The 122,276-nt window shown below is 51.5% G+C and overlaps 1 protein-coding gene and 1 long non-coding RNA gene across 3 annotated transcripts; one reads left to right on the forward strand and one right to left on the reverse strand.

Moving 5' to 3' along the window:
- Positions 1-2,342: 2,342 nt before the first annotated feature.
- Positions 2,343-83,043, reverse strand: Lmx1b (LIM homeobox transcription factor 1 beta). Of its 2 annotated transcripts, none has more exons than XM_034495600.2 (8): positions 82,806-83,043; positions 81,862-82,048; positions 10,568-10,800; positions 8,606-8,787; positions 8,337-8,414; positions 8,123-8,189; positions 6,445-6,588; positions 2,343-6,146 (listed from the first exon to the last, which is right to left on the reverse strand). In XM_034495600.2, the coding sequence occupies exons 1-8, from the start codon at positions 82,942-82,944 to the stop codon at positions 5,989-5,991; spliced, it is 1,188 nt and encodes a 395-aa protein (XP_034351491.1). In that variant the 5' UTR covers positions 82,945-83,043; the 3' UTR covers positions 2,343-5,988. The 2 variants fall into 2 exon arrangements, with proteins under 2 accessions (XP_034351491.1, XP_034351490.1); XM_034495599.2 differs by having other exon boundaries at positions 6,424-6,588.
- A 334-nt stretch (positions 83,044-83,377) lies between these two features.
- Positions 83,378-88,754, forward strand: LOC143441276 (uncharacterized). The gene is made up of 3 exons (XR_013108532.1): positions 83,378-83,681; positions 83,811-86,815; positions 86,897-88,754. It is a non-coding gene; the product is annotated as an uncharacterized LOC143441276 (long non-coding RNA).
- The last annotated feature ends 33,522 nt before the right edge of the window (positions 88,755-122,276 follow it).

Consider the following 122,276-nt stretch of genomic DNA (forward strand, 5'->3'; position numbering starts at 1 on the left):
CAGTTTTTCAGAGGAAAAGGTGGAAGTTCCTGGGATGCTGACAGGCACACCCAGGGCTGCAAGGCATGGACAATGCGTATTCTTCATCTAGGGAATGGGCAAGGGTTTTGTTTCTTCTTCTTTGTTCCATTTGAGAATGTAAACATTTCTTGGTTCTATACAGTAGTTCGCAGTGTGCTGACCTAATTTACTCTGCTAGTTTGGAGACAGGGACATGTAAGTTGTCCCTCCTTTCCTGTCTGACCCCAGCACCACTCAGGATCTCCATTTTTGACCCTCGGACTCCAAGGTCATCAGGGTTTGCCCTACCTTACTTCCATGCCTCTGTGGCTCCTGCTTCTGAACCTCAACTTGCTGTTCTGTCTTCCCAGATGTCCTTGACCGTCTCTGTCCTGTCCATCCCACTCTGACCACTTGGGATGCTCAACCCAAGTGCTTCCTCTTCCAGGAAGGTCCCACTGGGGTCCCAAGCACTGAGGCGATCCCTCCCCACTCCATTGGGGTCCCAAGCACTGAGGCGATCCCTCCCCACTCCACTGGGGTCCCAAGCACTGAGGCAATCCCTCCCCACTTTGAGCCACTTATGTCTTTTGAGTAACTGCTCATGCTTGGCCCAGGAGACCTGGGTCATGGAAGAAAGAAGATGGGAATGAGCGCTCAGCCCCTCGTCTCCCAGCCCCAGCCAAGTCAAAGCAGTGAGTGGGCTCAAGGTTCTCCTGGGGACGCTGAGAAGCCATCAGGCTGCAGGACCCAGGCCTTTGAGGAGGGTTCTTTCCCTCCCCCTCTTACTCCCTAGTCCATGTCTTCACCTGGACAGGGTAGGGAGGGTCGGGTGACAATGAGGTAGTGGATTAGCTCATCCCCCACCCCCACATTTTTTAGTGACAGGATTTTAGACATTGCTCTAGGCTACAGGGTTGGGAGCCCACTGCTCTCAAAGAATAGAACATGGATGCCCCCAACCCCTCCCTCAGTTGTCCCTCTTCCAGTTCCAGCTTGGAGCCCAGCCACCAAGGCTCTGTTTAGTCCTGCCTCCGGAGCTGTGCAGTTTGGACCATGTGACTTAGGTTCCCTGGAGTCTTGTGAGGCACGCTGAAGGTAGGAGAATTCCCTATCTCCAGGTGTCTGGCTTGATCTTGGGGGATCTTGTCCTACGACCGGAAACAGTGGGCCTGGAAGGGGCAGCTGGTTGTTGGTGTGGGTGTAGGGTGGAGTGGGGTGGGATTGGCAAGGCTGAAATGTTGTGGTCCAAGCTGCTTTCTTGTCTTGGTTTTGTCTTCCCGCTTGCTTCATTATATTGAGTTATCACCTCCTCTCCTGGGCCTCAGTGTCCTTTCTGAAGCCCGGGATCCTTGGCAGCCAGTTACCCAGCAGAGGTTGTGGAGGGGCAGGCCCCTAGGGGGCGCTCATGCTCACTGGCAGAGTGAGAGGTCTCATGGTGGCTCTCAGGTGGTCCTGACAGCCACAGGAGTGGCTCTATTTTTCTGGGTTTTGTTCCCTGCCTAACCTGCCCATCAGTACCCCAGGGAGGAGACGCCACACTTGGCTTCTGGATCCTCAGGGGCCCAGCCGTGGTCCGTGTCACCTCATTTGGGGCCATCTCTAGCATGCTCAGCTCACGTGCCTCAGGCGGAAAGACTGTCCTGTCCCTTTTGTACACCCTAATAGCAATGATCAGGGACCTAGATGTTACCTGAACACCTTGACAGTCTGGACTTCTCTTGCTCTCCACAGGTACCACGCTGGTCAAAGTAAGCTGACCTCCCTGCTCCCCACTCAGCTCACCCATGTTTTCTGCTCAGGAGCATTCTACATTTCTGGTCAGATTCTGCCTCCTCTGAGGTGTATAAGCCTGGACCATCCCCAGACACCCCTCTCCCCTTAGCTCCCTGTCCAGCTAGGTGACTTCAGATCTCTGCTGAATGGCTTCTTCCAGGAAGCCTTCTCTGATCCCCACCCCCATGAGACCAGCTGCCCCCGGACCAAGGCTCCATTATATGTCACCTGAACTATGTCAAGCTTTCTACATCCTCTGAGGTGACCATTCCTTCCTTGTTTCTCAGCGTGGTTGCTACTCAAAGAAGCTCCCATAAGCAATGGCTGCCTGGATGAAGGAATGGATGTGTTGGGTAATTGGACAGAGGGGACTGGAGATGGACGACTCTGTTGAACTCAAGGCTGAGGATGGCCAGGGCTGAGGCAATGGGGGAAGGAGAGGGGGATGATTATGAGGTGGGGTTGGGCTAGACCTGTGTCCATGACTTGTTGTCCCGGCAGTGACAGGCAGCTCCCGCTGAGGCCCAGGCCACACCCCCAAGGAGAGCCCACACAGGAGTGTACAGGTTGTTTATTTACAAATATACCAACATCTCGTCTTTTTTTTTTTTCTCGCTGTTTCCATTTTCTGCTTTTGTGGGAAGAGGCAGGAGGTGAGTGGAAGGCGGGGTTGGTGATGTGGAAACGCTAATAAATAATTTAACAATGACAAGTTATTAAATAAAATGTGTGTGGGGATGGCAGGCGGGCATTCTGTACAAGGTAAACGGAAAGAATACGATGGGTGGCCTGGCCCCAGCCCAGCTGCAACAAACCCCCTCCAAGCGGAACCTCAGGGTAGGGCAGGGCAGCAGCCCAGACACCATTGGCAATTGTCCCTATCGAGGGCCACATGTTGAAGGGTCCGTCCTGTCTCCCTGCTCCCAGGCCACGTGTGAGCCTCCTTGTGTCGGGTGTGAGTGTGTGTGCACGTGCGTGAGTGTGCTGCCCCTTCTGCGCAGCGGTCAGCCCTGGGCTGCAGCGTCCCCCTGGTCCTAGGGGTGCCCAGAGCTCTGAGTCCATCTTCCCCTGCTGAGCAGGGGGGGACATCTAGACAGACCAGGAGGGGGTCTCACTTCAAAGGGATGTCCCTAAAGGAGGAGAGGTTGGCCCTCAGCTGGGCCTCTTCGTGTAAAGGCAGTTCCTGGATGTCCACCCTCCCCCCACAGGAAGCCTCCATGACAAGTCCACCCCTTGGTCTGACTCTCACACCTGGTGTGGTGTCTGTGTGTGGCCTCTCCTAAGTCTCTGAGGACAGCAGAGTGAGAGGAAGCCTCATGGAAAGAAACCACAGATAGGACCCTGGATGGGACAAAGCTCAGGTTCTTGTCACTCCTGTGTGACACCGAGACAGGCTTCTTCCTCTCTGCCTGAGCCTCAACGTGCCACACCCCGCAGCCAGGAGGTGGGACTTGGTTTTTCTTTGAAACCCCTACCCATCTCTCACTTTCTACCTCATATTCCCACATCCCTCTGCTCCTTCAGGTTGCAGGCTAGCCCCACCCCCACCCCCAGTCCTACACCACTTCCTTCTTCCAGGCTCAGCTCCAGAAACCTGAGTTGCTATCTAACAAGGTCTGGGCGGGGCTGGATCGAAGGATGTCTCTTCCCACAGGACAGAAGCCCTAGTCCCTGCGGCAGTCCAAGGCTGGCATGTTGTCTCGGCAGGGCAGCAGGCCACAGCCATGGTGAAAAAATCCTGAGAATGGCTACTAGGGCATTTCCGGCATGATGGCTGGGGGTCCCTTAGTTGCTGGGGGCAACTTAGAAGTGTCCTGATAACATCTGGCTGGGGACACCAGCATGGGACAGCAGAGGTCAGGGCTGGACTTGGGGTTTGGAGGCCCCAGAACAGGAAGTGAGGACCCTTGGGACCAGCAGGTGTAGTGAGAACACATTGGTCCCTGAGGGTGGGGCAGGGGGCGGGGCTTTGTGAGACAGTGATGGGGACAGATCTACTGTCCTCTCCTCAGCTGCAGATCTGTCACTACTTTGCTGTGTGGCCTCGAGCACATCCCTGCCTCTCTCCTGTCTCAGGCTTCTCAGCAGCCACATAGCCTACTGGTATCGTGTCTTCCAACTTAAAAAGTGGACAAAAGTAGGCCGGGTCTCCTGGGAGTTTGTATCTACCCTGGGTCTGCCCCGAGTGTCCCCTGTACAATTCAGCCAGGGGTCTGTGCCAGAGGAGGAAAGGGTGAATCCCAGGAAACCATCTGGCTCAGGACCACAACTTCAGCATGGAGATTAGTGATGTTCCTTTTATAAAATGAGGGACCAGGAGGACTGTACTGGCTGACTCTTCCCTGCTGACTCCATATCGCGACATCTGAATGGGGTTAAGGGGTCTGAGGTCTCCCTAGAGACAGAAAATAAACCCACACAGCTGAACTAGCCAGGCACAGGAGTCCAAAGTGGTGACAAAGAGACTCATCCTTATGTGCCCACGAATAGAGCTCTGCAGACATAAGAATGGGTGGGTGGGTGAGGGGTGGTTAGGATTCTGCGTTAAATGAATGGCAGCATTCTCCTGGGCATCTGGCCTGGGACACAGTGCCTGCCAGAGGTCAGTGGGGGTGCCAAAGGAAGACCCACTACCGCTTCAACCTTGGGCAGGAAGAGTCCAGGAGACTGGGGGGAGGGCTGGGGTGACACAGGAGGCTGAAATGTGGTGGGCTATACACTGTGCAAGGATGCTACGGAGAGCCCCACAGGGCTGATCTTACCCAGCTGAGACAGAGGGAGGGGATACAGTGACTTCAGAGTAATGCCCCAAGCTGACCGAGCCAATGAAAGGAAAGGCAACCAGGTACAAACCCTGGTCTTTCATGGGCTCTAATCAGCATCCCACCCACACATATTGAGGAGGTGTGGCTTGTCACTGTGCCTGTGTGAGGCCCTGGGGTGGGTGGGGGATCATTATAGAACAAGGGTGGGGCTCCAAAGTCATGAGACCTAAGCCACACCAGCAGAGCTAAGGTGCCAAAAGCAGACAAGGTGCAGGGCCTGTTCCCCGTGAGCTGGCTAAGGTCAGAAGGAAAGCTGCTTACAGCAGTCCCACAGCTGCAGAGCAGGGAGGAGCCCTGCAATGTACAGCCTCAGCATACAGACCAGAGGAGACTGAGGGTCTGAGCAGACCCACAAGGAGGGTCGCTGGCCTGGGCTTCTGCCGCTGACTCCCCGTATAAGAGGAAGGACCAGAGGGGATTAAGTATCAGATGGTGTCAAGCAGCAGACTGTGTTTGCTGTGGTCTGTGTGTACTGGGTTCTCTGGGCTCTATCTCTGGCCTGGGACCTGGTAGGTTTGTGACTACTCTCCTGCCCTGGCAGTCATGACCTGAACAGAGCCTGGGATTCTCCTTTCTTCCTCCCTCTCCAATTGCTCTCAGAGGTAGGCCCTGCCAGCTGACCTTGCTGCTGCTTCCGGAAAGGAACGGTACCTCTTCCATGTCTGTGTGCCTGTGCACCAGGTGTATACGCATGCTTGCACAGGTGTGCCTACAGATGTGTGTGCCTTTACATGTGCATCTCTGTCCCTTGGGTCTCTCTGGGCTCTGTCCATATCCCTCCTCTTGCTGAGATTCCTAGTTCAGACAGGGCCAAAGAGCCTGTCACACCTGCTTGGACCCTCCTTTCCTGTGCTCCAGCCTAGGGCTAGGAACAGTGACCCTGGGCCTCCCAGGACCCAGAAACCATCCCCTGCGCTGACCAGGAGGGGAAGTGGTCTCCAGCGCAGGACACCCGTATAACTGTTTCTCGGGTACCAGGCACTGTCCCAGGGCTGGACTTGCAGGGACAATGGAGGTTGGCTGGAAACAGAATGTTTAAAAAACAAAACAAAACAAATTTAAGCTTCCCCCCCAAAAGAGGCGGGGCCGGGGAAGGTAGTGATGAAGTCAAAGGGCTGGGAGGCGAGAGGCTGTCCAAGAGCTCTGGGTCCCCAGGGGTCACAAGGTCTCTGTGGGCAGGACACAGTCCCTGCCCAGGCTGCACCTATCTGCCTTGTCTGGCTGTGCCCAGTGGGCACCTGAGCCAGGTCTGGCTGGCCGAGGGGAGGGCACCGTATGGCTGTCTGTAGAGTCTGAGCGGGTGGCGGGCTGGGGGGCCGGCTGGCTGCAGAGGCCTGTGGTCCCACCCTAGGCCCAGGCCCAAGTGTCCATGCGGCCCGGCTGGCTCTCAGGAGGCAAAGTAGGAGCTCTGCATGGAGTAGAGCCGGTCAATGGGGTTCCCCACGCGGGCCTGCAGGGAGCCCACGTCGGAAGAGCCGAGGAAGCAGTCGCTGAGGCTGGTGAGGGAGGTATCACTATCGATATCGTGGAAGATGGAGTCGTTCCCTGTGGGATGAGGAAGGGACGTCAGGAGCTGGGAGTGGGCCAGAGCTCTAGGCGGTCCTGGCAGCCCTGCAGGCTACATGGCCAGGGGTTGTGGGCAGGCCAGCTGGCTAGGACTAGGCCCTTCCCGTCAGGGGGAGGCTTGCTGGCAGTGTGGGATGGACTGCCCTGGGCCCTGGGCCCTTGGCTCTGGGCAGCAAGGACTGTCATAGCCTCTGTCTGCTTGGCTAGGCAGGGACAGAGGGCAGTGCTGGGCCAGATGGGGGGTGGGGCAGCTTACCATAGGGGTTCATGTGGTCACCTGGCATTTGGGGCGGCGTGAGGCCCTGCTGGAAGGGGTCGCTGCTTCCGTAGGGGCTCTGCTCCATGGCCACGATCTGCTGCTGCGGAGGGGCCAGCGGCGTGTAGGAGGCCATCATGCCCTCCATGCGGCTTGACAGAACCTCTGAGGACAGTGAATGCCTTCACCAACTGGTCCTGCCCTACCCTGTCCTGGTAGTCCTTGCAGATGCTCCCCTGGGCCCCTGTGACTCCTCACCCAGATGGACCTTCTACCTTCTAGCTCCAGGTTTTCCTGTGCTCTGCCTCTGCTCCTGACATTTCTTCCCCAAAGTCTTCCCATTCACTCTCTCCCACCTGCTCCATCTGCAAGAGCTGTGCCAGAGAGGTGGCAGGCTGGGCTGGCAGTAGCCATGTACCACAGTTCACCATGTAGGAGTGCTAAGATAGAACTCAAGTCAAGGAGGGCTTCCTGGAGGAGAAACCCGTATCCCATCAAGACCTAAAGAACCGGCAGGAAGGGTTATAACAGGCGGGGAGGGCTGGTCTTCCAGGTGAGACTGGAAAGTCCAGCAGCTGCCTCCAGACCATCGGGGAGTGAGGCAGTCAGCAAGGGACAAACAGTGGTAGGGTGCACAGGCAACAATAGGGTGTGTCAGGATTCCCTCTGGGCATGGTGGAGAAATGTTGGGAGCACGCAGAGTGCAGAGGCTGGGTCTGTTTGGGGGAAGAGGAAGTGGGGGAGGTCCTGGGGAACTTGTCAAGGTCTCTGCAGGAAAAGGCAAAATGGGTAAGGGACAACCACTCCCAAGATGGTGACAGAACAGAGGGAAAGGTGGGGATCACAGGGGTCACGGGCAGTGCGGTAGCACCAAAGGGGCTGTGGTGAGCAGGGGGTTCCTGATGGCATCTAGGAGGGAGCCAGGGACACTAGAGAACAAGGCGTGCTTTTCTCCAAGGACAAATACAGGCTGCCTGGTGACTGGAGGCAGAAGACTGTGGCCCCAGGAGGGCCTTTAAGGGAAAACAAGAAATACAGGGCTTTGGAACATAGTCAGTAGATCTCCAAGTTCAGGCTGGGATGCTGGCCTGGCTCCAGTCCTAAGTGGCAGAGCTGCATGTAGGTGCCTGGCACCTTCCCAGGGGCCTCTATGTTAGTAGTCTCTGGAGGTCTCTGCACCCCCTCTCTTCATAACTTCAAAGTCTCCATGTCCCTGCGTAGCCTAGGAGACCAGCCCTGGTCCAAGATGTTGTTGCTGAAACAGATTTCTGAGTGAAGTCCAGCTTTGCGAGACCTGGCGTCTGCTCGATGGACTGGCCCTTACTACTAGTGGCAGCCCCCTGGGGGCTTCCTCACACCTCCCAGCTTCTCTGGGGTGCTTTCACAGAATGAGTGGGCAGCCAGTGCACGTCACTGCTAACAGTGTGCGTTGGAGCCCTATATACAGAGGGCAGCTTTGCCCTGTGGTAGAGTGGTGTCCCCAGAGGTGGTTTGAATGTCCCCAGCCCTCAGTTTCCTCATGAGGCATGCCTGACTGCCTTGTCTTGGTGGGAGTTCATGAGCTGAGTGAGACAGGGTGGGTAGGAGGTCGGGGGAAAGAGCCTGGCCACACGGAGCCAGGCAGCCCGCAGTGACTTTCACAGCACACACCCTGACACCCCTTCCAGTAACCTCTGCTCCCTCAGTCCCTGAGGCTCACCTTGGCCCAGCCGCTGGGAGTTCTGCTGCTCCTGCTGTTGCTGGTGCCTCCGGGCCAGCTTCTTCATCTGCAGAGGGACAGTCCAGGCACTGACTCAGTCCCAGTCCAAATGCAAGGCTCTGCCTCCTCACCCCATCTGGACCCTTCACTGTCTCTTGCCCATCCCCGTCTCCCAGGTCTGCCCTGGAGCACTGGATTAGCCGTGACCTCTCACCTTTGCTCTTTGGTTCTGAAACCAGACCTGGACCACACGCACACTGAGGCCCGTCTCTGCTGCCAGTGTCTCTCGGACCTGACCCGGAGAGAGGGAGACAAGTCAGGTCTGTGTAGATGGCAGCTGAAAGGTGGCAGTTGGGTTGAGGGGTGGGAGGAACATTCCTGCCCCCTCCCCCGGTGATAGTAGTGGCTCAGGGAGGAGGAATAGACCCACAATAAGCAAAAGAGCAGTGTTGGCCCCAGACCATCCCACTCGGCATTCCTCACCTTCCGACAGGGCTTGGAGGAGACCTCAAAAGAGGCCTTAAAAGCTCTTCGCTGCTGCGTGGTCAGGATGGTCCGGGGCCGTTTGGGCCTTCTCGGGTCCTTCCCGTCATCTCCACTGCCCTTACTCTGGCTGCCCTGCCCCTTGGCCGGCTTCATGTCTCCATCTTCGTCCTCACTCTTCACTGTGGAAGACACAACCCAACCTGTCAGTCGGAGCTTTGTATCTTTGGGTGAGAATTCCCTCACCCTCTGCTGATTATGGCTCCCTAGTGACCTCAGGATAAAGTAGAGTCCTCCCTAGGCCCAAAGATCCTTCTTTGTCATGTCCCATGACTTCAACATATACTCACTTCCCCATTCAGGGCCCCAGGCTGGTTTAACGCTGCTGACTTACAGGTTCCTCTATAGCATCCACAGGTGCAGGTGCACACTCTCTGTCTGTCTGTCTGTCTGTCTGTCTGTCTCTTTCTCTCTCTCTGCTCAGGGACCATGACTCACTACCCAGCTGCATGTGCATGGCTGTGCACAAGGCTCAGGTTGAGGGGTGGGAGGGATACTTCTGCCCCCCAGTGATAGCAGTGGATCGGGGAGGAGGAACGGGCCCACAATAAGCAAGAGGCACACACTAGAGCGTGTGCATCATTCTGGGGCTCACACACGGGGCAGATCTGCCCTTGTGAGACTCTGAAGGCCAGCAGCCTCCTGCAATAGGCATATGGTAACTATAATCCAGGCTGGCCCTGGGCTTCTCCGCTTCATCTTGTTTGAAAGCTACCTTCTCCTGCTGGCCTCTGAGGGTCCATGTGTCATGCTAGCTGGGGACCAGGGGGAAAGAGAGGAGTGGCTGGAGTCTTCTTTCTTGAGGCCTCCAGGGACTAACAACTGGCAAAGACACAGGGACCAGGCATCCTCACAGGAGGTACTTGGGACCAGGACACGCAAGCATGTGCACACACGCACAATGGACTCGGTGATGGGTGCACATGCCTGTATCTTGGTCCAAAGGCTCACATATATGTTACTTAGAGACATTTACCACTGCAGGCTCACAGAGGCCTATGCCCACAAGCAGGGACACTTCCATGCCAAGACACATGTAGCATGAAGAATCATGTGTGCACCTCCGGCAACACACATGCCACTTCTATGGCCTCAGGGTTTTGGGCCTTAGAGACCCAGGTACAAGGTCTAGCTTCCCAACAACCATGAGCTCTGACACCCCTCCCTGGAACTTGTCCCCTCCGTAGCTCCACTATCTTTGGAGGTTAGCCCCATGGAGGACTGTGACCTTACAATGTCTGTAAGTTGGGCCAGTGGTCTTCCCTTCCGTGGGAGTGCAGGTGGCCACAGGGATACTATCACAGTGTCTAATCCAGGGATGGCCAGCAGTGGATACACAGGACTCTGTCACACCCAAACATTGGGGCCCTGACAACTGCAGATACTCCCCATGTGGGCAGAAGACATGCCTATGGGTCTAGGGTACCTCCAAGGGCAGGGCAGCCATCTTGGCATGTTCCCTGCCCCAGTCTCAGGAGTGACAAGGCCCCAGCCGTCAGGTTTTTGCTAGAGAGCAAACATATGCATGGGTAGGGCACATGTGAGTGTGTAAATTCATGCATGTGCAGCCCATGAGTGTGCTGGTCAGGTGCAGAGGTATGAAGAATATACATGTATGTGTGTGTGTACGTGGGAGGAGCTTTGCATGTCTGGGTGTTGTAAGCACATGTCCTCACGTATGGGCACATGAGATGGTGTCTTTATGGCACTGGGTATGTATGTGGTACACAGGTGTGTGTACTTCAGGGCTGGCACCCAGGTAAGTGATAGGGTGGATGTGACATTGGACGTGGCACCTTGATGATGGCTGGGCGTGCACGGATGTGCAGATCCGTGGATCTCAGAAGCCCTGCTCCGGCATCCTACTGAGCCATGTCCTGCAGCCTCCCAGCCTAGGCTCACCAGAGTCAGACTCGTCCGGGCTCACGGAGCTGAGGAGGTCTTTCTCCTTCTCGTAGTCGCCCTTGCACAGCAGCTGGCCCTCCTTGAGTACGAACTCATCCCCCTTGCGCAGCTGCCTCTCGCACACACAGCAGCAGAAGCAGCCCAGGTGGTACACACACTCCAGTGCCCGCATGACGAACTCCGTAGGGGCGATCTTCTCCATGCAGCCACTGCATTTCGCCGCGAAGAGCCTGCGGGGGCACAGGGGAGGCACAGGCTGGGCTAGAGGGGTTCACCCAGGACACCTCCTTCTGTCACCTTGACAGACGGGGGTGAGGACGGGGACGCACCCTCCTCTTCTGCATGTCCCAAAGGGGAGCTAGGGTAGGCGTGAGGTGCCTCTCTTGGGTGGTCAGCTCTAATTCTGGGTCTTCCTGCTCAGGCATGATAGCCACTAGAGGGCAGTATGCAGGGTCAGCCTCACACCCTGACCACCAGCCTCCTTCACCTCCACAGCCAAACAATCCTAATTTTGTTCTGCCCTCTAGCCTGGGCCCTTCTCCCCTCCCTGGGTCCCCGGATCCTCAATCCCTTCAGCCCTCTCACACCTGTGTCCCAACCCAGGACACAGAGGTTCTTTCTAAAACGCACGCTGGGCTTGTTCTTTCCTGGTCCACACTCAACCATGGTTCCCTAGTGCCCCAAAGCCTCCAAAGTCTCACCACTTCCCGCTTCCCAGCTGTAATCTCTCAAACAGCCACGACATCTCCAGGACACCCTCACAGTGGCCTCCAGACACGTTCTGTCCCTGCCCCTTGGCTTGGTGCCACCTTCTTGTCCCTTTATTTCAGCATGGGCACGTCTTGCTGAAACATGGATAGCTGCTGTACTCAGCACGCTACATGCGCATGTCACCTGATCTTGCAGTGGCCCTTGAGACCAGAGAGCCCTGACCCCATTTTAGGGATGAGGAGGTGAAAGTGCACATAGGAGTTTGTGCTCAGAGTGTGTTCCGTGCAGCAAACAATTCCCCGTGGCTGACTCTGTCCCATCCGAGGGTCTCTGTGCCCCTGGCTGGCTCATGCTGCAGGTCCTGCTGCTGTGCTGACCGCCCCTGCCCACACCCCACACCCTGTCACATGCCTGCTCTGTGGGAACTCAGCTTCAAAAACACTTTGATGGAAAAATTTATGAAGAATCAAATTATTGCTGCTGGGAGGGAATTAAAACCATTTTTCATTCCCTGCATCCCTGGGCCACGTCTGCGGGCGCCACCTTGGGAGCATTGCACATCGCATCCCTCTTTATGGCCCGCTTCACGGGCACAGATTACAGCTGCAATTCTCTGCTAATCGGTTCTGGAGCAGGGACAGCCATAAAAGCCAGGCTCACACCCTGCCTCCTTTCCTGGGGCTGCTATCAGCACCGCCCACAACAAAATGCCGTTTCACACTGGACAGGGATTCCTCGGGTTCTGATGACTGCCCTGGCACTGGCCAGAGCACTCTGTGGGGGCAAGCCCAGTACCCACCTCTATTTGGTCTGTCAGACTCCTATTCAACCTGCAACACCCAAGTCCAACACCACCTCCTCTGGGGAGCCTTCCCAGAGGCTTCCTTGATGATGTTGTGGTCTAGAGGAGGCGGCTGCAAAATGAGGAAGTCAGAAGACCTTCCTGAGGATTTGGTGATATTGAACATGTGAATCAGCAAGAAGTCACCATGCAGGTCTCTGAGGGGTCCCAACTCTAGTGGGGATACCTCAAGGCAGGTTATGGCTCCTTCTAGTTCTCAGGGGGATTCTGTGTGCATTTGTGGTTGGTGTGAGACTGAAGGTCAGACCAGGTAATCGAGGCAAGTAAGTATCCTCTAGGCCCAAGCCAGCTTGTGGCTTTGCAAGAAAGGTATAGGCTGGGTGGTTTTATTCAGGGGGTTGGGGGAGGAGGGAGTGTCTAACCTGCCCCATTGGCAACCTAAGGTAGACAGAGGCTCCTGGGAACTTGTGTGGCCATAGATCCCTATTTAGAGGCAGATGCCTGCCCCTCACTGCTGCTCTATGATTGGCCGAGGTGCCCAGTAAGGGCTACAGGGGTCTAAACAGATGGGCACTGGCCAGGTCCCAGGCCAGAGTCAGCATATCTTGTGTGGCTCCAAGATGCAAGAGCTCCCTAGGCTGCAGAAGGAAGCAAGCCGGGTGTGTGTTGCGGGGTGACCTGCATTCAGCGACTGTGCCACAGAGCTGGTGCTCCTGCATTTAACAGCCACACTAATGCCTTGGCAGCAGGGGGTGGATTGCGACTTTCTTCATGCTCATCAACACAATCTATTATTAATACCCCTCCAAAGGCTCCGGCAGCCATTTCCAGGCAGCACAACCACTCGGGGTGTCATCTGTTATCTAGATTGCAAGAGCCTGGGAAATAAAACAAACGGCGTGCACTTTATAAACGGAATGTGCCATCCGTTTGGTCTCCAAGCGTCCCTCCACCCAATAAAACATCGGGGGGCATGTATGAAATACTCACTCCCAATTATGGGGCAGGCTTTGTCTACCATGCAGGGGTGGAGTGAAAGCTACTCGCGGGTGCATGTGCCTGTGTGTAAGTGGGGGTTCCCTCCTCTCTCCAAATCCCCTTCTCTCCTTCTGTTCCTTTATCATGGACACATGGCTGGAAACAGAAGCCACAGAGAGCCAAGGAGCAGCAGGCCGGCCACAGGCAGGGCATCATGCAAGTCTGGAAGCTTCCTAAGCCATTCCTCCCTCCCAGCCTCAGCTTGCTTTGTGTGTAATGGGTTTAGCGCTGAAGCCTGCATCTCACTCAGCACAGAAGGCAGCAGCTATCAGCTTAGAGCAGCTGCAAGCAGACAGGGCTGGGGTACACCTTGGCTCCACAACTTCAAGACACAAACTCAGATCTTTGCTTGTTCTGGGTTGAATGTCCTATCCCTTAGCTCCATGTCTACCTTGGTACGTGACTTTAGACAAGTCGTTACCTTGATATGTGACTTTAGACAAGTCGTTTCGTCCCTGAGCCTCCAGTCCTCATCTACTACATAGGAACATCTGGGCTGGCCATGTCGCTCAGGTGGTAGAGTGCTCGCAAGCATGCAGGAAGACCTGGGTTTCCTCCCCCACACCATTTTAAACCAGGCACTGAAGCAAACACTTGTCATCTCAGCACTGGGGAGGTGGAGGCAGGAGAATCAAAAACTCAATGTGGGGCCAGTGGTATGGCTCACTGAGGCTTTCTGCATGAGTCTGAACCCCTGTTCAATCTCTCAAACACACATAAAGTTGGAAGAAGGAATCAGACCTCCGTGTGCACGCTCTAGCACATATGCCCTCCCTGGTACACACACAGTAATAAAAAAACATGTAAAAGTTTAAGGTCATCTCTGGGTATGCAGAGCTCAGGGCCAGCCAGCCTGGGCTACATGAGACCCTATCTCAAAAAGACAAAAACAAAAAGCCGGGTGGATGCAAAGGTGGACGCCTTTGATTCCTTGAGAGGCAGAAGCAGGCAGATCTCTAAGTTCAAGGACAGCCTGCTCTAAAGATCTAGTTCAGGACAGTCAGGGCCACACAGAAGAACACTGTTTTGAAAAGTGGGGGGGTGGGGGGGGCAGGGATCCTGTTCCTAGCTAACTGCAGAGTGATAGAGAGGGTTAGGTCCCTGTGAGGTACTTGTCACTATGCTTGTCCAGGGGGCCTTCCACTTCCACCTGCCCTCTCTGCCCTGTACTGTCTGCTATGCTCACGATGCCTTTGTGGTTCATGTTTACTGGGGGCCTCCATGACTTCTGCAAGCAGTTCCTGACACTGGCTGTGTGGACAAGTCCCAGCATGTCTTGCAGAAGCTCTTGGGCTCTAGCCAGGCCCTCTTGCTCTCATCTGCCCCAAAGGGCCCTGCTCTCTTGACTCAGAGACCATCTCTCTCAGGGTATTCTGAGCACTAAGAAGGCTTGGTGGCTGCCAGCCTGCATCACCTAAGTCCTCACAGACCGGAAGGGCAGAGGCCTTGGTCTGACTCTGTGCATCCGGCCAGCCTTGTCTCTGGTTGCCGTGTGTCTGCCCCTAAGGTTATGAGCTTTCTGGAGGCCCAGTCCACCCCATGATTCTTCCTGTCCTCAGTGGGTCTGGGTTCTTTGTAAACCAAACTGAAGGCTGGGAATATAGCTCGGCGTGTTTGCTGAGCACGCAGGAAGCTGGGTTTGTTCCTCAGCATCACATAAAACCAGACGTGGTGACATCCACTCGTAATCCCAACACTCAGGAGATGGATCAGTAAGCTTAAAGTCATCCTTGACCATATAGTGACTTAGAGGCTAGCTCAGGATACATGAGACCCAGTCTGACAATAATCATAAAATAAAAACCAAGTCGAGCACCGCTCTCCCTGCACATTTTCCAACAATCACCGTGTAAAACAGTCTGTTGTGAGGTCTCCCCTCTCTGGAAGAGTCCCAGTCTGTGAGAACCCATCTCCAGGAGCAATTCATTTGGTTTGTCTGAAACACAATTTATTAAACTCGTAAGAGACTAATTTAAATAAAGCCTGAAAATGCAGTATTTTGCAGAGGATTTGAATGTAGGTCACAAAACTGACTTCCTAGCCACTGGGCCCCGTGAGCACACGTGGAGCACAGCCCCTCAGTGGTACACGCACTTGGCCTCCCGGAGATGTCCTCACCCAGCTCTCTTTAGCACCCAGAGTCCAAATGGCACACACTGAGCTCAGAGCCGTGGCTCTGTCACTTTTAAGCCCTGGCACCCTGCACTTACCCATCTGCCTCAGTGTCCTCGTGTATTTTATGGGGACACTGACAGATGTAGCAGGCTGGGGCAAGGCTCCTGCGGTTGGATGGGTAAATGGAGACCGTGATTGCCACTATTGTCTCTCCGAGATTCCCAGCACTGGCAAAGCAGTCTCGTTGAGGGGAAGCCCCCTCTCTCCCCCTCGCTCTACAGCATATGCATGCCCCACCAGTGCGCTTTATGGTTTGTGGGGTCCTTCGTCAGGCTCTCAGAATAACTTCTACTCTACATGTGTGGCTCTCGAGAGCGACGTCCCTGTGCCCTCTAGACAGGGCAGCTCCAGTGAGTCTGAGCCTCTTGGACCTTGTAACCACTGCACTCCCTCCCGGTGGACACGGCATTTCTCAGTGGCTTCTGAATAGAGGTGGAGGACACTTAAGAACTTGGTCTTACTTCCTTGCTGTAGTTTAAAGAGAAAATGTCTCACAAAGACATTTGCATATGTGGTTAGCCTGTGATACCATTAGCAGGAGGTGTTTCTTTGGAAGGTGGGGCCTGGGGAAAGGTTAGGTCCCTGGGCTGTAGCCTTGAAAAGGATACTAGGGTCCTGGCAACCACCATGATGTTCTGCCCTACCATGAGACCAAGTGACCGTGGGACTAACTCTCTGAGATCATGAAAGCCAGAATAGATGTTTCCTTCTTAGAAGCTGATTAATGGGCTGGAGAGATGGCTCAATGGTTAACAGCACTGACTGCTCTTAACCCAGGGGTCCTGAGTTCAATTCCCAGAAACAACATGGTGGCTCACGACCATCTGTAATGGGATCCGGTACCTTCTTCTTGTGTGTCTGAAGACAGTGACAGTGTACTCATATATATATAAAATAAATAAATAAATCTTAAAAAGAGAGAAGTTGATTGCCTTGGGGATTTTGTGACGGTGGTAGAGAGCTGACACACTCTGCAGTCAGCCAAATCAAACTTCAGTTTGGTTCAGAACACTTGAGAGCACCTGATAATCTCAAAGTTAGCTCAAGAAAAAATCAAGGCTCTAAAGCCACATCCAGGCCTGTCACCAGCCACCATGTTTTCCTGGCCTGTCACCAGCCACCATGTTTTCCTGCTGCTCCCGAAACATAGCAATTTCCATCTGCTTCCAAGGTTTGATGTCTCTCACTCTTCCCTTTGCTTCTAGAATGCCCATCTTTCAAGGTCTCCTTCTCCAGGAAGGCTTCCCTGATGCAGAGTCTCAGCCACTATGTGTCCAAGGTCTCTACTGACCTAGGGATTGACACTGGTCTAACTCACCCTCGGTCTGACAGTGAGATTATTAGTGTTTGTTGAATGGATGAACAACCTTATGAAAAACAAAATTGCAGCCAGGTTGAGTGAGAAAAAAATTATGTTTCTTTAAGAGGCTCTAAGAATACTGGTAGGTACCAGGTGTGGTGGCACATGCCTTTAATCCCAGCACTCAGGAGGCAGAGGCAGTTGGTTGTATCTCTTGGAGTTCAAGGCCAGTCTGGCCTACAAAGTAAGTTCCAGGACAGCCAGGGCTACACAGAGGAAGCCTGTCTCAAAAAATCTAAACCAAACCAAACCAAACCAAACCAAACCAAACCAAACCAACAACAAAAAAACCTACCCAACTAACAAGACAAACAGATTTGCTCTCTCTGGCCCCCTCCACATGTACACAACTTAGGAGTCTATTTGTCTGTCTCTTTGTCTAGACGTCTGCCAGGAGGTCACCCTAGACCAGGATGGCTGAGGCAAATTTTCCTATAAGCCGGCCCCTAGCTAAGCCCCAGAGCTCCTGAACACCACTGCTGGACTCCTCACCTAACAGAGACCATGTGAGGGGGTGCTGATGGCCTGGTGGCTCTCTGTGCCCGCTGCTGCACCTCCCTTGGCTTCATCCATCATCCTTCTGGAAGCCAGCTCTGAGGATGTCTGCGCACAGAGCCAGGCTGTCTGGTCCCATAGAGATGGCCAGTCATGTGGCAGGTGATCTGCCAAGTTGTGCTCACCACAGGAAGGTGGGATGGCCAAATGTGGGAGACAATGTTGGGGGGCCTCCTAGGAGTTGGGGACATGGCATAGGCTTTGGAAGTTGGTTCTGGGGGTGACAGAAATAGTTTTTAATCCCAGCTCTGCCCTACTAGCGTCCTGATTTGGGGACCTGGGAGCCTGGTTCCCTGTTAGAAAATGGAGGCTGGATGCCCATCTAGCAGGTGTGGTAGCCTCTTGTCCGGGCCACACCCAGGTGATAGCAGGACCCCTGCTTCCATCAGTGGGATCAAGATAGTAAGAGTTCTGTGTGGTGTGGTGTGAACTTCTTACAGTGGGGGCTGTGGTACCCTATGACGTAGGTGCAGGGGTGAGGGGCAGGTCTCCCGAGCCTGGGGACAGGGCCCTGGACAGTAGGAGTGGCAGGGATTTTGGAGTCAGCCCATCACTGAGACTTACTGACATCTCCCCCATGTGCCTGTGCATCCTTATCATTCCGGGCTTAGCTGGTTTTTATTTGGAGACAAAAAGGGGCCTGTTGATGGGATCCAACTCAAACCAGCTGCAAACATCTGCTTTGATGCGGCAGGAGCCGCAGGCAGGCCCCAAGTGCATGTCAATCAGGCGGCTGGAATGTGCTGCGTGGCTGGCCATGCTTGCTGGCTGCCGGTTGTGGTACCTCCTGGCCTGCCAGGGCTTGGCAGGGCCTTGCTGACCTGCCGCCTGCCCAGCCTGCATGAGAGCCACCCTGGGGCTTCTCTTAGCTCTTTGATCCGCCTCCGGGGCACAGTGGGGAGGCCCCAGCCAGGGCTGGAGGTCACAAGCCATAGGCAGGCAGGGACCAGCCCAGCATGGAGCCTGAGGTACTGTCTCCACACATTCAGTGATCCCACCGACTCTGGTACCTTCTCCATGCCAGGCACTAAATGGGGATGGATCTGGGAGGAAGAGAGACAGTTCACTCAGTCCCTCCTCAATGTCCATTCTCACATTAGAGGGGACATCCTAAGGTGAGAACAGTGTGTCTGTCTGAGTAAACAGACCATCACACTCACAAGGCACAAAAGGAAAGAGTAAAGTAACATAGGCAGTGATGGAGAGTCCAGAGGGCTGCAGTTTCGAAGCCAGGGCATCAAGGGAAGGGGATCCAGCAATGGGAACAGCACTGTAAAGGCCCTGAGGTCAGAGTGCACATGGGGTGCCAGGAAGTGACACAGGACCCTGTGGCTGGAGCAGGTGAGTGAGGGGGAGGGGCCCAGGTGATTTATTTAATAGTTTGTACGGTGTGTGTGTGGGGGGGGCTGGGGGAGCAATAACTGAGTCGGTTCTCTCCTTCTACCAAGTGGGTTTCGGAAACTGAACTCAGATCACAGTCTTGGTGGCAATCACTTTTACCCATTAAGCCATCTCTGTGGCCCCCTGGGCTGGCATCTTAACTGGCTCTCTCTGGCAGCCGAGCAGCTATGATGATTGAGAAGTGGGGCCAGGCTTGGGGTCATTAGCCGCGTAACCTAGGCAAAGGTAAGGCTAGCTCTGTCTGATCCGGGAAGGCACACTGAAGTAGGAACCTTCTGAAGAGGAGGATGCCAGAGGATAGGCGGGTCTGAGCCTCTCTCTCAACAAGTGGTGAGGAGAAGCTATTAGGAAGGAGAGCTGAGATGCCGGAAGGCAGGAGAGAATGGGGCCTCTGCTATGGACAGGACGTGCCCAGGGCAGCACCTGCCATCTGCAGCTCTGGAGAAGCTTAGACAGGGACACACACACAGATATGAACATGAGAAGAAACATACATTCACACACATTGGCACCCCCATGTAGTCTACAGAATGAGCTTATACCAAGTGGCTTCCCACCCGACAATTTGTTTCCTATCTTCAGAGGAACACATCATGGAGTGGGGTGGGACACTGCTCTGAAACCACACCTTCCTGGATAATAGACAGGGATGGCAAAGTCCAGGACAGAGGGAAAGTGGATCAGTGCCTGCTCCATCCCCATCTGAGCACCTTCCCATGAAGCCCTGTGGTCCACTTTAGGATGCTGGTCCTGGCTGGAGAGCCCCAGGAAAGCCAGCTAAGGCGGCCAAGCATGTGAGGGAGCAGGCTAAGGGCTTTGTCTGTCTGCAAAGCACAGTTATGGGTTCTCGTCTGGGCCCCCAGGACTAGTGTAGCTTGGGTGATAGAGAGTTTGCTCGGCACCCAGGATCCCCAGCACCACATAAAGGTAGGCACTGTAGCACATGATTGCAGTCCTCTCACTCAGGAAGATCAATAGTTTACTTTATTCTAAGTTACATGGAGAGGGTTGCCCTCACTCACCACACTGATGAGGGCCTATGAGCCAGGCTTTGGGTCCCTTCCTTTCCTCCTGCTGTGCACCCCAGCCCTAGGAGCTGAGCCAGGTCCCTTCCCCTCCCCCATCTTCACCGAGGTCACCAGCTCCTGTCTCTGGATCCAACTGCCCTTAGTACTGTTACTTCTACACTCTAAGATTTATTGAGTGTTTCCTACAGACCAGGCCCCAAGCATTCTTTGCACACGATTCTTCCTCTAACTAGAGGCAGGTCCAGCCTCGTTACAAATGAGAGAAGTAGTGTTAGAGAAGGTGTCAGGCTGCTGCTCTCCTGGCCTTATTGTGGGTCCTTGTTTTAGAAGCCCTCGGTGGCTTTCCTCCTGCCCACCTAGTGATTACTTTGTCACTGTCAGCTCAGAGTGGCCAAGCCCATTGACCTAGACTGCAGGTGCTAAGAACAGGAAGGACTATGAGGGCCCCACAGCCCAGGTGGAAGATGAGAAAGCCTACACCTTGAGATGTAGAGCCCTGGGCTTTGTCTTGGGGTCCTCCATGGCCGAAGTGGGCTGGACCCAGAGCCACGTGTTCAGGAAGGGCTATGGAGCTACGCGGCAAAACCGAGTAGGAATATGCAAAGCCAGGTAGAAGGCAGCTCTGGCAGCAGGGAACACCTGTGTGTGGCTTCAAAGACCTTGGAAGAGCTGGAGATGGTGACCCTTATCTGTAATGTCCCAAGTCCAGAGCCAGGTCTACTTAGTGGTTTCCAGGCTAGCCAGTGCCACATAGTAAGTTCTTGTCTCACATAAATATCAAAAAAAAAAAAAAATTTCAGAGGAGGAAGGATGAGATGGCATATTGGGTAAAGGTGACTGCTGCACAATCTGAGGACCTGAGTTCAATCCCTTGGCCTGACATAAAGGTGGAAGGAGAGGACCAACTTCACAAAGTTGTCTGCTGACCTCTATATGTGCATAGTGGGGCACACACACACACACACACACACACACACACTGCATAGGATTCCAGTGAGGAAATGTGTGTATGTTGGGAGGTGGGGGGTTGACTTGAGAGTTGCAGTCTATGCAGAGACAGACAAGTAGAGAGGCTATACAGGAAGGAGCAGCCATAAAAGCAAAAACATGCACGAGGAATACACAGGCTATTTGCAAGGCCGAGGAGACAGTGCAATAGAGTGGAGCAGGTTGGTGAGAATGAATGCCAGAGACATTCCGACATGCAATAGCTGAAGGTAAAGCACATTCTTTTGTCTCATACAATGATACATGCACCCCCTCACACAGTTACCTCACAAGCTATGCATCATCCTCTCTCCTGTTCACTTACCCATCTTCCCATCCATCTGTCCATCCCTTTATCCATAATCCATTCATAAATCAATCTTTCCAGGCAATAACCCACTTGCGTGTGCATCCATCCATGCCTTTATCCACCCATCCACCTACCAATCCATCCATCTACCATCTATCCACACCTGCATCTGTCCATCCATCCATCCATCCATCCATCCATCCATCCATCCATCCACCTATCCATCCATCCATCCATCCATCCATCCACACATCCATCCATCCATCCACCTATCCATCCATTCATCCATTGACACATCCACCCATCCACCCATCTACCCATCTACCCATCCACCCATCTATCCATCCACCCATCTATCCATCCATCCATCCATCCATCCATCCATCCATCCATCCATCCACACATCCATCCATCCATCCATCCATCCATCCATCCATCCATCCATCCACACATCCATCCATCCATTCATCCATCCATCCATCCACTTTACTCCTTCCCTACCCATCGTCTCAGCCATCCACTCACCACGCAGACTGCCTATTCACCCATCCAACCCGACCTTTCACTGCAATGTGAAGTGTTAACATTGACTAATAGCCAATTGCTGTGCCTGGTGACAAGGACTGAATGGGGATAGAATCCAGGTCACAGCTACAGGCTGTCCTAGTAGAGGGAACAGCAGGAAGGCATTCAAGGGGAGGGGTCTGGACACCAATGCGGGGTAGAGCACTGCCCCAAACTGGTATTGTGGTCCACTGTTCTCAAGCCAAAGATTTTGCCTTCTTTGTATGTAAACTGTAGCAGGGTTTAATTAGGGTTCTATCAACGTTGAGAAACTTCCTTTGAGCAAGTGTATCCTAGAAGAAATTCCATTAAGGCAATTTAACTTTTTGATCAATTTTCTTTCTGGTATAGTTAATTTACAACTTTCCCCCTTTCATTGTTTTGTTTTACTAAAATAATTTTTATTGAGATAAATGGTTTTTTTTTTTCCGCTGACATTTTTAAAGAGGGCTTACTTGCTCTGTTGCAGGGTCTGTGCCCACCCAGAGCCTTGCTGACGGCCAGTGGCTCCACATTAAACCCCCTCAGCCGCCCTGCCGGCAGCTGTACTTCATACTGACTTTTTTTATTTACCAAGGTAAATCTCCCCTAGGCTCAGGAGGGCGTTCCTCAATGCTGCCAACTAAATCACTGACGTTTGTTTTCACAAATCTTACCAGGCAGCCAATGAAAACACTCACCCAGAGACCAAGACACGGGGTCAAGACGGAGTTTGGGGTGTCTTATGTGGACTGCAAATGTTCCCAGAACCTAAGTGTGTTACTTCTTGTCCTTTGGGGACTCAGCACTGCCTCCTTTTCTTGATCCATGCCCCAGGTTCCTGTGACTTGTTTCTCAGTCTGGTCCTTTACTGAGTAAGTCTGAGTCTCTCCAAAGAGCCCCGAGGCACAGGGTTGAGCTGCTCAGTTCTTTACAGGCCAGCCTGGTGGTTTCTCCACGCTTACTTTCTGCCCCAGGCTTCCCTTGTGTAAGCCATAGACACAACACAAGCTTTCTTAGCCCAGGCGCTCCAACTACCATGAGATCTGGCCCAAGGCTCTCTTCCACCATGCATGTTTGTGTGCACACGTCTGTGGCCCTGCTCTGACACATTGAGAAGCATGTATACGGTTCTACCAAATGCCACACTGATGAAACCTGGCCAGCTCGGAGCTCTCAGACACACACCTTCAAAGGTCCCAGGATCACCTCTAGAAAGGTAGAGGCCCTGTCTCAATACAAAGCCAGGGTCTGACCCAGGCTAGCCTATAGACTGGCACCACACTGTTCTAAGGGTTGGGAAGGTGGTTGGGAAGGAATGGGAAAGAGGTGCCAGAGGTATGGGGGCCTGAGGGTTGCTCTTGGTATGCCTTTTTGAGGCGACGCGGTTATAGTTGGTGGGTAAAACAAATCTTCAAGATGATCCCCTCAAAAGGATTCTGAGAGGTGGGCGCAGGAGTGGGCGGGCTGAGAGCGATCTACAGGCTTGTAGGCATGAGGGTTAGACCTCTCAAAAGCCAGTGGGCTCTCCTGCAAGCTGGGGGTGGCTATGAAAGGTTAAGCCTGAGGCCCCTGTTGGGCAGGGCAAACAAGGCCACTCCTGGGGACACCCCTCTACTGTTGGCCCGTTTAGTGGGTAACTGATCGCCCCACGCCCCGCCCTAGCCGCCCGCTGCCCGCGCGAGCCGCTTAATCACCGCCCGCCCGGCTGCATTAGCATAGTAATGGCCTTTAAATTGAGCCTCTTTGTTTTTTAATTAAGCTCCCAGCAGGTACAGAGAAGAGCGATTATTGAGGAAGCTGCCAGCGCTAATCGCCCGCAGTCATTTGACAATTAAAAAGCGCCTAGCTTTAACCCTTTCCCTGCGCCCGCAGCAGTCCCCCCTAGCGTTTAGCACCGGCTGTGCGTGCGCACGCTTTCGGTTGGGATCGGTGAGAGGTCCCCTAGCAATTCAGAGGTCCTTGCCAACACCCCCATTTTGATGAGGGGCAAACTGAGGCACAGAGCAGGGAGGTAACTTGCCCAAGGCACACAGTTTGGGCGTGGGAGACAAGATTTTGGCAGACGGGTTACTATGGAGATCCAGCGCCCAGCCTTGACGCTTTGCAGCGCCCTCTGAGAACACCTTCCCATTTAAGGAGACTGGGGAAAATTTTCTCGCCCTTCTAAGCCCTTGTGGGGATCTCCCAATGCCTGTGGGATGAAATTCTCAGGCCTCCTCTCCCTTCCCTCACCCATCCCTTATTGTGTGCAGGCACGAGGCTGGGGCTCCTGGATCCCTAAGAAGAGACAGGCTTGTGCTCTGCCCAGGTGGGTAGGCCCCCAAGAAGTGGGACGGCAAATTCAAAGACAGGCACCACAGTTCCAGGTCCAGCCCCTCCAGGGAGAGCCGGTCAGAGAAGCCCCCCACCCCTGCCGAGTTTGGAGGGGAGGTTCTGGATGAAGGCTGCAGTGTGTGCAAAGACCCAGAGATATCACCACCATGACCTAGAAAGAAAAGCTGAAGGGGAGGGACAAATGGAACCCAGGGAGCCTGGCAGAGCAGGGCCAGCCAAGGGGCGGGTCTTACAGACTTCACAAACAACTGCACGTATGTTTGGGTAATACCTCCCATGATTTACTACTGAAACATCCAAAAGGCAGCCACCTCCTCCACCCTATCCCAAGTCCCCTGCTACCCTCCCAGAGGCAACCTGCACTAGCTGGGGTCTCTTTCCTGAGAATGAGATAGGTGACTCGTGAGTGTGTAGACCCATGCACCCCCATCCCCACAAACTTGGCCTTTCTTAAAGAAGACTAGTTGGAATTCTCTCTCTCTCTCTCTCTCTCTCTCTCTCTCACACACACACACACACACACACACACACACACACACCCTACCACTGCTCCCCAGAGCACCTGACTTCCAGCTGCCAGGTCTTCACGACGGTAGGCTCAAACCCTGATTTACTTAACCCGCACCCTGCGGATGGCCTCTCGGGCCATTTAAAGGATTTTGTCTTAATCTCAAGAACCATAGGAAGCCATTGAAGGGTTTTAAATGGGGAGTGGCTTGAGTGATTTACATTTTTAAAAGATCACTTTGGCTCTTAGCTGGAGTTCTCTAAGAACTGCAGTTGGAGTCCAGCGGGAGACTGGAGGTGGGGCAGCTCCAGGCGAGGGGTACCGGAGTGGGAGGTGGTGGTTTAGGAGGCAGTAATGGAGAGCGGGGTGAGCCCTGGGCTTGGGAATGGATGGACGGAGGGTGCCCCGCCCCCACCCCAGCACTGAGATGGGGCACAGGGTGGTGGACGTAGGATATCAGGCACGGCGTTCATCTCGTCTCAGGGCACGTAGGCTCCACAGACACCCAGGAGGAAATGGGGGTGAGCCTAGTCCCCCACAGTGTCCCAAGCTCAGTCTCTGACCCTCACCTCACTTTTCCCTTGTTACAGGCTGAGCTGAGGGAGTTTGGCAATGGCTGTCTTTCTTTCTCAGAGTTCTCTGTCCCCGGGGTGTGAGGGGCAAGAGGGGAATTTGGATTGACAGAGAAGCACTTGGTCCTGGTCACTATTTTTTCTGTCCCTGGCTCAGGGGTAGACTGGGATAGGCTGTCAGCACTCTGTAGCCCCCCTCTCTCTGCCTATGACTCAGAGCTGAGTGGGGGCTGCTTGAGAGGAGCTGGGGTAGGGGCAGTCAGGGCCACCCAGCAGCTGCCTTGTCCCCAGGACAGAGGCTGGAAGCATGAAGGCCTTGCAGGCAGCCAGGGGTTAACAACCAGCCCACCCCCATCTATCAGCTAACATCTCCCAAACAGACAGACAGACAAGGCAGCTGTCCAAACAGGCCTGTGTACCTGGCCACAGCCGCAGAGGGGACAGGGCAGTGCTGTTTACTCAGTTCCTGCCCCACCACACGCACATGCGCGCGCGTACACACACACACACACACACACACACACACACTTCCATGCAGTCTCCCTCGGGTTTGTGCGAAGGTTCGATGGTTCATAATGCCGCGTGTCCTTGTTCTGAACTGGAGGTCCTGGCTATTGGGCGCTAGTACTGACTGGCTCAGGCGTTGTCATTGTCACCAATGAGCTGAGAAACAGCACTAAACTGTGCTCTCAGAGCAGCAACTGGACACCCTGGAGCCTGGGAACATGGGGAAGCCTCTTAGACACCTGAGACACTCTTTCTCTTATGGCTCTCTGACCAGCTCCCGTTGAGACTCCAATGAAATGGCACTGGCTGCCACTCACTTCTGTTGAGGGACTCAGGAAGCTCCCTCTCATCACACCTGTCCATCACCAGGTCCTTCACGCAGAGTCCCCAGGTCTGACCTTCCTCCTTAGTGGTGAGCTGCCTCCCACCCCTCCACCAGTTCCCAGGCCTGGAGTATCAGGTGCCCCGGCTCCCTCTGCTGGTGGCTTCCCAGTGCACTCTGTTCTCCCCAGGGTTCTTTCCCTGGGGAAGGAGGTGCTCCCTGCAGCGGTGAGGCTCCTAATACACCTTGGCTCTACACCTGCTCAGCTTAGCTCCCACCTCCTCCCCAGAGCTTGGGTATCTTGTTCCCACTGCAGAAGACAAGGGGCTGCTAACTCGGGCTCAGAGAGGCAGTATGCCTGTGCCAAGCCTGCACAGCTACAGCACAGTGCTCCACAGAAGCAGCAAGACAGGGGCTGGAGAGAGGCTAATGGTTACTGCCCCTGCCGAGAACTGGAATTTGGTTCCTGACACCAATGTTAAATGGCTCACAGTGGCCTGGAACTCTTGTTTCAGACAATCTAGCACGCTCTTTTTACCTTCATAGGCACATGGACATACGTGCATGAATGTACACACAAACACTAGGAGGAAGAGGAGGAGGAGGAAGAGGAGGAGGGAGAGGAGGAGCCATAGCAAGGTGGGCACAACTTGGGGGAAGAACTAAGAGCCCCCGACTCGTGTGTCAGGTCCTAGCGCCAGGTAGCATAGGCCAGCAGCGAGAGATGCCAATTTGACCAAGGTGCATCGGGCCATTGCCAGGGGAGGGACGCCTCCACTCACCAGGGCTCTTGAGCTCCGGTTCAGACTCCCCTAGCAGGGACATGTGCAGCCTAGGAAGCATATCCTCTCCCCAGGGCGGGCTCCTGAAGGCTTCTCAGTACCCCTACCCAGTGTGACATCTTTACAGCACATGCTGTGCCTGCTAAGGCCTGGGTGGGGTGAGGGGGAGGCAGGACACCTCTCAAGTAACGGATTGTAAATTCCTGGGCCCCTGGCTTTCCATCCCTAACAACCTCCTCCCATGGCCACAGCGCCTGTCCCTTCGCAGCCAATTTAAATGAGGGGTCCCAGACCTTGGGCGTAAAGCATTCCAGACTCCAGAGAGGGGGCAACTATTGTTTCTTTGGGAATAAAATAAAATAAAATAAACCGGATCTCTGCAGCGTCTAATCACTCGCATATGTGCAGTGGGGTTCCCAGCGTGGACAGCCCTTTACAGTGTGAGAGCCCCTGGGGCACAAACCTGGTTTCCCCTCAAGAGCCTGTGAGGGAGGTCACTATGGGAGAGACTGAGGCAGAGGGCAGTGCCCCTAGGCCCCATCTAATTTATTCTATCTACTCCATTACCTCACAATGACTGATGGTCCCATTTCACAGAGGGTACAACTGAGTCTCTCAGTTAAGGTCAACAGCCAGTACCTGGCCCTGCCAGGATCTTCTTAGAGGCACAGGCCTCCTGGGAGCTGCCCTGCCCTGAGTAGTCAGTCTCCCTGTGTGAGGGCCATGCACTGCCCTTGTAAAGGGTCTGGTCCCACCAGTCCTGGCCCAGGCAGGCTCTGCCATAACCGCAGCTGGGGCCTGGAAGCATCAAAGCTGGTTTTTAATAAGGAGGATGAATCTTCTCGGAAGCCGTAGTCCAGGAGGGAGGGGTGGCCAGGCAGCTGACCTCCGTTCTCTGCCTTTCTGTAGGCAGGGAGGGAAGCCTTGGCCCAGTGGCCTGTCGCTGGCCGCTGGGGGCCTGGGCGGTGGGGGGTGGCTGCCCTGGGCCTGGAGGGAGCTGGCTCTTCTACCAGAGTAAGCTGACAGGATATTACACAGCCTTTGTGTGCCTGGTGACCCAGCTGCTGGTTATTGAAAAATTCCACCGCTCTGCACAGGGCAGGCCTGCTGACCCCTCATCCCAGGACGCGCCTATCTTTCAAAAGATACAGGATTAGAGCAGCAGGCCCGACCCTGAGCAAAGCCCGTCTGGGGTGTCTGTGTTTTCGTGGCCTCACGGGATCCTGGCTGGAGTGGGTTCTTGGCGCAGGATTTAATTAGTTGGAATCAGTCTGCGATTACTGTGGCGACTATTTACCCAGGCACTCAGCAGTCTGAGCCCTACTCAGAACAAAGATGGGCCCCTCAGCCCTGGGCTGGCCAGGCCAGGGGCCCCAGCTGAGCTTGGGCCCAGCTGCTGGGCGGGCAAGGGAGAGCTGCAGGCCCAGCCAGGCCTTCTGCCGGCACACCTCATTTACTCGATATTTGTGGGTTTTCGCAATGCAAAGCATCTACATGGGGCTTTTAAAAAATTAAAGCATCTCAAGAAATTTATGGCCAACTTCCGAGTGGCCCCTCCCCCCAGCTCGTGGCTCTGTGGCCATGGTCAGACAGAACTAGTTGGCTGAGGTGGGACTGAATTCCTTCAGGAGGATGGTAGGGAGCCTATGTCCAGAGGCTGCTCTGGCCCCCAGTCTGTCTCCTCAAGTGTCTCAAACTCATGAGCGTGTGTATGTCTGTAACCACATATATATGACAACCCCTTTGCCTAGGGAGGTGAGTTGGCACATTCAACATCTGGTTTCTCTGGCTTACCTATTCCCACACCACGGGAGTTTTCTCAATGCCTACACTGCTACTGGGAGCACCAGTACAGTGTGTGTACATATATGTAGTCTATGTGCCCTCTCCTGCATACATCTGCTTGCCAGTGCACACATGCACACATGCATACTAGACTCCCGACTGTCTGTCTTTAGCCGTTCAGCTTCTGGTATACGGCCGCTTTTTAGATGTGTCTACACATGCCTGCAAATCTCAGGGTGCCCCGCCCTATGCACACATGCTGTGCACATGGACACTCATACGTTGACACAGGCCACTGAACCAGGGGCTGCTGCACATATGAACAGTCAGTGACAAGCATAGCTCTAAGCATGTTCACACATTCATAGACAGTGTCTGTTTGCACATATACTCATGTGTGTCAGCGGCCTGGAAGGCTTCAGGGGTAGTTTTCACCCAGAGTCAGGTGTGGCTTAGAGACACTTTGAGTTCTGTTTTGTTTATTCATTTACTTATTGACAGGGTCTCACTATGTAGCCCTGGGTGGATTGGAACTATTTCTATGTAGTCTAGCTGGACCTGAATCATAGAGTTCCACCTGCCTCTGCCTCCAGAGTGCTGGGATTATAGGTGTGGGTCTCCCATGTCTTGCTAAGATAGCTCTAGTAGGGGATAGGACCTGGCTGGTCAGGAAAACTTCCAGGTCAAATCCCAAGGCAGATCTGGGGGTCTGACCACCATTTAGGCAGGCCTTGTCCCAGCTATCACCGATCTCTGCATAGCCTGTCCTAGCCTTCTCTGAAGACTTCTTAGCTCTCACCTGACCTCCTTTGCCATGGCCACTGAGGCCTCTGTCCTGATGCGGCTTGGGACACTTCAGGGTCACCTGGAGATCAGGAACAGAAAAGCAAACTGCTGGACACATAAAAACTTTAGGTATAATGGCTTTCCTCTTTGCCTTGCTGTAGAAATAAATAGCCCTGTCACTATCCTAGAGCCTTACAGGAACCTCCTCACAACATCTGTGTGACTGTGAACACTCACTCACACAGAGTCACACCTACATGAAGCCACTAATGAATGGTCACTAATTCTAATGAAGCCACTAGAAAACCATTTACTTGCACTAAGAAACACAGGTACATACAGAGGGATACAAAAAACCCTGGTAGGAGACACACTGGAGTGTCCTCTAGACGCTGGATAAACGAGGACACAGAAGCCTCCACAAGTAGCAGGCACATGTACACACACACACACACACACACACACACACACACACACACACCACAGACCTGAAAGAAACTGATCTCAAGAGAATGAGTCTTGGATGTTCCAGTGCTGACCAGACATGGCTACTGGCTCATGACTGTTGAGCCACCCATATCCAAGACTGGCTGGTAACCAGGCAGGACTCCTGACTTGCCGCTGACCCCCACTCCCAGCTCTTACATCATCCCCCTCTACTTTGGGACTTCACCAACTCTGCTCCCCTCACAGACACCATGGGGGCCCCTCAGCTGATGTCCTCTTCTGCCCCCTGAGCTCCACCCCCCAGTCCTGCACTTCCACTGGGCTGGTTTCCTGGCAGGCCTTGTTCCTGGCCAGCTTCACAAGCCACACCCTCCCTGTCTTTATCCCACCTCTCTGCCTCATACCCTGCGTAGCCTAGCCCAGGCTAAACCCCATGCCTGCTGCAGTCTTTGAGTGAATTTCTTAATGGCCCACAAGGTTGATGGACTCCTAGTGTCTTATAAAACCTCCAGATGGCTTCACCAAAGAGGGTTGTACAGGACATTTTCTCAGACCTGAGTAAGGGAGGCTGCTCCCTGGTGGTTAACTTATCCCCGTCTTAGTTCAGTACCACAGGGGTGGGGTGGGGGCAATGCCTGAGGTGTAAGAGTGGAGGGCAGCAGGATGAGGTGGCAGCCTTTTTGGGTCTAGGAGATGTGCATACCAATCCTGCTGCTTGTTACCTTTGTGGCCTGGATCTCTGGCACTCATCCAGGGCCTCAGTTTCCCCTTTATTTCTGGGAGGTTTGAACCTGCTTCTGCAGATACTAGATGGCAAAGTTGCAATGAGGCTGTGGGGTGCTGAATGCTCACCACAGACTGGGGGGGGGGGGTTGGTACTCCAGCATCCTCTCTAAATCTGCCTCAGTTGCTATTACCACCCACAGAGAACCTCACATCCATGCCAAGGTCCTTTCAGATCTCCGGGACCTCCACTGTCCCAGGAAAAGTCTGTTCCAAGCCATGGACATTATGGTCCTTCCTGGTGTCTCCTCCTCCATCTTCCCTTGGCCTGTGAGGTCACAGCTCCCTTCCCCATCCACCTCTAAGCTCCCAGTCTGTATGTTGACAAAACTGTCCAGGCCCATGGACACTGTGTCTCCACCTGCACTTCCTTGCCCAAGGGCCCACTTTAGCCTCTCTGCTTTGCCACAAACCACGACCCAAATGAAAGCATCCCTCACGTTCCCAAAGGCCTCCTTCAGGGCCAATCTGAGACAGCTGGCCAGGTCTTGCCAAGCAGCCGCTATGAAACCGGCAGAGGACACGGGGCAGGCACAAAGCTCACAGCAGCCCCTTCTCAGCCACTGACCACTTTCAGCTTGTTTTCTTTCTTGCATTTAAAATCCAATTAAAGACCTCTCTCTCTCTCTCTCTCTCTCTCTCTCTCTCTCTCTCTCTCTCTCACACACACACACACACACACACACACACACACACACACACGTGCATGCCATGTGGTGGCCATTTCTCTCCATTCCCCTTCATATTGGGTTCCAGGGATTGAACTCAGGTCTGCAGGCTTGCATGATAAGTGCCTTTAACCCTCTGGGCCAGCTCACCAGCTCCATGAACCATCCCTTTCTACTGGAAACTGGAAAGTCCAGAGACTCTCAGACTGCCCCTCTCCCCGTTGCAGGTTCCTGGTCTGTGCCTCCTGAGGTGCTGGGAGCACAGTCCCCTCTTGTTAAATGCCAAGAGCCTGGGTCAGGGCTCGACCCTCTTGTGGTTTCTGTTGTCAAGTCAGTACCCAAAACCCCTAAAGCTCTGCCTTCATTTCTACAGCACTGGCTGCTCCTCCAGTCAACTCCATGACCTCACACCGTGACCACGACACCATCTCACAGAGGGTACAACCGAATCTCCTGCTCAAAGTCACAGGCTAGCATGTGACCCAGCTAGGTTGTTCTCAGGTCATAGGCTCCTGAAGGCTGCTCTGCAGTTTCTCACTGCCCCATCTCCTCAGCTTCTCTGTGGGTGCCTCAGGGCAGCACAACCCGGTGTTCACACCCCAGCTCCTGTCAGTTAGCATATGTGCACAATGACCGATTCACCAGGATGCCTGCTGATATGGAGGGTGTGACAGCAAGGCCCTGGCAGGAAAATGGTTAATAAATCAAGACCTACCTATCCCCTGGAGGTTGTCCCTGCCAATACAGGTTCATCTGTGTGCAGTGACACAGGCAATGGTGCTTCAGCAATTTACTGAGCAGGACAGGCAAGAGGATGGCAAAGATATAGGTCCCAGTTCACTGGATACACTCAGTGTGCTCAGAACACGCTCCTAAGAAGCTTACTGTAGAACTCAGTGGATAAAGAACTTGCTTTACAAGTAAAAGTCCACAGAACCCATGAAAATGTGGTAGCCATCTTTAATCCCAGCACTCTGGAGGTAGACAAGGAATTCCGGGGCAAGCCAGCTAGCATTCAGTTCTGGTTTCTGTATGAGACTCTGTCTCCATGAATTAGTGTGGAGAATGATTAAGAAAACCTGACCTCAGCCTCTGGCTTCCACATGCGTGCACACATAGGCATGTGCACCTGTACTGTGTTTGCCTATACATGAGGACACACACACTCACACCATGCCACACATGAAGGAAGGAAGGAAGGAAGGAAGGAAGGAAGGAAGGAAGGAGGGAGGGAGGGAGGGAGGGAAGGAAGGAAGGAAGGAAGGAAGGAAGGAAGGAGGGAAGGTTGTGAGAAGAGTCTGGAACTTCACCTTGATCATCTGACTTCTGGGGGAGAGATGGGATAATGGGAGATGGTCCCATTTTGTTTAACTTCTGCTTTGCAGCAATGGTTTTTAAATCATAAAATAAAGAAATGTAAGAAAGATATTTGTTTTTTTTTTAAAAAAAAAAAAAAAGGAAGGAAGGAAGTATAAAGAAGAGAGAAAATGACCATTATGTACTTTCCAGGGCTAAAGTCCCAGAAACCCACCTGCCCAGGTCTTCCACTGGCCTCAACCTCAACTCTTTCTGCCATCTCAAATTCTCTGGGAGTGAAATCCAGCTACAGGCTGTGGGTGACTCTGTAGGTAAAGTGCATAAAACCTAAGCTGGACGGAGGGGGTGGCGAAGCCTTAATCCCAGTACATGGGAGGCAGAGTCAGGCCGGTCTCAGAGTTCAAGGCCAGCCTGGTCTACAGTGATTTGCAGGACAGGCAGAGCTATGCAGAGAAACCCTGGAGAAGTTGGGATCCCTGCGCCTGTGTAAACACTAGGCGTGGTTGTGTGCACCTGTCATGATAAACATAGGGGTCAGAGGACGACTTACTAGAGTCCTTTCTCTCCATTCACCTTCATGTAGTGTTCTGGGTATCAAACTCATGCTGTCGGGCTCGGGAGGCAAAGATGGGGAATCCTGGGGCTCGCTGGCCCATCAGCCTAGCCTAATCTGCTGATTCCAAATTTCACGAGAGACACTGTCTCAAAATATAAGTTGGAGAGTGTTATAGGCAGACAGCTGATGTTGACCTTAGGCCTCTACATGTAATCACATACATGTGCACATGTATCCGTTCACACAAACACACACACACACACACACACACACACACACACACACACACACACACACACAAAGAAGAAAATCCATCTCTTATTCAGAGCAAACAAGGTAGACAACCCCAACTTCTCAGCACAGCCTCCACAGGCTGGCTTCAGCTTGCCTTCTTTTTAATTAATTAATTAGTCAATTAATTTTTATGCACAAAGTATTTTGGCTGGCACTGAGATAAAGGGCATAGATAGGTCTCTGCTGCTCCTGCCACTCTTGCCAGGACTTGACACCTGCTGGTCATATTTTCTCTGCCTGTTCCCTTTGCCTCTGCTTTTACTAGTGGCCTTCCCTGCCCCTTCCTGGAAATGGGCTGTAGGATGGTCGCTCTAGTCACACAAAGGCATGCTCCCACTGTTCCTGGCCTGGCCTTGTCCTCCCTCCCCCCACCTCTGCTCTTCACTCCTACTGTCCTCTCCCTGGCCCACTCACTCACTGTCCCTCCAAGGCTCTCCTTGAATGCTTTCCTTCCGACAGCGACAGCCCTAGATTCTGAAAGTGTTTCCTCTGGGGAAGTTGCTGGGCTCTTGCTGGGCCATGTTCCTGATAGAACTGAGTTCAAGTCCAGTCTCTGTCTTCCACCAAGTATTTCCAACACGTGAGACAGGATAAAGACCCCAGCCAACCGGCAGAGCTTTCTGAGGCGGCCAAGGTGCAGCTGTGGGTCTTAGGCAACCTACGCTCTGCCGGACATCAGCATTCTTTCTCCTACCTTTGTCTCCTGGCAGGTGTATGTGTGCCGCCTTCTGCACATGGCTTTTTGTGTTTGGGTCTTCATTTGCATTCGCCCTGGAGACAATGGTGTAGTCCTTAGGGAGTGCCCAAGCCCCCCTTCCTCGTCAGGGGGACACAGCTGAGATGCCCCAGGCTGGCATGCGCTGGCCCCACCACTGAGGAGGCGGGCTACCCAGGGGCTGCTTGGGGGGGCAGCTGGTGCCTGCTCTATTCAAAGGCCAACAATTCTCCACGGCTGGTGAGAGGCAAGTGGGGGTGCCCCACAGGCTCCCCTTCTGTGGTATACATGCCACCCAGGAGGAAGTATGTCCAGATTAGAAATTTGGCCACCCATCCCAGAAACCTAGCACCGTGGGTGAGGGCCTTTGTCTTCCTAGCAAGAGGCAGTTCCTTCCTCGGGTCCTGCCCCTATGATGGCAGGCACTGAGCCCCCCCCACACACACACACACATACACACACACAAAGTGAGTATTCTCTCCAATACTCTGACAACTCAGTATTGCATTAGTGCAATAAATACTAATTTTAAGAAAACTGAGACTCAATTTAGCCACCAGAGTCAGGAGCAGCATTCAGCAGGGCTGTAGAACGTCACTGCGTGGCTGGCAGCCCCTCCCCCACCAACCTAGGCCTAGCAGGGCCGATGAGGAACGGTCATAGGCCATGCCAGGGTGCACCACCAATTCAGATTATGGGGCAGGGTGGCAGGCTGGCAGCTAGGCCAGCAGCTCCAGGGAGCCATGGTGGATTCCCACACCCCCCTGAAGAACATGTAGCCACAACTTGAGCAGGAAGAAGACAGTGCCCACCTAGTAGACTCTGCTGGTGCTAGGCTCAATGCAGGTGTCATTTATTCAGTGTATCAACCCTTCTGATGAAGTAGAGCCCTCATCCCTGCTAAGACCAAGGAAGGAAAATTACTTCAGTGAAAGCCTTGTACCGCTTTTCTGTCTATTTATTAAGCACGGGGTAGAGCCACGTGCTGTCTCCATGTTATGGCCCGTCCTTTAGACAAGGGAGCAGAGACTGCCTGAGGTCACACCTCTTGCTCCTGCCTCTTGGCCTCAGTGGGGATAAAGGGCCTCTTCAGGAAAGGGATATATTGCCCATCCGCCCCCCCTCCCAAAAAAAATCATGGGGTTGTCCGTCTGATCACTAGGTCATTGGGTTAGACCGGATAGGGGACTTGAGGGAGCATGGGGCTGTAACTTGGTCTCCAATGTTATGCAGGCAAAACAAACAAGGCCCCTCTGTGAAGGGCTGGGGATTTGTGCTCATTGCCATGGAAACGACACAGAGCATGGGGGAGGGGACCAGGGCCTGCCGCTGCCTTTACAGATGTGAGACCCCTGCAGCCTCTGACAGGCTAGGCCATGGGTGGCCAGAAGGCTGCTGCGGGAGCCAGGGGTAACCGGATAGGCATCCTATCTCCCTGGTGTTCCCCTGGGCTGGGCGTGGGAGGTAAGGTCCTGGTGTAGACCTCAGGCCTGGGCTCTGTAGGTGTGGTGCTTGGTGCAACGAGGGCAGAAGAACCTTCTGAGTCACATGTGCCAAAAATATATGACAGAGATAAGAACAGCAACTCCTACCAGCCTGGCTAAAAATACCTCTGCTGAAGAGGCTGAAAGGGGTGGGGGGTTCCCCGACGAAGGCCTGGTTTACTGCACCTGCCCTGTGGGTGGCCAGCTCTAGGGAGAACCTATTTCTTGGGGAAGGCCACCAAGGCCTAGACCAGGGCCTGTTCTCTAGTGTGCACCCTGGGGGAGGGGGGCTCCTGCCAGGTGCTGCCCAGTGAGCGAGTGACTGATAAACAAGGTTCTGTGCAAACACACTTAAAACACAGCGAAGACAGCAATGGTGGCTCAAGCTTACTGTTCTAGTCCTACAGGCCTGACACTACTGTGCACACCCTGTGTGCTTCACCTTAGTTTGGTAAGGAAGAAAGAACTCTTATTGCTGGTTTTAAAGATAATGAAATTCAGACCCACAAAATTCAAGTTCTCAGTCAAAGTAACCCAATGTTAAGAATGACTGAGCTGGAACTAGAACCCTAGTCTGGTAAAGTTCAGAGAGGGCCATTCATTTGCTTCAGATTACCCAGCAAGGACCAGGATTAAAGAGAGTTTTCTGGCTCCCAAGTTCAACACCCCTTCAGGTCCCAGGCACACCCATGACTAAGGCCCCACTGGTTGGCAATTGCTGCAGCTTCCTCCTCTGTCTGTCTGTGGGGTCCACCTGAGCTGATGGCACAAGCCCCCTATTGCCTGGGGTGGCACAGCCCGGGACAGGGCCTGGGGCTGCCTCATCTTAGATGCTTGTGAAACTCAGCAAGAGTAGCCATTCTCAAGGATACCTAGCCAGGCTGGGCTCAGCAACAATGAGCCCTCTGTGCCCAGGTTGGGGCCTGCTCCAACAGGCCGCCCACCGGCTCCCAACCCAGCCTCACACACTTCCTCAGGCCCCCGCGCCCACCCTAGGAACAGGCACCCCTCTTCCCAAGATCAGGGCGTGGGAGCTCACCGGGCCAGCCAGGGAACTGGTTCTGCAGAATTTCTGGGCTGCCGATGCTTAGACTGGGCAGAGGCCAAGAAGACTTAGGGCAGGAGCCAGTGCCTGGCACTGCCCTCTGGCAAGAAGACTCTTTACCTCTCAGCTAAGGAAACTGAGGTTTGTAAGGAATTGGCATGAGTATTTCCTGGGCCAGTACAATAATGATAATAATGACCTAGCTATTCGGTCAGTATCTATTGGTCAGGCATGTGCTAAGGACTACAAGTCCCTTTCAGATGTGAAGCCTGAAGTCCAGAGAGGTTAAGTCATTGGCACAAGCATCACACAGCAGGCAGGTGATAGCATGAGACGAAGGAGTGTCCAGGTTGCCTTGGCTCCTTTTTTTTTTTTTTTTTTTTTTTTTTGCCTCTGTGGGATAAAGCCCTGCCTGTGGGTGGGGGTCAGGGCTCTGCTGTCCTGCAGGTGTTGCGCCCTGTGGGTCTAGTACTGGGAACAAGGCCCCTCCCCTTGCTGCTCAGCTTCCACAATCCCTGCATTGTTGATTCATTAGGTAATTTCCCTGGAAGCACCAGCTGTTTGGAGGGTAGGGAGATGACTGATAGAGGTGGCTGGGGCAGCAGGGACCGCTGGCCCAGAGGTGCTTTGGTCTGCCCTACTGGGGCAGAGGTCACACTGGGCCAGGGGTCCCCCACCCCCGTCACTGTTGCCGTGACCATACCCCGAGGGAACCCCTGGACCTTCCAGGACAGTGAGGGGAAGGTCTGGCCCTGCCCACCAGGTCCTTGCACTCCCAGGTGCCCACTCAATAGGAGGCCACAGCCTGCACAGGGCTGGCTGTGGGGAGGGAGGGAATAGACAGAGCCCCAGGCTCTGTAGGCCCAGCTGAGCAGAAGCAGTTAGGGAAGGAGGGACCGCCCTCATCCATGGCTCTTCTGAAGCTGCCTCAGGGCTGGCCCATTAAACCTGCTCCACTGCCCAATAAATAGACAGCAACCATGTGCTTCAGGTCAGATTCAATGCTCCCCATGACAGCTTCTCCCAGCCACAGCCAGAGCAGCTGTGGGAGGCATCAGCCTGCCTCATCTCAGCTCCTGGTCTGGACTGGTGCACCGAAGGACCTGGCCCAGAAGGAGTTCTTTATCACCCTGGGAGGAAGGGGTAGGGTGTGTCTAGGCTCCCAGGTCACCCAGGCTCAGAGACTGCCCACGTGGGTCACAAGTAGCTGGCCATAAAGTTTCCCATGCAGCCAAAGAAGCTGTCCGGGGTGTGCCAAGTTTTCAGTCCTTTCCTTGGGGACTTGGTGTCTCTTGCCAGTGTCAACATTGCTGTTACAGGGACACCTTCTGGGGATCTTTGACTGTTAGGTACTCCTGCTCTGACTTTCTGTGATCTGCCTGTGTGTCCCCAAAGTGCACTGTCACTGCTTGTGATGTTGTTTGAGACCTTAGTATACCCCGGGAACCACAGCCAGCTTGGTTATGGCTGCAGTCCCTGAACGGCCCAGGGAAGGATTCTAAGACCGAGAAAGCCAGAGGTGTGGGTGAAGCTGTGCACGGATGAGGAACCTGGGTTCAGATCCCCAGTGAGTGGTGCATGCCAGGAACCCTGAAAGACAGGCAGGAGGGTCCCTGGGGCTTGCTGCCCAGCCAGTCCAGGTCAAACGGCAAGTTCCAGGTTCAGTGAGAGACCCTGTCTTGAAAGACAAGGCAGAGAAGAGTTTAAGGAAGATCACTGATGTTGGCTTCTGGCCTCCACATGTGCCTGCATGTGCAGGTGCATACACACACAGACACACATGTACACACACATGACACAGAGATGAAGATAGAATTGCGTAGTAAAACACGCACATTAAGTGCGCCTCAAGTGTTCACATAGCCTCTATAGTGCCCTGACCTGTGGCATGTGTGTGCGGCTCTTGCATGGTGCTTACCGTGTCCTAGGCTTCAAGCCAACATTTTACAAATGTCATCCCTCAGAGATGCTTGGAAATGGCTATTGTTGCCACCCTAGTTTACAGAAGGGAAAGTGGAGAAAAAGAGAGAAAGTGGTTTGCCCAGTTTCACAGTTGTCAGCCTAGGAGGTGATTCTAAGCTTCCTGGCTCCAAGCATCCAAAATCACCACAATGCTCTCTCTATATGCTTTGTCTTTGTGTGTGTGCGCAGGTATGTATGTGTGTGCAGGTATGTGTGTGTGTGCATGTGCAGGCATGTATGCGTGCAGGGCCATGTGTATGTATTTGTATGCAGGTATATATATGTGCAGGTATGTGAGTGTGTGCATGGACATGTGTGTGTATATATGTACAGGCATATGTGTGTGTTTATGTGTGCAGGTATGTGAGTGTATGCAAGGACATATGTATGCGTGTGTATGTGTGTGCAGGTATGTGTGCATTTATGTGTGCAGGTGTGTGTGTGTATATGTGTAGATGCCTGTGAATGCCTGTGCGCACATGTGCTCGTGACTGTGTGTGTGTGTGTGTGTGTGTGTGTGTGTGTGTAGACACCAGAGGACAACCTTTCAACTTTGGGTGCTATTCCTCAGGTCTCGCGCACCTTGACTTTTTTAAAAGAGTTCTCACTGGCCTGAGACTTCCCAGTTAGACTAAGGCTAGTTGGCCAGCGACCCTCAGGGAACTGCCTGCCTTGGCTTTCCCAGGGCTGGGGCTACAAGCTTGTATTACTACGCTTGGCTTTTCACTTAGGTTTGGGGATCAAAGTCAGGTGCCCGTGCTTGTGTGGCAAGCACTTTACCAACTGAGCCACATCCTGTGCCCTCAGGATGTTTATGCTGGTGTCGGAAGTTACAGCTACACTGACCCCTAGGGCAACCTCATAGTATAGATACCCTGTATATAGATACCCTGCCCAGCACACACACACACACACACACACACACACACACACACACACACACACACACGGGATAATGATGAGACACCTTTGCTCCTCTCAAGGCAATGGCTGAAGCTCTCATAAACACCTTCCCTTGGAACAATCTGGGAAGCTTAGCTTGTGCCTGCATCCAGAGGAGCTGGCTGGACCATACCCTGACCTGTGTAAAGACCCTGCATGGGCTGGGTGAATCCCCACAGAGCCAGCCCAGCTCTGGCCCAGCTGGGGCTCAGAAGGACCTCCAGGGGACAGCGTGAAATTGCCATTCTCCACTCAGGGGCTGCTGCTGGAGGGAGCCTTCTGGGCTCAGCTGGGAGGGGGTCAGCGGGTGCCCCTGGACATGTTCCACCCAAGCCTGGGATGTTCCTCACCACCTGCCCTGTGCTGGTGGCAGAAGAGGAGCCAGACAGGCCTGGGGCAGGAGTTACTTGAAGCTGTCATGCTCAGTAGGGGTAGGGGTTCCATTCAGAGCCGTGACAGAGCCCTTCTGGGGCCAGACAAAAGGACTTGGCTCTGATTGCAGTAGACAGGAGACACACACACACACACACACACACACAGAGAGAGAGAGAGAGAGAGAGAGAGAGAGAGAGAGAGAGAGGCAGAGACAGAGAGGAAAAGAAAATATGAATGTCTATTTGTGTTTATACATCTCTCTCTGGGTATATGTGTACAGGGGTGTCTGTCTGTATGTATGTATGTATGTATGTCTGTATGTGTCTGTGTGTCTGTCTGTGTGTATCTGTCTGTGTGTATGTATGTGTGTGTGTGTGTGTGTGTGTGTGTGTGTGTGTGTGAAGACAGGGATCCTTTACAGACCTGCTCTCAAATGCTCAGCCCCAGGCCCAGGCCAAGATGCCTCTAATCCCCAGCCAGGTCCTCCCAGGCCACACCTCAACCCTGAGCTGGCCCACTTAGGCCATGCAACACCTCAGGATGCCTCATGCTTCTATGCTGGGCCTCCTGCTCTCAGTAAGAAGCCCTCCTTTCCTCCTTGATGAAAACTGTGGCCTTTATAGGAGCAGGGCCTTTTCAGATTTGGACACCAAGGCCTCTCTGGCTGCAACTTATGCAAATGACTTAGGGAGGTTTTGACTTGATAATTTGATTATTTGTTCAGCATTTATCTTAAGCAAACTGGGTGACAAAGGACTGCGAACTAATGCGATAAAAACCATTTATAAAGCTGCCTTGTTCGGGGGCCTTCCCCTAAATATTTGTGACAAGGTAATAATGCTGCCGCGTGCGTCCGCCTGACTTTAAATTGGTTACTTAGCTGCGTGATGGATGAGGGGCGAGGCCACCTTCTTCTGAGGAGAGCTCCTGATTTCTGATCTCATTTTTTGAGGATAATGAATTATATCTAATTAGTCCTTCCCAAATCTAATCAGGGGGTAGGGATGTGGTACCCGGAGGGAGGGGGCTGGCAGGTGGCAGGGAGGGCAGAGGGGTCAGCAGGCGGGGTGCCCTGGATCTGAGGAAGGAGGTTGGGTAGCTGTTTGCCCACCACCACACCTGGCTGCAGACTCTGTCCTACTCACTTCACTGAGAGAGACTGCTGGACTCGGCAGGCTGGCCCTTCCCATCTCAGTGTCTCCCTCTCTCTACTTGCTCTTCTATGGCTCCCAGACCTAGGTCTCCATGGGCATCTGCTTTTACACCTAGTGATTGCCATCTTGGCTGGCTGACCTCAGGCCCCTCAGTTCATCTTCTGTGTCTTCTTCAATTCCACTGTGACTCTCCCTCCCATACAAGACTCAAGGCTTCTGGTTAGTTCTTCAATGGAACCTCTCTCCCACTACACTATCAGCCCTAGCTGGACTTGCCTAAAAAACGAAGGCACACACCCATTCTGAACAGGGGCTGTGACAGGCGAGCATGGTGGACATTAGTCCTCATACTGCTCTTCAGACTGGGCAGAGATCCGCCTGCCTCTGCCTCCTGCATGCTGGGATTAAAGGAGTGCTCCACCAGGCCAACTCTGTTGACTTCTTACTTAACTTTGTATAGTCTATCCCTGGGGTGCCTATGCAAACCCAGGCAATCCTCTTTGCTGTTTGTCAGTTGCCTGCTGGATTAAATAATCAATCCCCCTCCCAAAAACCGTGGCCCAGGAGCTGCAGGACTGGAGCATCCATGCCCTTGTTGAGACAAGGGCTCTACAGTCAGGACACACTCCCATCCTCCTTATGAGGCTGGTGGGTTCTAAAGTCATAGGTATCCTGATCTAACCTGGGCCTGTGCTTGGCAGCCTCTCCTACATATAAATCAGATGACCCTGGATAGGAGCTGTCGTGTTTTCACTGTCGTGGAAAACAAGCAGAGCTCCTGAGTTCTATTTGCTGAGGATGGAAAGTGGCTGTGCCCCCTCCTTTTCTCCTGCACTGCGCCTGCCCAGTTACCAGATTCACCCACCTCACCGCTAAACACTCTCCGGTACTTCGTGCGTGGCCAAAGTTTTTCTCTACACACTGAAAGGTCCTATGGCTTCTAATTCATACTACAGACATTTCTTTTGCCCACTACCTGCTTGTGGCAGGTGTGAGCTTGCAGGTGTGAGCTTGCAGGTGTGAATGAAGCCAGATGGCAGTGCAGGAACTGTCTATCTTGTTTATTGAGATGGATTTCTCATCTGGACTAGAATGCACCAGTAAGTCCAGGCTGGCCAGAGAGCCCTGGGAGTCTGTGTCCCCTTCACTGATGGGATTACCACTAAAGACCTGGTACCACATCCACCTTTCTTTTTAAACATGGGCTCTGGGGTTTGCCTATGCATCTATCTCCCCAGCCCATGTCACGTTTTCAAAGCCCCAGGATGACACATGAAATATTCAAGCCTCACACCATGCTGCTTCAAAGATGCAGTTGGACTAAGAGGTGCAGGAGCCAGTCAGCGCTCACACCTGAGTGGGTCTTGGCCTCCCAGCAGCTGAAGGCGGACAGCTGATCTGGGTAGGGGACTCTTTGTGGACACAAAAGAGAGCAAGGTCAGAGGGCTAGGTGCTCTCCATGGTATCCACAGGGGATACATAGCAACTTCTGGGATCATCTTTGATGGTTATCATACACCAAAAATGGAACTCCCCACATATATAGAACCACCCAAGAGAGCGCCCCCTTGTGGTGATCAGCCACTGCAACTGAGCAGCCCTGAAGTCTAACTGTGCTGGTCTCATCTGAGGAGACAACAACTGACCCTCAGAGGGCACAGAGACTGAGGAGGGAGGACAGACAAGCCACCATCCTTCCTGCAGCTCCCTGGCTCACCGCAACTTTCTCTCTCAGCACCAGCCCCACCAGCATCTCTCTAGGGGCTTCAGGGGATTCCGGCCTTGTCTGTCTGAAACCGTGAGCCAAGGGAGAGGCCTCTGAGGGTCCTGGTCACTATTTTGTTTTATCCAAGCGTTAACCAGAGCCTCCGCTAAACCTGGACTGGGCAAGGGCTGGGAATCTGACACCAGCTCATTTCTCTTTCTCATAACATGCACACTTGTGGGGGGTTGGATGGGAGTGTGGGGAGGAGAGAGGGGGGAGTGAGGGGCAGGGGTGGCGAAATCAGCTTGCTAACAGGAAAAATGAAAGTTTCCCGGGGCACTGTCAGCCTTCTGTGGCCAGATAGTGAATGCCTCCCAACCCATCCTGTTTCCCCTTCTGCCTTGACTGCTAGGACACTCAGGGCTCAATTTTATCTTCCTCTTCATGAGAGCCTAGCTCAGGAGCTTTTCCTAAGTGTCTGCCTCTGCAGCCTCCCACCTACCCTTCTGGGAAGGAGCATCGTGAAGAGGGTGCACCATACAGGAAGTGCACTACAAAGCAGGAAAGAAGCCGGCGTCTACAGAGAGCCGGCCTCCTGTGCACTGCTCATGTCCAGACCGCATCCATTGTCAAGACAGCAGTGTCCAACCTGGGACCTCACTGGACCCCACTGAACTGTGCACTTTAAAACAGTGAGCCAGGACCCGAGGAGCTCAGTGGGAGAAGACATGCCTAGCTTGGGCAAAACCCTAGGCTCCAGCTTCAGAACGGTGCGGGGAGGGCTTTAAAAGTTAAATTATGCCCAGTGAGCTTCTTCTCTGGGTAAAGAAGCTTGCAGCTAGCTCAGCAAATCATGAGTTTGATCCTAGGGACCCACATAGTGTAAGAGAGGGCCGATCCCTCTCTCACCTCTAGCCATGTGCCATGGTGTGCAGGTGCACACATACACAAATTAAAAAAAAAAATTAAAAGGGGCTTTAATATGTGAATGAAGTGAACAAAGTCAGAAATTATTCATTCATTTGGCAAATACTTTCCTTTGTTTAGATTTTTGAGACAGGCTCTCACTCTGCAGTCCACTCTGGCCTGGAGTGCCATGTAGCCCAGAGAGAGAGCTGCACGGTGGACGCCACAGAGGTTTTTGGATTGCCTTCTGTGTGCACAGTGCTGGGTTCTAGGTGAGCAAAAGAGCAGATGTCACTGCCTTGCTGTTGTCTTGTGGGGGACTTGGCTGGGTTGAGGGGAGGGGGAGCGAAAGTAAGATTACAGTCCATGGGCCTGAGCCTCTTGAAGCTCAATTCCTGTCCAACCTGTCTGGCCTCTTGGGACAGAACTACCCTTGCCAGCAGGTGCTCCTACCCAGTTCCCTCAGGCATTCTCAGAATCCTCTGCCTCCATTTAGTAGGGAACATGACTGCCACTTCAGGGCAGAGGGAGCAGAGCTGGGATGCCAGACAATGGCCTCAGACAAGGGCATCTTTGGGAACCTTCCTAAAGTTGTCCATGCTGTAAGAGATAGCTCTTCTTGGGTTCCTGCTACTGCAGTGTTCCTGTTCCCTCTAGAGCTTCAGGACACATTAGTACTGCTGCCTGCTATGTAGTTAAGGAACCCCACCTCCCAAGGCTCTGGCAGCTGAACTTAGGACTGGTGTCACAACTCTCTCCTTCTTCTTCCTCAGCCAGTCCTGATCCTTGTGGCCTACTCAGGGTCCAGCATCCAACAGGAGCTAGCAGTTGTACCTGTGTTTCTTCCATAACTGGGCACATACGTAGTGTTATCTACAGGGTCATGTTGAAGAGAATAGGTCATGTAATAGCCCACCCCCCAACTTGGGACGAGTGCTTACTGTCTGTACCAGAGACTAGCAAGCAGTCCCTTTCTCTTGCCTGGTCTGTCCTCATTCTGTGCTGGCACAAAAGACTGACCTGCTTACCTACTACCTACTTCCTACCTGTCCTCCCATCACAATCTAGATGGTGTGCACGTTACCCCAACACCCCAAGACACAGTCTTTGTGGACAATATCCGTGCTTTTGAGTTATTCCTGTCTATAGGGAATCTCTGGTAGACAGAAGCTAAGGATCAGTGGATAGGGACTAAGATGGAGGTAACCAGGGGCTGAGAGAGCTCAGTGTCAGGCAAGGCTCTCTGACAGGATGCTCAGGCAGGCACTGTATGGCAGAACCAGAGCTGAGGGCTTCAACATGCAGCCACTAGCGAGGCATCAGGCCCAGCTACTGGTTCTGATCTTTAGACAGTGGGTTTGGGGAGATGAGACAAGGCAGAGTTAGACTCTTGCTGCATCGGAGCAAGTTTTGGGCACAGCACAGAGGCTGAACTGGTGGGGCCAAGCCCAAGGCAGAGAGCCCAGGTACAAAGGAGAAGTAACAGAGATGCAGAGAAATGGAGAGCTCCGGAATGGCCAGGCCTGGAGGGTGGGAGGGTGGGATGCAGACGGCATGGAGTGGGGACAAGAAGTGACATAATGGGCTCATTCTCACTGCAGGAGCCTGGAAGAGAACCAAGATCACAAAGCAAACAGCACAGAAAGGTCTGAGGTCAGGAAAGGGGGAGGGGGTGGGGGAGGGGGAGGGATGAGGGAGGGGAGGGGGAGAGGGAGGGGGAGGGGGGAGGGGGAGAGGGAGGGGGAGGGAGAGAGGTGCTTAGAACTAAGTGCAGGGATCCTTGTGCCTATGGACTGGCTCTGTGCCTTGTGTGGAGGTGGACATGGTAACCTACACGTGTAATCAAGTGCATAGAGACACCCTCAACCACACACACACACACACACACACACACACACACACACACATCACATAGCTAAGTGAAACTAAGTTAGCACCCAGAGAAGTGGGGTAAAGAGTACATTCTGACAACTGTATTTGAATTCACAATTACCTAAAAAGAGAAAGGTTAAGTATAAAATGTTTCCAAAAATGTAGCAGAGAGCATGGGTTTGGGATGGTGTGTGGGGGTAAATCTGAAATGGACAACCTGACCCTGTCGCTGTGCAGTCTCTGTGTGTCACTTTTCCACCTTGCCTGGCCCTGGTCCTGGCTGTGGCCCAGGCACTTCCACAGGCTCCTCCATCAGCTCAGGTCACTATCTCCCTTTCACATGGGCACTGAAGATTGGCACCATCCCCACCCCCACCCCTTTCCCACAGGCCCTGAGGGAGAGGACAAGGGCCAAATATCAGGACAGAAGCCAGGTAGTCCCCTGCTCAGCCTCAGGCCCAGGTCCGGCTGCCCAGAGTCAGTCTGTCCTGTACCTGCCCTGCACACAGGTGGTTGCACAAACTGACCTGGAGGTATGTAGAGAGAAGACTTGCAGGCATGCATTCGTATGTGTCACGGCCACATTCCCCTGGACACACACCCTAGAATGTAGGCCTGCTCAGGTTGTCCCTCTGGACTCCCTGCCTGTAGAAAGGCAGATCTGCCAGGTGTGGGCCCCCCTCCACAGCACCCCAAACAAATCCCTGGCTGATACGGGAGCCTTTGAACAGAAAGCCCTCCCTCCTCTGCCATCAGATATACAGGGAAGAAAGAGAAAACCCCCCTCTTCCTCCTCCTTCAGCTCTTGAAGCTCCACACAGGGGCTGCCCCAGGCCGGAGCCCCCTCCCCACCGCACCCCATTCTCAATCATGTGGATCACAGGCATCCTGACAGGCAGCTCCTCCGGTTTCAATCCAGAGAGCCGCAGCCTCGGGCAGTCCAGTGAGGACTTTACACCCGAGTCTGATTGACTACAGAGCCTCTGTTGTTGGGTACGCTTCTCGAGGGTCCTGGCTGTAGAGATACCTGAGCCTTGACGGGTGTCCCACCTCTGAGACCCCAACCCTTGCACCTAAGGTACCCTGGCTTGAAGTTTTGTTTGGTTTTTATTTTTGTCTTAGTGGCTCTTACTTGGGGGGGGGGCGGTCTTTCTCTCTCAAATTAGATCAAGAGATACTTCACTTAAGCTTGGAGGTTACTGCTTTCTGACTCTTAGTCTGTGGGATTCTTGGAGTAGAGCCCAGCTTGATGAGATCCAAGCTGGGGGCCTTGATCTGTGGGGGTCTCACCTCCTAGACTTTGTGACGCAGATCCTGTTGTCAGAGACACTAATTTCTAAGCTCCCAGATTTCTGAACTCAAGTCTAGTACTAGAACTGGGGAGGTCTCAGGAGGTGACAGGACCTCGGGGAGAGGGGTCAGGCAGGCAGGTGAAAGGACCGCATTCCCAAGGTCCTGCCTTGGGGCAAAGGCATAATTACAAGGCATAAGGTCTCAGGTGTGTGTGCTGAGGGGCAGGCTGACAGGCAAGGGCTGCATTTCTGTTTATCCTTCACAAAGACCCCCTGTAGGAGCCACTATCTCCCCGAGGCCTCTGTTCTAGGTTGACCCCAGCCCCTTGCACCTGCCAGCTGCTTGGTGAGGTCTGCAGCACTAGGGGTGGGGGTGGGGCTGTTCCTGGACCACATGGGGACCACAGGCCAGGCTGGGGCCCCTCTCTTACCCTTTCTTCCAGGTGCCTCCCCCGCCCAGCTGACTCAACAGAAAACCCTATGATTTATTTATGCCCAGGAGCAGCCTCTGCCCAGGCTGCAGGAAGGAGGAGGATCCATTCAGTCCCAGAGAGGGAGGAGAGGGGGAGAAAAGGGAGAGAAGCAGGGAGGGGGAAGGGAGCGGCGGGTCTGTCTTCTCCGCCGAGGAGCCACACCTAGGCCCCTGTCTTCAGGTCCCCATATCCTAAGGAACCTTTCCCTTCACTGCTTCGTCTGGGCCGTGGAGGACCCAATTACTTATAATAAACAATTCCGTTTATCTTTATCAGAATCATTATCTAAATTGGCTACATGACACATACTGTTCTCTAAGTGTGCCCCGGGGAGGAGGGGCCATAAAAGCCGGGTTCTGCACTCCGTAATTATCCCTCTATGGGCCATAAACCATTACACTGGTGTTTAAAATAGGTATGGTGAGCAGTTTCCCTGGCCATGAGCGCAGCCCAGGGCACCCACAGAAAGGAAGCAGCGGGAAGTTTTGCTGCAACCGACAACTTCCAGCTGCTCTGGTGGCTCCTGTGAGGACCTGGCGTTGCTGTCCTCGGAATGATGAGGAGCCTGGTTGGAGATGTGGGCAACACAGAGAAGCCACGGAGGGAGGCAGACATCTGTTCTCTCGGGGCTCTCCCGTGCCCTCCTGACATAATGAATGGCCTCTGTCCAGGACTGCTGTCCCTCCGGCCCCAGTGGATGCTGACTTGAGTTCCCTTGGTGTTTGCAGAGGTGCCTCCACCACTGTCCCTCCCCTCACTGTCCCCAGGGAGGAACACTTCAGCATCTCAACCATGATTAAAACAAAACACAGGCTGTGCCTCAGAGCTGCCTCATCCCTGTTACCTGTCAGCTGACTGGTCAGAGCTCTGGCCTTGGCTTCCCAGAGGCCTCTACCCCCTCTAGCTACTCTGAGGGTTGTCCAGAGGCTGTACCCCTAGAACTGTTCCCTCTCCCAGCACCCAGATCCTTTGCTTAAGATGCTGGAAGCAGGAGCCAACCTGGCAGAGCAGGATGTACATTGTGGGAAGTCATCAGTATCTAACTCTTCCTCAGGGGTTTCAGTCATAGGGACTGAAGGGTACAAAGTGACTGTTTCAGAGGAGCTTCCTGCTGACCTGTCTCTGGGGATGTGTGAGGGGATGGCAGGAGCTCCACTGGCTGGGATAGAGCACATGGGCCGTTTTGAGCAATGGCTTTCAGCAGGTGCAAAGACATAGGCACAAAGCAGATGTCTGAGACTAGCACCGAGTTCTGTGTGTTGGGAACAAGGTCCTCCAGGGAGTTTTCCTGGCTCGAGCATCTCTGAGCATCTTGGAGAATTGCATAGTCTTAGCCCCCAGCCTGGACTAGCTGTGGGTACTAGCTTGGACTAGCCTGGAGAGCCTGGGTACTAGCAGTGGCAGATACAATGGTTGCTCAAGTTTGAGAACCATTCCAGAGGGAGGGTGTGCTGGCACAGGGAGAAGTAGCAGGAGGGGTGCCTAAGACAGTCCCAGAGGTGTTGAATCCCTCTGGAGGGTTGCTGGAACTCATGGAAAACTAATCTAGGGGGTGACAAAATCAGATCCTAGGGGGAAGATCTGTGTGCAGAGGGTGATGGGAAGGGGGGAATGATATTGGGATATAAAGTGAATAAATACATTAATTAATGAAAAAAATCAAATGCTAAAAACTTACGGGGACGGAACTTTAGGATGGAGCTGGGGCACAAAACAGGATTATGGGGATGCCAAGGGGACAGAGAAAGGCCAGTATGGGGAGCAGTAAAAGGGTCAAGAGGGAGGATGGAGGTGGTGAGGGACAGAGGGTGCTGGAAGACACATGAAGTTCTGGCCTAGGGACCTGGAAGGAGGGGCTAGAAAGATGGCTCAGTGATTAAGAGCACCAGATGCTCTTGCAGAGGTCCTGTCAGTTCTCAGCACTTACAAGGAGGCTTACAAACATCTGTAACTCCAGTTTTAGGAGATCCAACATCCTCTTCTTACTTCTGTGGTCACAAGGTATGCAGACAAACACTGATGTACATGAAATGGTGTGTGTGTGTGTGCACACGCGTGCGTGTGTGTAAACTGTGGAGAAATGCTTGACTCCCCCCAGAGTATGAAGTAGAAAAAGGCCCAGGTTCTGGATGAGTGGGGCTGGGAACTTCAGATCTGACTGAACGACCTACCAGAAGTAGTTGCTGATGTCTGAAGCCAGTGTGGCGGTGCTGAGCATCCATGAGCGGTTCGTGCGGACTGACACCTCCCTCCACCTAGTAACTCATCCCGGTTTGCAATCCTTGCAGCCTCAGCCTCTTATTCCAGACACTCCTATGGTCCCAGGCAGCCTTGTCGTCTCCAAGTGGCAGCCCAGCATGCTCCTAATTTGGGCCATCCTCAGCTGCTCAGGCGTCCCCCTATGCGCCTACCCCTCTATCCAACCGGCACACTGGTTAGTACCAGTTTCTGTACTTTTCCTTAGGATCTTCCCTACCCCTCTCAGGCCTCTGTAAAAAAGATGAACTTGCCCATTTTACAATGAAGACCTTAAGACCCAGAGAGGCCAAGCCCAAGGTAACATAGTGCCCAGGAAGGAGTGTGAAGCTGAGCTTGCCCTGCCGTTCCTTCATATAGGGCCTGGTACATCTTCAGCTGCAGAACCTGCACTAGATCTCTCAGGCCAGGAAGGAGGCGGTTACCCAGGGCGGGCAACCCACAGGCTGGAACCTGCCTTCAAGGGAGGCCCTGGAGGCTCGAGGCCTCCTTAATGTGCCTATAACTCATTCTCTGGGTTCACTAATGCTCCTGGCTATTAGTGCCGAGCACAGCTAAGCAAACTACAAAATATTCCTCCGCCTCAACAATCAATTTCCATATTGTTACAAATGGAGTCCATGCCTGCTGTGGTTCATTTTTCTTCCAGGTTTTCCCCCCTTCCCTTTACCCAGGACTGTGAGGAAGTCATTATGGGGTGTTATGAATTTCACAATGTGCTAAAAAAAAAAATAAAAATAAAATAAAAATGCAAACCGCGTGGAGTCCACGTGCTGGAGGGCAGCCCTTCCCTTCACCCAGGGAGTTGCTGGGGTCAGCAGAGCAGGAAGGAATGGCAGTGATGGCTGCTCCCTGGGACAGGAGGACAGGAGGCAGGGGCAAATGCCAAGTCTCCGGGGAAGAAAGTTTGTGTCCCTGTAAACTGCTTTTTCATTTTGCTAATTTTTTTTTTTTTAAAGTTGGGCTCTTGCTATGTAGCCCAGGCTGGTCTCAGACAGATGGTGATGTCCCAACCTTGGACCACTGTGTGTGCCATCACGGTTGTCTTGTTTGGCTGCTCCTGAGCTAAAAATTCTCCAAAGGACAAAAGGGCAGTGTGGTCTCACACATGGGCCAAGGCACTATTCAGTCTAGAGGGAAGGGGCAAAGGCCATCATGGCTCCCAGAAGGGTTTCCTGAAGGGAGGGAGTGATGGCACCTAGTACTCAGCAGGCCTGAGCCACCATCCACTCCCCAAAGTGGGCTGATCTGAGTGTCAGGAAAAGGGCCAAAGAGTCAGGTTGCAAGCACTACTGCCCATTAGGGGACCGGCTAATATGGGGGCCAGTGGGGACTGGTTAAATATGGGGGCTGGTGGAGAGTGAGAGTGGGGTGCAGGCCTGTGGAAGGAATTGTGCAATAAAGGACATACAGTTATCCACCCATTTCCTCACAGTGCTTTGTGGGAAGAAAAGCATGGGGAGGAGGGCGTGGGTGTGGAGCTGATTTCCCGGCACTGGTCTCGTGTGGGGAGAGCTCTTTTACCTTGTTCAGACACTTGGCATTTGGGTTTTTCCTAGCACAGATACTTTGCTAATAATTTCTATTTACATTAATTTGCTTGGTTCCCCCCCCCCCCCTTCCCTTCTCCCTCACACTCTGGCCCAGAGCTTTTTTATTTATTATATGTAAGTACATTGTAGCTATCTTCAGACACCACATAAGAGGGTATCAGATCTCATTACAGATGGTTGTGAGCCACCATGTGGTTGCTGGGATTTGAACTTAGGACCTCCAGAAGAGCAGTCAGTGCTCCTAACCGCTGAGCCATCTCTCCAGCCCTTAATTTGCTTGTTTAATGTATTGTTATTATATGTGAATTTGGCATGCACACAGCGTGAGTGTGGTAGTCAGAGGCGAACCTTGGTAAGGAGTCAGTTCTCCTTCCCCTAGAGGTTCCGGGGATTGAACTCAAGTCATCAGGCTCTGGCAGTGGGCACTTTTACTCGCTGAGCCACCTTGCCAGCCCATGCTTTGTTGCTGCTGAGTTTTTAAAGGCTGTCCAAAAGAGTTAGCACATATACATTTTCTTGCAGAAAACCTTCCCTGATCCAATAAAGCAAAATGTGTTCACTTGGACTGAGTGCCTCCAAAGCTCTGCATGTCCCCATCAGACAGTGACCTCAAATTTAGAAACTGGTTGCATCTACAGAGCCTGAGCTGGGCAAGACTTGTCTGCCATGTCCTAGCAGAGGGGAAGAGTTGGGCACAGGAGAGCTCAAGAAAGATTTGGTGACTTGACTCAGAACTTATTTCAAGGAAACCTAAGTGCTAGACTCTGCTTATCTGCCAGAAGATGTAGCCTCAGGCCAAGGTATTTGTCTTACAGATGTGCCAATCATCCCTGACTGTATAGGAGATAGCATACATTACCAGCCTCTGTGGACACAGGATAGGGGATAGCATACATTACCAGCCTCTGTGGACACAGGCCTTATATTAGTAGGTTTTGCATGTGAGTTTTATTGTTGTGTTGTCTTCCTTTGCTTAACATACCCAGTGTACCATGGGAGTTCAGTAAACACTGGGTAGGTGGATGGATGGCTAAGAAGATGGATGGATGGGTTGATAGATGGATAGGTAGATGGATGGATGAGTGGATAGATGAAAGGATGGATGGGTGGATGGGTAGATGGTGGATGCATGGATAGATGGATTGATGGGTGGGAAGGTGGATGGGCAGATGATGAATGGATGGATGGGCAGATGATGGGTGGATGGGTGGATGGATGGATGGGTGGGTGGATGGGTAGATGATGGATGGGTGGATGGATTGATGGGTGGGTGGATGGGTAGATGATAGGTGGATGGATAAGAGGGTAGATGAAAGAACAGCTGGATGGATGGCTAGGAAGATAGATGGACAGGTGGATGATGGATGATGACAGCATGCTGAGAGGATGAACACATGGAACAAATGCATGAGTAGACTATGGATGGAAGAGTGTATAGTTAAATGAATGGGAGTTGGATGTGAAGATGGACAGATGAACAGACAGGGGGATGACTGAAGACAGGAGGGTCAGCACACCTTTCTGCTTTTCTTCACACTGATATCCCTCCAATCATTCACGACGCCCTGGAACAGCATGTTCTTTCTGTCGCAGTGGGGCAAGTGGCTGGTTTTTGAGCATACTCAGCTTCACCCACTTCTGTTCCAGGGGTCCAGTGGGGCTGTCAGTCCTAAGTCTCCCTCCCAGCAGTGTCCCTCTTAACTTGTCCTCCAGGAGGCACAGGGACATCCATCGTTACCTCCTCCATTATAGCCTCTGCAGCACTCCCTTTGGACTCTATGGTCAACTCATACATGGTTGAGGACAGGTGCCAGTTCTAGGTCTCCTGGGGACTGCCTCACAACCACACCACAGACTCCCTTCTGTATCCTCAGGGATGCATAGGGTTGGTTTGCTGTCCTTCACATTATCAGCTCCATCCCACTTTAATGATCTATGCAACTGTCTTCTACCTCAAAAATCCCACCCCCTTTGGGTCATCCTATGTGCTAGTAGATGCTGTTCACAGAATCAGATTCTCAGAGGCCTAAGTGACTTAAAATTTTGAGCTCAGTTAACCATGTTTCCCTGCTGGGGCTAGGTTAGAGATGGTCCTGAACCCTGCTGGGCTCTAGGGCATCCCTCACAAAGCAGGCAATATTAATATAATACCAGCTGGGTCTGGTAATACTGGTATCCCTGTCTGTCTCCCTTATTAGTCTGAATGTTCCCTGGCAGTGTGGTCCAGGTGTAAGTCTCTCCACAGTGATGAACAGGCCCAGTGGGGATACTGAGGAATATGTTGGTGGCCATGTGCAGTTTGGAGAAAGCTGTCTACTTGCTTTGGGGAGGTTAACTCCTTGTTCTGAGGGTCTTCACAGAGCCCTCCAGTGGGATATGCATAGCCAGCCAGTTAAGCATGTACACCCCCCCAGGGGGGACTGCTGCTGGGCCAGGTGGGAGCCGAGAGCAGCCAGCCATTTTGCAGGGAGACTGATGGCAGGAAGAGCCCCAGGCCCTCTGTCCCTGTCAGCGCTTGGCAGGGGTTCTGAGGAACTCCACATTGGTGCTGAAAGGACCTGTCTTGCTTGAGAGAAACTCCAGTGAAACATACGGGCCTCCAGCCGCACCTCACACCTGACTCAGGCAGATCCAACCAGGGACAAAGTTGGCATCCACCCAGCTTCTCATTCTGTGAGGATGAGGAATGAAGGAATCCTGGTTCATAGGGCAGGAAGCCGAAGGTCAGGAATGGACAACCAGAGTACCATGACTAGGAAGTGGCTAAAAGGGATCCTCCCTTAGGTCAGTTGGAGGGAATGGCCATTCTCAGTGTGGCCTTAGTGAGGGGCCCCTCTCAACTTTCACATACATGGTCACCCCACCATTCAGAAGCTCAGGCTTGTGCAAGGGGTAGGAGCACTTGTTTCTGGGACCAGCTTAGCCTCAAAGACAGCCAAAGGGGCTTTGGTGGGGAGTGTGGCTTCCCAAGGGGTAGGAACATCTCCTAGGGGAGGGTGTTAAGACAAGGCCACTTGCCTTTCCTCTCCCACCATCTCTGTAGTGTGAAGCTGAAGGGTGCAGGGGATCTGAGAGGCACCTTCCCAGGGGATCGATCAATAGCCAGCAAACAGGTTTTTCAGAACTGGCTTATGGATTTCTCTCCCTGTTTCACTCTTTAAGCCTGACAGCTGTGGAGCTGATGGGAGAGACTCTCCAGCCTGGGAGAACGCTGGCCCTGTGGAGGACACATACGGGCTTGGTTACCTGGCAGGATGAGATGACTCCCACCTGGCCTCCAGATGGCCCTTTGTCAGCTGCTGGGACACAGAAGGGGTAACAGTTTACAGTGGTTAGTCTGCAGCCCTGCATCTGCCACAGTTTCACCCCTTCCTGGGCACTCACTTGACCCTCTTAAAGTCCCAGTTTCTAGAGAACTAGAGTCCACTTCCAAGGGACACTGACATTTCAATGACAACACAGTACCTGACACACAATAAGTGCTTCATAAGGGCCCCAAATATCATCTCCAAGGGATTACCACCCCCCTCAAGAGCCATTTACATAGCAAATCAGAAGTGAGGGAAGAGGAATTCATGACACTCCTTGATCTACTGTGTCTGTGAATTGTAGAGGAACCCTTTACTGAGAGGGAGATAGGACCCATGATGCCAGGGACCACCCTGGTGTACAAGTGTGCTCTGCACACGTGAATTTACAACAGCCTCTTTAGCTCTGCAAGTGTCTCTGCTTGAATAACGAAGAAAGATGTAGTCACTGATGTATTGAACTGCTCGGTTCTTCCAGGGATAGATAGGTTACCTCTAAGTCTTGTCTACAATCCAAGAGTAGGGCTATGTCTCCCAGTTACAGAGAGGCAATTGGGGTTCAGAAAGGTTATCTGGCTTGTCTAGGAACACACAGCTGAAAGTGGCAATGTTGGGGGCTACATAGATCCTGGCCTTACTGCACTGTCTCCATCCAAACATACAGCTCACATAGGCGGCTCTGGCCTCTCCCAGGCAGACAGAGCCAAGAGGTTCCGGTTTCTTCTGCAACTGTCTCCAAAAACATACATCCTTTCACGGGACTTGTAGGTCAGTGAGAGCCGGCCAGCTACCTGCAAATCACTCCCCTCCCCAGCTGTGCACACCAGAGGTCAAGACCGAGGAAAACAAGCTGAGATTTTTATCAGGGGCTTGGAGGCTGGAGGCTGCCTCTGTGCACTGTAGGCAACTGCTCATCAGCCTGGGGAATTCTGTTTTCTTTCCTAAGTGGAACATCAGATACTCATCTCTGATTTCACTCTGGATTGGGGGGTGGGGATGGAGCAGCCACTTAACACCTAGACCCAGGGTGAGAAGGGGGAGGGTTGCCTGTCTATCTCACCAGCTGGCACTGCTGTCCCAGGCAGGTGGGGTCAGTCTGACTCAACCAGAAGACAGAAGTCACCTTTTTGGTGTTAGATTACCACAGAGGTGTGAGGAGTGGCAGGTCCAGAGGAAGGGGCCTTAAGGGAGTACTGCGCATGGGTGGTGGGTTCTTGAGGCAGGTGGAAGAAAAAATAAATAAAACTACCATTCATGATCATCTGGTCCAGACAGCACTCTTTCATGGGGGTGGCTGAGGGCGAAGAGACTAGGGCCCCTAAGCCTGTGTCACATCCAGTCACTCTCCCTGCTTCACTGGCTCCTACACACTCTCTCCATATAGCGTTCAAGAATCTTCTAAGGTCTAAGGTTGTTTGTTCCTGTTATGTGAGAGACTGTGTGTGGACAGACCCAACTTCCATCCCATCTGGCCTCCTCGGCCAACTGGGAACACATGAATCCCACTGACCTGGTGTCAGACGCCATGATACAGAGAGCTATGGGGTGAAACAGCCGAGGATGTGGTGAGCCTCGGTGGCTGGTTTTCTTCACAGGGATATGTCATGTCCTCTCTGCACCTCAGTTTCTTACCTGAGGTGGGGCATGATCAAGAGTATGTATACTGGGGGCTCACAGAGACTGAACCACCAACCAAGAGCATGCAGGGGATGACTCCACACACACATGTGTAACACATGTGTAGCTTGGTCATTATGTGGATCCCCTTAACAACTGGAATGGGGGCACTTCTGACTCTGTTTCCCTGCCATTGAATCCCCTTCCCCTACCTGGACTGCCTGGTTGGATCTCAGTGGGAGAGGAGATGTTTAGTCCTGAGGGGTCTAGATGTCCCAGGGTGAGGTGGCACCCAAGGAGGGACTTCCCCTTCTCTGAGGAGAAGGGGAGGAGGTAATGGGGGAGGGGTCTGTAAGGATGGGATTGGGAGGACAGGAGGGAGAGGGTTGCAATTGAGATGTAATGCAAATAGAAAATAAATTATGGGAAAAAAAAGAATGTGTATAGAGTTCATGCCCAGGGCCTGCTCTGGAGCAGGGCTAGAGTCCTGTCACCATCATATCCATGTGTAAGACGGTAGGAGACTAGTTGTGGCTGGCATGTGGGCAACAACGTGGGGAAATCAGATCACATTCCGGGTGGACACCAGAGAAACCTAGGAGAGTCGGTGACATCCTCAAAGACAGAGAGATTGGTCCCATGAGTACAGAATTCCATCCCCACACCCACCTCCTGCTCTACACACACACAGGGTTAGTGTATGGTGTGGGTTTGACCCCAGGACAGAAACTCTGGCTAAGATATTGAAGATCAGAGGAGGAAAGGGAGGAGGAAGAAGAAGAGGCAGAGGGGAGAAGAGGAGGAGGAAGAGGAAGAGGAAGGGGAGGTAGAGGCAATCCTAGTGTTCCTTGCACAGGCACGCCTTGCCTTGGGAAGACCATACTATTGTACCTGGGCCCAGAAAGTTATGAACGCCTGGCTTTACATTCTGTCTTGCCACTTAGCTGTGATTTCAGACAGGTGACAAAACTCAGATCCTCACTTTGTCTCTGTAAGTGGGAACAGCACTGTGGCTGACTCTTCTTGAGGATGTAGTGAGATGTGTACAGATCTGGAAGCAGAGTTCAGGATGGGGTGGATGAGCCACCAAGAGTCATGGGAGTTCATCCTACAACCTCCAAGACCAGCATCCTGGCTCTCCACGCTCTAAGAAACACTTTCTGGATCATAGGCGCTTACACAGACCCTGGAGGCCTGACTGTGCCCACCAGAGCTCTCTCATCAGACCTAGGCCATGTGCCCTGTGCTGCTCTCAAGAGCCCTAGGACCTTGAAGGACAGACACAGTGCACCTGCCTCTTGCCATTCTTTGTTCATTTCCAGGCAGGTCACTCGGATGAGCCTTCTGGCTTCTCTTTCCCTAAGAAGATGTTCTGTGGAACCCCAACAATGACTGGCAATCCCCTCCCCCTAGGAGTGGCTCAGAGAATCACCCATGCTCCCAGCTTGCTAACCAAGGACAGAGCCACCTCTGGCCACCTGTCACCCGAGCAGGTGGCTCAGCTTGGAGATGTTGCCCCATGAAAGTACAGGGCATCTTCTTGGCTCTCATATTAGCCTAAAGGGACAATGGTCTGGCCTCCAGGAAGTTAGGCATGGGGCACTGATCAGCCCTGATCTGGCCTGTTATTTAGCCATTCCAGAGAGGCCAAGGGGGGAAGAGGAGATGCAGGCAACTGCAGAGAGGATGGTCTGACCTGGAACTCAGGAAAGCACATTTAGGGAGTGTGGCGAGGCCCCACCGGACCGGTCACAGAGGACAAGCACCCACTATTGCTGTTCTCACAATGAGGATCAGCTCAGAAAATTTGGCAGCAGTGGAAAAGTTGGCCTCCTTGTCTCTAGAGCTGCTCAGATCTTGGCAGAGCAATGACCTGGAGCCACAGGGATAGGTCCTCTGACAAGGCCTACAGACCTCAAGGTAGCTGGAGCAAAAGGCCACCAGTGGGCCTTTGCCTGAGCCCTGGCTACCACCAGCAGCCAGAAGGGAGCTCTCCAATGGACACATCTTTGAGTCTATCAAAGCATGTGCTCCCCCTCCCACCTTCTTTCTATACATTGGACTCTAAAATCTGGGCCATCCCGCCACTCACATTAACTGTGTTAAGGAGGAATTATAAAAAGAAATCAAATTTCCCATAGCATTTGAACGCCATTAAAATGCCAAACAATAAACTACCAGGCTGCAAATTAGATCAGTGGAAATATCAAACACATTGAGGTATAAAATCCATAATTGCATTTAGTGGCAGCCGTCCCTGGAGAGGCACTGCTAAAGATCACCACAGCCCCACATATGAGGAGCTATTGACAGAAGAATAAAAATCGACAGGCCAACCAAATAAACCGGCAGGCCTCATTAAATATTCAGCTATGGAAATTTGACGATCCAGGCTTCCTCCCCTTGGCCCCAGCTGGGGGCTCAGTCCCTGTGCTCCCCTAACTCTTGTCCCCATAGCTTGCACAGGCAGGGTGAGGGGAGGGGGTTCGGGAGGGTGGTGGGAGAGGGAGAGGAGGCAGCAATAACAGGGGCTCCACTGGGGTTATTATTGCTGGGCGGGTGTTATTAGCTCTCACCCTGGAGTGCGTGGCCCTCCGAAGTCTTTAATTAGGTCATTACAGGGTAATTTCCAGGGAGGCTTTAACTCCTTAGCGGCCAAAGAGCCTCCAGCTCCGTCTCAGATTCCCGAAGGGCCCTGGGGTCAGCCCATAGGCTGGAAATGAGCTGGTGGCCCAGAAGAGGTTGGCCTTGGCTCCAGTCCCTAGAGACTGAATTCACCTGCTTCAGGATAGATGGGTGCTTGGCTGGCTGGAACCGGTATTCAGCCCTGGAGGCGGTCCGGGTTTTGTAGGACTCTGGTCACCCAGGTGGGACTTCAGCCCCCACTGTGTTCCAACCTACATGAGCTCCTTCGCTAGGAATGGATTTTCATCTACACCGCCCTACCCAGCGCCTCCTCTTCCTCTTCTTCCCGTTCCTGTCTCCCCACCTCTCCTCCCAGGCCTCACCCAGTCGCCTTCCCAGCTCTCCACCCATTTCCTCCTCTCTCCTCCCCTCCTCTCTCCTCTCCCATTCTCCTTCCCAATTACGCCCTCCCCTCCGCGCTCACCTAGGAGCTGCGGCCATGTATAATGCATGCGGTGGAAGCACCGATAGGATTAGGCACCTCCGCCCGCCTTGGCGGAGTAAAGTTTATGTAAATGACTGATGACAGCGCTATTGTGTGAGGAATATCAATGGAGTAATTACAGTTACATCGGGCGCCCGCGCCGCCGGCCCGTGTTAATTTTTCACCGGCTCCCCCGGGAGAGATCGCAGCGCGCTCCGAAGAGCACAGCTAATAATGGGAGCTCGGAGCCGCCGCTGCGCCATGCGCCCCGAGGTCTTTCTGAGCAGACTGCTAAGCACTGGCTGTCTCCCCGGAGAGCCGAGAACAGAGATAAAATGATTAAAAACTGCCAAGCGGGCCTGGCAATCACTCGCTCCGCTGTCAGCCCGACACAAGACAAATCTCCGCGATTTTTTCTCTTCCCTCCCCTCTCTTTGTGAGCCCCTCGAGCTGGGACGTGGGGGGCCGGCCGGGGTCAGGGTCAGCTCTCCAGGGTGTCAAGGCCGTGGGCAGGACAGGCAGCGGTGGAGAGGAGGGCACTGGCCTCTTGGGTTGGGGGTGGGAGCACAGGCTGCAGGGAGCCAGGGAGGAGCCAGAGGCCCAGCTTCTCCCAGAGAAACTCCTGTCAGGGCACACCTGTCAGGGCACACCTGTTGGGGGACACGGTGGGCACACCTGTGAGAACATACCAGTCAGGGCACACCTGTCGTGACCCACCTGCCAGGGATACCAGCAAGGAGGCGGGGTCAGGGACACCAGCAAGGAGGCGGGGTCAGGGACACCAGCAAGGAGGCGGGGTCAGGGACACCAGCAAGGAGGCGGGGTCATTTGGGTTGGGAACTCCTTAGGTTTCCAAGAGCCTGTTCCCAAGCCCCAGCATGGCCACCATCTGGCCTGCTTTCTCACGCTTCCAAGGCCAGCCTAGCACCTCTAGACCCTGAGACCCCTGCTTGAGCAGATTCTGGATAGGGTGTCAACCCCTTCCGCCTTCTCCGGACTTGTGCTGGACCTGGCCATTCATCCCCGTGGCCCAGAAACTTTAGTCTGGTTCCAGAACCAGTGATGGGAATGAGAAGGACGAACAGAGGTAGGTAAAGTTGTCCCCGCCCCCACACACTGTCCCCACCCCCTAGAGCTTGTCATCCATTATGTCATCCACACTATGGCTGTGCCTGGGCCATCACTGTTCACCTGCCACACCCTCCTGTGTCCATCCACATATCACATCTGCAGAGCCCATGTGGACACACGTGAAATCTCTATCCTGACAGAACCCTCCATGGACAACACCACTGATGTCAAGATTCACAGTGTCCCCAGTGTAGACACAAGCTACACACCACGGGAAACATCAATCCACCCACCAAGGAATAACGCTCACCAGACATTTGCCTGCACCGACATCCTGAGTCTGTGCCGACTCATTTCAGGCCCCGCCCCTCTGTGCTGCTTGCCTGGCTGCGAGCACTGGCATGTGCAGCATAAACCAGGGTCCCCACAGAGTCACACAGACCGCCTCTCCAGATGCTGTGTGTGCTGGAGTAGTGTGTGGCGGGGCCTATCTATGACTGGGCAGGTACTGCAGCCTAAACTGGGACAATGACAGTGTGGGGACCCCCAGCCAGCTAGGTGGCTCTAACACTAGGCGGAGCTTGCACTGGTGGCCTCTGGCTGGGTGCTGAGTGTCGAGATGAGGTGGTTGCTCCAGACAGACCACCAGCTGTCTGCCCTCTCACCCAAGGCTCCCTGGCTTGGTTCCAGATTTGAACAATAATAATGGAGGGATTACAATTTCTCCCTTCACTGGGATTTCACTGCAGAGAATACCCATTTTGCAGGTAAAAAGATTGAGTTCAAAGGCAAAGAGTGCTAGCACCACGGTCAAGGTCAGCCTCCAAAGCACACAGTCCTTCAAATTCTAAGCCATCAAGCCCTGTGTACACAATTCTTTGGGGATGCACAGGTCACGTCACTGCCATCACTGGGCTCATACGTGAGTACTCCAGCATACAACACACATTTGAGTACCTGGGCTCACTAATATCTGCCCACACATATGCACTGAGTCTCCACCATAGGCCAGGTCCTGTACTAGATGTTAAGTAGGAGGCCTGACCCAGAATACAGGGTCAAAGTCAGGCTCTCACAGAGCGCCAGTCAGCTGACATCCTGGCCACGTGAGTGTCATCTGCCTTGGTAGCAGTGCCTTCTAGATTGCCGTGGTGAGCTCTCTCTGCATCTGCGTGTTGCCTGCATCTGCGCCTGGCTGTTAGTTACCTTGTTGAAACCTGCCTAGATTTAATACCCACCCCAGCCCCATCCTGCTGTCTTCCCTGGATAGTCTACATTGGCTTGGACGTTCTTCCTCCAGGAAGCCCTCTTCCCTGCCTCTTGGCTGTGTGAAGAACCCTGTGCTGTCTCCTAGTACAACAATGCCTCATGTTGCCCCTACCAGAGCCCTCGTTATGCTCTCTACCCCAGGCCTGCTTTCTTCTCTCCCACGGGTCAGAGGTTCTTTAGGGGTAGGCTAGCCTGTGTCTGGAGAATCTGACAAATACTTGGAATGTGGGAGTCGGAAGCTTCTAGAGGGGTCCTAGCCAGCTCAGGCCTACAGAGAGGTTGGCGAAAAGGTCATTGCAAGAGGGCCCTGCAGGAAGGCCACTATGGGGCCATCAAGCTGCCCCTTGACAGGGGGAGGCTGCCTCTCGAGTTGTCAATCATTGTCCCCAGTGCTCCTTCCTGAGCCAGAGGGGTGAGATGCTCCCTTCCCCTGTCCTCACTGAAGGGCTGACAGGCCACGGGGCAGCCCTGGCTCAGACCATGTGACCTCGGGCTCTACTTTTCTCTCTTCTGCTAAAGACAGATGACCCTCAGGGCTTCTCACAGACCCAACCTAAGCCACAAACTTTACCAGAGAGACCCAGTACAGCCTCAACCCAAGCTCTTTCCTCAGCAACAATCTGTGAAACTTGAACAATGGTAACACAGCATCCGTTAGTTCTTTATTTGCTGAAATCCTGATGGTTTTTTTTTTTTGAATCCCCATTTAGGAACCCAGAGGCTTACTTGATAGACTGAATGTTTAGCGTGCATGAAGAAGCCTTGAGTTTAGTTCTCAACACTGCACAAACTGAGCACGGTGGCACACAGCTGTAATCCCAGCACTTAGGAGGTAGAGGTAGAAACCAGAGGTTCCAAGGCATCTTGGCTACATAGTAAGTTTAAAGCCAGTCTGCTGGGATGCGTAAGATCTTGTACACACACACACACACACACACACACACACACACACACACACACACACACACAAACACACACACACACACACACACACACAAAGACATGCACACATAGCACGTGTACACATACTTGCATATACATACCACACACTTGTACATGCACACACATGTGCACATGTGGGCACACGCACACTCACACTTGTATAAGAGCTAAGGCTGGAGGCAGCAACTGACAGAACCAAGCGGAATACTAGCCTCTGAAGTGCACCCTCATTCCTTGGAGCCATAAGGTCCTACCTGTGACTGTGGCATCAGTCATGTGCACTCTGCCAGCCTAGATGCCCCGGCCATAGTGTCTCCTGCCAGCCACAGGCTTTCCCAGGCTCTCAGTTGGCCTTTTCTGCATGCTGGTTCCAGTTCCCCAGTTTGCCTGCCATAGTGGGAGACCCCAGAAGTTGTGCTTGCTCTCACTTAGAATGTCATGGTCTCTAGTAAAGGACAGGGCTCCTTACCCAGCCTACAGAGAGCACAGGGGGTGGGACTTCCTGAAGCAATTCAAGCCAAGGAAAAGCAGGGAAGGGAGCAGCTTCCAGGCAGACACCAGTACAAAGGAGCCTAGGGAGGTCAGATCCTGGAGTCTTGAAGGCAGTGCTGGGGAGGTGATGCTGGGGGTGCGGGGGATAGAGAAGGTCAATGACGTAGTGAAGACAAGTGGTGGGCTGGGCAGGTGGAGCTCAGGGACTGACACTCCCATACTGTGTAGCCCTGTCTCAGTCACCTCAACTTATCATGGAAGCATGCTGTGGGCGTCAAATGGTGTGTGTGCCTGGCACTCAGCAGATGCTTCCTCTTTTTGGTTCTATGGGGAAGGGGCTGTTCCCAAGAGCTGTGTTATTCCCTGGACAATCCACCTCTTCATCTTTGCTGTCACTGTCCAGGGTCACCTGCTGGTAAAGTTCTTTCTGTTCCTCTGGCAGCACTTATCACCCCTTCCTCTATGTGTCCATCACCAAAGACCCTCCCTGGGGTCACAGCTGCTACCTGAGACCATCTTCATCATCCTTGCTCTCCGTGGTCATGTGTCCCGTGAGCCTCTGAAATTAGCAGAGTTGGGACCAGTTAAATCACTACTTCCTATTGGGTGGGGAGCTGACCCAGAGAACAAAGTCTGTGGCCAAGACTGGTATGACTTTTTTGAGTATTCATTGATAACAAAAAGGCTGGGGTGGGCTCAGGATAGAACACTTACCTGGCATGGGTAAGCCTTGGACTCTATCTGGATGGCACTGACTGGACACACACAAACATTTGTGGACACACACACACACAAGCATACAAACAGACATACAGACACACATACAAACACACACACACATACAAACACACACAAACACACACAAACACACACACATACAAACACACATAAACACACACACAAAGACACACAGAAACACAGACATACACACAGAGTGGCACCCACAAACTGTCATTCCCCATTGCAGTGATGAGCAATGTGTTAGGAGATTTAAAGGTCTTCTTGTCCCTACAACTTGTACCCATTTCACAGGTAAGGACTTGGGACTCAGGGAGGTAAAAGTATACAACATTAAGGGGTGGCCAAAGCCCAGCAGTAAGGGGATATCAGGACTGCTGGGGACAGTCCCTGAGTACCTACTATATGCCAGGCCAGGCCTACTCTTGTCATCTGCTGTCCCTTGCCTGGAGCTATGCCACTCAGCACTAAGGATCTCCCTGTCTTAGGGCAGGGTCTTCATGGCTCTAGCTCCCCTTACCTCCTCAGCAGGCCTGCATGGGTGGGGAGAGACAATGTCAGGCACTCACGTGAAATGGGATGTGGTGTTTAAAGACTGGTCTACCCATGGCCCTGAGGTGGCACTCTTGCTGATTCTGGGCATGGAGGCTCCTTGGTGGCGCTTTCTGATGCTTCCTGTCTCATCCTGCTAGATCACTATTTTGCTTCTGTTTGCTCCCAGGTTGTCTGGCTGGGCTGCTCCTGTTCTCCCTGGTGTCTTCCATAGCAAGAATTCTCCTTGAGGGATTGAAACTTCCTTCTTGTTTCCTCTCTTCTCCTTCCTCAAACACTCTCTGGGCATCTACTATGTTCCTGGAGCATCCCAGGCACTGAATGCTGGTGGGAGATGGCAACAAGCTTTGTTATCTTGGAGACTGATGGTCTGTCCTGTTCCTCAGTTTGCACATCTCTGAAGTGGGGGGAATCACACAGATGCCACCTTTCAGACCCTAAGGATTTGTTTTTTGTTTTGTTTTGTTTTTATCTAGAAAGGGCTTCTCTGTGTAGCTCTGGCTGTACTGGAACTCACTCTGTAGAGCAAGCTTCCTTGCTTGATCTCAAAGATCTGTCTGCCTCTACCTCCTGAGTGCCTGGATTAAAGACACGTGCCACCATGCAGCTACACTACCACAGCCCCAGTGACCTTGAAGTTTAATGAGGTGCTATGAGTCAGTGTCTGCATGATGCAAAGATTCTATAAATACAAAGCATAACTCTACACCATGTGCAGGGAGAGTAGGGTTGGGAGAACTCAGCCCTTTTAGAAGTGAGGAGAACACAGAGAGAGGATATTCTGGGGCACTTCATGGCTTTTGCCTTTTCTTACTTCCCATAGATTGCTAGTTTTGCCCTGCCCTTTCTTAGCTTGCTTCCTGTTCCATCCTGGGATTTCTGGAAGAGGGAGAGAAACCCTTTTCCAGCCGTCGCCTCTCCCCGACTCTACCCACATCTGCTATGCCCCGCAGCATTGCTTTCAGGCTAAGAAAAGGACCAGGCCTTGGGAGGGGTACACCAGCATAGCCAGTCAGCCACATCTCACTTACGCATCTAAAAGACATTGTTCCCAGACATGGATGCCAAGCTGGGGTTCCCACGTCTGTGTGCAGAAGCATCCCTTGGGCAAGCTAGGATGTTCATACTCAGACTTCCTCCTAAAAGCTTGAGTCTTTCCACAGGCCTTGGAATCTGCAAGTTTAATAAGCACCTCAGGGAGCCGGAGAGATGGCTCAGTGGTTAAGAGCACTGGCTGCTCTTCCAGAGGTCCTGAGTTCAATTCCTAGCAACCACATGGTGGCTCACAACTGGCTGTAACAGCATCTGATGTCCTCAGAGCAACAGTGTACTCATATACATAACATAAATAAATCTTTTTTTTTTTTTTAAATACAAGCACCTCAGGATTTACCCAGGCTGCTTGTGGGTCAGAACACAGCCAGGGAGACCCCTCATGAAACTGTGACATATGTGTTAGGCTCCCGGAAGTGGATGCCATTTCCAGAAGCCGGAGGACATGACTAGGAGACTCTCAGATGTGGGCTGGCCTATAGGCCCAGCAGGAAACCAAATGTCTTGTCAAAGCTCAGATGCTCACCAATGGGGGAGCTGAACAGCACTTCAACCACACACACAGGAGGCTGGTGACTGGTCATATGCTCCTGGAGCCAAAAATCCTTCCAGAGACATCATCAAGTTGGTCAGCCTTGTTTGGAGCAGGCCCAAGAACCTAGGCACTAGGTGCCAACCAGGCAGCTGGGACCTGAGGTTCTAGCCCCAGACTCCGGTGACAGTTCCTCTGCCTACACTCAGAACCATAACCTGATGTTGGCTCCCACTTATACCCTCTGCCACTTACTGCATGACCTCCCTTCCCAGGGCCAGCAGCTGCCTTTGCCAGTCTCTAATCCTGTTCACAGGCTGCTGGCTCATCTTTGTAAAGTGCCTCCCTGGTTCCCGTCATTCCCCTGTCCAATAACCTTCAATGGCTCCCTCCTGCCCGTAGGATCAAATCTAAGCCCTGAAGCACAGCTTCTGGCTACTGTCCTCTTTGCAGTCTCCTGTCCCTGTGTACCGAGGCAGCCTCTTCAGCCAGACTTACTGCCCCAGACCATCCTTCCAGGTCCAGATTTAACTCCAAATAGCTCTGTAGAGCTTCCCTGTAACACTGTCCCCAGTTTGCCCAGCTTCAGTCTCCCAGGAACCTGCTCCCAGACTGTGACCCCGGATCCTTTTTATACTAGATCCTGTAGACTGCTGACCTCATGCTCTCCCCCAGACAATCTCAGGCATGTATCATTGCAGCCTGTTTATTCAGTGCTGGGGCCAAACCTAGGACCTCTTACATGCCATGTTCTGGTGTAGCTATACCCCCTGTCTCTTGCATAGATTCTTTTAAAATATTTTATTCCTGCTTGGGGGCGGGCACGCATGTGTCATAGCATGTGTGGAGGTCAGAACACAACTTAAAAGAGTAGAACAACTTAGTTGGTTTTTTTCTCCCACTGTGGGTTCTAAAGATTCAACCCCTGTGGTCAGGGCTGGCAACACCTTCCTGCTGAGCCATCTTACACAGCCCCAAGCCTCTAGCCGCACAGACTCTAGCACAGCAGTAGCCAGAGGTCCTTCCTGTGACAAAAGTCACTCACACTGATTGATGTTTTTCACACGCATCGACACATTTAACATTTCTGGATCACCCTAAGGGCTGGTTCTTTGATTTTTAACATTTTTGTGAAACAACAAGACGCAGAAAGGCCGAGGAGCCTGCTGAGGGTCACACAGCTACAGAGAATTCTTGCCAGGACCCCAGACCAAAAAAGTCTAGCTCCTGTCCCATACTGACTAAGCGTCTATGGTTGTAGCTGAGGTCTAACACATAGAAGCAAGCCACACACCTGCTGGGGCCGCAACACAAAGACCTTCAGGGGAAGCCATCAGGGAAACTTCAAGAGCCTGGCTCTTAACCAGAGGCCTGTTCTTTGAAGGGCATTACTGCCCTGAGGTGAACATTTAGGTCTCAGTCTCCGTTGGACTGAGGTGCAGAGACAAGGTCTAACTCAAGGTCACAGTCAGAAAGCAGCGGAGCTTTCTGCAGGACTCTGCAAAGTCCTGCTGAAAAATCTGGCCAAGGAAGATGAACAGCCCATGGTCTTCAGCTGGGCTGGTGAGGACCAGCCATCCAGGTCCCCCAGGCTCACCTAACTCCCTGCTACGACTCCCTGCAGGCTGAGTATGCACTGGTTTCCTCGTCTCTAACACAAGACGCTTCCTTTTGTTTTTTTATCTTCATCATCATCACTACTATTTACATTTGAACATGAGTTTGTTTTTCTGAGTCCAAGAGAGCATGTCTGTAGGTGGGTGGCACCTAAGTGACCTTCCTGAATTCTGGTCGTGTAGGCCAGTCAGACCAGTGCGAGGCCAGCTCCGTCCTTCTGCAGGGGTCTGTCACTGCTCACTTATCAGTCTGATGTCCCTCAGGGGGCAGCTGCCCTGCCTGCCCCCTCCGGCTCCAGGCCTGCCACTGGAACCAGACCTGGAGGGGTGGACAGACAGGGGCACGTGGGAGGGGCTGAGCTTCACCACAGGCCCCTTCGCAGTTCAAAGTGACATGCTCAGGCGGCTGTCCCTTCAAAGGGCAGACACAGCCTGCTTCCAGTTGCTGTAGCAGCAGCCCGGAGCCAGGAAGGCGATGCAGGGGTAAAGATGGCTCTGGGAGGTCTGGCTGTACCCCCTGTCCATACTTGCCTTCACTACCCTGGCTGCAGACATCTTGCTGTATAATCCTGGGAAATCACTTTCCTGTTCTGAATCTGCCCTCTCTTGCTCATTTGCAAAGCATACAGAGGGTACTCGGAGCATTCCCAAGGATGCTAAGAAGAAACCCCACCTCAGACCCCAGGACACTTGAGTATATGCTTCCCATCCGTATGACTGGGGTGAGTCACTCTAGAAGTTCCTTAAGGTGTTTCTCAAGAGTCATATACGGCTAAGATGGAATGACATCATGCCCAATGGAAGTAGACAGGTCACAGATAAACTCCATTAGGGCTGAAGCGTGCCCTGCCTACTGCTAGAGCAGCCCCAGCAAGACTTAAGGGGGGGCTTAGTCCAGGAGCCCACTGGCTCAACTGCACCCCAATGGAAAGGCTTAGCGAGATAATCACTCTCAGAGTCACAACCCTAGCACCACAGGAGAAACACAGGGTTTATCAGGAGCCACCGAGTCAGCATGCACTGAACTCCTATGCCAGGCTGCTACCAGGGCAGCAAACCCAGCAGGAGCCAGAAAATCCACCATCCCAAAGGATCTCAGAAAAATTCTCCAGTGACACAATGCCAGGGTTCCACTTTCAGTTCCACAGGCTGGCTGTGTGACCTTAGGCACATTATTCAACTTCTCTGTGTCTTCCATCTTATCTGAAAATGAAAACAAGGTAGCACCCATGTCAGAATGTCACTGAAGAATGACAATTGCTCAGAGCTGTGCCTCTGGGGCTACCAGCTCTAAGCAAGCATGCATCTGCTGCATCTGCTGCTGCTGCTGCTGCTGCTGCTCTCTGGGTCCTGGCCCACTTGCTAGAAGCCTGAGCAGCTGGGTGCCCTTCTGCCTCTCAGACTTGTGAAGTGTCAGCTACTGAGAGGCATCCTGAGCACCCTGCAGATCACAGGCTGCCTAGAGCTTCCCCTCAGCTCTGTTTCCCTACCAGCTGGAAAGTGTAGAAAAAGCGCCCAGCCCTGCTGGGCTTGTCAAAGCAGGGCTGGCTTGAATCGAACCAGGCTTGGATGGTAATTTTGCGGTCATGACAACTATTTTCTTTACATACTGCTATGGAAGGGGGAACCCCCTGCTTTTTTTTTTTTTTTTAACCTAATTGAAGACACTATCAAGTGTAAATATGCTGGCATTCTTAATAAAAACACGATGGAGGGAAATATTCAAAAGCTCAATAATCAGAAGCAATTTGTGTTGTGCAGGGAGATGTGTCATGCGCAGGCTCCCCTCCCTGACCGAGCTCCCCGCAAGGCTGGCTTGCAGGCTGGCAACTTTAGACCTATGACAGAAAATCACGAACAACAGTAGGGCTCAGGGTAGCCTGAAAAATATCCTGGAAAAGAAAAACACATGCCGGAGAGTGTGGTGCAGAAGTCGTATTTCATGCCTGACTTTAGAGACTGTTAATAAGGATTAGAAACACTCCAGCAGCCAACTATCAGTCAGGGTGGGGTAATTAATGCCGCTTCAGATCTCTGTGTAGGGAAATGGAAAAGGCAAGTATCCCTCCCTCATCTCTCAGCAGAGAGGGCTCATCCCGTGGAACAGCCCAGAGAACTTCCGGACTTATGTCCGGAGCTCACTGAGACCTGGTTTTGTTGCTGCCTGTTCCTCCTGATCTGTTGTCGGGCAGATTGGAGGATCCCTTCTAACTTATAACAGTATCAAACTAACACACTCTCTCTCTCTCTCTCTCTCTCTCTCTCTCTCTCTCTCTCTCTCTCTTTCAGGACTGGCTAATAAATATGATTAAGATAACACGTCTGAAACCACATGTCCTCAGCTCGGTGTCCAACATGTGGAGGACAGATGTATTTTTCATGCACAGATGACCTAGTCGGCTGTTCCCCTGAGGCAGGGACCCTGGAAGATGGAGCTTAGAGAAGTCTTGGCAGTGTACTGGCCCAGTCTACTAGCCAGGCTGTTGGCCTCTCCATGACCCACTGTGGGAATAAAGGGCCAAGTGCAGGGTATCTGGGAGTCATACACAAGGATAGCAGAAAGAGGCACCATGGTCAACTGCCTCTCATCCTTTAACATTCCAGAACTCCACTGCTCAGAAACTCTGAAAACCATTCTATCATCCAGGCCACCAACTCCAGTTCCCTCTCAGGAGCCAGGAGAACTAAGACATCAGTGAGTATTAATGCAAGAGCCTGTTCTGCAGAGGATTGTGGAGCACTAACTCCTATGTAGGCATGTGCAGGCCTGGCTCTTGCATCCACTCAGGCACTACAATGCAGGAAATTCAGCCAGGCGATGGCTGCACCTGGCCCCAGTTCTCCCCTTGTTCAAGGATTGTTTTTTTTTTTTTTTTTTTTTGGTGGGGGGGGCGCGCTGGGAGTTGAGACAGGGTTTTTCTGTATAGTCCTGGCTGTCCTGGAACTCTCTCTGTAGACCAGGCTGACCTTGAACTCAGAGACCCACCTGCCTCTGTCTCCCAAGAGCTGATATTAAAGGTGTGACCACCATGCCTGGCTTCTCAAGCATCTTAAAGACATTTCAGCTGGAACATTATGCAACAGTCCAAAGCCCCCAAAGATTTGGTCAGGCCATATGCTATATAAGCAGGGTCTTCAGATTCTAGGTCTGCTGAGGTGGAAAACCCCAGCTAGAGCACACTGTGAGAGGTGGGGCTGAAGGCTCAGAGCTCCCATCCTGACTACAGGCCAGGCTGTAAGCCACTGCCATGGTAGATCAAGCAGGCAGGCAGTCCAGTCCCAGTAAAGAGTGAATGAATGAGCCAGGTAGTGGTGGCACCCTCCTTTAATCCTGGCACTTGGGAGGCAGAGGCAGGCAGATCACTGAGCTTGAGGCCAGCCTGGTCCATAGAATTCTAGGATAGCCAGGGCTACACAGAGAGATCCTGTCTAAAGAAGAAGAGGAGGGGGAGGAGGAGGAGGAGGAGGAGGAGGAGGAGGAGGAGGAGGAGGAAGAGGAAGAGGAAGAGGAAGAAGAAGAAGAAGAAGAAGAAGAAGAAGAAGAAGAAGAAGAAGAAGAAAGGAGGAGGAAGAAGAGGAGGAGGAGGAGGAAGAGGAGGAGGAGGAGGAGGAGGGGAGGGGGAGGAGGAGGAAGAGGAGGAGGAGGAGGGGAGGGGGAGGAGGAGGAAGAGGAGGAGGAGGAGGGGAGGGGGAGGAGGAGGAGGGGAGGGGGAGGAGGAGGAGGAGGAGGGGAGGGGGAGGAGGAGGAGGGGAGGGGGAGGAGGAGGAGGGGAGGGGGAGGAGGAGGAGGAGAAAGAAGAGGAGGAAGAGAAGAAGACCCACGTCTGGGAGGGGCATTGCACCTGAACTGACCACTGCTAATAGTGGGGTAATCCAGCCTCTGGTAAGGCAATAGAGGATTTCCCACTCTGAATGGTCCCTGAGCCACGTAGTGCAAACAGCAAGTCCAGGTTTCTTCCTGGGCCAGTCTGGCCTGTTAGATCAGCACTTTCCTAGGCCTCTGGCTGATGACCACTACTTTCTGACCCCCTACTAGAGCTTTTGCAGTGGCCTCCCTCAAGACCCAAGGCCTCTTGTCCCTTCCCAATGGAGGAGCCCGGGCCAGGGGGCAGACACTAAGCACAGGGTGCGGCTGGCAGGCTGGCTGATAGGAACCATCTGCGTTGTCTTAGGCTGCCCCTCTGCCCACTGTCCCTCTGAACTCGGCCGGTTCCCGCGGGCCGTTTGATGCTCGCAGGGTCACAGACCCCCGCACACAAATCACCACCGAAGGGCTGGGGGTGGGGCGGAGGCGCTGAAACCTAATCCACAAAGTTTGCCATGCCGCGGGCTCACTCCTTCCCTCTGTGCCTAAGGCCCCCTCCCTTTCCAAACAAGCCTTAGGTTTTTTTCCTTGCCAAAACAACAAAAGTTGGTATCAAGTGTTTCGAGGGAGAAAGTCTCCCCCGCAGCCCCCACCCCTTAACAAGAAGGGCCTGCCACTCCACTGAGCCAGGGATTGCAGAGGGGCTCAGGCAAAGGATATTTAAGTTATCATCAGGTCCATTCGTCCTTGGCCCTAATTGCCACATATCCCACTGACCAGACCCTAGACTCCTGTGGTTCCCTTCCTCTGGGCTCCAGGTCCCTTCACTGAATCTCTGGGTCCCAGAGATAGGAACATTACTCCTGCCCGTCTCCCACTCTATAAAACAATCCTAGCCTGTCCCTTTTGGGGTACGTGTGTGTTGGGGGGGGGGGGAGGTGATATCCTATGCTGAGCCTGTTCCTTTCAGTGACCCGAGGCTGGGCTCAGGGAGGAGAGGAGAAGAAACCGGGAGTACACCGCCCTGCTAGGATGCGTGGGTTCCTGGCACAGCCAAAGAGCTTAGGAAAGAGGTCAAGCATCCTGGTATGAGATACAAAATTCCCCTTCCTGTTCTTATGACTCTGAGGCCTTGGTGCTGAAGCCCTGGGGGCTGTGGGTGGTATTCCTAGAGGGGGCAAAACAGACTTCGCGGAACACGGGAGAACAAGTATTTTTACTTGCTAGGTATCGGCTTTGCTTTCCGGCTTTACGTTTTGTTTTGTTTTTATTTTCGTTTGTTTTTCAGTAGACGCATGGCCCCGGAATCACGCTTGCCCGGCTGCTTCTCCACGGCTCTGGGCTCCCTACTGTGCCCAGAAGTCCTTGCCTCCTCCTAGCTGGCCTGGGACCGCTGTGGTTCTACTAGTCCACGCAAGCATCTGGGGCTCCTTACACGGTGGCCACAAGGACGGGCTGAGTCTGCACAGGAACAGTTGAGGGGCGAGATGAAGGAGTTACCACTGCAAAGGAGAATAAAAGCGCGCCAGTGGCCTGGCTGCGAAGCGGGTTTCTGCGGGGGTCGAACAAAGGAATTTGGCCTCTGAAGAAAGGGGCTGAGCTCACAGCTGGGAATGCCAGCTCCAGACCCGCAGGAGTTTCAGGACTATAGCATACTCCCTAGAACCTAACGAAATCTGTCCCTCAGAGGATCCTCGTCTCCACTGCAACCCTATTTTAGGCTCTTACCAGACTTGCCTTGACCAGGGTGGGAGTTGCACGAGCTTCCTTACTGGAAGTCCCAAATACCCGATTCTAAGGTACCCTCTGCTTGAGGGGCTATGTCCCCATTTACCAGATGCTGCTACAGAGGCTTCCGGGTTTTTTTTTTTTTTTTCTTTCCTCTGTTGGCCCTCTTAGCGGGCTCAAGAGACCTTATCCACTCCCAAAGGGAAAGCTAGTAGTGGGACTCTGGGGCCCTCCAAGGCCCCCCTCCTCCGGTCGCCCTCGGAAGGGGTGGAGGGGACACGGTTGTAAGGTGTTCAGCCTCTTTTCTCTGCTTGACATGAATAAGGGGATTAGGGCGGCAGGTTTCCGTCGGTCACTCTGTGGGACAAAGGGCCCCGCGGTTTGAGCGGTCAGCTTCTGATTAAACGCCAGAGCCTGTCACTCAGCACCAGGCTAGGTACTTGTGTTTCTGACATAATCTTATTAGAAGATAAAACCAGAGAAATCCTTTTTCATAATGAAAAGTTACATTTAATGGCTGCACTCGTCCCCCACACCCTCCCAGACCCTTCCCGCCTTCCCCGTTGCTGTTGGATATGGCTCGCCTGTAATTGGCATTTAAAGTACCAAGTCCGGGAGAAAAACGGGGTTTAGGGTTTTTGTAATCCCCCTAAACTGTCTTTGTTCGAAATCTCCACAGATACAAGTCTGTTAAGGGTAAATATTTGTGGATTGATACAACCACACCCCCACCCCTGCAAACCAAATCTGGAAGGGGTAAAAATACAGCGTCAAACCACGGTGCTGGTACGCGGGGAGGGTGTGTGTGTGTGTGTGTGTGTGTGTGTGTGTGTAATTCTGCCTGCGTACGTACGTAGCCTTGCTGAGGACTCAGTTGCGGGCCCCTTCGCCAGCTCCAGGAGCAGAGGCACTTGGGACATTTCTCAGGCGGGAAAAAGATCTTACAGGCTTTCCTTCAATGTTCTACTCCCTAGATCAACAACTCTCCCCGACTTGCTTCCGTGCTTGCCCAAAGGGGTGGGCTGGAGGGCTGGGGCGGAACCTTAAAGCCTGTTCTCGCCACCAGCCTGCTCCCTCCAGTTGGCCCCTTTAGTGGTTCCCAGGGGTGCCGCTCCCCGACTCCGTGTGGGTGCTCCATCCCATCGGGCACCCGGCCTCCAGCCCCGACGAGCCTCCAAGCTTCCGAAGATTCCTTAACTGCGAAGGAACCCAAGGTCTGTGGCGGGGCCCCGGGTTCCGGGCTCCAGCCCAGCCCGTCCTGGATCGGATCGAATTCCTTCATAAATCAGCAGCCGGGTGAAAGGGGTGCGCGTTAGAAAGGGCAGGACCGTGTGCGCGTATTAGAGCGCGCGGTTCCCAAATCCGGGCTAAACCCCTGGTGACACTGAAATTCATCAACCACCGCCAATGCCCCGGCTCCATCTACCGAGGAGCCCAAGAGCCTGCACACCCTAGCTGCCCCACTCCCGGGAAAAGAGAATCCCAGCAGGAACGGCTGAGAGGAGTGCCTGGAACACTGCGCAGACCCAGGCTGCGGTGAGCCGCCTTGCTAGTCCCGCCGGCAAAGGGAGCTCTCCCCTCTAGGAAGGAGTTATTCTAACCTTTTTGTTCTCTGATCAGGGCTGGCCTCTCAGGAGCACTCGCTGCCTTCCCCCCACCCCACCCCCGCCCCGAATCTTCCAGGCCAGTGCTCTGAAGAGAGGTATCTAACATCTAGGGCTCCAGCAAGTCAGGACAAGGCGATCTAGGGATCCTAGGTAGGTAGGGAGGCCCCCTGGAGCCTGTTCCCTCACCCACCGGTCTAGCTGGGGGCAGAAAGTCAGCGTACTCGACAGGCACTCAACAAGTAACGATACTATCTAGAAGCAATGCTACCCTAGGCCCATTGCGCTCAGCCCGCTCTTCTCTTGCAACTTCACAAGCATTGGTCAAGCCCCAGAGTGTAAGAGAAAATGGTCCTATCGAACTTGTCTGTCATGGTGGCCATCCGTGGCTGCCTGGGATGGGAAACATGCATATTTCCTTCTCAAGGGACCCAGCAAAAGAGCAGCTGCCCTTCTTGAGCCTCCCACGCAGGGTAGACAGGCAACGTGTTCCTGCCTCCAGCTTACTTCCCAGCAGGAAGGAAGAAAATACACACTGACCCTGAGTGCCCCATCCAGGCTGGCACCTCTGAGCTTGCTTCATTTTCTTACAACTTCATTTTCTTACAACCGGTCATCCCCATTTCACAGAGGAGGAAATCGAGGCTCAGACTCTGGTCCCAGTCTGTAGGAGATGGTTAAGGTCTGTATCTCAGAGCTGCACTTGCCAGTACCCCGCTTTTGATCCTTTTATGTTTAAGATCACAATGCTTGGCTTAGAGCTTAGGTTAGCCTTCAGCATCCGGTTTCCCCGATTTCCACCCTGGCCTGAGCTAGCATCCACACTGGACGGCCAAGTAACTGCAGCAGTTTCAGTCCTACTGATAGATAGGGGATAAGGGTCTCCTCTACAATTGACAGGTAAGGGAAGAGGGACAGTCACAGCCCGGCAGCCACATTCCAGGTCAGCATTGCCCCTCCTTTCCTGGCCAAGGCTTTGGAAGCCCCCACTAGGCAACAGAGAGCTGGAGGCCCAGTGTTGGGGTAGCCTCATCACCCCAGCAGATTTGTTCATTTAAACAGTTTGCTCCTGCCTCTCTGGTGGGACAGCCCGGAGAACCCTCCCTCCTCAGCCAGCAATCTCCCCAAAGTTCGTCTCCTCTCTCTCTCTCTCTCTCTCTCTCTCTCTCTCTCTCTCTCTCTCTCTCTCTCTCTGTGTGTGTGTGTGTGGAGGGGGGCTCTTTTTAGTACAGGCTAGCTAGGAAGCAAACACCTTTGTTTCTTATAGAAGCAGATTCTAGGAATGAGCCCCCCCCCCCCCTTCAGCCACACACCAAGTGCCAGGCCAGCCAGGTGCCCTGCCCTCAACCACTACTGGAGCCTCCAGGCCAGTCTAGGGTCACTTGGGGCCAGGCACTCCTTGAGGTCCTATTTCTTCCATAAGTCCACACAACTTACATCCTCCTTCAGGGCCCCCAGGGTCAGCAGGCAGACCCCGGGATCTGCCAGTCAGTCACAGAGCTGAGATGGAGACACTATTGCCCTGAGCATCACAAAGGAAGGGCTCACGTGAGAATTTATTTTTACTGACCTGGGCCAAGCAAAAGGTAAAGGCCATTGAGGAAGGGACAGATACCACTGGGAGCACACCAGCCCCGTAGGCCTAGCCCTCCTCACCACAGCGGTAGTTAGAGCAAACACAGGCCCTTCACTGCCCGTCACTTACACCTTCCCCCAAATTACACAAACTTTGAAACATTTTTCTAGGAGAAGATGGATGCTTCAGGAGACTTGAGGTCAAGGCTGGGCTGTTTAAAGTATATTATTAACAAATAAACATTTACTGCAGGGGAAGAAGAAGAGGAGGAGGAGAAAAACCCTATAGGCCACCAGGGAACCAAATCATGTTGCTTTTGGCATCAAATGACAGGAGACATTTATGATATGAATGGAGAACACCAGAGGCTGATGGAAAGGCAGCCGTCTGCCACCTCACTTCCCCTGCCTTCGGAATCAACTTTTTCAGCCCTCCCCTCCCCACACCCCTCTTACTATCACCTCTCCACTTCTGACCACAGCGGTAATAAATATATATAATTTGGATTTTTCTTTTTGCTGCCATCAACACAGAATCTGAGAACTGTAGAGCGCTAAAGATCTTCTGTCTGGGTCAGTCAGACAGCCAAGGACCTGGAGTCCTAGTCACCTCAGGGCTGGCTAAAAGGTTGTAAGCTCTGGCATGGGCTGTGTGGACCATCCTCCCTGCTCCATTTCCCAAGCCAAGGACCGACTGTGTTGTCTAACAAATTGAGTATCCCCCTTCCTAAGTGATGGACTGTGTTAGTTTATATTTTTCTCTCCTCTCTCTCCTACCTACTGTCTCTCTTTCAAAAACCTGCATAGTCACAAGACAGTACCTGAGAAGTTATGTTATTCCATTACAGATAGATGATGGGGCCACAGAGCCAGAGCTGGTGTGTGTGTGTGTGTGTGTGTGTGTGTGTGTTCTAACCTTCTGGAATGTTCTTCCACCTTTAAGTCTGTCTTCCTTTTAAGTCTCTGGATCTCTTCTCCACACCCTTTAGATGGGCCTTGCACATGGAGGTTGATCGGTTTTTCTTGCCTGACATTTGAGTCACAAGAACAATAAGCTAGGACAGTTGTCCAACTGTGAAGTGACAGTATGAGTATGTTTTTCCAAGCCACATGCAGGCACTGAGGGTGCCCATTGTTTCCTTCATGGAAATATTGCTTCTCTGGGACAACCCACGATCCTAGGAAGAACAGAGCCACACACCAGCCCAAGATGCTGCTAGCACGGTCACCTGCGGTCACCTGCTCTCACAACTAGAAGTTTCTCCAACACTGGAGCAGGGGATAAGGGATGCCTTCAGAAGGAAACATGGACTGAAGCCCCACCAGGTGTCCCTTGGAGTCCTGGAAGCTACTGTTCGAGGTGATGTCACTATGCTCAGGAGAGCCCAGGGCTTCGGGGTGGGCTGCCACTTAGCTGAGCGCTGTGGCTGAGAGGTGAACCTGGCTCTGACCTGGTGTCTAAAGCTCTTCTTATGGCACAAGGAGGTAGTAAAGGCACAGTGTCCTCCTGTCACACAAAAGGGGGATTGCTCTCCTGGGGGATGACGCTGATGTGTTTAAAAAGAGGTTCGTGGTCAGCCTGGCTTGAGCAAGAAACCTGTCTGCAGTCTGGAGGGTATCTTTGAAGACATGTGTTCCCTGCAACTGCAGCCCCAGCCGGAGGACAACAATACCAGATCCTTTGGGTACCTAATGTAGAGTCTATAACAATGTAGAGTATATTCCCAGGTAGGCAGAAGGTCAGGTAGGGGTCTGGTGGCTGTGTTCCTAAGATTGGAATGAGGGAAGGGACAGACGCTCCAATCACATACTGTAGAGTAGATACTAGCAGCCGCTTTCCTCCACTTGAGAAAAATACTGCAAACAAATAAGGCCGAAGCAGCCCAGAGCCTTGGGAATAGAGGGTGAGCCAGGAGTCAGGCACTGAATAACGCTTTCCTTCAGCCCCAGATGCTATCGCGGCAGGAAGGCTTTCCCTCATCTCCAACTCACAGAGACGGTACCGGGGTTAAATATACAGGCTCCCTCGAAGGGACCAGCGATCCTCGGACTAGCACTGGCAGTGGGAGCCCTTCAGCTCTTGAAGAACCAGAGAACACCCCCAGGCTCCTTCGTAAGGCAAAGTATTGGCCTTTTTTTTTTTTTTTTTTTTTTTTTTTTTTTTTTTTTTTTAAAAGCAGGTTCCTGGAGAGACCCAGTAAGCCAGGGAGTGGGCTACAGTGTCTGCAACCCTGAACTTGTTTGATACAGGAGTGATACTTACAGGCTGCGGCTTTCACTGTTAAGCAAGTGCTAATAGCGAGTAGGATACCAGAACATCCAAGGGAAAGGCCTTCCAAGCCGGGAAACGAAACCCAGAAGCCAAAAGGGGCAAGGAGCCTGGGTTTGCCCCTCCGATGCTATGCTACACTGACAGAAGCTGCCGCTGTTCCCGAGGCCAAGGTGAGCCCCCTGATCCAGGAAAGCCTTTTCTCAGGCAAACACTTAAAGAGTAAAAAATGTTCTGGGAAGAATCCGGCTGAGCCACTTGCGGAGAAATGTTTAAAAAAAAAAAAACAAAAAACAAAAAACAAAACAGCCCAGGACTCAGAAGGCTTTTTGTCAAAGTCATAGCCTGGATGTCCTCTTCTGCCGAGAAGTATTCCCCTACCTGGGGGGCAGGACAAGGCCAAAGAATCCCCAGTGTTCTCAGCAGAGCCAGGGAGGTCGTAGCATCAGAGGCACTGGATGCCCGAGCAGGCTCCTTACAAGCGGGTGGGAGAGCTCCGGGCAGGAGCCCCACATCCCCGAGAGCACAAAGGCTCCTACGCCAACACCTACTGCTCCCAAGACCCCTACACAAGCTGCTCTACAAGCCGTCAGACTCCATTGTGTGACAGATTTTTGGACTCTCCCACCGACCCTCTTCACTTCCGGAGACTCCTCCAGGAATCCGCCACCTCCTTAAGACAGAAACCTTTTCCAGACAAGCAATAGAGGCGAGTGAGCGACAGCCGGCAAGAAAAGGGAGTTACATAATTCGATTTCACTAAACTGCCAAGAAAAACAAACATATATTGGGGAGGGAGATTGTCAATTTTTTCTCAGTTTCTGGGGGGGGGGGGCGGAGCGGTTTTTTTTTTTTTCCGGAGGCCGCGTTTTCCCGGTTTCTAACCCGGTTTTCTATTCCAAAGAGGGCCGAGGTCTTGGATTTTCCCTCCCCCTCCTTTGAAGGAGTCCCCGAAATGCATATAAGGACGATGGGGGTGGGTAGGAGAGTTTTCAAGGTACAAACAAAACCGTCCCAGTTCCAGGGCCCACATTTTCTTTGCTCTGCCAGGCCTGTGAATGGATTTTATCAATTGTCCTATACGTGCCCAATAGCCAGTTAATCACCCCCGTGGTGCGTAAAACAACTTCGCGCTCCTGGGTGCTTGCAATCGTTGGGAACAAACCGAAAGGAAGAAGACACACCAAGAAACACAGCTCCTCTTTGAAAGGACCTACTCTGCCGTTCTGTGCAGGCGGGTGAAGAGTGCTTTCCACAAAAAGTACTTTTGAACAAAAGTGTGGTGGTGTGTGGTGGTGGTGGTGTGCGTGTGTGTGTGTGTGTGTGTGTGTGTGTGTGTGTGCTGCAAATTTCCCAGTACTGAGGATACACACACTCAAAATCAAGAAAGCACATCTCTGTACCCGTTTGCCTTAATTCTCGTCTGAAAAGCATTTGTGCACACATGATATAAATACGCATCTGGGATTCTCAAAAGAAAAAAATCATGAATAAAAATATATTTTTATTGTGTAAAAGAACATTGTTTCCGTGTGAGTTCTTGGGGGTTTGGTTGATCTCCTGCTCCCAGTAAATGCGGCCAGGAGACCCTGGGGATTTGTCCCCAAGATTGTCTTGATAACCACTACTCCGCCCAAGCACACCAGGAGGCCCGCCTATAGCAGATACTTAATTGTCGTTATTGTTAGAAAGGAGAGATGGGGGAGGGAAGTGGGAGAGAAGGGTAAGGCGGACGGGCGGTCCTTTCCTTAGGAAACTCAGGGACCCGAGTCCTGGGGACTAAATTCCTTTCTAGCACCTGCGGTTTGCACCTTGGTGGAAGCCAGCTCTTCGGTGATGTTTTTCTTTTCTTTCAAAAACAAATATCAGTGGGACAAAGCAGCTGCAAATGTTTAATTGTTTTGTAAACTAGGGAGGCTGGTCACTCACCTACCTCCTGTTACTATTTTAGGGCTGAGCCAGAAGGACCAGGGAGGTGTCTTTGCCCTGTTCAATAATTATCCCAGCGGCAAATATATACAAAAGTTTGCAAAGTCTTTACAGTGTTATTAAAAAAAAAAAAAACCCAAAGTTTCAGAGGCTTATTTCTACTTTTCCAGACCTCTTAGAAGACCCACTTGTGGGGCTGCTGAAGTTAGTGGCACTTCCCAGAGAGGAGCTACCTGAGTCACCCCAAGTCCCTAACCAGTGCTACCTCATTTTATTCCTGCTGCTCTATGTGCAGCTGTGGGCAAACTGCCTAGTGGCTTCCCCCCCCCCCCCCCCAGGAACTAGAGTTCCATGGCACAGACACAGGACGGACACCAATGACGTGCCTAAACCTGGGGAACACCGTACAAGAGACAGGCCTACGCCATGTTACAGGGCCAACAAAAGAAGATTCCTCTAAATCCACCCCAATTCTTGCCCATAGAAAACCCCCACCCTACCCCAGTCACCAAAAAGAGTGTGGTGCAAAAAGCAGTCCCTGACCGGTCCCCAGTTCCTGGGGACTGTACAGCAGCCAGCCACTAAGGCCCTCTGCAGGGCTCTGGCCTGCAGCCTCAGTTGCCAGACCCCAGTCAAAGAGTTCAGCTGCCCCCTTTCAAGCTAGACCCTGGATTTGGAGACGATGCTTTGGTTGCACTCACTGCTTGGCACACGTAGCCCTGCCCTTTTCTGTCCAGGGCTTAGACACTCAAGAGAACACTCCAGCCCAAAGCTCCTGAGTAGCCCTATCCAAGAAGCCGTCCTGAGCACCACTTAGAACTTCCCACAGGCTCACACTTGTCTCTGCAGCTCCGCTCCGAAGATTCCCAAACCTTTCTTCCCATTGAGGCTCCTCATTGCACTCCAAAAACGCCCCCCCCCCCAACACACACATATTATACTTCCAAGTATACGACCCCAGGCAGGTCACAAGAAAACCTCTGCATCTGCTGCGGTCTGTCCCCAGCCTCCAACCATACAAGTTCACAGTGCCGCCCGCCTGCTTAGCATAGAAGCCGGCAGGTAAGGCTCAAACCACATCTCTCCATATCAACCACCCTTTCCCAGCATGCTGCCAGAAAGTAGGCTGTCGGGAGAGGCCTGACTCCTTCAGTCAGCCACTCCAACTAAGATCCCTAGGCTGCAGCTTCCTAGACTGATTCTCCAGCTAAAATAAATTTTAAGGGCAAAATTCCAGTTTGGAACGGTTTAGGAAGAAAGATACCTATTTCTTTTTACCAGAGAATTAAGCCAGCCAGGGTGGAGATCTCCCGCCTGTACCGCAGCCAGGGTTCGGCACCCACCTCCCTGCTCCAGGAATCCCAGACGCTCTTGAACTGGGGAAACACAATCAGGCTTGGCTCTCTAAAGCAACGCCTTTCTTGGAAAATAAATTCTTGGTCCCCACTTCAGGCCTTAGAGGGGCCAAGCCCTCTCCCAGGACAAGCATCGTATCCACCAGTCTAACCAGGGCTTTGTCTTGTACCCCAATTCAGTCACTCTGCGCAGGTTTCCGGGACAACAGATGGCACCTATGGGCACCCCACCACTGCCGGCTGGAATGAGATGATTCGCCCCAGCCCGGAGATACGCAGCCCTTTGAGCCCTCGGAGCTCCCAGGCCCAGTGGAGCGCAGAGCCGGCCGCAGGGCGGCCCGGGCCCTTCCCGGCAGGGACCGGCCGGGCTGGAGTGCTGGTCCGTGGCGGGGAAAGAGAGGAGGGCGAGAGACGCTTACTGTTGGTAGTCTTGTTTGCAGTACAGTTTCCGATCCCGGAAGTAGCAGCTGGTGGTGAGGGCTTGCTGACATGCCGCGCACTGCAAACACTCCTCGTGCCAGGACGACTCGTTGACTCGCATCAGGAAGCGGTCGGAGATGGGCCGCTGGCAGCCCTCGCAGACGGCGGGATGCGGGCAGTCGGAGCCTGCAGCGCACAGGGCGAGAGCCGGGCCGTCAGCGCCGCCTGGCCCAGCCCGGGAGCGACACCCGTCGCCTGAGGACCCCAGCCAGCGAGCCAGAGACCCAGCAGCCCTAGACAGCACGTTCCTGTCCGTAAGCCGGGGCTCCGAGAGGCCGAGGGCCTGCAGCCTTGGCTGGGCGCTGCACTCTCCCCGCTCGCGGAGATCCAGCGTATGGTCTTATTACCAAGGAGAAGGAGCTCCGCGCGGGGTGGCCGGCTGGAACCCAAGCAGCGAGGTGAGGCCAGGACACTCGCTGGCTGACACGCCCCACGATGCTGATAGAACCTTCTGCCCTAAGACCCGCGGTTTGGATAGACCCGGGGATATTTTCCTCTTCTAGAAGCTCCCCGTCCCCAGGTGACCTGGCATCTCTCTCAGGCTCTAAGGAGACAACTCGAGCATCCCGGCCACCCGCTTCCCACCCCAGCCCAGTCCAAAGTAGCAGTACTAGAACCCAGACTCGGAGAGGATGGTGTGAGTGACGGCTGAGGCTGTTCAGTCCTCTGTCTAGGTGACGTCCCTAAACGCTGTCCCCTTAGGGAGCTGTCTAGGTGTGCTTGTTGCCCCTCCGGTGGTCATTCCAGGGGTCCGGACCCCCTCCCCACGTCCTGAAAACCTACTTTCTTTATTCTTTGGCCCTCACACCGGTGTCCACAGCGGCACGACGGACGGCCCTACCCCCTGACCCGGACTATTCGGAGGTTGCGACCCAGTACTCACCCAGCAGCACCCCCAGAGTGGCGGGTCCGGGGCGTAGGGCGTGCTCCTCCATCTTGATGCCGTCCAACATCTTGGCGCAGTCCGTCTGCCCGCGAGGGAAACACCTCTCCAGCGACTCGGGACCTGTTGCTATATCCATGGGACGCCCGGCGCGCTGCAGACCCTGCCGGCTGGGCCGCTCACCCTCCGGCCGGTCCGCCCGCTCCGCTGCAGCCCCGGAGGCGCGGCACCCGCGGGATCGGGGCCGCCCGCTGTCCCGGAGCGAGCGTGGAGCGGCGGCGCGCTGGCCCCGGGCCCCGGCGTCGTGCGGGAGGGCCCGGGCGGCTGGCAGCCCCGCGCGCCGCGCTCTCCCGGCTACTCGCAGCCACGCGCACCCGCTGCTCGTCTGTCACCTGCTTGTCAGCCCCGGGTCCCGGCTGCGGCGGCGGGCGGCACGCGGAGCCGCCGGGAGGAGGAGGAGGCGGCGGCGGCGGGCGGGGGAGGGGGCGGGGGTGCAGGGGCGGCCCCGCGGGCTGGGGGGGAGCGGGCGACGCAGCAGGGTCCCGGGCGGGGCGCAGCGGGCCGCGGGGCTCCAGGCGCGCTCCCCGCACTACTCCAGTGCCATGGTGCGCCCGAGGAGCCGCTCGGTTTAGAGCTGGGGCTGGCGGCGGAGGGATACTCCGGCCCGGAGCCGCCTCACCCCTCCTCAAACTTCCTGACATTTGAACTCATTGGTGCGCCTCGTATCACTGCGCCGGGATGAGCCGGCTGCTCCACGTCAAATAGTGCCGTCGCCTCCCCCCCTCCCTGCGGGAGGGCTCCCTGAGCCCCCGGCCTGCACCCGGAGCCGCGCCCTGAACCCAGACGGCCATCCTGCCCACCCTTGGCAGAAGTTTGGTTAGCCATCGAAATAAATTCTGTGCCCCACCCCTCTTGAAAAATTGATTTGGGAGTTGGGGAAATCAGGCTTGCTTTTTTTTTTTCTTTCTTGCCTTTTTTATTATTAATATTTTTTTTTTTTTTAAGCTCCAGCGCTCAGAGGAGTGGCCCCGAGCGAGGCCAAACTGTGCAGACGGCGGGGAACGCAGTGACTTCTCTAGGGGACGGCGCCAGGCTGGTGCGGCTGCCCCAAACCCGGACTTGTAGGCTAAGGTAGGTCGCAGGGTCTGACTTAGTGTCCCTCTCGGGAGGCGGGGCCTGCACCGGACAGCCTAGGGCGCAGAGAGGGCTCCTAGGGTCGAGTGATGGAGAACATCAGATGAGAGCAAGCACCGCTGGCCTCGGACTAGCCAAAGGGAGCCCTGACCTGGGGAGGGGGTGCAAGGGCTACAGTTTGAGTGAGAGGTCCCGAAAAGTCCAGGCATTGCAGAAATAGGGCTGAAGAGTGAGCTAAAGGGGCCCCCAGATCCAGAATGGGAGACATTGGGTGAATGAAGGTGGTCAGGCCCGGGTTGAGACCAAGAGACTGTTAAGAGAGGGTCAACAGGGCTCGGAAAGGGATCTCGTTCCCGGAAGGGGTCAGTAGGTGAAGGTTGGAACTTCCAGAGCTTGGACTATGAGGGGCAGGTAAGAAATGGTGGCCCCAAGATCCAGGGGTGGAGGCCTAGAACGACGCGGGTACGGTCGTTCTAAGGAAATACGTGTGACCTCTGAAATCGGTGCCCTTTCATTGTGACTAAGGGGCCTGGCTAGGGTTAGAGACTGAGAGTTGGCCAACCTGGGCAAAGTGGGCCTCGACAGCGGGCAACGCAAGGCCAGCGGCATGCAGCTGGCGACTTCTGAGTGCATCGGGTCAGACACCCGCGAGGAAACTAGAAGACGTCGCGTCAGGACACAGGGTACCTTCGGCCCCACCACTCCCGCGCGAGTTTCGTCCTGGAATAGCAGGAGGGATGGTGCGGTCCCAGGGCAGGAGCTAGCTGCCCCCGTGAGCCGCTGCTGGGCGGCTCTGGCCCCTCCGGCTGTGGAGCAGCGGCGCGGAGCCGGGAGGGGATGGAGGGCTCGGAGGGCGGGTCCCCTGACCCCGCTGGAGGCGAGAGGGCGGATCGGATTTGGAGCCTGCAGGAGGCTTGGTCAGAAGTGGCCCCCTGTGCTTGGGGGGGGGGGGGGCGGAGGGGCCCGGCTTTGTGGAGGATTAGCGGTCACCGCCCCACCCCAGTACCTGCGTGTGTGTCGGTGGGTATCCGAGTGTGTCTGTGCGTGTCGGCGCTCGGGACTCGGAGGCTATTGAGTACGTGTGCACCCGTGTTCCTGTGCACATACATTTTGTGTTTGTGTGTCCTTGCGACCTTTCCAGGCAGTGAATGTCTGAGTGTTGCATGCATGTCTGCGGAACCTCTCGTGCTTCTATGTCATGTTTTTGCACGTCTTTGTGTGTGTCCTCGTGTCTGTGTCACAGCGAAGATGTCTACGCCTTTGTATGCGCCTCGGCCCCTGTAGCGGTGTCTGGTAGATTTTTCTGTATAAGTGTGTCTCCGAGTTACCTTTGTGTTTCTGTTTGCCCCCCACCCCCACCCCCCGAGCTCCTGAATTGTTCTGTGTCGCCCAGGGGTTTTTGTGTTTGTGGCTTTGTGTTCTGTGTATTTCTCGTCGCCTTTGTGTGTCTGTCTCCGGGAGCATGGGTATGTGGACGTAGAGTTTTCTTCACCCACCCTTCGTCCGCTTGTCGTTACGCAGTGTGGGAAATCTAAGGCCTTGAGCCCTGAGGTTGGGCAGAGGCCTGGGCCTCGACCGCCTTTTCTGGGTATCTGGGCCCCGGCGCGTCGCTGCGGGAAGAAGCCGAGCGGGTAAGGTTGGGGCGTGCAGAGCCGAGAGGCGCCGAACCGCGCGCAGAGGCAGCGGGCCGACCGGGTGCACTCCGCCCTCTGCTGGCCATAGTGTGTCCCTGCAACCACTGCTGGGCACCGAAAGCCCTGGTTCCAGACCTTTGCCATCTCCTTCAGGCTGAATCGAAGTATCTTCTCTGTCACAAGCCCTAAAGATGCACCTCAGACTCTAAGCAATCCGCGCAGTGTTCCACCCCCATCTTCATTTCCCCCCACGCTCCTGTGCCTGACCATTTCTACTCCATCCCTCTCCGTTTCTCTTTGGCTGAATGGAGGCCCCTGTGACACGGCCTCTGAGGCTTCCCTGATCCTCTGGCTGGCGTCCAAGACCGGGTCTGGACCTTTGGTTGTGTTTGCTGCGCATTCTGCAGTGCTTGAAGCCAGGTCTCAGCGCCAAGGGCACACCTGTAACCCCCACCCCACCCCGCCCATTCGATGCATGGCTGGTGTGTTTTTCAAGGTGCAGGGTTTTGGGGGTCTCTCCCTGGGCACCCTGTTCAAGCTGCAGCCCTGTACCGGGCCCACTCAGGTCAGGCTGCCGTAACCGTCGGCAACTGAGTCCAGCGCTCCCTTGGTGAACGGTGAAACCAGGATTGTCTCTAGTCTGATAGAGGATGCGCCGTTCACAACCTTGATCCCTTTTGCACGCCTGTTTCCTTCTATCTATTCCACTCGACCCGTAGGCCTCGGTCCTTGTTCTTTGTCCTTGCTTCTTCAACCTGAGTTGTGTATTCCCGGTCTTCACATTGCCCCGCATAGTCGTCCATGTGTCTCCGAAGCATCCTTAGGGTTCTTGGTCTTCCATCCTTTGCCTCTGAGGAAGAATAATGCGACTGGACAGGAGAACACCGGCCTAGGCCTGGAACCTACTTCTCTCCGCGGGCCTCAAGCTCCTGGCTCCGCCTGCTTCTGTACAAGCCGATGCCCACCCCGGTTCTGAGACTCACAACGCTGGTAGCAGATCGCTCCCGCGCGCGCCGCCCAACGCGGGATGCTTGTGGCCTCCGACGTCTGCTGCAGAATCCACTCGGGACTGTTTCCACCTGAGCAAAGAAGGAGGAGGCGGGCTGCCAGCAACCAGCTGGAATCTCAAGAAACAAAACAGGGAGAGATTCGGGCTCTCCTTATCCTGACCCCCGACTTCATCTTTGGCTCTTTTCCTTTAGGACTTTGTAACCTCACTCGGTAGTGACCTGTCTCATGCAAGTGAGCGGAGTGGGGGGAGGGTGGTGGGAGGGGTAGGGCTACACCAAAGAAAACCCAACCGTTTGGTTCTTCTGACCCAAGAGTCCGGGAGAGAGAGGACCCTCCCTCCAGGTTTAGAACAACGGGCTGGAGTATCAGATCCCAGCAGGAGGAGAACCAGACACAGCCTTGGATTCATCAGCAAGAAGAATATCAGAAGCATTCAGCACCGGCCTTCCTGCTCTGCCTCAAGAGCCGAGGCCATCTTGCACCTAGGCCCACCTAGGCCCACCCCATGCTGCCCCAGACTAATGGAGCCTCAAAATCTACGAGGCTCTGCTGTGCAGAATCAAAGCTGTCTCAAGCTGTGGGCCAAGTCGGGAGCTGCTCTCCCGGAGAAACTCAGTCTATCCGAGGACTCCGGTGACGATGAACCCGAAGACCACAGAAATGGAGCAAGGGAGTGCCCAAGGTTCAGCAGAGGTCGATTGTTGGCACTCCAACCCTCGAGCATCCAGGTACCCCTCCGAGCATCTTCACCCAGGACACAGAAGTCAAAGCATTGGAAGGGCTTCTGAGGTCTCTCTGTGCTGGTGGAAGTTCTCTAGAAAGGCGAGACTGGAGAGGGACTCTTGAGGTGCTTCTTATTCTCCTCTGGGGGCTTTTGAGGCTGATGAGAGCGGGGTGCCAGGGTTTGCCGGTAGCCAGTGTATGTTTGGTAGCCAGTGTATGTTTGGATGCTCAGAGCCGGGAGATGAACATTCGCAGGCAAATCCCTCAGCCCTCCAACAACCATCACTCTGGACCATTAGTCAAGGGCTTGCTCCATGTGTGGAGAAATCAGGCTCCCTCAGATCTAAAAGCTGCCGGCAGCCTTTGGGAAGGTTTAAAGAAGGCCCTCCCAGGACTGGGTAGCCCAGAGCTGGGGTCTCCTAACTGGCTATGCAATGGTTAGGGACGGGAGAAGGGTAGGTCTCTGGAAGCGCCCAGATCTTGTCTGGGCAGAGGACTTGTGAAGTACCTGTGTACTTCAATGTTCCTGTCTGTGCAGTGGGCATAAAAGAAGCATTGCTCTTCCAGAGTTCCTGGGAGGGTACATGGAAGTGCTCACGGTGTGGCTCACTGTAGGGCTCCAGATGCACTATTTGATGAATAATTGTATGGGAGGGAAGCTGCTACTTAGACACAGGAGACTCTCTTCCTCCTCCTCTTCCTCTCCCTTCTCTAGAGCCAGAAGGAAAACAGACATGTCTCAAATTCAGTCCTGTCTAGTCTCTTCCTTCTCTCCAGGACAGGTGAAGTTCCTGTGCCAGCTGCTGTGGACTGGCCACACGAGACAGCCAGTGCTTGGGCACCCAGCCCCGACAGCTCAGCCTTCTCATTTTGACATGAAACCTGAGGCTGAGGGTATCTAGCACTGACAGTGAGAGCTTTGAGAGGCAATACAATCAAGATTTAAAAAAAAAAAAAAAAAAAAAAAGCCCTTTAAGGAGTAACCCGTTAGAGACTGCGATGTGTGTAATCTCCTGTTATGTTTGCTTTTTACCAAGCACTTTGCTTAAGCATCTCTATGTTTCTTGCCAAATGGATGGTTTTAACAAGTATTCTGTCTTTAAGAATGAGGGGCATCCCAGTCCAGGACAGGAACCAGAACAAAGAGGGGGTGAAGGACCATGTTTGGAGCCATAAAAGCCTCATTAGGAACTTAAGACGAACTCACAGAATCGGACACAAATTCACCAAAGCCAGAGAGTTCATTGGTCTCCACCCTGAGGGTCCACGGCTGGGGAAGGGGGGTGGGTGTGAGCCAGGGCGGGTGCCTCTCTTATTTGATCTCTATCTTAAATCCACTTCAAAACGCTGCGGCTCAGCCGAATTGGAGGTTGGCCCCTTCCTGTAATTATTTGGTGTCTAGTAAAGTTTTTATGAGTGTCTGTGCAAATAAATGCATCTGATGATGTGCGTTTGTTTGGCTCTGCCGCTTGCTCCATGTGATGCAGGAGATGTGTGCATCGTGTGTTGGCCCTCGGAAGAGACAAAGAGCAAGGCACAAGCAAATAAAAATAAACCCAGAACCCCTGCATCAGTCCGGCAGAGGGGTGGAGCCTGGGCTGGTCCTCTGCTGTCCTCAGCTTAATGGTACCTTAAGAACCTGCCAGTGGAGTCTAAAGCCTTTGGGTTCTCCATGGGGGTGCTCAGGCTTGGAAAACGGGGTCTTCAGGTTTGCTGTTTCCAAAAGGCCCTTTTGGAAACAAATCAAGGCTTACCCATTCTTTGTTCCCTGCTGGAAGTTAAATGAATGCTAAGTAAGGGTGAGTCTGAGAGTTACATTGTTGCCTGTGAGAGCTCACTTAGATACCCCTGGAAGACAGGGCTGGTAAGAGAGGTTGCCTTTCTGTCCTGCCCTTCTTCACCTGACCTTTAAGCACAGTTGGAGGGTTTCTGTGGAGCCCACGCCAGCATTCTCTCCTCCCAGCCCTGCAGCTTTAATGTGTTTCTTTGAACTGATTATAGAACTTTTATTGAACTATAATATGCATATAGAAACGTGTACAGAGTGTGAAATTATAAAGGGGACACTCCCATGCCAGTAATCCTAGATTAAGACCAAGGATGCTGCTGGTTTCCCAAAAGCACTGCCTCCCTCCACCAGTTTGCTCTTTCTGGTTCTGTCCTCAGTTTGGTTGGTTTTGAACTTTCATCTAAATGACATCATATAGCACATTTTCCTTCCTGTACTTAATCATGAGGTTTTGTAGGAAAAGTCAGTTCTCTCTGAAGGACCATCATGGGGTTGACAACTTGGGACTCCCGTCCCCTCAAGGGGCTGACTTTCTGGAGTTTAACTCATTCACATTACATATCTTATCCCATCCATTCAGAATTGGTCACCCCCACCCCCGCCCACGAGGCATTTGTGTTAGTGATCTTGCTGGAAGCCTAGAAACATCCCCCGACCCCAAGCTAGAATTCCCCCAAAGAAACACCCTGTACACCAGGAAAATGTACCTAGAATCTTCTTTCATCTCAGCCCTTCCACCCACATCTAGAATCCTCGGAGACAACTGGCAACAAAATCAGCACCTCAGGGAGGTGAAGTCATTTGTGAGAGGTCACAAAGCCTTGAAAGGGTCAGATCCTGGATTCAAACCCCAACTGGCCTAACTCCAAACCCCAGGCTCTTGTCACCTCTCCACATGGCTCCCCTGGGCATCCAGGCCCAGGCGTGAACAGAGTCCTCTTCCAGCATGGGAGGAAGCTGGACTTTTTCCAAAGGAAACGCTGGGAAACACAAAACCCCAAACAGCAAACAGGGCAGGATGGTTTCCCAGGCTCCAGCTGCCTAATTGATAGGGCTGGTTTGGACTAGACTGGTCCAGTCTCCCTAGATGCTGCGTCTCACCAGCGAGGTGACATTATGCCATTCACTGAGCATTCAGCCAATGCCAGCACTACATTCCTGGATGTCAGCTGTTCAGCCCCACCCTGTGGATGAGGAAACTGAGGCTGAGGTCTGGACAGAGGACTGCCCTATGTGTCTCTGCTGATCTTCATCTTGAACACATCCTAACTTGGCGTTCTGATCTGATCCACTCTTGCTGCCCTGTTTTGATTGAGTCGTGGCTCAAAGGTTCTGGAGTCTGGGGGTGGGTGGGTGGGTGGGTGGAGCTGAGTTGCAAGAGTCCTTGGCTGTTCTCCCAGCCTCGGCCTCCATTCTCATTGAGCCAGTGATTTTGGATACTTCACTCTACTATTGGGGAGTTTAACAAGGTCTGTGGTCATTTGTTTGTATGTATGTGAACACATGTCTGTGTGGAATGCTCGTGTGTGTGTGTGTGTGTGTGTGTGTGTGTGTGTGTGTGTGTGTATACTCACGTAAGATGCCCAAAGTTGACAGGGAGAGTCTTAATCATTCTCTACTTAATCTATCAAGGCCTCATTCTGTTGTGGATTCTGGTTTGTCTTGCTGGTTATTTTGCCACAGGGAATCCCCCATTTCTGTCTACTGAGTGCTGGGATTACTGTTTCCCCCCCCCCCCCAGAGGTTCTGGGGATCCAAACTACTGAGCCACCTCCCCAACCCCTCTCTCTGTGGTCTTTAGAATTTGTAGCAATTCAGAATATCAGTCCTTCCTATTAGAGGAGCTAAGGGATGTGCAAAGGCCCTGAAGCAGGAAGCTGCAGGAGCCATGGATGCCCATGTGGCTGGTCTCAAAAAAGTTGTGTCCCGATAAGGAGTCACATTGGTCCTGATAAGGAGGGCGGACTTGCACTTGAGAGCTAGGAAACCTTGAAGGGTTTCAATAGCCATGCCATGGTCAAGTGTGTTGCTCAGGACAATCCCTCTGGCTGCAGTGAAGGGCAAGCCCTGTAGGCCAGAGGCCAAGTGACCAGGCTTTGGGTTTCAATATCCCCTTTGTATGCAATGAGGCTGGGCAAGTTCGCAGAGCAGGCCTTATCCTCCAATTTCCCATAGAGGTTGTGTTTCCAGAGTCAGGGTTTCATGTTACACAGAGCTGTTCTTTCTGGAATGCAGCCCCCAAGCAACCCCTGCTGGACCCTCCACAGAAGGAGGGGCTCCTGTGAGCACGAGATGCAGAAAGCTCTGCAATGTCCGTCCCCACAGTCAAAGCTGTGTCTGGTGCCCTTCTTGCTACTAAGCACTGCGGAGGCTCACCGAATGGTCCTGGTGACACTCCTAACATCAGTGACCTCACGGAAGCCCAAAGTGACCCTGTGAGCTAGCTGTCATGATTGCCCAGTGAACCCAACAGGAAGATGAGACTCACCCTGTGAAGTGCCTTGACCAACGTCACTGCCTCCCCTCCACACCTCTGGATAGCAAGCAACCTCAGTGTGTGTGTGTGTGTGTGTGTGTGTGTGTGTGTATGTGTGTGTGTGCAGTGGGTCTTTGAGCTTGCTGAGATCCCCAAAGCCCTGCAACTGTTCCATAGAGTGTGGAAAAGCCAGAAAATTCCATTTGTGCATCCTGGCTCCACCTCTGCTTCCAGCCCACACGATATGCCCAGCAGAATTCTCCTCCCGGGAAGAGCTTGGCGAGTCAGGCTTTTCTAAGCCCAGGACAAGCCTCCAACTCCAGAAACCTTCTGATGGCCTCTCATTGGCCTGGTCTCTGCCTCCCTTCCCTCTGTCTCTGCATGGCTTCACCTTGCCAACACTCTTGGCCTTATTTCAGCATCTCAGACTTGGCGAGGCTCCCTCAGCCTATATAGCTGGACTCCGTCCTGTTTTTTTTTTTTTTTTTTTTTTTTTTTTAGCTCAGCCCTATGCATCTTTTGTGTGTTTCTGTAAATGTCACCTCTTCCCGGAAGCCCTCTTTCACATTCTGACAGGTCAGACTGTGTTCGGCCTGTTCTCAGTGTCCTTGTGGCTCCTTCAAGTGTAAGGAGGTCATAAATCTCCTTCACCTCCTCTCTCTTTTTTTTTTCCCCAAGCTTCAAGAGAAACACAGGAATAACGGGGAAGGCCTAGAGGAGGGGAGAGGATGGGTGCTATATACATTTTGGTTATCTGACAGACCAGTAACAGTACAAAATTCCCCAAATGTTGCCCTATCACAGCCTGCTGTCAGGTCAACTGTGAAGGGTTCTTCTGTCTGTCTCAGTCACTACTGCTGGGGAAACAAGGCATAGTTAGGGGACAGCACATGCTCATGTCCTGCAGATAAAAGAGAAGACCTCAGATTTGAACCTGTATGTCTTAAAACCCTGGCTCATCCTCCCTACACCATGCTGACAACATCTTTTTTGGTCCTGGTGCTTTGGGACCTTCCTAGCTCTGCGCCTGCCCAGAGGAAGCCTTCCTGGAAGGTGGGTTCATAGCACCCCCCCCTCTCCCCGTGCCTGTCATCATTGGATTTGGTGTTGGATTTCCTCTGCCTGGTGACTGGTGGTTTCTCTTAGGAAGAAGGCTGGCACAGCAATGGATGCCTGGTATCCAGGGCCCCCTAGAGCAAACCTACTCACGTACATTCTGAAAGTAGAGGCTCGTGGGAAGAGAGTTACCCGCAGCCACCTTATGCCAAACAATGACAAAAGTGTAGGCAGTATCAGAGACCCTCAGCACAAGCCTGATTTTGTTCTGAGAAAGTGATTTTCAAATTAATATTGTTGTTTTTCAAGACAGGGTTTCTCTGTCCTGGAACTCATTTTGTAGACCAGGCTGGGCCCTGAACTCACAGGGATCCTCCTGCCTCTGCATCCTAAGTGTTAGGATTAAAGATGCGCACCACCATTCCTGGCCTCCATTTTTTTTTTTTTTTTTTTTTTTTTTGTGAATTTTTTGTTCATCTGTTTGTAGGCAGAGTCTGGCTTATAGCCCTGGCTGGCCCGGTACTCACTATGAAGCTTAGGACGGCTTTAAAGTTTCAGCAATCCCTCTTTCTTCAACCCTCTGCAGTGCTAGGGATAAAGGCATGCTTTGCCACACCCAGCAACTTCTTTTGTATGATGAAAAATTTCAAATTTTTATAAAAGTAGAACAATATGGCCATTATTAAGTTCAGCTATTACAACTCATTTGCATACCTGTCTTGTTATTTTCCCGTTCCAATCTTCCCCTCCCAATGGACTTAGAATTATTAATTTATTTATTTTGTAGATATGTAGATCTAGCCTGGAGCCTCATATACACTAGGCAAGCATTGTACGACTAAGCTAAGTCCTCAGTCCCTTTTCTCCTTGCCAGTGGATGACTTAAAAACATATTTCTCATTTGCATGTCATACATATTCATGATGTATACATGCTCATGCAGAGGTCAGAGGAAGCCTTGTAGAGTCAAGGCTTCTCCCCTCTGCCTTTATGTGGAATTTACCAATCAAACTCCAGGCTACTAGGCTTGTATGGGACGTGCCGTATGGGTGCTGAACCACCTTGTCAGACCATTCAAAAGGAAAATATTTACTTATTTATTTTATTATTTTTTTATGGATTATTTCAGGGCAGATTCTAAACTCTATCTTATATCAAGCATAGCTGTTGGGCTATGTGAAAAAAATATTTTTGAGACTGGGTTTTGCTATGTATCCCAAGATGGCCTTGAGCTCACCATATAGCCCAGGCTGGTCTCAAACTTATAGCAATCCTCCTGTGTCAGCCTCTCAAGTGCTAGAATTACAGGGACAGGGGGGAGGGGATGCCAACATACCTGACTTAGTATAATACATTTCTAAAAGAAAAAGAATCATTAAAATTTCTTTATTGTATTTATTTTTTAAATGTATGCCTATGAGAGTTTTGTCTGTGTTAACTGCATCACGTGTGTACAGTGCACATGAAGGCCAGAAGAGGGCGTCAGATCCCCTAAAGCTGGAAATACAAATAGTTGTGAAGTGTTATGGGTGGGGATGGGGGGGTGGGGGTGCTGAGATTGAACCCATGTCCTCTGCAACAGCAGTAAGTGAAGAGGTGCCCATTTACTGTGGCCCATGTATAGAGGTCAGAGGACAACTTGTGGGAACTGGTTCTCTCCGTCCACCATGGGGGTCCTAGGGAGGGATGCCTCCTCTCCGCCCCTTTCTAAATTGCAACGATACCATTGGGCTAGTCTTCTGCTGCTGTGACCAAAATTCAGACAAAGGTGCCATAAAGAAAGAAAATTAATTTTGTTCACAGTCCATCATGGTAGGGAAATCGTGGTATCAAGAGATGGAGGCAGCTGAGGCTCAGGAGGTGGAGAGAGGCAAGGGCTGGGGCTCAGCCCACTTTTTCCTTCCCCGCTTTTATTGACCTCAGCCCCTGGAACGGTGCCGCTCATCTTCAAGGTGGGTCTTCTTGCCTCAAGCAACCGTCTGTGGGTTACGCTGTCACAGACTCCCCTAGCGTCTGTGCCTCATTGGTGCCTCATTGCTAATTCAACCAAGTTGACAGGTCCAGCCAATTTTCCAGACCCCGGATGGTCTTCCGCTTTCTTACCTTACAGGAAGGGCTAGGAACGGTTTCCGAGACTCTGAGGCTTCTGGCTTCCCTCTCTGCCTGCCGCTTTCTCCAGCCCTTGCCGTTTATTGGTTGAGAAAAACAGCTTGTTTGTCCTTCAGCGTTTTCTCAGGTCTAGATCTCCGCTGAGGGTATTCCTGATGGGTCCTTAAACATGCTCCTCTGTCCTCTGAAGTTCCTGTAATTAGATCTGGAGGCTTGATCAGATTCAGCTTCAATTTTTGGCAGCCTGCCCCGAGGGAGGTGTAGTGTCCTCCTGCCAGGAGTCCACAGTGTCTCTTTGTGTCAACTCTTTTGTGTTACGTGTGAAGTTAGTGGACACCGGTGCTGACGTCTAGATTCGTCACTGGGTCAGGACTTGCAAAAGGATGCTATTCTGTGGCTAACTGCCTTCTTTGTGTATTAGCTGGGATCTGTGTGGATGGCAGAGTCTCCTTGGAAACTATTTCATTGTACTGAGTACCATAGAGGTCCTTCAGAACATGCAAGAGAGATAGTGAGGGTTTGGCTCTTGACGTATGTGTACATGTGTATGTATGTATGTATGTATGTATGTATGTATTTTTTACACTAAGAATTGAACTCAGAACCTCATTCATGCTGGGCAAGTATTCCACTCCTAAACTCTACCCTCAGCTTCTGTTCTTTTTTATTTTTAGTTTTTTTTTTTTTTTAACTTTTTATTTTGAAACAGTCATGCAAAGCTGCCCAGTCTGTCTCATTACAGCCCTCCTGACTCAGTTTCCCTAATGAGGGCAATACAGGTGTGCCCATTGTGCCTGGCCGCCTTGGCTTTGACTGTTTCCCAAATCATGAGTTAGTTAGGTTGTTTCTTTTTAAGGACAGGATGTCATGTGTCCTGGCTGACCTGGTTTACTCTATCTAGTCCAGAATGACCTTGACCTTACTGTTCTCTTACCCCCACCTCCCAACAGATATTAAAGGTGTGACCTCTGTGGTTGTTTTTATTTCATACTGGGGATCGAACCCAGGGCTTTGTGCTTGCTAAGCAAGTGCTCACTAACTGAGAGACACCCCCAGACCATTTTTATTTTTATTTTCAGTACTAGGGATAGAACCCAGGGTCTTGGGGATGCTAGGCAAGCACTCTCTTGCTGAGCCACACCCCCAGACTGGAGTTATTTTAAAAAATGTTTTCATGATTATTCATTTATTTTGTGCACCTGTTCATGTATGTGAGCACATGATACACTCATGCCACAGCACATAGGCAGGCTATGGGGACTGAACTCCGATTGTCAGGCCTGGAAGCGAGCCCTTTACTTTCTGAGCCACCTCACTGGCCTGGGGATTATTTCTCTACTCTCTTTGTGAATATATAGATTTAATGTGTTGCCATTTCCTGAGTTTCCTACTCTTGTCTCATTTTTCCCTTTGGCCAGAGGGGCCCTCTTTGGGTTGACCCCTGAAGCCCATGACCCCAGGAGGCTCTGGTGGTCCCTTTACACTTCAGAAGATCAAGGTGCTCTAGATGGACCTTGTGAACGCCTTGCTACACACCTGAGATCATAATTTAGGAGCCCCCAATCTCTTTGCAGGGATGATGCTTGAAGACCATGATCTAGATTTAAGCAACATGCATTGCTATTGGACTGGTCTTTGTTTCTGTGTGTTTCCAGTGGATGAACTAGGAAATACATACCCCCTGCCACAAAAATAAAATACAGAGTGAGACCTGAATACCAAATCTTGGGCGCCACCCAGATGTTCTCCTGTAGGAGAATGGATTAGCAGACTGTGGTGTAGCCATTCAGTGGAATATTTGGCTGCCCTTAAATGCATATTGCTGTATGAAAGAAGTCCGTCTGTCTGCTTCTAATTACATAGCATTGTGAAAAAGGGGAAACTAGAGGCAGGAGAAACATCGGTGGTTCCTTGGTGCCAGGAAGAGAAAGCATATCTCAGCTACCTAGTGGAGCACGGGCAGGTTTAGTGTAGTGGCCATGCATGGCACTGCAGCGACTGGCCAGGGCAACCTCTTTCCTTCAGAGCACGTCCCTGTTTCTCTTACCTGTGGTCAATAGCAGTCAACTGTACGTCACTGTGGACAGCAGGATAAATGCCCAGTGCTTCATTTTTTCCTCCTGGGGTATGAGTCAGCCTTTTGTCCAGTGTGTCTGTCTACCATGTACATGTGACCTGCCTGTTAGCTACTTAGTTCATGTCTTGGTCATCGTAGGAATGTTGGAGTATTCTAAGTGCTTGCATTTTTTTAACTTTCATTTTTAAATCGTTGCTTTTAATTTTTTTAAAAAAAATTGCTGTTCTTCTTTTAAAAAATTATTTATGTATGAAGTGTTCTGTGTGTGTATATGGTGCACGCCAGAAAAGTGCATCAGATCTCATTACAGATGGTTGTGAGTCACCATGTGGTTGCTGGGAGTTGAACTCAGGACCTCGGGGAGAGTATCCAGTGCTCTTAACCACTGAGCCAACTGTTAATTTAACATTTTAACTTACTTATTAGTTAACGTATTTGTAGGTTGGTGTGTGCATAGGTGAGGTGTGTGTGGTGCACTCATGGGTGTGTCTGGAGGCCAAAGTCGACATCAGATGTCTTTCTTTATTATTGATGGATTGATGGCTGATTTAGTGTGTGCATGCTGTGTGTGTTGGAGCATGTGTCCAGCATGTGAAGATTGGAGATCAACTTGGTGGGGCTGGTCTCCTTCTGTCTTACAAGGATGGGATGCAGATCACCCTGCTTGGGTGGCAATCGCCTTGACTTCTGAGCCATCTCATCTGTCCTTTCACCTCAGTTTTTGGGTCAATGTTGAAACCTGGGGTTCACTGATTACACAAGGCTAGCTGGCCAGTGAACCTCAGGGGATCAGTCTCCCCAGTGCTGGGATGGAGAGAGCCACTATGCCTGGCTTTGTTTTTGTTTTTTCCTCTGTGTATTTTCCATTTCCCCCTCCTGTATATCAAACTCAAGTACTCATATCTTCACCGACTAAGCCGTCTCCTTAGCCCCCATTTTATTATTTATGACTTATTATTTTGAGACAGGGCCTTGCACTTGAATGACCTATGTAGCCTGGGGTGACCTTGAGCTTCCTGCCTCTATTTTCCAACCACAGAAGTTTCAGGAATGTGCTACCTTTTTTGCAGTGTTAGGGCTCGAATCTAGGGCTGTGAATGCCGGCCAAGCAGTCTACCAATTGAGCCGTGCTCCCCTAGGCTGTAACATTTCCATTCCTTACGTTATCAATTTTAATTGCGAATCTCTCTCTGTGCTTGCTAGTGTATAGCTGTGAACTCATGTTTCCCATCTATCAAACACCACAGAACGCCTAACAGGAAGAGAGAGCCCGGTAGATTGGAACTTTAGCTGGGAACGTATCGAGCTTGGCTTGAAATTATAGCAAATGGTGCCCACCGACATAGAAAGAGTGACTCTGGGACTAGGTTACCAACTTGCCATAGGCTTGCTACTTCCTTTACGATTTGCTTTTGGTAGTTGGATTTCTTTTCAAACACTTAATATTTAATGACTTGATGGTGCATAAAAGGAGTGCCTGGTTTTCAAATCATATGCCCATCCTCATAGTTGCTCTAGCTGGCATGGCTCATCTCTGCCCATTGTTGGCAGTCCAGGGTAGTTCCCAGACACCAACTCCATGCAAAGGTAGGCACTTCCACCCTTTATAGAACTGGAAGCTCCCATCCATCCTGGGGCTCGGTCCTAAGGATAACACTTGAGTGCCTAGTCTTGTTCCATTCTGCCCAGGGCACTCAGGCACAGAGAAGACAGGCACTTGGTCATAGGGTTAAACATTAAGTGGGGCCTGACATACCCCCACTTGTCCCTGATTATAACATAGGTCTGTTCTGTCTGTCTGTCCATCCACAGCACAAGGAACTCTTTTAGACACTCTGAAACCTGCCCAGTGCAGCAGAAACCAACTTAAGTTTGTTGAATTAAAAAAAAAGAAAGAAGAAAAAAAAAAGTGAGGACATCTTCAGCCTCTTGGACTGAGAAACGTTTGTATGCAATTGAAAAAGTTTTAAATTATAAATATGGTGTACTTCAGTAAAGACTGTTTCATTCTGTGAATGAGACAATTAAAAACAACCACGATACCAGTTTATGCCTGTGGCCAGGCTATATAAAGATAGCGTTATTACAAAGCATTAGAATTTACACACACACACACACACACACACACACACACACACACACAATGTGCATACATTCATGCGTGTATACACGGCGTTGCTTACATTTCCAGGAAACTGCCGCTAACACTCTGTCATGGCGGTTTTCCTCCCCGAGCCTCCCTTGAAGGCTCATCACCTACTTAGGGCTTAGATTTATTTTCACAGTGATGACATTCTTTACCACATAAAATAATTATCAAGTGGAGTCGAAGGCTGTAGTCACAGGAAGACGATTATCTAGAGGCTGTGAGGCCGAGCACAGTTCCTCAGCGGATAGGATCGCGGAACCTTCCCATGAATGCCAGTGCCAGGGAAACGCAGCAAGGGCGGGGCCAGAGGCTCCTGCCTGCTTCACTCGCGGTGTTCTGCCCCAGCCCACTGGCTTTCTACAGTTCTGGGCCCCGCGGGCAGTGCTTTCTCCTTGGCTGTAGAGAGTATTCATGGCAGAGAGGCCTTTAGAACAAATGATTCAGGAGTCTTGCCCTCACTATCATAACCTGAGTGGGCCATGTGACCTTGGTTTACAACTTCAGGAGCACCAGACGAGAACCGTACCCACTCCCTGGATAGGGACAGGCTTCATAGCTCAGCTCCTGAAAACTTCATAAACTACCAACAAATAGACATTCTTTTAAAGAGTTATTTTATTTTATTGAGATAGGGTCTTACCAGGTAGCCCTGGCTGGCCTGGATTCACACAGATCTGCCTGCCTCTTCTTCACAAGTGCTCAGATTAAAGGTGTGTGCCACCATGCCTGGCCATCTTAATTCACTGAAGATTTGTTTAGTTTTATTTTGTTTGTATGAGCGTTTGCCTGCATGTATGTAAGTACATACCACACCCATGTCTGTTTGCCTTCAGAGTCAGGAGGAGGATGTCAGACCCACCCCCCACCCCCCAAGACTGAGATTATATAGTGTGACTTGCTGGGGACTGAACCTGGTTCCTAAGCACTGGGCCGCAATCCCCAGCCCTTTCTTTTCATTTATATGTGTGTGTGCAGGTGCCTGTGAGGACCAGGAGATGATCCCTGGAGCAGGAGTTACAGGCTGCATCCCCCCCCCCAATGGATGCTGGGAACATGGGTCCTCTGGAAGAGCAGCAAGCACTTTCTCCGGCCCTTCTCAGTGGTTTTAATTCTCCAGCTGCACAAGCCCTTTGCTGTCACCAAGTTGCCTTGATAGAAGGATAATCCAGGCCTTAGGATGTCTCTGTGTGACAGCCTCCTATATGTAAGCTGGGAGCACTGGCCAGGCTGTACCAGGCATGGTGCAGCCCCACAGCTTAACACAGCTGAACAGCTGCATCTCCTGACTCCTCCTTTAAACGTGTTTTGTTGCTCTTGATGATGATGATTTTTTTATTTTCCCCAGCCAGGTGGTAATGACCTTTAATCGTCAGGCAGAGGCAGAGGGGCAGAGGGGCAGAGGGGCAGGAGGGGCAGGAGGGGCAGGAGGGGCAGGAGGGGCAGGAGGGGCAGGAGGGGCAGGAGGGGCAGGAGGGGCAGGAGGGGCAGAGGGGCAGAGGGGCAGGAGGGGCAGAGGGGCAGAGGGGCAGAGGGGCAGAGGGGCAGGAGGGGCAGGAGGGGCAGGAGGGGCAGGAGGGGCAGGAGGGGCAGGAGGGGCAGAGAGGCAGAGAGGCAGAGAGGCAGAGAGGCAGAGAGGCAGAGAGGCAGAGAGGCAGAGAGGCAGAGAGGCAGAGAGGCAGAGAGGCAGAGAGGCAGAGGCAGAGGCAGAGGCAGAGGCAGAGAGAGAGGCAGAGAGGCGAAGCAGGTGGATGTCAGAAGGCAGACAGATCTCTAAGTCCGAGGCCAGCCTGGTCTACAGAGTGAGTTTCAGGACAGCCAGGGCTACACAGAGAAACCCTGTCGAGCAAAATCCATAAACAAATAAACAAATAGAGGTTTTGTTGTTGTTGTTGTTTGTTTGTTTTGTTTTGGCTACAGGGTCTGATGTAGCCCAGACCGCCCTCAAATTCTCTACATAGTTTAGGGTGTCATTGAATTCCTGATCCTCCTGCCTCTACCACCCAAGTTTTGGGGTTATAGGTAAGCACTGCTAGGCTGGCTTTCTGTGGCAGTGTGGTAGAACCTAAGGTCCTAAGCAAGGACACTCAGGCTCAAGCCGTACCTCCAGTCACCGCGGTTCATTAACATCAACTCATGGTTACATTTCGTTCTGAAATGAGTGCAAACAGTGTGTGCTTAGCCAGGGAAGCTGCGCCAGTTTGTCACCAAGTTTACAGTCCTCAGGGCTCAGCAGCGCGGGTTCCCAACCTTCGGTCTACAGAGTTTGAAGCCTGGCTTCCACTCTACTGGTAACTGTGAGGTGCAGCTTTGATTTGTGCTCCATCCTACACTGGGCTTTGTCTTTCCTTTAGGGGAACCGGTTCTTTAGAATGGTCTCACCCTATGGCTTCCTGGTTAGACCATGTGACCCACGTTCTAGCCAATCAAAACGAACCCATCACTGCAACTTGGAGAGTGGCCCCTGACTGTCGGTGGCCTACACCAGGCTTACAGGGTGATCTCTGGGCCTTTGCTTGAAGTACATCTTTGCCAGGACTTTACAGTTCTGGGCAAAGACTCCTCAGGGCCACCTGGCTCTCAAGCGGGGTTGGCTGTGTGAGAATGAAGCTGCCCCCCTTCCCCTCAAGGTGAGGCCAGGAGAAACCTCCTGGTGGATGGCGGTCCTGAGTCCCAGCAGAAGCTTTGAGTAGGCTTTCCACTGATGTTCTTGAAAGACTCCTGGTCTTTCTTTCTTAAACCACTTTCAGTTGAGTATTCTGTCTGTTTGGACTCTGACAGTCATGACTCACAAAACAAGGAGGGCTGTACAGAGATGGCTCAGTAAGTGAAGACGCTTGTCACACAAACCCAGTGAGCAAGGTTGAGCCCTGGAACCCAAAGGATGCAGAGAACTGATTTTACAGTTGTCTGACCTCACCCACATATTATGCATGTGTATGCACATACACACACATACACAAGAAAGAGCTAGAGATATGCACGAACGCACACACATAAGAGAGAAAAATGCACACACAGAGACACACATATGCACAAGCATTTTTATAATAAAAATTTAAAAACAGCTTATAGTTCTTCTGCCCCAGACTCCCAAATACTGTGGTTGCAGACCTGTGCCAGCATGTCTGACCAATATCCAATATGTTACATTTTGAATGGCATTTCCATACGCAAAGGCTTTGAACTGTGTGTGTGTGTGTGTGTGTGTGTATGTGTGTGTGTGTATGTGTATGTATGTGTGTGTATGTGTGTGTGTGTGTATGTGTGTGTTTGGAAGCCAAAAGTCAACACTCTGCATCTTCCTCAACTGCTTTCAAGCCTATTTGTTTATTTATTTAATTTTGTTTCTTGAGACAAGGCCTTATTATGTAGCCCTGGCTGTCCTGGAACTTGCTCTGTAGACCAGGCTGGCCCCAAACATGCAGAGCTCTGCCTGCCTTTGTCCCTGAGTGCTAGATTAAAGGTAGCACTACCATCCAAGACTTCCACCTTGTTTTTTGAGACAGGCTCTTTCCCTGATCCTGGAACTTAAAGGTTAGGCTGGGCTGGCTGTCCCGTGAGCTCAGGGGTCCTTCTGTCCTCACCTCTCAGCACTAAGTGGCAGGTGATGCTGCCACACTTGACTTTTGACCTGGGTACATGGGATGAGAGCTTTTGGTGGAAGGTATTTTATCTAAGCTTTGGATTTTGAAGAATTTCAGAGCTCAGATTTTCAGATTAAAAATATTCAGCCTCCAGTACACATGCAATAAAATGCTTTAAAAATCCACAAAGGAAGCATAAAGCTTTTGGTGTGGTGTTTGACACCCGGAAAATACTTAATAAAAGGAAGTTATTTATACATTTATGAATTTAACTGTAGAAAAATGAGGGAAAATAAAGATTAAATGAATTGAAAAAATCATACCTTTAAAGGTAAATATTTGGAAATATTTGTCTCTCAGACATTTTCAGATCATAAGAAAGTGTGTGTGTGTGTGTGTGTGTGTGTGTGTGTGTGTGTGTGTGTGTGCCAAAATGAAATAATAGTGTTACAAATTAAATATGTTGGGCCAGTGAGATGGCTCAGTGGGTGAAAAAGCTTGCTGTTAAGGCCAAGGACCTGAGTTCAATTCCTGGAGCCTACAAGGCAAAAGGAAAGAACTGACTCTTGTAAGTGTTCCTCTGATCTCTACGTAATGCAGTGATATGCGTGTGTGTGCCCCCCCACCCAATAAATAACTTTAAAAATTAAAAAAAATCAAACACATCATGAAGATGTCTGTAGTTCATTGTGCTAGCCGCCGGCAACTTTATGTTGGATATTCAGATGCACTTAGTTATTTTGTACAAATGGCATTCTGCATCACGTAGTTGTTGGCTGATCTGCACTGTTAAAAATCAAGGTCTTGTGTAGCCCAGGAGGACTCTGACTTCCCATCTTCCCACCTTCTCTTCTCAGTGTACACCACCACGTACTTCAAGTTCAGTGAGAGACTTTGTCTCAAAAATAAAGTGGAGAGCCATGGAAGACTACACTCAGTGTTCCCGCATGCACACACACACACACACACACACACACACACACACACAGAGTTACTAACTTTAGGTACCTTCTCAGTTTTAAAGTTACGGAATCCTATGACTCCTGGCAGGGGAGGGAGTGTGGTCAGATTTCCAAGGACAGTAGCCTGCAGCAGGCTGGCCCTGAGGTTCTGAGTAGACTATCTTTCCCACAGTTTAATCTTGGTTGCTGTTATATTTTGAAAGAAAAAAAAAAAAGCACAGGGCCAATACATGGCTCAGAGTTTAGAGGTGCCTGCTTCCAAGCCCCATGACATGGGTTCAATGGTTGGGACTTACCTGGTGGTGAGAACTGACTTCTGCAAGTTGTCCATTGACCTCTGTACACATGCTGTGGTATGCATGCTCACACACGTGCATACAGAGACATGTGTACATACTCAACAAATAAATGAATACATGCTTTAAAAAGTACCATTGAGTTTATTTGCAGATGGTGTAACAACCGAGTGGAAAACCCTATGCAACCCACAAGGAAACTTACAAGAGTTGAGGAAGCAACCCTAGGATGCCCAGCTGTGAGCCCTGTGCTTTAGAAATGCAGCTAGAGGGATCAGGAGTTCAAGGTCCTCCTCTGTGACATAGTGAGTTCAAGGCCAGCATGGGCTAAATAAGACCCCATCTCAAGCCAGCCAACCAATTGCTAACTTCAGTAAGATTGCAAAAATGTAAGGTTAAAATGAAGCCAGTTGAAGTCCCAGTTCCTACCAGTGGGGAAGCATGGGCAAAGTCTTCCGAATGATCTCTCAGCTACATTTGCTGTTGGTCACTCCTTTGTCAACTCTACCATTGCATTTTGGGGACACAGTTCACCACCATGGCCCCTGGTGTGGGAAAGATGCAGGCTTGGGTCCGACTGCTGCCCCCGGGATCCTGTCCCTGCAGAGCCTCCCCTCCTGTGGTCTTCCTTCACTCTGGTGGCTTGAGAGGAAGGTTAAGCCACTCTTCTGGCTTATGTCTGGCTGGGGATGGGGTCCTTCTAGCATGGTTACTAGAGCCACATGGAGGGCTGAGTCCTTCCTCCCCATCCTCAGCAGAGCCATGTCCACTGTCACTCAGAGCAGCCATGTGGTGTCCAGACCCCCTCTGCTCCTCAGCCCCTGCATACTGTGACTCACTGTTACTCCCAGGGAAGAGTGTCTCTTAGGATCTCCATTCTTCCCATAAACCATGCTCCTGTCACCTCCCTGTGCCCCACATCTGTCCAGCCCCAGAGGTTGTCTCATTCTAGTGAGCCCAAGCTGCAGCTGGCCAGGAGCTCCTGCCCCACAGTCCATCCCATGACAGAGGCAGGATTGGGTTTAGGGGACCCCTCCCCCCCAAGAGCTCTAGTTATGATAGATCCAGAGTTTGAACCCATTTGCCTCAGGCACGAAGTTCTGTGTGTGTTTTGATGTGTCCTGGGATGGCCCATTTCCCATCAGCCCTGAGAGTTCTGAGTGGAGTGGGGGGTGGGGCAGTTCGTGGAGGTGACAGACAAACATAGCACCTGTGACAACACCTATGCCAAGGGCCACCATACGAGCCTTCTCTCCTCAAACCATCCACTAGAGCCAGCTGGCCCCTGTAGGCCATTTACCTGTCTGGATGCTGACATGGGACTGGGCAGGAGGGAGGGAGGCCTGGGTTTTGACTGGCAGCTGAGCTCACTGCTTTGGGCCTGCCCCTCCCTGCCCCCCTCCATTCCAGCTGGCTGCAGAAGCCAATGGGGGGGGGGGTCAAGCTTACAGGGAAACGTTTGTTCTTCCCTAGAACAGACACTGGGCTGGGGACCCAGCTTCCCTTTGGCTGCCACAGAGACTGGGGCCACTTGAGTTCATGTTTATTTTCACAGCGTGGATTCCATGGAGATAATCACCCCAGACGGGGAAGCCCTGGGAAGAGGGCTCCAGCCTCCATGGAGCACCTACTATGTGCGAGGTTAAAGACAGACTGGAGCCAGTGGGATTCCCAACACACACGTGAGGATCAGACCTCTGGCTGAGGGTTCAGAGAGGGTGAACCTCTCACCCAAGGTCACACAGCAGGCTAGCAGAGAGCTGGAAGGGAGGTCACCTGCGCCCAGGCTCTTCCTGCTGTGTCTGAATGAAGCCTCTTCCAGGAAATCACCTCTAATCCAACATGAGGTCCAACATGAGGCCAGCCAGGCAATGCTTCCCTGACCTTCAGTCTCTTTCCCTTATACAAGGGTTGGTGAATTTCAAGAAAAGCCTGGTGCATGGTAAGAGTATCATGTGAATATTACTATTGTAGCCATTTTTCTTCTTCTTCTTTTTTTTTAATCTGATCATAGTCTTTCCGGCTAGCCATGGACCCAGGGTGCCCTCACAGATGTTAGCATCTTCCTGAGTCCTGTGGAAGGGGGGCTCAGTTCAATGAGAAGCTCCCCACTCACTGTACCTCAATGGACAGACTAAGAGTCTAACAACCCTGTCCCAGTGGGGACAAAAGCCCCGAGTCTGACCCCTCCCCCGTCCTGGCCCTTCCCCAAAATCTGTGCTGTCTGTAATAATTGCCTTTCTCCGTCTCCTCTAACCATCAGCTGGCTTCCTTACTGAAATCCACCTTGAAGCTGTCTTGGACTCTCTTGCTCAGCCTGACTGGACAGCAGCCCTCACCACCTTCCTGCTCAGACCTGCATATCTGAAGTGCGAGGACTCGAGGAAACAGCCAGATCAAAACCAAACATGGAACCAATCAGATCCTTAACCTGACACTACAAACTTCCCACAGACTTCAGAGAAATACCTCAGGAAGGGCACGACCTTTCATTTCTCCCCGAGGCTACCTCCTCCTCCAGCCCTGCCTTTCTAAAACACAGATTTGACCTTGCTGCTTCCCGGCCTCAAGCCCCTTTGGCTCACTCCGTAGTATTTGTTATTCTTATTTGAGAGTATTTGTCGACGTCCCCTGCTTGCTAGGCGCTGTGCCAAGTGTTTTTCAGTGTTCCCAGGGGGCAGGGACAGTTGCTACCCTCATGCTGTGTTGGGGACCAGGAGGTCCTCTGCAGGTCTGGTGGTGGATGTGTAGGGGTTCACAAAGCTAGGTCAGTGAGGACCCAAAGCCCATGGCACCTCCAGCTCTGAGTCCTCATCCTGCCCGTGCCCTTTCTCTCTGGAGACCCTTCAGCCCGCCACTAGATCTTACATCCGTCCAGCTCCTGTGTATTGTTTGTGACTCCCTAACAGGTCAAGCTCCGTTTTGAGATCAAAGTCCTTCTGGTCCCCAAGCCTCCCCCAGTCACCATCTCCCATGCTGTTTCCATGGCCTGACACACTCCTCAGAGCCAGGGGTCTGAGCACCAGGCCAATCCATCTCCTCAGTTCTTGGCTTCTGTCTCTCCCCCGGGGGAACTGGCCTGGCCGCATTTGATGGGGGACGAAGGTGTCCGCTGTATGACCAGGTCTTCTGACTTCTTTTCCCACGGTTGCCACGTCGACCTCTGTGTGGCAGTCGTCTGCATCCCCTCCTCCCTGGTCCTGACGCAGGTGCGTGTGTGTTCCAGTCCAGGGCCGGTGTGGACCTGCTACGCATGCTCCTCAGAGACCTTGGGCTAGCCTGCCCCCCGGGGTCTAGCTTCTTCTCTAGCCTGACTTCCGGTTCTGGAGGCCCCCATGGAACTCCTCCTCAGCCTTGCTGATGGGTTGCTAAGTGGGGCACTGCAGCCCGCGGCAGTGAGCCTTGAAGAAAAGCATCCTGTACAGTTCTTCCTCACCGCTCTCTGCTGCCAACTTGGCAGCCAGGCCTGTCCTTCGTCTCCTGGAGTCTCCTCTGCCTAGCATTCCCAAGGCCACAGCTCTCAGCCTCATCTCTTTCTCCTTTATTCTATTTTATCACTCATTTAATGTTTAGACAGGGTCTCACTATACTGGCTGGCCTGGAATTCTCTGTGTAGACCAGGCTGGCCTCAAACTCTGCTTCCCAAGTGCTGGGATTAAAGGTATGTGTCACCAAACTCACCCATCATCATCATCACCATCATCATCACCATCATCATCATCAGGGTTCCTATCCTCTCAGCGCTGGGGTTAAAGGTGTGCTCCACAACACCTGTTTATGAGCTGCTGGGGTCCGAACCCTGGGCTTCCTGCATGCCAGGCCAGCATTCTCCCATCTGAGCTGCAATACCGGTCTTGCGGCCTCCTTTGCTTGTTCCTCACTGGCGTCATCACCAGCTTTCCCCAAACTCTGCTCTCCAGTGCACACAGCAATCTTTCTCAAGGGTAACTGCTTGTCCCCCAGCTCCCATCCCGGGGTTAGGCAGTTAATTACCATCTCTTGTGGGTCTTCTGACACTGGGTATCAAAATGGCCTGTGGGTAGGCACCCTTGCCCCAGTCTCCAGGTGAGCCACGCATGCCTTCTTCCACAAGCCTGTACATATGGGACAGTCATATGGGACAACCATAATGATGTCATGTCTTTCTGTCCCCTTCCTGATACTGACTGAGAACTTTCTAGAGTCAGGACCTGCACGAATCTGATTCTGGGTTTTTGTTAAACTCTGTGCCTTCAGCTCAGAAAAGGAGCAGGGAAAAAAAAAACCCAAAACACAAACCATAATCCCAGCAGTTCAAGTTAGCCTTAATTACATGTTGGACCTCAGGCCAACCTGGAGCCAGGTGGTTCAAGGGCCAGAATTGATTCAGTGAGCTTGGAGTCAAACCTGGGGACCCTTGGGATGCATACTCCACCCTCCTCCATCCCAGAATGTTAGGCCTAAAGTCACATTTTTTTCTTCTAGGCTGTGGCCTCAGACAGGATCCCCCACCTTCAAGGTCTGAGCCTCCTTTCCTGTCTTCTAACAAGGACTTGACAAAACCCATCTTTCAGGGCTGTCTGGGACCCTTGAGGTAGCTGAGCTAGACCTGGGCACCCGGCTTATGAGTTGCTCAAGTATTCAGTCATAGGCAGACCTCACTCCTCTCCTGCCCTGGAGCCCTGACTGGACAGAGTGGTGATCACCAGAGGCCAGTCCTCTGTGCTGGGTGCCTACATTATCCCAGGCTACCTCCCTCTGCCGTTTACCAAAAGACAACCGGTTCAGAGAGGTCAGGCTCTTTGCCCAAGGTCACACAGCCAGTGAGTGAGCTTGGATCTGAAATCAACCCAAGATCTTAAACGCAGGGCCTGTTTGTGTGTCCTTCCCAGGCTCATCTATAGGCCCTTAGAGGGCTGAACAGCAGCCTCGCCCCAGGCTAGGCGGGCTTCCCTACCTTCCCTCTGCCCACTGCTAGGTCTGTTTAAACTAGCCGAGCAGGGTGAGGTGGGGAGGCCACAGAGAAGGTACGGAGATGTTTGTTTTCCTTGGGGGTTTATATCAACATTGGTCTTGACATTTCGCCTGTTATTATGTGTGGTTCTTTAGAGGGTGAAATAATATTTTCTTTTGCTTGAGAAAAGGACAAAGTTCAGACGGAGCTCTTGGCCCCGAATGGATTTTCCTTCTCTGCGTTTGCACGGGCCAGAGCTAGACTTCCCTCAACGACTGTGCCTTGGACACCAGCCTGGGTCTGCAGAGACCCATCCTGGGTGGCAGGTTCAGCCTGGGTGCTGCCTTTACTCTTGACTAGAGAGATGCTGTTGGTGGGACCCGATGCTCCCTCCGCTGGTTTCTCTGGGTGCACGAGAGAAGCATGCATGCTTGCTGTGCTCTGCCGCCTCCAGGTCCAGAGTGGCTTCTTGGTTTGCCCATGCGCAGTTGGAGAGCAGAGCAGTGTTGGTCCCTGTGCTGTGGGGTGTACAGCGGGATGGGTTTTTCCTGAAGTGCTGCGATACATGCTGGGTTCTCCCGGTGGATTCCAGAGGCTCCGAGGATCCCCACAAGTGTCACAGAAATTGTGTGCCTGGTGACACAGACAATTCTCTGTAGTCTGTGGGTGAGAGCAGAGCTTCAGACATCTGATCTCGACCTTCTTTCCCGCCCCCTCCCCTCCCCGCCTCGAAAGCCACAGTGCTAAGGATATGGACCATGAGTGCTGGGGACCTGAACTCAGGTCCTCATGATCCTACAGCTCCTCATGATTCTACAGCAAGCACTTTGCTGTCAAAGCCATTTCCCCAGCCCTCACGCCTTGTCCTCATTAATCTATTTATAGTTAATCTATTTATAGTTATTATAGTTATTGGTAGGTAAGGTTTTAGCTCCGCTATTAGCTGTTTACAGCTTACTCTATGGTCTGTCTCCTTTCTCCTTTCTCCCCTTTGTGGACACAGGGTTTTCCTCTGCAGCATGTTAGTCTATGTAACCCCGTCTGGCTTCGGACTAAAAGGAATCCTCCTGCTTCTGCCTCCCAAACGCTGAGATTACACATGTGAGATACAGACCAGGCTTGGTGAGTTTCTTCAGTGCTAACTTTCTCTTTATGGTTTGTGCTATACTTTTGTGATTACAGTGAGGCTTCTACAGAACATCAGATAGGTAGAGTGTTTCATACTGATATCTTTACTTGCATTCCCAAGCTCCACACTTTTATATTCCTCCCAAATTTCTATTTTGGCTATCATCATTTACATCTTTTATATTAAGGTACTTAATACCGCCTTGTATTTGTTTTTTTAAAGATTTATTTGTTTTAAATTATGTGCATGTGTGCCTATGTGTGGGTATGTGCACATGAGTACAGGTACCCTCAGTGGCCAGAAGAGGGCGTCAGGTTCCCTGGAGCTGGAGTTAAGCTGGTTGCCAGCTGTCTGACCTGGGTGCTAGGAATTGAAGTAGAGACCTCTGAGAGAGGGCTTAATCTCTGAGCCATTTCTCCAGCCCTGTATGTTTCTTTTTAAACTGTGTTGACTTTCATATTAAAGATGTCTGATTTACACAGGGGATATTCTGAGTTTAATTCTATATTTGCCTTTGTCAGTTGTGATGGATAGTTGTATGTCAACCTGACACAAACTAGAGTCATATGAGAGGAGGGAACCTCAGCTGAGAGAATGCCTCCATAAGATCTGGCTGTAGGCAAGCCTGTAAAGCATTGTCTTATTTAGTGATTGGTGGAGGAGGGCTCAGCCCACTGTGGGCGGTTCCATCCCCAGGGTTTGATCCTGAGTTCTGCAAGAAAGACTGAGCAAGCCATGGTGAGCAAGCCAGTAAGCATTACCCTTCCACGGCCTCTGCATCAGCTCCTGCCTCCAGGTTCCTGTCCTAATTTCTCCAGTGATGAACCGTGATAATGAAATGTGAGCCAAATAAACCCTTTCCTCCCCAAGGTGCTTTCGGTCATGGCGTTTCATCAGAGCAAGGATAACTGTAACTAAGATCCCGGTAAATCTTATATGTTCATTTGTCTTATATTAACGATCAGATTTGTTACCTTTCTGGTTGCTGCCACCAAAATATCTGACAAGAAGCAACTGATCTTCTTGGGGCTGGGGTTACAAGTATTTTTTGGGAAGCCTGACTTCATGTGTGAGTGCTGGGATCTGAACTCTGATTCTGTGATTATGAAGCAAGCCCTCTTAACTCACTGAACCATCTTGCCAGACCTTTAAATTTTATTTTTATTATATTTAGAGAGAGTGTATGTGTGCACAGGTATGTGTGTGTATATGTATGTATGTGTGTATGTATATATATATGTATGTGTGTATATATATGTGTACATATATGTATGTGTGAATATGTGTGTATGTGTATGTCTGTGTGTGTACGTGTGTGATACCACACATGTTTGTTGCACAGCACTGTCCTCTATGCAGAGCACCTGCCATCTTCATGAGACCAGTTGTGTCTGCTGCAGAAGATCACCACAGCTGGGCTTATAGACTGTTGATGTTCGCTTGTAGAAGGAGGGGTGGGAGGGTTACTGGACCCTCACTTGAGATTCCAGCCACTCCAGAATCCTAGCCAGTTATATGTAGTTCTGCCTAATTGCACCTGGCGTTGGGGTCTTAGGGAGGGGCTAGCATATGCAGACTGGGGAAGACGAGAGGAGGGCTCTCTCTGGATATCTATGGGGAAACCATCATGCATGCTGGGTGGAGACTTTACTGTGCATCTGGTTTAAGGTGTCCTACACTCCTGTAAGCAGCCTGTCACCCATGCTCTGTAAGTAAGCCACAAATAGTCATTGGTTATCCAGGTCGGGGGTCTTTGGTAGAATCAAAGTTTAATTTGTCACAGGGACCTTAGAAGGACAGACACTCTCTAGTCCCTCCCTCGGAGGAGAAAATTATCAAAAGGCATGAAAGTCATAGGACAACTTGCAAGACTCAGGTCTCTCCTTCCATTATCTGAGTCCCAGGAATTGAACTCAGGTTGTCAGCCTTTTGTGGCTGGCACTTTTACCTCCTAAGCCAGTGGTTCTCAACCTTCGTAATGCTGTGACCCTTTAATACAGATCCGCATGCTGTGGTGACCCCTAACCATAAAATTATTTTTGTCGCTACTTTATAACTATAATTTTGTTACTGTCATGAACTCTAATGTAAATATCTGATATGCAGATGGTCTTAGGGGACCCCTGTGAAAGGGTCACAGTCAAAGGGGCCACAACTCACATGTTGAGGATCATTGTCTTAAGCCATTTTTGCCACCTTTCCTGCTTTAAAAACAGTCAGCTATGTAGCCCAGGCTGGCCTAGAATTCATGATCTTTCATGATCTTCCTGTTCCAACCTCCAAAGGATCCCAGGCATGCACCACCATGATGGGTTATATTTTATAGTGAGGACTTTGGGTTGGGTTCAGTCTGTTTGTGAGACACTGAGTTTCTTATCTCTCAATGTCCACATCTTTCCCAAAGCTCGGAAAGTTTTGAGCCATTGTTTAATTAAAGAAATTTTCTTTTTCTACCTTTATCTTGTCTCTTGAAACTTATAATGTGAGGTTTGGTCACTTAGTGATGCTCGTCTGCTCTGTTGGCTCTGTCTGTCTGTCTGTCTGTCTGTCTGTCTGTCTACCTATCTATCCATCCACTATCTATTTTTTTTTTAACTAGGTTATTTCAAAAGACCCATCTTCCAGTTCAGAGATTCTCTCTTTAGCTTGTTCTAGATTATATCCTTATGTCAATCACTAAATTCTTATACCTCTCAGATTTCTGTTTGCTTCCTTTTGGGATGTGAGAGAGGCATGGCCTCATGTAGCACAGGCTAGCCTCAAACTCATAGAGATGAGGCTGGCCTTGAGCTTCTGATCCCTCAGCTTGCACCGAGCTTCAACTATGTGCCGAGCTAGCAGGTGTTCACTGATCTTCTGTGCTCTCTTTGGGTCTTTTGTACATTATGCATTTGTTCAGTTTCCGATTCTAATCATGAGTTAATTTCTCTGATTTCACCTACTTTGGATTTTCTCCTGTTTAACTGACTTTCCCTAGGATTGTTACTTTGAATTCCCTTTGTGGCAACTTCTAAGTTTTCCTTTTGGGGTCAGCTCTGAAAGTCTTACTGTGTCCTGGGATAGAGAGTTGGTTCACGGGTTAAGAGTGCTTATTGCTCTTGCAGAGGACTCAGGTTCATTCCCAGTCATGGTGGCTCACAACCGTCTTTAACTCCAATTACAGGTGCACCAGGAATGTATGTGGTGCACAAGCATACAGGCAAGCAAGACTCTCATATGATTAAAAAGTAATAAAAAAAATTTAAAGTTACGGTGTCCCTTGAATGGTATAATGTTTTCCTCTTTCTCTGTATGTGTGCATGCATACATGGTCATATGTATACAGGTATACGTGTGTGTTCATGTACATGTGGAGGCCAGAGGACAACTCTAGGTGGTTCTTTTTTTAAAAAAAACGATGTATTTATTTATTATGTACATGAGCACACTGTCGCTGTATTCAGACACACCAGAAGAGGGTATCAGATCCCACTACAGATGGTTGTGAGCCATCTTGTGCTTGCTGGGAATTGAACCCAGGACCTCGGGAAGAGCAGCCAGAGCTCTTAACCCCTGAGCCATCTCTCCAGCCCTTCATCTTGGTTCTTGAGACACAGTCTGTATTAATCTGAAGTTTACGAAGCAGGCTGCCCAGTGAGCCACACTGTCTGACCTTTTGTATGGGTTTGGGGCATCAAACTCAGGTTTTTGTGCTTGCAGGGCTAGTCCTTTGCTGACTGAGTTTTCTCTCCAGCTCCTTTTCATCTTTTGTATGCCACAGTCCTGATGTCCATGTGTCTGGTGGAGCAGCCGGCTCTTCCAGATGTTACAGTGTTTCTGGACCTGGAGAGCAGAATGAAGTCCCAGTCTGAATGTGACAAGCATAGGGCCCAGTGACCACTCAGGGCACTGCAGGGTGACAGTGGGAGATGGCAGCATCTCAGACTCTACAAATCCAGGAGCAGAGGCAACACCAGCCTTGGAGTAGCAGAGCACATTTGTTGCCTGAAGCCTGGGCTGTGAGAGGGGCTGTTTCAAAAGCTCAGACTCTAGGGGCCCTAGTCCAGTTCTAGGGTAGCTGGAGCTTTGCATGGAGATGTGGCCTGGACCAAAGGGCAGAATGTCCCAGATCAGCCAGCACTGTTCCTGCCGGTTCAGGTGCCGGGAGCCAAACTCAGGAAATTACCTGCTGTCTTAGAAAGTCTAGTCAGTACAAGGTTAAGAAAGGACATTCACAGGTCTCAGGTCTCAGGTCTCAGGTCTCAGGTCCCAGGAACTTAAAGAACGTCTGGCATTTCCTTGGAACTGGTTATGACAGTGGGATGGTCTAGGGCAATAAGGCCATAGTAGGATAGCCCTAAGCAATGACCCTCGCCCAAACTTCCCAGTTTGCTGTGTCTTTACAACCTGCCCCCAAAATTAAAGTTTCAGAGCTTGATCAGAACCTCAGACTTGCTCTCATTCTTTGTGTCTCTTGTCCTTTCATTCGTTCGCCCCCTTCCCTAAGGTCTCATCGAATCCCCGCGGGCCGGGGCACTTGGCGCCTGGGGTTTGATCTAACGTTGCTTCCATAGGGACGTCTGGAAAGCATAGGATCGACGCTTCTCTGGGGAGAAGAGAGAAGATCCGCATTGTGATCGCCGCAGAGTCACCCGCCTGTGAGATTGATCCGGTGAAGGTAAGAAAAAGCAACGCAATTCTGGGACAAGCATTGAGCAAACGTGATTTGTTCTTAAAGGGTCTCAAGGAGTCCCTCAAGGCACGAGGAGTAAGGGTTAAAAAAAAGGATCTTAGAAAGGACAAATAGAATAGAGTTAGTTTAGAATAGTGAGTTAAGTTAGAGTTAGAATAGAGAGTTAGAATATAGAATTTTTCCCTTTTCCCAAATAGAAAGACAAATAGAATAGAGTTAGAATAGTGAGTTAGGTTAGTTAGAATAGAGTTAGAATAGAGAGTTACAATAGAAGATAGAAATAGAGATAGAATAGATTTTTTTTCCCTTTTCCCAAATAGAAAAGATTTCATTGGTGATGTTTGTCGATGTTTCCCCAAGAGGAGACTATTGATAAAAAAAAAAAAAAATGCTACACCTCCTAAGGAGGAGATAAAAACATTAAACCTTGGAGATGAGGGAGAGAAAGGGCTAATGCAGTTGTCCACTCTCTGGCCGTGTTAGCAAAAGAAAAGAAAAAGGCGGTTTTAGAGCCCTCCTGGGAGCAGGAGAAGATCAGGAGACTGTCCTGCCTTTTCTCTGGCTCCTACTGGAGAGACCCTCAGTACTGCTCTCTATGTCTATTTTTTGTCCTTGGTGCACCAATCTGTCCATGTCTGTCAGTTTATGTCTGTGTTTTTGTTTCATTGCTTGAATGTTGTTCCATGTTTCATGTTTAAAAGAAAAATGGTTAAAACTTTATCTGCTGGTTGTTCAGCCCTTGATTTAGTTTTTAAGTAGCTTCAGAGAGAGAGAGAGAGAGAGAGAGAGAGAGAGAGAGAACAAGAGAGAGAGAGAAGAAAAAGTAAAAATAAAAAGCAGTTTCAATTGGCCTTTGGAGCCCTGCACTTGTGGTTAGGAGTCTAGCACAGATGGAGAAGCCCTACCATGGTCTCATTGATGTAAAAGCTGCTCTTAAAGGGACTCGCAGGTTTTTATGGCTTCTATGGTAAGGAGCTAATGGATGTTTCTCCTAGAAAAATCTGTGACTATGATTATTGGGTTCAGCAGGTGACAAGGTACTTCTCTTGAAATTACAGCTAGAAAAAGCAAGAAAAATTTGTTTAGTCTAAATATATGTAAATATATGCACACTTAATTTTTGCTTCAGACTGGTTTCAGAAGTATAAAATGTTCTGCATGTCTTGGTTATAGATTATTTGCCTATAAGTTATTGGGTATGATTTAAAAAAAATTTTTTTTTTGCAACTTTGGTAATAGAAAGTTGGCTTAAAACTGGTAACTCAGGATTGGAGTCATTCAGAAACCAGATGTATAAAGATAGGATTTAAAACAATGTCTCTTTAAGAGGTATTAAAAGCTGCATTATCATGCATTCATATATAAAAACTGACAGCCAAACTTAGTAACATGAAAGTAATGTACTTGGTGTTGATTTTAGAGAAAATAAATTGTTCACATTGTTAAAAATCGGTTTTGTTTCCCAAAATTATGGTTACACTCTAATATTGCAAAAGAAACTCAAAAATATAGTTAAACTGAGATTTCAGTGGGAGTTTTATCTAGAACACACACGGCTCTGATAAAACATTTTAAGAATTTATAGATAGGCTGCTAAAAGGGCTGGTAGAAATTTTAGAGACCCCAGGCAGGAGTTGTTTTTTACACATTTGGCTTATGAGAATGCTAACTTTAGTCCAAGCCATGCTTTCACAGCGCTGAGGTGATAAGGATTGTTCTAGGTATGAGGACACGGGTCATTTTCAGAAAGACTGTCCAAAAAATAGAGGCATAGACAGACAGCAGAAGTGCTGTCTGGAAGCAGGAGTGCCCCTGGAATTTGTCCTCAGTACAGGAAGGATAATCGTTGGGCCAGGCCTCAAGAAATAGGCCCGGATTAAGAACTCTCACACTTGAGTTAAGAGTTTGACTCTTTCAGTGTATATTGTTCATTGCATGGTATTTTATTAGTTGATCTCTCTGAAGTTTTGATGCAAGCCTTCATGCTCATACAACAAGCTTTAAATTTTTGGGGAGTGCTTGTTGCTCCAGAAAATATTCAAAGGCAGAAAATATTTACAGACAGCTCACCTAATGAGAAGACTGTATATATAATTGGATCACATGTTCATTTTCTTAAGTTTCCCCCTGCTTCAGCAGAAATAATTGAATTATGTGCTGTAGCCACTGTTTGAAATACTGAAAAATCAAGCTTTTAATTTGTATACTCACAGCCAGTATATTATAGCTCATGGTTTATAATTGCTTAAAATTGTTCATTTTTAAGATATTGCTAATTCTCAAATTTTACAAATACAGCTTAATTTAAGAAACATGTACTTTTCTTTAACTTTATAAGACATTTAAGAGCTCATGTTGGATTGCCTGGACCCCAGGGCAATGCCACAGCAGATTTGTATACCAGGCAGATTATAAGCCTCACAGTAACAATTGGCCAAACAATCTTATTCTTTATATCATCAAAATAGTAATACCTTGAGACAATAATTTGATATTTCTAGAGAGTGTACAAGTCAAATTGCAAAAACTTGTTCTCTGTGTCCTCAATGTTTTGATAATGGTGTTAATCCTGGAGGACTTATACATAATCAATTATAGCAAGTGGATGTTACCCATTTCTGATTTTGGAAAATTAAAACATGTACATGTGAATTGACACCTTTTCAGGCTTTCTAGTTGCAACTGCTTTAAAAGGAGAAGCAACTAAAAATGTAATTAGTTACTGCCTACATTATCTTTCTATGCTTGGTGTTCCATATCAGATTAAGAGAGAATATGGAACTGGTTATTGCAGTTGGACATTTGAGATGTTTTGTTGACAATTTAATATTACCCACATTACTGGGATTCCTTATAATCTTCAAGGACAAGATATTGTGAAACAGGTATCGTGGAACTTTAAAATAATATCTTCATAATTCTCTGAGTGTGGAAGGAGCAGATACTGGTGCTTCTGCCCTGGTTTTGCAAAAAAAAAAAAATGGCTTTTAAAAAACCAAAGAGTGGGAGTTATACCCCCAGAAGGGGTCTCCTAGAAATATTCTCCATCATGCTTTGTTGTTCTCAATTTTCTAAATCTGGACGCTCATGGCAAATCTGCTGCCGATCACCTCTGGCACCCTAAGACTAATAAAAATTATGCCACAGTTATATGGAAGGACCTTTTTACCTTTAAATGGAATGGCCTAGATTCAGTTCTCATATGGGGCTGAGGATTGATATGTCTGTTTGATACCAAAAAAGGTGCAGCTAGATGGCTGCCAGAAAGATTGGCGAAACAGACAGATACCTCCACAAAGCCAGACCCAACTGTAGATAAAATGGATAACAATTGAAATCCAGGGAAGAGAAATCTCCCTGAGAATTCCCTTCTTTTTCCTTTCCAGATAAAAATGAGCCACCCATGATATCCACTGTTGAAAGTTCTGACCCTGACGCAGGCCTCCGGACTTGTACTACTCAGAACCTTGACGGGCCATTGACAAGGACATCGAACAGCTAGAGATTGGCATCAGAGAAAAATCTCTCATCTGCTTTTCCTTCAGCAAGGGGGGCTCTGTGCCACCCCCAAGGAGGAATGCTGTTTTTATACTGACTGACTAAACTGGGGTAGTTAGAGATAGTGTGGTCAAGATCAGAAAGAGATTAGAATGTCAGAAGAAACAGTGAGAACAAGAAAAAGTAGTTTTCTGCCTCTCCTTGGCTTACTACCCTTCTCCCTTCCATCCTGGGCCCTGTGATCAGTCCCCTTCGCCTTTTGGCTTTCCACCTGTGGGTCTTTAACACTCACTGGCTTTGTAAAACAACAAATTGACTCCTTGGCATCTAAAAGTACATTATCATAGACTTGATTCGGCTGATAGAGGCTTGGCTGAGCCTTGCAACGACATATCTCCTTTAGGAGCTGCACAGAACTTAGATCTATGCACGTTGGTTCGGCATGGCACGGACACAACGTGGGTACCTGCAAGGGGTGCGTGACGAGGTACCGCAGGGGGAGGATTTGTCTACTTCTGAGTCCCCTGAAAAGCAAACCTGATTGCATAGAGGTTGGTGTTGATTTCTTGTGTCTCAAAGGAGCTGACTAGGACCCTCGATATCCTACATGGCCCATGAGATAAATAACCCTCTCCTCCCCAAAAAGACACCATTACAAACGATACTTGGAGGATCAGGTCAATGCTTTCCCCCTCTGGTCAATGCCCATTTATCTGCCAATGAGATTTCTTAATGTCCGAATTCGCCTGCCAGCCTCCTTTAAAATTGTTAAAAGGGAGCAGATGCCGGGAGCCAAACTCAGGAAATTACCTGCTGTCTTAGAAAGTCTAGTCAGTACAAGGTTAAGAAAGGACATTCACAGGTCTCAGGTCTCAGGTCTCAGGTCTCAGGTCTCAGGTCCCAGGAACTTAAAGAACGTCTGGCATTTCCTTGGAACTGGTTATGACAGTGGGATAGTCTAGGGCAATAGGTTATGACAGTGGGATAGTCTAGGGCAATAAGGCCATAGTAGGATAGCCCTAAGCAATGACCCTCGCCCAAACTTCCCGGTTTGCTGTGTCTTTATAACCTGCCCCCAAAATTAAAGTTTCAAAGCTTGATCAGAACCCAGACTTGCTCTCATTCTTTGTGTCTCTTGTCCTTTCATTCGTTCGCCCCCTTCCCTAAGGTCTCGTCAAATCCCCATGGGCCGGGGCATTCAGGTACTATGTCTGCTCAGCCCTGGCATGCACAGAACTGTCAATCAAGGCAGTCTCTGGGGGACAGATGGGTTCCAGGGAAGCACAGTTACTCTGGGTCATGGCTCTGACAAATGTTGTTTCAGAAGGAAGGATGTTGCTTCATCTGAGGCACAGGAGCTCAGGCTGCTCTGAGTGGTTGAAGCTTCACCCTCTTTGGAAGCAGTGTGCACATTCAGCTTAAGCCTAGACAAGCAGGCCCAGCAGAAACAAGACTGGATGACTTGTCAAGGCACTGTGACAGCTAATCTTGATTCGATTGGGAATCATCTAGGAGTCTGGCATCCCAGTCAGTGTTTCCAGGAAGGATCAACCTTGGGAGATGACTCTCAGCCGGAGTGAGTGGCACCCTCATACTAGATCTATATATAGAAGGGTCTGAAGGAAAAGCTTGCCTGCCTACCTTTGCTTCTTGCTGTTAAGGGCATCTACTCTACAGTTCTGCTGCTGCTGCTACCGCCATCTTTCACTCCCATCAGAACACAGCTTCATTATGCTTTCAAGGCGGGTTAAAGACTAGCAGTTCACCAGGAATCCTCCAGGCCTTAAGCCCCAGATGGGGACTGCTGAGGTACCATCCTTATACAGATGGCCATTGGTAAACGATCTAGTCCGTATTATTTTTTTTAAAGATTTATTTATTTTATGTATGTGACTGCAATGCTGCTCTCTTCAGATGCATCAGAAATGGGCATCAGATCCCTTTACAGGTGGTTGTGAGCCACCATGTGGTGGCTGGGAATTGAACTCAGGACCTCTGGAAAAGCAGTCAGTGCTCTTAACCATTGAACCATCTCTCCAGCCCCCCCTTCAGCCCATATTATATAAACTAGTGTAATAAATTCCTTTTGTAATATATATATACCAACATACTATATATAAAACATTTTATATATGTATATCAAAACATGTTATAAAATATATTAATACTATATTATAATATATATTTATTCCATTGGCTCTTATGGCAAACCCTGACTAGTATGGACCTCCTCTTCCTAAGATGCAGCCACAGTGTGCAGTACCCAGAGAGGGTAGCTGGGAAGGCTGCCCAATAGCTTGGCCATTAGAGTGGGGTGCAGCAGTGGCACAGGGTGGTTCAACACTGGCTAGGCCTCAGCATCAGAACAAAGCTGTCACCACTTGTCCTCAGAGCAGGGCACTTGCCAGCAGTAGCCTGATCTCCAACATGAACCACAGAGGTGAGCCTAGCTCTGTGACTCGGGACAGCCTCCACCCCACCATTCTGTGGGACACTACAGCATGGCAGGAATCATGCTGGCATGTGGGCAGACATGGGGCTGGAGAAGTAGCTGGGAGTTCTACATCCAGACATACAGGCAGCAGGGAGAAAGAGGCTCTGGGCTTGGAATGGTCTTTTTGAAACCCCAAGGCCCACCCCAGAGACACGCTTCCTCCAATATGGCCACACTTCCTAATCTTTTCAAATAGTGCCACTCCCTGGTGGCCAAGTATTCAAATCTATGAGCCTATGTGGGCCATTTTTATTCAAACCACCATATTCCACTTCCTGGCCCCCAGAGGGTTGTACATACATAATGCAAAGTGCATTAGTCTGACTTCAAAAGTTCCCATAGTCTATCACAGTCAGAACACTGTTTAAACGTTCAAAGTCTCTTCAGAGACTCATGGGAATCTCTTAACTCTAACTTCTGTAAAATCAAAGTCAAAAGGCAGATCACATATTTCCAACATGCAATGACACAGAAGATGCATTACCATTCCAAAATGGAGGAAAGTGATCATAGTGAGGAAATACTGGACCACAGCAAGACCAAAAGCCACCTGGGCAAACTCCAAACTGCATCTCCATGTCTGATGACAAATCTCTCCTCATTGCTCCAACTCCTTTCAGGTTTGTTGACTGCACACTTCTCTCTCTTGGGCTGGTTCCATCCCCTGCTAGCAGCTCTCCTCATCAGACATTCCACGCCTCTGGCATCTCCAGCATCTTGGGGTCTCCACGGCAACCCAGGCTTCACCCTCACAGCTTCACACAATGGTCTCTCTGGGCCTCCATCAGGGACATTCCTGACACACACCTGACCTCAGTGGCTTTCCTTAGCTACAGAGGGAGATTCCACAACCTGTTTCTTGTATCCTTGACTCTAAAGCCAGAACCAATGTGGCTGAAGCTGTCAAGATCTTCTGTTTGCTGGGCTGGAGCATGGCCCCCTTGTTCAGATACATTTTCAGCATTTTTTTTTCTGCTTTCTATGGTTTCCTTCACTGCCTAAACTTTCCTTTAATTCCTTTTGACAAACTGGAAGCTTGGCTGGGTAGGATCTTCCCCCGAGGCCACCACTCCCTTATTTCATTTAACTTCAGGCTTTTCTTTAAACTTTATCTCCTTGAGCACTGGACTTGACTCAGCTCTATTACACTTTCTGGTGCCCCTTTTCTCCTCAAACTATATATTTTACATTTTTTTTTCTTGCTCAGCTTGTTCCTTCCCATTATAGATCTGCCTAAGAGTGACCACTAATGACCACAGAGTCAACACTAGGCTGCCTTGAAATCTCCTCTGCCAATGCTATTAACTCAAAACTCTTCAATTTAGCCTCAGGAAGATTTTTTTTTTTAAGACAGGGTCAAAGGGAGCCACATTCTTCACCCAGATATCACAAGAATACTCTCTAGGCTGTTTACTCATATTCTTTCTCTCTGAAACTTCTTGAGCTGAACCTCCCACAGTTCAGATCACCCTCAGGGCTGTGTTCCACACTTCCTCTAAGATGGCCCATTAATTCATTCATCTTCTCTCCTAATCCAAAATCCCAAAGTCCACATTCTGCCAACACACACCATGGTCAGGCCTGTCAGAGCAATACCCTGATCCCAGGTACCAACTTCTGTCTTAGTCAGTGTTCTTTTGCTGTGAAGAGACACCATGACCTTGGCAACTCTTATAAAATAAAGTATTTAATTAGGGCTTGCTTATAAGTTCAGAGGTTTGATCTATTATCAGCATATCGAGCCG

This window comes from Arvicanthis niloticus, chromosome 2 (genome assembly GCF_011762505.2).
Source record: "Arvicanthis niloticus isolate mArvNil1 chromosome 2, mArvNil1.pat.X, whole genome shotgun sequence".
Lineage (NCBI taxonomy): Eukaryota > Metazoa > Chordata > Mammalia > Rodentia > Muridae > Arvicanthis > Arvicanthis niloticus.

Bases quoted from the DNA above. Each gene is read 5' to 3' on its own strand.
- Lmx1b (XM_034495599.2), bottom strand. From the start codon at position 82,944: ATGGATATAGCAACAGGTCCCGAGTCGCTGGAGAGGTGTTTCCCTCGC. The intron at 8,788-10,567 runs GTGAGCCTAGGC...TGTCTTCCACAG, and splicing joins CCCGGACGAGTCTGACTCTG to TGAAGAGTGAGGACGAAGAT. The intron at 6,147-6,423 runs GTAAGCTGCCCC...CTCATCCCACAG, and splicing joins TGACCACATGAACCCCTATG to GGAACGACTCCATCTTCCAC.